At 40.4% G+C, this 121,141-nt stretch overlaps 6 protein-coding genes across 8 annotated transcripts; 4 read left to right on the forward strand and 2 right to left on the reverse strand.

The window, feature by feature from the left end:
* Window positions 1-9,165: 9,165 nt before the first annotated feature.
* fam20cb (FAM20C golgi associated secretory pathway kinase b) lies at window positions 9,166-60,809 on the forward strand. Its single transcript, XM_044178757.1, has 11 exons — window positions 9,166-10,591; window positions 10,837-11,012; window positions 15,084-15,162; window positions 50,036-50,128; window positions 53,952-54,067; window positions 54,797-54,977; window positions 55,420-55,529; window positions 55,822-55,903; window positions 56,595-56,654; window positions 56,847-56,997; window positions 57,651-60,809. The coding sequence occupies exons 1-11, from the start codon at window positions 10,080-10,082 to the stop codon at window positions 57,765-57,767; spliced, it is 1,677 nt and encodes a 558-aa protein (XP_044034692.1). The 5' UTR covers window positions 9,166-10,079; the 3' UTR covers window positions 57,768-60,809.
* Window positions 60,810-64,146: 3,337 nt separating this feature from the next.
* foxl3 (forkhead box L3) lies at window positions 64,147-68,674 on the forward strand. Its single transcript, XM_044179578.1, has 3 exons — window positions 64,147-64,388; window positions 65,619-65,787; window positions 66,101-68,674. The coding sequence occupies exons 1-3, from the start codon at window positions 64,282-64,284 to the stop codon at window positions 66,572-66,574; spliced, it is 750 nt and encodes a 249-aa protein (XP_044035513.1). The 5' UTR covers window positions 64,147-64,281; the 3' UTR covers window positions 66,575-68,674.
* A 3,352-nt stretch (window positions 68,675-72,026) lies between these two features.
* On the reverse strand, window positions 72,027-88,455 carry tom1l2 (target of myb1 like 2 membrane trafficking protein). Of its 3 annotated transcripts, XM_044178104.1 has the most exons (16): window positions 88,307-88,455; window positions 87,782-87,866; window positions 86,929-87,007; window positions 86,033-86,182; window positions 84,750-84,884; window positions 84,463-84,615; window positions 83,633-83,749; window positions 83,337-83,470; window positions 83,118-83,169; window positions 79,926-79,934; window positions 78,927-79,104; window positions 77,706-77,832; window positions 76,928-77,003; window positions 75,926-75,985; window positions 74,972-75,008; window positions 72,027-74,851 (listed from the first exon to the last, which is right to left on the reverse strand). In XM_044178104.1, the coding sequence occupies exons 1-16, from the start codon at window positions 88,356-88,358 to the stop codon at window positions 74,703-74,705; spliced, it is 1,593 nt and encodes a 530-aa protein (XP_044034039.1). In that variant the 5' UTR covers window positions 88,359-88,455; the 3' UTR covers window positions 72,027-74,702. The 3 variants fall into 3 exon arrangements, with proteins under 3 accessions (XP_044034039.1, XP_044034041.1, XP_044034040.1); XM_044178106.1 differs by lacking the exon at window positions 75,926-75,985; XM_044178105.1 differs by lacking the exon at window positions 79,926-79,934 and having other exon boundaries at window positions 88,307-88,454.
* A 299-nt stretch (window positions 88,456-88,754) lies between these two features.
* Window positions 88,755-92,941, reverse strand: atpaf2 (ATP synthase mitochondrial F1 complex assembly factor 2). Its single transcript, XM_044178107.1, has 8 exons — window positions 92,548-92,941; window positions 92,394-92,438; window positions 92,037-92,185; window positions 91,392-91,489; window positions 91,036-91,116; window positions 90,784-90,896; window positions 90,487-90,602; window positions 88,755-89,639 (listed from the first exon to the last, which is right to left on the reverse strand). The coding sequence occupies exons 1-8, from the start codon at window positions 92,651-92,653 to the stop codon at window positions 89,502-89,504; spliced, it is 846 nt and encodes a 281-aa protein (XP_044034042.1). The 5' UTR covers window positions 92,654-92,941; the 3' UTR covers window positions 88,755-89,501.
* A 148-nt stretch (window positions 92,942-93,089) lies between these two features.
* LOC122867384 (glucose-induced degradation protein 4 homolog) lies at window positions 93,090-98,845 on the forward strand. The gene is made up of 6 exons (XM_044178108.1): window positions 93,090-93,516; window positions 93,979-94,038; window positions 94,567-94,674; window positions 94,762-94,863; window positions 94,949-95,079; window positions 97,373-98,845. The coding sequence occupies exons 1-6, from the start codon at window positions 93,325-93,327 to the stop codon at window positions 97,434-97,436; spliced, it is 657 nt and encodes a 218-aa protein (XP_044034043.1). The 5' UTR covers window positions 93,090-93,324; the 3' UTR covers window positions 97,437-98,845.
* A 9,830-nt stretch (window positions 98,846-108,675) lies between these two features.
* Window positions 108,676-112,558, forward strand: LOC122867880 (NADPH oxidase organizer 1-like). The gene is made up of 8 exons (XM_044179287.1): window positions 108,676-108,849; window positions 108,946-109,026; window positions 109,134-109,206; window positions 109,621-109,804; window positions 109,911-110,116; window positions 110,226-110,333; window positions 110,670-110,787; window positions 110,912-112,558. The coding sequence occupies exons 1-8, from the start codon at window positions 108,775-108,777 to the stop codon at window positions 111,558-111,560; spliced, it is 1,494 nt and encodes a 497-aa protein (XP_044035222.1). The 5' UTR covers window positions 108,676-108,774; the 3' UTR covers window positions 111,561-112,558.
* The last annotated feature ends 8,583 nt before the right edge of the window (window positions 112,559-121,141 follow it).

Genomic DNA, 121,141 nt, shown 5'->3' on the forward strand with positions numbered 1-121,141 from the left:
TATATTTATATAGCAACTTTCAAAAATGGGATTACAAAGTGCCTTGCAAAACAAAAGGAGCAATAGCAATATAAACGAAATGTAATTGAAACTAGGGTGCAAACATTCACCAACGCTGAAGCTTTCACCATATTACCGTCATTTAAATCATATGTTGAATGGATTTCTTGGACTTTAAAATCAAAACTTGAAAAGCGATAGTGTCATGGTCTTTGTGAATCAAAGTGTCAAATGGAATTGATCCCAGATCTGGATCAACACACCAATTGTTTCTAGAGGCTTTTAGCCATGCTTGCGGCATGGCTCTGGGCATGGCAGTGGTATTGGCTAATGACTTTGGTGATCCTCTGACTTTTCATCTAGTGCCACCGTGAGGTTGACATTTGTAGTTTTTAGTGAAATCTCTGGACAACTGTTGAATGGACTGCTATGAAATGTGTTAGAGACATTCATGTTCCCCTCAGGATAAACAGTAACCAATATTTTTCCTCTACCGCCATCATCAGGTCATTTTGTTTTTAGCTTTATTTTTTGTTTAGTGCTAATTAGCGAATTTTTGCATGCTAACACGTTGAATGATGGTTAACATGGTAATTCAGACAAACATCAGCATATTAGCATTGTCATTTTGAGCATGTTAGCATACTGATGTTAGCATGTAACTCAAAGTAGTGCTGTGCCTAAGTACAGCCTCACAGAGCCTCAAGCGTGGCTGTAGACTCTTAGTCTTAGTGACAGGCAGGTATAACCAACAGGTAAAAATAAAACCTATTTAGCCGAGATTACAGAAGAGACACCGACAACAACGACCATGTACACAAAAAACAGTGTTTACACATTTGCAAATACACATTTACACAGACATACATTACAGTTATTCACACTCAGAACCAAAGGCGTTATAAATATTTTGTACAATGTGCTGTCCGACCATGTCGGAAATCAAATGTGTTAATACCTGTTCCAAACAGCCACACTTGAAGGCGAGTTGAAAAGCTGACCATCATTGAGAGGGGGGAGACGTGATATAGTTTAAATACAAGAATAACGGTGCACATTTCCAGTCTCTCCTGGAAGACATTCATAGTGTTGCACTTGTTTGTTCACATAACGTTGGAAAGGTGCAGGGGGAGGGGGATTCCAAAGCTATTCGACCATCTGACAAGCTGTTCTGGTGCAGTATAATGGCAGCTCTACACCTGATTGTTGGACTGGGGTCAGATTTGTAGCTAAATCACTTCCCACTTACTGTACACACCACTGGTCTAGTGGCCTTGTGAATTACTGTAACAAAGAAGGTAATTCTCCCTTTACTTATATACTCGAGTTTCCTGCAACAAGGCACTCAAAGTTTATCTTGATAGAACTGGAAGCCAGTGAGTACTCAGATAAAAATGTTGGCAGTAAAACAGACCCATGAATGAATAGTGCATTGTTGATCAATTCATCATTGATCATATAGTGGGCATTTGATTGAACAGACGTATAAAACCGATCATAAAAGGGGCTACAATATAAAATTTTGTTAAGTGTTTTTGTAAGGCTTTATGACCCAGAAGCACAATAACTCGCTGAAACAATGTCCTCAAAATACACTTTATCCATCGAAATCCCTCTAACTGCAGTTTTGTGGCTTTGTGGAAGCTTTGTGGTTCCACACTGTGTGAGTCTAAAGCCAGACTTGTACCTCCAGCAGAAAAACAAAGACAAGTGCCTCTTTCACTGTGTCACCACGACTGGTTATCCTCCCACGCAGTCATACGTAAGTGAGTGCACACACACACACACAAACAACACACTGAGAAGCCAGGGCAGCGTTGCCAAGTAGAGCCCGCTACCTCTTACAAACCTCATGTTTATGCAGACAGTTTGTGTGGTTCTGGCTGACAGTGATGGGACTTTGTTGACACGCCACAGCAGCATTGAGGAGCTGAGCGAAAGGAGGAGGAAAGCAGGCATGAGATAATATGAGGAAAAAGAAGGAATAAGAACATAATGAGAGGAGAGGAGAGGAGCCCTATGACAGGTCTACAGTTGGGAGTGTTTTGAAAAGAGAAGAAGGAAAAGATGAAGCGGTGGAGACAAACTAAGAAGAGGGAGGCATGAGTTGCAAAGTCAGCAGTCAGGAGACAGGTGTGTGTGTGTGTGTGTGTGTGTGTGGGAGCTCCTAGGTGAGCTATAGAGGAATGCTGGTATAGGCAAGCTAGTTAGTGTGCGCGCACATGTGTGTGTGTGCGTGTGCATTGTCCACTATGAGTAAAGATACCGGATGGAATAGGTTCATATATCATTCTCTTAATGGCGTTGGCCCGGAGTCAGATCTTTGAGATATCTCTTTTTCTCTCTCATTATTGCTTAACGACTTCAGGATCCGTCTCCATTTAGCTCTATTTTAGCTCGGCTGTCATAACTGTTGAGATTTACTGCAGAGCGATTCCTCCACTCCCACTGCATTTAGCAACCCAAACATGTCTCTGCCGAGCAGACGGCTGGATTAATAGTGAGATTTCAGTGTTTTCAACCCATCAGGATGTTAATATCCTTTTCAGGTCCCAACATGAGGCTTTGCTCTTGCAGCACAACTTGTGAAGGCGGTCTGCACTAAACCCATAAAATGTTCTAATATAAATGTTGATTTTGTGAGATGGTATCTGCAAAAGGGGTCATGTAAAAGCATAGAGGAAGCAAAAATTTGTTTAGCAAAAGGAGCATGTCACAAGATAAGAATGTTTTTTTTTTTTTACTTAAATGGTGGTTACAGTGATTAATTCAAATATTTGCATGAAATTGAATATGTGGGCATGTGGAAAAATAACGTTGAGAATGAAAGGTACAGACATAAGAGTGAGAGTAAAGCAATTTAGCAGGGATGGGAAAAAAGTGCCATATCGTAAAACTTTAAATTGAATTTTAATAGAAGAAGTAGAATTGGTGCAAAACTCTGCTTAGGTAAAAGTAGGAAAGCCCTCATTTAAAATGTACTTATGTTAAACAATATGAGAAAAGTGTGACTCAAAGTACTGAAATTTGATGCAGAAAATACTTTTGGTTAAAGCAGTTTCAGTTAAGTTCTACTTCCTCAGTTAAGTTAATTACTGAAAGTTGGGCTGCAACTATAGACTATTTTCTCTATTTCTTCATCTATCTATGAATCTGTATTTACTTACAAAAAATTGTGAAAATTGCCCATTGCATGTGTCATGTAATGCTTGCAAGCATGAGCCATCATCAGCCTAACACTGCTATGACTGAGGAGAGGTATTCTCCCCTCAGTTCTTATAGCACTCTACAACAGACACACATTAACTATAACATACACAACAGGAAGCACATGATTTCACTCAAGTTGTTATTTGACCTATCTTTACTTGCCCATGGCATTTTCTTGTCTTAAGCCACACATCTCACACTTCCACCACATGTTCCTCTCCTTATCCTCCTTCATACATACTTGGTACTGAGGAAGGGTTTAATCCCCCATCTCAGACTAAACTCCTTTACAATGAGTTCACATATATTCAGTAACATAACTTAAACATGGTTATATCATGGTGGATACATAAGACACTTCTATTCATAAAGCATGTGAGCAATAGCAGGATAACAGAAAACAATAACAGGGTCATTATGGGAAAAACACACAGATGTCTTGGGATTTTCCCTCATACATGTTGCCAAAACTAGCAAAGCTGACATCTTCAAATTACTTGTTTTGTCCAACCAACTGTAATCCCTGAAGGCATTAAGTTTACAATGATATAAAACTGAGAAAAGCAGCAAATCCTTACATTTTACGAGCTGGAACCAGGGAATGCATGGCATTTTTGCTGAATAAACTGCATGAAAGATGAATTGTCAAAATTGTTGTTATTAAGTGGTAAGTTAAAACACTGCTAACAGTAACAATTTAGTTTCTGACACTTGTATTTTTCCAAAGTTTAAAAAAATAACTGCCCTACTAGCACCTCTAAAGCTCTGTAATTAAAACGTTATATCTTGTTTGTTAAATCTGTACAAAAAAAGTGAAAAAATTACAAGTTGTGGTTTTTCTGGAGTCTCTGCGCTCGGCCAAAAAAGAAAAAACGAGATATAACTCTTATATTAGTGAGCTTCAGAGGTGCTGGTAGGTGGATTTTGTTATCTTTGGACAGACGCGGTCTAGTCTTTATGCTAAGCCAAACTAACCAGCTGCTGGTGGTAGCATCATATCAACCATACAGACATGTGAATGGTGTCAATCTTCTCATCATTTCTCAGCAAGATAGCGAATAAGCGTATTTCCCAAAATGTTGAATTATTCCTTTAAAATGCACTGGTCTCCTCATGATGCAGCATAACTTCAAAGGTGAGCCTACAGGTCAGGGAGCACCTCAGGCAATCTGAGTAAAAGTTAACAAAAAAATTGACCACAGATGACTATTATTTGTCAGGGATCGGGGAGGGTACTGAGGGTCGCTGCTATATCTGGACCTGAGCAGCGAGCGCCATGCTAGGGAGGCCTGGCGGTCGACAGAGCCGCACTCTAAAATAAACACACGCTCATACCGAAATGATCCAAACAGAAACACTCATCCATCCAAGCCAGCCTTCATTAAAGTGGTCCGCCCAACCTCTAATTATAGGATTACAGGGCAGCCAGCAGGACAAACACAGCAAGGGCCTCTGGTTGGATGCAGCTGCCCCAAAACACACTGATCACTGTACCTAGTGACCCAGGTATCCACCCACAGGCACACACACACACACACACTCTGAAACACTCATTTACACAGTGCTCGTCTTTCTCTCCCTCTCCACAGGACGCTGTAGGCTACACACTTCTCAGAGTTTGAACTAACACACTAACACTCACAAGCCAAACAAAACATATACCTGGTTAAGTATAGTGCCTCCCAAACAGACTTAAAAATAACCCCAAGGTGGAGCAGCAAGGAGAGTCAGTCCCACAGTCTGATAGCAGAGGGAGGCAGACAGGGTCAGGAGAAGTCTTCTCAATAACATCTTATTATAGCCACAGACAGTCTGGGCTTTTAAGATGTTTTAAGAGATGACCCCGAGGAGCCTGTATCACCACTTAAGAGTCCTGATTCGAGGGGGAACAAGCATCCTTACCTTCTTTTTCTACTTTCTAGATATTTGGTATACTGCAGGCAGCTTTAGCGCATTCTTTTCGGACCTTCATTCATTCCCTCAGTAACTCAGATCAGTAACTCATTTTGCTGGTTGCTGATATGACTGAAATGAGGAAATGATTGTATCTGCCTACATCCAGGTTTGGCATGCTGCAGAACAGGAAGTCAAACCCTTAGGAACTGTTCCCTCAATTTTGATTTGCCTGGGTTTTTAGCCATGCTAGCGGCATGGCTCTAGGAATGGCAATGTTGGTTGGTCAGTCCACCACTTTCGTCCAGACCACAATATTATATGTATTATATTTGGGGGAAACACTGATTTTTAGATATTTTATTTTATTTCACTATGTCAGTTTAATTTTTACATTTCTTTATGGTACTTACTTTTTTTTTTGTGAAATTGGACATTGTGCTGGCATAAAATATGGGCTACAGGTAGCTTTAGCTGTCAACTCACTGATTGTGATTATACTAATGAGAATAAAACAGCCCACTTAAACGTACTGTTTTGTCATAATTATTCATGAGGGAATATGTTGTATATTTTGTAGATACACTGTATACTGGTGTAGAGCTACTGATCTATAAAGAGCTGCCAATATGTGTTTTTTTTAGCCCTCAGGCATCATCTTGAGGAACAATAAATTCTCTATGAATATTACATTTCTTCTAAATGAGATGCCAATTATTTTTATCAACAACTTCCATCCTTCTGTAAGTAAGAACAAAGTAATGATCACAAAGAGAACACACATCTCTCTCACACGTCCCTAATATGCAATCAAGCAGAATGTCAACCCTGCTTTGCGCTGACACCCACAAGTGATAATTGTGTAAACAAAAGGCACATCATTCATTCAAACGTTATAAGGAAATAGATGAAAAGGGATAACAAAAGAATACAAACAGTATCAAGAACAGCCATGCAGTGAAAATAAAAGAAGAGCCGCTTTGGGTGAGAGCAATTCAGAAACAAGTCTGATGATTTCATAATGTCACCATGTCTCCTGTGATTGCTATTGCGTTTACAGAAGTGATTATCATGACAGTTTAAATGTGTCTGTGTTTACACATCTGGCTTCTGAACTGAGCAACTGTAAATGGAGGTGAGGAGGGCCTTAAAGGGGAGGAGGAGGAGGACGGTTGAGGAGACAGAGGAGCAGCGAGAGCGGCGTGAGGCTTATTGGGGCCAACAGAGGGCATTGTTATCTGTAATATCCATTCAAATGTACCGTATCAGATGCAGTGAGTGCGGCGCTGCTCAGGGATGGAAATTAGTCTTGTTCCCCACTCAGCCCTGGTCACGCCAAGGGCAAATTCAGACAAATGAATTTACTCAGACAATACATATGGAATGCTGGCGATACAGAGGGGTGTATGAATGGCATAAACAGTGGAGGGATGTGAAGCAGAGAGGTCCATGCCTCAGTACGCCGCCTAACCTGCCCTCACTTTCTTTTCTTACAATAATAAACAACTGTCAGCATTTTATTTCTATGCAGCTTCAGGGTGACTTTCACATTTCATTTTAACTTAATGTACATTTCTAAAGCGTTTTACTGTACAATTTGCCCAATGCTGCCATGGTTACACTTGCAGCAAAAATCATACAATAATGTATTATTCTATTTAATTTATTCTTGAGGTGTCTTGCCCTTAATTTGATCCACTCCTGCTTGAAACAGGACGTTAAAGTGGGACATAAAAAAGTGAGAATAAACGCACCCACTGCGATGCAACCAAACCTGTTTGTATTAATAATCTAGTCGGCCATGAAGTCACCACTAAATATAAAAAATTCCAGTTAAAAAAATGGAAAATATAATATTTATAAGAGAGAAGTAGTTTGTCATTCTTTTTTTCAACACTAAATAGAGCTCTTTTATGATATGGAATATCAGCTAACAAAATGAAAACGTCTTTTTTCATTTTGACTTGAATCCCCTCTTGTCTGAATCTATTTGGCAGACTTTGTACAGTGGCAAAGCTCACCCTTCAGTGCAATAGTGCAGATAGGAACATGGATAGTGCTATCTTGCTATCCTCTGTGCTATCTCACTGAGAGACACTGTGAAGTGTAGAGGACATAAATCTTGTGTATTTACGACCTGTGCTGTAGTCAGCTATCTGTTAGGATGCCCTGCCCTCTTCCTCCTCCTGATCTTGTCTGTGCAAGGTCTGGGTGCTTTTAATACTGTTGTCACATGGGATATCAGAGGATGGTGTTTCTCAATCAGCCTGTAATGTCACAGATTGTGATCAGAAGGAGCACTGTCAAAAAAAAGCTTGGTCATAGAAAATGTGAATGTCCCTTTTCAAAGGGTGAAATGTGACACTGGAAATCCCAGAATTGGATCCTTTTGTCTGTGGATTTGTTGTTTTCTTGCACCGTGCTTTGTCATGATAGCTTGTATTTCTGCCCAGTAATAGAGTGAGATGATTAATTTGGAGTTGCAAATTGTCGTCTCACAACAGTCCACTTCTATTACCAGATCTGAAGCGCTAATGTCAGTTGACGGCACATAAAATGAGAGTTAAAAAAACAACAACAAAAAAACAAAAACGTGTTGACATATCAACCCAGCAGCGAGAGACCGAGAGAATCAAGCAGTCCCGTGGATTCCTCATGAAAAGCTCAGCTACAATTGCACAAGACAGGCCTTGTGAGGAACCATTGACCCATCGACTGCTGTGATCCATGTCTGACTGACATCAATACACATTCATCTCTGCTCGTTTCACCTCAGGCTAGTAGGCCACAGGCTACAGTGGCTGGTGTGAGATTTGGACAGGCAACAAGCATCACTTTGTCTTCCACACTCGCACTATCACTGACATCAAACACCAGAGGAGGCAATCTGATGGACCTTTTGCTTTGTTGGGAATTAGTCACTGTTAAAGGGCCCCAAAATGTCAGTGGTCAGTGTATCTTATATATATACCCCCCCCCCCATTACACAGTAATTTAGGGGAACACTTCCTTCAGCAGAAATACAACAATCTTTTCTCCATGTCTAACACAACAGACAATGCAGTGGTACACCTGACCCCTGTGCACCTGATGCTTCTTTCTGGAATAAACCAATCAGCTCTCACTCACTGTGTAACCAAACACACACACACACACACACACACACACACACACACACACACACACGCACACAATTTAGAGCTTCAGATTTGCAAAGATCTCTATGCTGCTGTTTTAATTTTGCCTCTATTTCAGCTTCATTAACATTCACAACTAATGTATTGTTCCACTGGGTAAATCCCCCCACTATCTTAAGCCATCTCTCCCTTCTCTTCTCTCTTATGAATCTATTCTGTGTTAGTACAACAGCCATCGCCACCTCCCTCCCTCCCTCTCTCTCTCTGGGCTCGTTTTAATTATAAACTAATCTAGGGAGGTAATCACAGACAGCATGATCAGTTACTCATGCATATATGCCATACTATGAAATGCAAGCAGTTTATTACCCTGCCTCTTTACAGCCACTGGGAAGCATGGATGCAGCCATAATGCTGTGCCAATTAGCTGTAAATCAGAAACATTAGTGCACTGACTGGATTTGGTTTAGGCATATATGCTTCATGTGGTATATAGGTTAAAGGCGACAGCAGCAGAAAAGCGTGGAGTCCGTTTATTTCTCTACTGCATTTTTTTTCTTTTAGAAAGCGCAGCGCTGAAAGGTGCTTTGTGGTTTTCATTTCATACCGCCTTTCAACATCATTGAAGATGTGATTGCGGCTGAGTGGCAGCAGTGCAGGATGGAAGTAGATCCTCAGACTGATGAGCGGTCTAATAGGCCTGTCTAATGTATCATCGATGGATTGACTGCCGTCTCGGAGGAGACATTTCAGAGGGATTCCAGCAGATGAATTTCAGGGGGAAAAAGCTTTGCTGCTGCGGGTAAGCCCGGCTGAACATTGGCCAGTGGAAAGACGCCCTCTTCTTGCGCAGCCGGGATGTGCAGGGAGGATTTATCCCAAGTTAAATACAGACGAGCAAGTTTTATGCTTCACATGGTCTCAGTCTCTCTCTCTCTCTCTCTCTCCCCTCAGCCAATCTGCGCACAGTGACGCTGCGCAAAGGCTGGATCTAGTCTTGGCTTCATCATCATATTTAACACACCCACCCAGATTCACACATGCTACAAGAGGTGCATTCTCTTATCCCGCTGTACTCCTAGAGGTTGCGTGGCCCCTGCGGGAGGATTTCTGTCTCCTGTTACCTGTGCAATTTATTGCGTTGGCTCGCCTCGGGTGATTAGTCTGGACTCGTTGTGACAGAATTACGCACCCTGGATCGCTGAAGTGGATGAGAGCACGCACGTCGACTACTTTCCGGGGACTTTCCCTCAAAATATTTAAATGTGAAGAGCTGCACTTCTCGCATTTTTTTCCGGGCCGAAGTCCCAGCGGATCCACGGCTGCTCTTCCCCGCACAGCATCGAGGCTGGATGGTGAGACCGATGCGCGCCCTCGAACCTCTTGGACACGCACGTTTAACGGATCTTTTCCCCCGCGTGTCACAGCTGCTTTTGGATCCTACTCACTTGTCTGCTTCTCTGTATTTCCTCTGAAGTATTTGGTGGTAGACAGGAGAGGGGAGAGCGGCAGTGTGAAGAGGATGTGGCTTGCGCAAATCGACCGCTGGTGTGAACCGACTCGACCTGTTTTACCTGGACGCTTGCGGATGATTTTGCGCTTCTGAAATCTCGTCTGGACCCCCGCGCGGATAAAGCAGGACTCTGATGTTGAAAATACAAAGGCTGAACACTGAATCCTTTACTCAAGACGGCAAGTGAAGATGGGTCATACGTGTTTAATGTGTATTTCATTAGATTGGCGTCCAGTCTAATAAACATCATCAGCGATGTAGTCAGCTTGTTCATCTGCGTGCTGATCATTTGCAGTAAATACTCACATCTGCTCAAAAGGGAGACCATGAAGATGATCCTCCTGCGCAAATTCCGGTTTTTGATCCTCATGGTGTTCCTCATTGCATGCTCGATGCACATAATGATAGACTTGTTACCAAAACTGGAGAGGCACAGCAACAGCGGCTGCTCCTGCTCCCACACGCCGAGCGAGGAGCCTCAGAGCTGGGGGAAGCAGGGCTGGCCTAACAAGCACACCCTGCGGATCCTCCAGGACTTCAGCAACGAGCCCAGCTCAAATGTTTCCTCCCACTCCCTGGAAAGGATCCCGGTTACAGGCGACAAAACACAGGCTCTCAGGAGGCTTGAGTATCACGGGCAACGCGGTGAAAGGAAGAGACAGTTCATCCAAGACGCCACGGTGACCAAGAACATGCCGGTTAAGAGTTCAAGGTTGTCGGCTCTCTATGACCATCCCTTATATAAAAGATCCGTGCCGCCTCTGACAGACGAGGACACGCTGTTCAACGTCAACACGGACATCAGATTTGACCCCAAAGCAGCAGAAGATCAGGCATGGTAAAGTGTTTTGCTCATAAAGTCAGTTGTGTAGGCAAACCTGAAGCATATCACTCAACTCTAATGCATCAAAAGCTACAAATAAACATTGTTATAATTTGTATAAACATCCCATGGAAGGGCTTATAGTTTAGTGTGCAATCACATTATTGCAATTCTGCATGTGTGCTCATAGGCTGTTGCACAACACCTGTCACTCTGTGCATAGAAACCTCACAATCCTCTGTCTGCTCCCCCTCACCCAGGAATACTGAAGGCAACGTTGACGAGTTCAGCCCAACGGGGGAGCTGACGGCCGACTCCTACCCCAACTGGCTCCGCTTCCACATTGGGATTAATCGATATGAGCTGTACTCCAGACACAACCCGGTCATCGATGCTCTCCTGAAAGACCTGGTCACCCAGAGGATCACCAGCGTCGGTGAGTCATACAGAACCAGAGGGATGGCAAAAAGCAGCCAGCAGGGGGGCTTGGGTGCACAGATGGAGGGTCAAAATTACACTTTACTCTGAAGACACCATGCTGATGGTGCAGAAAACAGTTTGCACTTCTTTTAGGCTGTCGCAAGTCATCATGACATACATTTTTGGAGGTTAAACGATGATCAAATGTGTGCTGATATTGGTGCCTGCTTGCCATATGACTAGCTGGAGGTTAAATAGTTTAACCACCTTTCTAGTATCAATGCCACATCATTGCTGACCTATAACAAACAAGCTACTAGGGAGCCTTGATCAAGGACACTTTGACAGGCCACTTGTCTACCGATGGACACAGATTCTGGTTGTGCTCATGGATTAAACCTGTGCCCATTCTGGCTGTCCAATCGCTAGATGTCTCTGTGTGCCAGAGGTCAAAGTTCAGTTTAAAGCTTCTCCTATATGAGAAGCAGTGTCAGCAGTGGTGCCAAATGTTTTCATACAATTTTTTTTCATAAAATAACACACACACACACACACACACACACACACACACACACACACACACACACACAGACAGATCTTGGTCCCAAATACATGCCTTACCTGTCTTCCCCTCAGGGATCAATAAAGTATTTCTGATTCTGTTTTGTTAGTTTAATTAGGTGAACCCAACACCATGGTTACAGCAATTAAAAATCATCTCCTCCAAGTGGATAACGTTATATTAAATGTAAAAAGTCATCACTTCTATGAACAGGCATAAGCTTTAACAAGGCTTATATCACAGAGCTATTACTTTGTAACTGAATAACAATTTGAATAGGAAAAGTTTCAGCCTAGTTGTAACTGAAATGAAATTTGGTTTTGTTGGTCATTAGTTTTCAGTCACTGCGCGTTGAGCTTCTTCAACTAAGTGCCCTGTCAATCTCAGTCATAATACCTGGAGAGGAGAGGCTGCCGACTTGACTGCACCTATAAGTTTAAAAAAAGTAAAAAAAAAAAAAAAAGATCCAGTCAAATAAGAAGTAGTCAAATTGGGTGTAAAACAGCCCAATTTGGCAACACTGAGTGTCAGTCTTAACAGTAAGCCAAAGGGGAATGCGTACCTCTAATGTAACTGGGTCTGCCGGTTAAGAGTGAGAGGAAGTGCTGCTAAGCGATGGATGTGCTCCTTGCTGCCACAGGCTCTGACGACGTGAACACACACTCAAACACACACGAAAGCATGCACGGAGATGGAAGTCAGCTGCAGGCTATCGTACGACAAGCGCTGGATCTGATCAGCCTGCACACTCCTGCCTTACGAGGCTGAGGGAATAATACATCAGCACAATCTTCTCTCATGTATCCCCCACAAAGCGTCACAGTAGAATACATTAAGCCTGAGAGAACACCTGGTCTGGATGCAAATCATACAGATACACATCACAGTTTGATTCAAATCAAACGCTGTGGCTTTTTATTTGATCGACAAGTGCACTGTAAGTCTAGCTTTCTACAGAAAGCCGCAAAGCCTTCGCTGAAAGTGCAAGTAGATACCTGTCAGAGGCGATAATCCATGCTGGGGCTGTTATATGGAATCTATTTCTCCTTTTTTTTTCTTTTTGGGGGGATTGTCTTTCTTTTTGGCTCAGTCCGGCTCCCACATTCCAAGAGTGCTTGTCGACTCAAGGTCGCCCATCTTGCGCTCGCTGTAAAAAGTGATTGCAGATTTCAGGTCCATCTGCCAATGAGAAAACTGTAACTGGCCTATAGCAAAGATTAAACACTTATCTGGGAGTAGGATTAGCTTTTTATAAAACTAGCATCCCTGCCTGGCCACTAAAGGAAGAATTTCTTTCTTTCTTTTCTGTCTTTCTGTTCCAGATGTTCTCTAATTTTCTCAGATTTTCTCCCTCTTGCTTTCTGTCTCTCAGGCTGGGTGGATAGAGGAAGCAGTTCTCAGCGTCTCTAGCCAGCTAAATACATGGTGGCTCAGTAATTACAGAGCCTTAACACAGGCCTGGGGCAGAATACCAATAGAAGCCAATAGCAGCCGGTTATTATCTAAACTCAGGGATAGGAGTGCTTGCATGTATTATACACTAACCTCTTTTTAGCAGCGTTCATCAATGAAGACATAATGTGCAAAAGCTATGATATGATAAATGTTATTACAGATGATAGTGAAAGCCTGAAACTTTGACTCTGCAGTGCACAGCCCCAAAAGAGACAGAGGTAAACATTTTGCAGCAGCAGGAGGTCTTGACCTCCTGTGGGATCTCAGTGGAGGTTGAAATTATTATATTTATGGTCCCTGTATACAGTTGCTCTACATGCACAGTTCCTAGTAATTACAGTAAGATTTGCCATTTTTTAAAATGACTTCAGCAGGTGAAGTCACGCTGACATTGATCTTTTTTTTGATCATTTTGCTTGTCCTCATGATTCCCATATGTAAAAATAAATGAGAGCATTGATTGAGAAGGTTGTTCTTTTGCAAAAGGCCACCAAAACACCATTTTCAATTGATCAGTTGAAGAAAGAACAGGAACAGTGGCTGCTCTCCTTCTTTTTTTTATATTTTCATTGTATTTTAGCCCTGTATAGTCCTCGCCCCAGTACTGAGCCCAGTCCCACGAGTGCCTTTAGACTGCATTATCATTTACAAAAAGGGAGAAAACATGAAGGATAGAAGGATGAATAGAAACACAAAGAGAGAGAGAGAGAGAGATGGACCCTCCAGAGAATACACAGAGAGAGTAAACAGCAGAGGAACAGAGAGCGTCGGGCGAGCACTGGCTGTCCTTCACCCCCTCACTCTCCCTTCCCATCAAACAAACACTGTGACATCAGCACTTAAAGCGCAGGCACACACACACACACGCACACAAAGACTCACAAACACGCATCTACGCACATATGCAAGCTTACATACACAACAGTGCACTTCAACAGCATGGCAGAGGAAATAATTGATGTTTCAGGCTTCAGGTGTACAATTACATTCTAAAATGTAAAATCAAATCAGTGTTAGTCAGTATTACATTACAGTTCATGTAAACACAATATAGTCCCATTTTATCATGTGTATATGGACTTATGGTTGGTCTCTTATCCCTGATACTGAACAATCGATAACTAATGTGTTTGTGTGAGTGAAATGATCAGCCGTTTAATTAATTAGTTGATCAACAGAAAAGTAATTGACAACAATTTTGATTATTGATTCATTTTTGAGTCTTTAATGCAATAGAGAAATATTTGTAATTAACTGATATTTGAAGAACATGGATTAGAGTTTTATTGAAGCATCCATCAACTGCTTGGACTCTATAGCGTAAGAGGGCAACAGAGCCACACTAACAATTAATCATTAAATTTAAGTAAATTATTAGGCGGAATCGTCAAACATTTACTTGTTTTAACTTGTCAAATGTAAGGATTTGCAGGTTTTCTCTGTTTTATATTGTAAATTTAAAATGTTAGGTTTTGGACTGCTGGTTGGACAAAACAAACAATTTTTAAAAATCACATTGGGCGTTGGGAATTTGTGTTGTCACTTTTCACAATTTTCTGATATGTTATAATCATTAGTTGCTGCCTAATGGCTGTATCATCTTGTTAATTTATTGCAGACCTTAATTTAGTCAGATTTTTTTCTCAGAGCAGAGCTGCTCTGTAGGTGAAAAAAAAGCTAAGAGCTACAGTACAGTCAAATGCTAACTGGCTAAGTTGCAAACCTGAATGGGCAAAAGTTGAACACTAGTAAAAAATGAAGGCAGTTATTTTATTCACTAATTCATTATGATGTTGGACAGTTAGCAGCCTACTCAATTAGCTTACCTAAAAGCTATTGTTTGGCTAGTTTGAAGGTCAGCTAGGCTAACTAGCTAACACCACTAGCTAATATCTAGCTTGGCCAATTTGTTGAGTAACTAAAACTAAACTCTGGTGGGTAAAGTTGTGTCAAAGCACAAAAGACTGTAAGCCCATTACTACATCTCATTTCTTTGGTGTAACAGTAAAATATGCATAGGTGCCTTCAGTTAAAAAATTGTGTTAATGGCAGTCTGTTTTGCTTCAACAGCAATGAAGTCTGGAGGCACTCAGCTCAAGCTCATCATGACCTTCCAGAACTACGGCCAGGCTCTCTTTAAACCCATGAAGTAAGTTATTTTGCTTTTCAGTAAAAATGCATTTTATGTGTTTAAAAAATTGTTCCAGCTAGCCCTATTGTGCCTCTGGTCAAACTGCCCTCTCTTTGAGATAAAGCATTCTCTTTCGTATCGTGTTAAAGCTTGATTGCCACCTCCACTAAATTCCTTTTCGCATCCCACCACCTACTCATTCTCCTCACAACATCAATCTCATTTCCTTATTCTCCTCTCTGGCTATATCAAATTGCTTTCATTTCAGCACAACCTTGATATTCGACTGAAGGCCGACATCATTCTGCTGTGTCAGAGCCAAATGTTGAGTAGGCATTTCACCTCATAGTGCTGTCAGGTGACACGACACATCCTTTAGTGGCCATGTTGGAGGTCCTCAGCCCTCAGGCAACTCTGGCTGTTTCATTTTATGACTGATTGATCTGATAAAATTTCTGCGGTTTGATAATGTCAATCCATCTAGTCTGCTAAATGTTACTGTCTTGTCGTCAGCACATGATTTGGGTACAATTTCAATTTTTTCAACTTTTTAGCCATATGCTGAAGATGTGGCTCTATATGGCCATGTTGGTCTTTCGGGTCGGTCGGTCAGTTCACCACTTCAGTCCAGACTGAAATATCTCCACAAATATTAGATGGATTGCCATGAAATTTGGTACATATATCTATGGTGCCCAGGTAGGTCTGAAGTTTGCTTTTAAAAGATGACACAGTTGTGGTACATCTTATGTCATCAGGCAGTTTGTTCCAGAGAGTGGGGCCACAATGCACCTTCACCAGATTTGCTACTGATCATGGGTACAGTTAGGAGACTAGTGTCTGATGATCTGAGGGTTCTGGAGGGTCGTCTTGTTAAATTTGTCACAAGTGTTGTGGCCTGAAACAGCAGCATTATAGAGTTGAATTTCTCACATGTTTGTTCTTGAAATAGTTGAAAATGCAGCTATAAAATATCAAATGCACCAGTTTGTGTTATCATGCTGTCCAATGTGATGGACAATTTAACAGCTGAAGGTATAATTTAAGGTGTGTATTTTTGCTAGTGCCCAGCCGTGGCTAAAGGCAGCAGCCACTCAGTTATCACTCTTGCTAAGCCGGGGGCTACATGTCATTATTTTTCCTTAGCTGGTTCTCTGTAATGGTGCCAGACATAATTGCTGGGAGCTTTGTGATCCAACCGCAAAGCCTCTGTTCCTTGCCTCATCTCCTTCTGAATCCTATTCCAGTTGTGATATGATCCAACCAGTGAACTACAGCATATCATTAATGTCTCACATAAAAAGGTTAAGAGGAGCGAAAGCAACACTTTACTTTTGAACCTCCGCTTACCTCTGCACACCCTGTAATACACCTTGGCTTAACTTTTAGATGAGATAAATCCACCCAAAACTGCCCCACTGGTAGATACTGTGTAATATTTGATTAATTCACATTTCCTTTATCCACACTGTCATATTTAGACGATAACGCATCCCAAGAGAAGTGCTCTTTGCTCCTAATCCCTCCTCGATTGGTGGATTTAAATGTCACCCCTCCTTTGTTATGGTGATTGTAATTTAATTGTGGGTTAATGGTTTTCTACACAGGCTGTTGTCTGGCCCTTGCATGTCAGTATGGAGAGCGGGGTTAAGCCTGCGGATGATAGGTAGCGAGGTTTTCCGTGGGAGGAAAAGCTATTCAGAGACTGTTGTAATTACTCCTTCAATCGTACCACACTAAGTCAGGCCAGACGCAACAAGCCTGAAATCATCCTGACAGGCCGGGAAGAGGAGAGATGAGAACAAGGTGAGAGGAGGGAAGGGATGGGAGAGGAGAGGGTGGTAAGGAAGAGAGACATATGAGGAGACGTGGGCAAAGAGTGTTGTCAATACACGCACAGAGTCAAAATCCACAGATTATCTTGGTGCGCTGCCTCGAATTTTAACCCAGACGGAAATGTGAAATGACATTTTCTGAGAAAAGCACAGGGTGATGGGGTTGGATGTAAATCTGTTGCTTGACAGTTGTGGTTGTCAGAGCCGCAGTGATGTTTGATAATCCTAAAAAATGGCAAGAGTGTGTGGGGGGGGGGCTTTTTCATTCCCTCCTGCTTGAATGCACTTGACTTGAACAAAATAGGGCAACCCATGCTGGCATGTGTGTGTGTGCTCATTTGGACTGCAATCAAGGTCTTGACAGATTTGCACAGTCATTCCTGCTACATACATCATTTCCCTCGCAGAGATCACACATGCACACTCGCCAACGTCCACAAACACACACACGCACACACACACACACACATCCACCCGCTTAACACCCAACATCATCTCCTCGTTCCCGAATCTGCTGGTGTGTTTCCACATGGTGCATCAAAGAGACAGAGGCTGAGAGATCAAAGACTTCTCCGGCTGTGCTCTTCTGCTCGGCTCCTCTCAACTCTAATGCAAATGTGTGCAGGCAATCAGGCAGCGAAGGCAAGCAGGCAGGCAGGCATGCATGCAGTGTCTGGGTAACGATCAACCCTCCAACCATCCATATCCGTGGAAACCTGCACTCTCGCTGCTCTCTCTGTTTATCGGCCCCTCTGTCTCTTTCTCAGTCTTAGTATTCTCCGTCATTCTGCAACTCTGTCTGCTGTTTGTTTTTCTCTCTCGCACGTTCTTTAACGAACAGCACAGATGAAGAAATCCATTAACAGGCTTGCCGTATCGATCCTTTAGCTATTCTCTCTTCTTATTTTACTTTTTCCTCAGAGAGAGAGAGAGAGAGAGAGAGAGAGAGAGAGAGAATGATCAGATACTATGGTCAGTGCCTCTATTTTGTGGTGGCAGGGTTCCTCTTTATGTGTCGGTCAAGTAAAACACACCTTAGCATGAGTCCACATCTTATGTGATAGAAAACACCACAAAATGGCCTACAGTACCTGTCCACTATGATGTAATATAGATGAATCAGCCCTTTGAACTGCTGTCTGTGGTCCAGTTTTCCAGACATGGAATAAACCTACTCTTAACTAGTCTAATCTAACTCAAGACTTGTTTTGCAACATTTGTCAAGACTACAGGTCTTGTGAAATCAGAGAGGCTTTATGGGTTGGGGCTAAAACTCCCAGCTAATGCCCAGCCCTGTGTTGCTTAAGTGGACAGATGAAAACTTCATAGTTGTACTCTCTGTCACAACAACTGCACTGTGACCTGAATAAAGATGACTAAGCTCAATTATCATCTCCGTCATCCTCTGCATGACTCTGGCCAGGACTGAAATAACGCTGTATTTCCATGATTTCTGTTTTTGTTCACGTAAACAAACACTTTATGCTGTCAAGTTGGGAGCATCTACTAAACACATGTGGGTAAAAGCATGTAGATTTTTCACACAGCCCTCAAAATATGCAGTATATAGGTCTTTAGAAGACAAGGTACAGGGACTTTACCGGAAATTTCGACCTCAAATGGTAGAACAAGAACAAAACAGTCCCAGTTGTCCTAATAGTTTAGTTTTATAGTGCAGCTAAGCTGTACCTTATAGGCTCAGCTCAGTGTTAACAACAACAAAAACAAATTGAAATGTGGCCCTAATTTCTGTATTATTAACACCAAAAATTCTGATAGAGAACTGGGAATCACACCTTTTATTTAACCTGTTGAGTGTCCTGCACTACTGTAATATCAGCAGGAGGGGTATCACTTTTGGATAAATTCAAGCATGAGTAAGTCAACCAATCTGCTATTTTCTTTTTCTTTTGTAATGTACTTTTTGAAAAGTCTCTTTGGGAGGACTGCTCCAGCAACAAAACATTTTGTACCTTCAAAAGCTTACCTTCAAGTTCAAATAATACTAATGTGCCTTTTGCTGTCAGAAATGTCCATGTACCTTTTAGTGCAATAAAAAGGTATGCACGTAATACCTTAAAGACCACCAGGGACCTTTGTTATAAGTACATCTGTGACCTGAAATAGACATGTGCCATACAGTGTGTTTGAGTCCCAGCTGTAGCATCGTGCTTTACAGTACTTTGAACCTGAGCGTCTGGGAGGAGAACACTGACAGTGAAAACAAAAACAGTCTCTTATTTTTTTGATTTTCTTTTTCCGTCTTTACCTCGTTCTTTTACGTCTTTCTGTCATCATGACTTTGTGCTGGTGTGAACCAGGGACACATGATTGTAATATTTACAGTGAAATTAGTCTCAGAGCGCACAAAGCCCATTAGATGATGAGTGCAGATGATCAACGAAGGAAGGCGGGGGAAGGACTGATGATTGATATAATGATGGTCTTCCGTTCCTTCTCGCTTCCCCTTAATTGTATCGCTTGTCAATCAGCCTGACTGTTGCCTCAGTCACACGCAAATCAATCTGTGTATTCCTAGAAGAGATATCTGCTCTTTCCGCTGCTCCTCCCCACTGAGCGATCTATATCTGTGCTGATTCGAGGCCATGAATAATTTTTGATTGACACGTTGGGGAGACAAGAGACGGGAGCCTCATAATGTCACCTCGTTTGTGTCAATAACATATTGACAGCAGCACAAATAACAGCCTGGAGGAAATGTCTGTGTTTAATGTGAAATATTAGTGGGAAATTGGCTGCGTATAAGAGTTGATGTTGTCAACTCATCAAGCTGCATCAGCCGTGGGAGGTGAAAGACTAAGATTGAGGGAGCTTTGTCTGAAGATGGGGAGGGCATGTCTCAACAAAAACCTTATTATCCTTGCTTAAAGCTGCCCAGATTTGTCCTCGAACAAGGCAAAGACTGAACACTGAGAGACTGATAAAAGACAGGACAATTCAGCGATTGTTCCTGTATGTCGCCCAACAAAAGAATGTCTCAACAAACTGACTCCTCTGTGGACAAACCTCCGTTTCTGCCCCTCATTTTTTATATATATTTTGTTGGTTTGGTTGTTTGTTTGTCAGCGTTTGTGCATGCGCGCTTGTTTACTGTGTGCTGTTGTATTCACAAGGTCTTCTGTGCCTGTGCTCTGACTTTGAGTCAGGAAATAAAGGGATGAACCGCCTCAGGACAAGTCATTCAGAACACAGATGATGAGTGCAGCTCTGTTTGGAAATAGAGAAAATTCACAGCAGCACAGTGGCAACGCTAGAGCTGGGGGGCAGAAAGTACCATGTTAACCCTCAAATTGCTGGCCCACATATCTGGAAATGGTGCAACACACACTTCGGCAGCTGCATTGAATCATGACGTAAAGCATTTAAACACTATGATTAATTGGATATATCCATTGCATATAGTTATTAAACCCTATACTGTAGAAGCTTGTGGCATACAATAGGTAGCACATAAATAAAATCCACTGTGAATGTATTAGCATGCATTACATGCTTTTAATTCAAGTAAAGGTTATGTCTGATATATGCAGTTTTTATACACACTCAAATTACAATCACAATTCCCTGTATCTTTGTATCTCTGCGATCATAGACATCTCCCAGCTCATCACATTCAAGTTTCTCATAATCAGAATATGAGTCTACCTGGACTGTGAATACAATTTGGTGTGCACATGCCCCACATCTTAAACGGAGCACTCGGGGATCATGAACAATAGTGCAATGTTATAATCACTTGTAAACGCACTGGCTGACCTCAGGAAACATCTCCGTTCTATTCATTTCTGCTGTACCATCGGTTCTGTTGGTAGAGAAAACAGTTAAATAATTAATCTAAAAATTACAGCCACTGTGAGATGTGTGATTTAGCAGCACTTAAGGCTCTGCTCTGCTCTCTGCTTAATGTTTTGACTGTTACCCCTATGTTATAATTGTTTCACCGGGGTATTATTGTGTGCTATGCAGTTTGTGCTGAGGCAGAAATGTAAGCGTTTATGGCAAAATTGTTGGAGGAACAGAAAAAAATGTGTGTTCAAGTGCTCAGTTTAAAAGAAATACTCACACACAAGCACATGAAGTACAGCACACACACACACACACACACACACACACACACACACCAGTCATCACATGTACTGTAGATGAAATTTGCAGTAGCTGAACATATTTTTGAGTGCAGTCGAGTGATACCAACAATCAAATGGAGCCCTCAGGCTTAGCAATCTGACCCCCTTACCATGTTCCCTGCAGAGACAGTGACACACTGCAGGCCATTGGTGCACCAGGATCGTGTAGAGCACAGCCGCACAGTGTTTTCCCCTAGATGTGTTAGCCTGTCTGTTCTTAGCACATGTAGGATGGAGGAAAACTGATGAAACAAAAATGATAAGAATCCACCCTGATGCTGCAGAGCCTTGGAAATATAATACTAATTTGTTTTACTGACAGTGGATACCAGGCTAATACAGAACGGGTGCACTAGCAGAGCATTGTTGCTAGAGAATGCTAAAATGACTTCCATGTCAGAAAAATGTTAGAAAAATAGATGTCATTTGTGAGACAAGGTAGAGTTAGACAAAGCTGCCATTTTGCCAGAATCACATTGTTTGAAATGTGCTGAAAAACCTGCTCATTTTTATTCTCTTCAAATTTGGCATAACAAAGCACAACTGAAATATTGGACATGGTAGTGCCAGAGGGCATTGATGCAAACTATGTTATTCGGTGGCCTGGTTCAAATCATTGCTTTTTATTCAACCAGATGATGAAGGCCCAAAACAGGGTAGTGCACATTTTCTATAAAAATCGAGAGGTGTTTCATGTATAAATTGTATGTGTTCCAGTGCACATTGGTCAAAGAATGGCCGACGTGGCTTTTTAGCCCATGTCACTGGCTTGTAAATACTACAAAATGAACCACTTTTTCTGTACATGGGTAACTTATTTTTGACAGGACATAAATAACTCCATCTAGCTTGCTGTGTTAAGTGAATTTTATGTTGTGGTGTAAAAGTGGTTGAGGACTGGGGTAACCCGGTAGCTCTCCTGGTAGCGCGCATACAATGTATCAAGGCTAAGTCCTTACCGCAGTGGCCCGGGCTGGATTCGAACCCGGGCCCTTTGCTGCATATCCTCCCCTGTCCCCTCTCTCTTTACTATCTCTGTCAAATAAAAAGCGGAAAATGCCCCATAAAATAATAAGAATTTTAAAAAAGTGGCTGAGGACTTATTTACCAAGCAGATGCAGCTGTGAAATACCCTGTAATTAACAATAAAGCTTAAAATGGCCCACTCTTAATATGGGGCTGAATTTGTCATGGTGATGGACAATAAGGAGTGCAGACCTATAGCCCACCGTACTGTAGAAAAACATGAAGCTTATGCAACAAATCTATGGCCTAGTGGGGATGTGGAAAAAAGCTGCACATGAGCAAGTATCCCACTGTAATAATCTGTTAATGTACTGTTGGCGTTTTGCCATCTACAGTAATCAGCCATCGTGATTTATGTAGAATGTAGATATTATTAAGCCAGTGGTGTTTTCCCCGGTAATGTATTCTAACACGCAGTGCCAGTTTTAATCAGTGTGGTTGATTAGCATAATCGTTAAGTTTGACATGTCTGGTAGATGCTAACATCCACTCCCTGTCTTCTATTTTACACTTTTTTTCTGCACTTTCTAAAAACTCAACATCAGCATCCAGTCTTCACGACTTCCTCACTCTGCACCGCTGTCACTGCAATTGAGATCTTTGTGTGTGTGTGTGTGTGTGTGTGTGTCACAGTCTTATTGCCACCTCTGACGACTTTGGACATACAGCGTTCCAAACTGTCACTGTAGTTGCCTAGGAGACAGAAAGTGGTCGTATTTCTTTGTCTTTGTGTGCTGATCTGTGTGTACGTGTGTGTGTGTGCTTATCCTCGCTCTGCAGTGATACTGTTATGGCAAATTCCATGCAGCCCTCACTCAGGCCTTCCAGGAGCAGAAATGTCTTGACGATATTATCAGTCAACTGCCCCCTTCAGGTAAATGTTATCAGCTCTAATGTTGTGCTGAAGGAACCATAATACAGTGTTGCAGCCAGCAGAAATGACAAGCCAGCATCCAATCTGCATATCAAAGCCTCGGCTAAATTCCTCTGCCATCTGTGTGTGCACGCGCGTGTGTGCACATTTGTGCCTGAGCAACTGCCAGAGCTGCACACACACACGCATTTTAAATGCGTGCTGTGCTGCCATTTCTCTGCAATCTCAGAGGCAAGTTGTTCCTGGCCCGTCACAATCGCAGTTCATCCCTGATAAACTCATTCATTGTTTCTTAGAAATAATAAAAAGAAGCTTAATTACTTGTGCATAAAACCTGATCCAGCTCTGTGTTTCTTTGGGAATGCAGGCTTTGATACCATCTGTCATCTTGTCTCTTTGCGTTGAAGGAGCTGTCACTCAAAGGCAGGTTTTACTCTCTGTCTGGACGCAGTACACCTCAACAGCTGATGTGACAATCGCAGCAGACATTGATTTATCTGGCCTGGGCTCGGCCCTCCGCGCTCCCATTCTTATTGAGGAGCAGATGCTGAAAGCAGAGGCGCCGAGGGTGTTCCGTGACTGGAAATGAGCCTTTTATGTCTTCTCAGAGTCAATGAACAAAGACAGAGAAAAGGACAGAGTCATCTGTCCTGTATTTGGTATCGCATACTTGAGTTATGTGGATACTCAGATTACAAACTGAATACTCATGAGGCTAAAAAATGAACTTCATAAAAAAAATAGGTAAAGCTTAGATTGTTGTTTTTGACACCTTTAATGGTGTGATTACACCATAAGGTGCTTTTTGAGGGGCCAATCCGTGTTAACTTTATTACATTTTTGTGTTTGGTTTATTTAGTCTCAGGCTGCATGATTGCACGCAAACCAGGCCTCGTCACACTGACTCACAACTCGCTCGTTTACTGGACAGAGTTTTGGAAACCTGTCATCTTAAGAGGTTAGAGATTTTGGCAGCGGGGTGAATCTAAATAAATCTAACTTGAGTCCCTTTAACTTTAGCCAAGAATCATGGACTCATTTACTTTCTGTGCTGTTTATACCACTTAAGAGCATGTGAAGAAATAACTGAGCGTAAGCATCAGTCCTGACTGTAGTTTGTTTTGCTCGGCTGCCGGCTATCAAATGTCAACATCCGTCTTCGTGTAGCATTCAACCTTTTACGTTTTTGGGTTGTTTCCTGCAGTTGGCCTAGATACATTTTCACTTCTAAGAAACAGCACCGCGCTTCTCTTGGAAGAAGCATTTACACCTGTCTTGGTTCGGTTATTTGAGCCTGAATGTTCTGGCCACATAAACTTGTAAACACTCCCAGAGTTTGATGAAACTGCTCCAAATGTGTTTTGGGTGAAAGTGCCGTTAAGTCTCATTAATTATAGAGGGAGAATGTGCTTTGATTTAGCAGTTAAAGAGAGATGTTCTGAATGGGGCAAAGATACCTTTAAAAAAGTGAACCAAACGCTCTGTACTTTAATTTCTTTTGTATCTGAGAGCTACGATGGCCCGAAGAAACAGCCGTGCTCTGTGGTTCATATAAATCACACAGGATCTGTTATCCTGCCACGGGGTGAGCCAGCTCTAGTTTTACAGAAGTATCCAGCGTTTTATAGAGTGGTGGATCTTCAGTCTGGTCTGCAGAGCTCAAGGTTTCTCCTGTGATCTTCCTCCTTGCTTTCTGTCTTCACTGTCACTGGCCATTAAAGCTTCCCCACACTGTCCCGGTGGCAGAAACCTATCCTTTTTATAAGCTGTAGTTAGTGTCAGGGAAAACACCTTAGGGGGATCATTAGACTGTAATGAAGCAGGAGGTAAAATACCATGTTCACCCGTCGCTCTCCAACATTCCTGATTGTCAGGTTTAATTATAGCACCGCAAGGTCTTTGGGCGTCACCTTTTTTTTTTACCTTTTTTTTACCACCTTTACTGCATTTATCTAATTTCTTCAACTCACCCTCTATCTCTCCCTTTCAGCAGATTGGACTTGGTCTAATTAGGCTTTCTCTTCCTCCTGAAGAATGGCCCTCTGAGGGAGGCGTTCAGGAGCGTGGCATTATGAGGGCATGTTGTGATACGTAATTAGCAAACAGCAGAGCGGCGACTTAAGTTATGGTGGGAAAGAGGTTGTGTGAACCACAGCTGTCAGCGCTCTGGCTATGGTATAGATGCGGATTAAACAACATCTGTTCCACATTGCTGCATACTGCATGAGCTTGATTAAAGTAGTTTGCACTTACAATTCAATATCTGCATATCCCCCCCAAGCTTCACCACGGACGTCCTCTTCTGAGGAAAAGAAGGAAGTTGGATAGTCAAAACAAGTGATGCAACCAACCTCAGATGGGAAGATTAAAAAGCCATCCATTACGCCCAAGTCTCAACATGAGTTGCTGCCTCACATGAAACAGCATGGAAAAGGTCTCATGTACTGTACTGTACCAGTCGGTCTCTCAACTCAAACAACTCTGGTTGTCTTAGAAAGGAGCATAATGTAAATGTGATGACAGCATGGTATTTGTTTCACATGGGATGTGCTGCTTTAGTGGCACAATAATATACTCAGTTGCCTATTTTTTATTGGCACATTTTAATTTTAACTGTGATTCAGTTTCATCAGAGTTTATAGGTGTTTTATTGGCACAAAATGCAAATGTACTCATTGCGGAAACAAAAAAAATAGAATAACAGATTATACATTGACTCAAAGAGCAGGTTGGAGGGGTAAGATGCGCCTTTTCCCTTTGTTCACTGGCCTTGCGTAACAGAAGAACTGACTCATGGTGTTAGTGGTGAGATCTGATAAAGTTTGTTACTTGTATGTTTTGTAGTTCAATCTCCTGGATACCTTCCTCATTCCATCTGATTTGTATTCTTAGTGTTTTTGTTTCTCCATTCAGTATTTCCTTCTCTCTCTTATAGTTTATTTCTACCTCTATCCATCACTCTCCCATCTCCATCTCTCTCTGTATTTTCCTTAATATTTTTGCAATATTTTTCCATTACGTAATGTGACAGAAATTACAAAAATGCAGTAATATGGAATTATCTTCTCATCAATTACAAAATATGCATCTTTTTTCATTATGAATGTCTGTCTGAAGTTGTAACAGGTTCAAAGAAAGATTATTGTTAAGATACTTTTTGTGTGTAAACTGTTATTAAAGCAATTTTAATTGATTTTTTTAGCCATTGGGGGGCATACACAACATTGACATATTATCACCTTATACAGCAGATAGGGCTAACATGTTTGCAAGCAGTAGCTTATTTACACAACCAGCAGACAAGGAGCAACATTAGTATTCATTTTGAGTTTTGTTTCTGGCCACACAACAAACAATCTGTAAACACAATGCATGTTATCATCTTTTTAAGTTAATATAGCAAACGTGTTAGCAAACACTTGCTTATTTACACATCCAGCAGATACGGAGCAAAGTTAGCATTCATTTGGAGTCGTGTTTCTGGCTACCTGATCAATTTAAGTCCAACATTCACACTCCGTTTAGCTCTGTTTTGGTCTCCACCAACTCCTGAAGGAAATATCTAGGTCTTTAGGTGCTGAATGCTTCACTGTGTTCACTAGCTAGATGTCTGCCGCTTGGTGCTTTGCAGATAGCGTACAGTGGGTTTTTCAGAGATTTTTATAAACAAAAAATAAAACTGACCATTGTAGCTTTAAATGTCACTCAGTGAATAATGTAGAATCCTAGAGTATAATAATTTCCTCATCACTTACACTAAAATATTGGCATATCAATGATTTTTAAAACATTTTAGCTAAAAGAAGTACAAAAGTGACAGTAGGATTATTCGAATGTTGGGAGCGTTATGGCCCTATACCATCTCCCCAGTCCTACAGATTATTAATGTCAGTGGGGTGTGGATAAAGAAAGGATAAAGAAAAGACCATATGGTCGGGCTCACCAAAGGATTATGATTTGTTGTTGTTTGCAAAAAAAGAGAGAGAGGGAGGAAAAGTGACTTCAGCATTGTTAGGCCCCGCGATGAGAAAGCAGCTTGGCAAAATGGCACGGATTAGTGTGCTGCGAGAGAGCGCTTTTCCTACCAACTGTAATGCTGTGCTGTGTGTTCAGTTAACTCAGTGCAGCGTTGGGGTGGGGGTGGGGTGTGTGTGTGTGTGTGTGTGTGTGTGGGGGTATTTATGGTGTTTGTCCAGCGCTTATTCAAATATGAGCTTTGGAGTCTCAGTTCTTGTCCAAGCACGAGCTAACTTCAGAGGGGGCGTGGCTGTCTCATCATTCAAAGTAATGATCCAGTAAAATCAAAGCCCAGCGTCTGGAACAGTGCAGGGCTTTCACCTTTAATTCCACATGTCTTCCCCTAATTCACTGTACATGAACAACTCAAGCAGGCAGACCACTTAAACATGCAGCCTGCACTATCCAAAATGCTTCCTCTCCTAAATATAAGAGTACAACTCATAATTTATTAGTCAGTCTGAAGAGGGGCTTTCACATCTGTCATACTGTGTAAGGAAACATTAAAAGCAGTTTGTTTGAGCTCTCAGGCAATATTCACTCCTTTATTCTGCATAATGGAAGAGCTGCAGTTAAGTGCAAGAGATTTAAGAAAAGACTGTATATTAAATAAGAAAATTTACAGATCTTTTTTTACCATGTTTTTTTAATTTCCTAAATTAAATGTACATGCATCTGTCATGGTGTGTACATCATTAGTAACTGTTGCTAGCTGCATTTCAGGCCAGTTTTTCTTAAGAAAGAAGAGAAACTGGCATGTTATGTGAGGATTTTACTGCTTGGTTCTCTTGTTGGAAAATGCGTGACAGCACTCAAGGAACTAAACAGCAGTTTGTTTCTTGATGGCCAGCTGGCTGCTACATTTTTTTTCTTTACTTGCACAGTGTCTTTGCTAATGTAGGAGATACGTGAATCTCCATGCCACTGATCTGTTTCTCTGAACTCCCTGTTCCATAGACGTGAATTTTAGAATTTGTGTTTTTCAAACATACCCCTGCATCTTGTTTAAAGGATAGGTTCACAATTTTTCAGTTCAATTTTGTCTAACTCAGACTGCTGAAGCATCATATTAGCTACAGTTGAACTGAATTATTATACACAAAATGAGGATTATGGATTTCGTCCTCCATCTCTTACATTGGAATTGTGTTAGTAAGGGATCTCTTCGTGGACAGGATGAACGTTTACAGCAACCAAAAACGATTCACACTTTGAAAAAAGTGTGAACCTATCTTTTAATATTTTTGGTATGGTAGGATCTTGTTTCTCCCACAGTCACAATCTGCTCATGTAATCAGCACCTTTTATCTTCCTATGCTGCTCATCCTCATTCTTTGTCTTGCTTTTTCCTCATTCACCTCTCTGCTTCTTTTGTAACCCTCCTTAGGCCATTTCCTGTTTTTCTCACCATCACTTCTTTTTCCTCCGGCCACACCTCTCACTCTCTGGTCTCGGGAGAATAAAAAGCGAGAGGAGAGTACTGCTCCAGCTCTCTCCAACAACACCTTTGTCCTCTCATTTTCTCCTGATATGATATGAGTGATTCAGCTGGGAGAAACAAGCTCACTTTGCGCTGTCCCTTTCCTCCTCTCCTGTGAGTTACTTTCTTCCACTCACTCTCGCAGCCCTCACATCCCTGGAAAATCTGAATCTGGCGTTTATTGCTCCTCCTCTTGCAAAACTTGTTTTTCCCTGCTCATAAAGCCTCCCAGACAGTCCTTATAAATGCTTAACAAGGTCAGTTTTGGATTGTACTTTCCAGTAATGTCCATCCGTTCGGCTTCCTCGATTCGGTTATAATGGTGGTGAAATAAAAAAAGAGGTTGGTTCCTCTGAGGTTGGAGGGGTAAGATGCGCCTTTTCCCTTTGTTCACTGGCCTTGCGTAACAGAAGAACTGACTCATGGTGTTAGTGGTGAGATCTGATAAAGTTTGTTACTTGTATGTTTTGTAGTTCAATCTCCTGGATACCTTCCTCATTCCATCTGATTTGTATTCTTAGTGTTTTTGTTTCTCCATTCAGTATTTCCTTCTCTCTCTTATAGTTTATTTCTACCTCTATCCATCACTCTCCCATCTCCATCTCTCTCTGTATTTCCCTTAATATTTTTGCAGTATACCACTCCCTCCCCTCCCCTCCCTCCCTCTGTGCCGTCACCATGCTAGTCCCATGGCTCCAGGGTTTCCCTATGTGTATTTATAGTATATTTATAGGCGCTGAGCCCTGTTTTCTATCTGCTTATCAACAGCCACCGCATACCCCACCCACCAATTTACCAGACACAGCCCTGGGATTTCAGAACACCACAGGCCCTGGCTACAGTCACTCACAGCTCACCAGACCTTGATGACTGTCCTCCCCCTCTCTCATTCGCTGCTTTTTACTAAAGTGTTCCCAAATCCCTTGATTTGTGTCCTGCTGATTCATGTTTTTTTCACCACCCAGCTTTTATTATTTCTTTCTCCTACCATCTCTCTGCTAACCCACTTTTTGGGGTTTCTCTCTCGTCAGTCAGCGCTCTCTCTCAAAACGTTCGAAGCTCTGAGACTCTGAGTCCCTCGCTGCCCCTCAGTGGTTCTCTCCAGAAACAACAGAAGAATACCAGCTTAAACACTCCTCTCCTCTGTTCTTGTCATGTGTGTATTACCTTAGCTATGAGGTGTGAACTGTGATCCGTAGAGATTTCTGTGTCATAAATCAGACATGTTAGTTGTCTACCGGAGCATGTTGCCAAAACACATCAATGCACATTTTTATACAATCTCTGTGTTTCTGATTTTGCAATAACATGTGAGTCAAAAGTGGAGACACAGAGAAGCACACAAGTTGGATCCTGTTTCAGTGGCATGCCACCACCTTCTTATCCAAGAAGGCATAAAGTATAATTAGACTAATTGTCTCAGCAATAAATTTCAATCCAGACATGAAAAAATTTGGGGGGGGTTTACATTACTAATTACTCACATAGTTTGCAGCCCATGTTCAGAGCACCGTGACAAGACATAGGTTTCATGCCAGAGATGGATGATGGGTAATTTTAAGCCAGGGTTGATTAAAGTAAAACTCACAAGTTGAAGCACCTTGCTAGTATAACTCAGATATATATATAGAGAGAGAGCAAGAGAGAGAGAGGGTGAGAGAGAGAGAGAGAGAGAGAGAGAGAGACAACGTGGGAGGCAGGCAGAACGAAGTGCTGCCTGGCAGAATGGGCCACTTCAACTGGATTTAATGGGACGTTGCTAACGGATGTATGAATGGTTTATCTTCTCATGTCTAATTCAGCTCCACTCTGTCCTCATTGTCAGCCATTCTGAATGAGGCGAGGCACTACAGGTGAATACGGGGGGGGGGGGGGGATCCTTTCATCCCAATCCTAATGACATCACGTACATATTATACTTCCCATAATCAGGTTAGTGAATTTTTCATTAAAAACTCCTGAATTAATTATTATTATTATTAATTACATTTTAAGAACACTTTATGGATGTATTTTCCTGCTTCATTTTGATAACAAAACAAGAATTTCACAATAAAAAGAATATTTGTAATAAAAAAATCAATAATATCTATAATGATGCAGCTGGTATTAAACCAAACATTTTAAAGGAATAGTTAAACATTTTGGGAAATCCGATTAATCGCTTCGTTGCTGAGAGTTAGAATAAGAAGATCGATACCACTCTTATATCTCTATGCTGAATATGAAGCAAGAGCCAAGAGGGCGATTAACTTAGCTTAGCTTAAAGAATGGAAACAGCTAGCCTGGCTCTGTCCGAAGGTAAAAACAATCTGCAACTCTAAAGCTCACTAATTAGCAAACAAAAATGTAAATGGTTTTACGGGGAGTTGCGTGGTGTAACTGTCGATTAGGGAGCATTAGAGGTGTTTTTTACCTTTGGACAGAGCCAGGCTAGCTGATTCCTCGTTTCCATTATTTATGCTAAGCTAACCATCTCCTGGCTGTATCTTCATAGTTAGCACAGAGACATGAGAGTGGTATCGATTTTCTCGTCTAACTCTCAGAACGGAAATAATTAAGATAAACTATGTTTTGTTTTTCTTAATAATAATAATAAGAACAGAAAAAGACGAATTCCCCAGAAAAGTTCAATTCAATCCAGGCAAATTAAAATGTTTTACATACGTTACCTTATATTTATCATCCTTTGATGATATAAACCTGTCAAAAGAAGGTTTAATTATGCTGCAGCCTTACATCATAGAGCTTCTGTATCTGAATTTGGGCTCCCACATTAAAAACATTCTGGCTGCTGCATTAACATTTCTGACTTGAGTTTATGGTGATTCAAAGATAGCCCCCTTTGTGTCTACATTAGCACTCTTAACAAATCACTACTCTTACCATCACCAACATCTTTGCATTGTTTTTCTTTCTTTCAAGTCCAAAGCCACAAGAAATTAGGAAAATCCATTAGCTGGGTGGGTTTAGACCCCCCCCCCTTACACACACACTGTACTTCAGTCCAGTGGAAGCGTAGTCCTGCCCTAAGAGGAAATGGCCAGCCATTAATGGCAGCTTTGATTACTCTTCTGTCACTAATGTAGCCATCATGAAAGACAAGAAGAGGAGAGAGATGACATCAGCCCCAATCAGAAGCAATCTGATGGCATCTACATGTTTGCCAGGCCATTTGAAGCACACCGAAAAGCTCTGGGGGGCACACGTACATTATTCAATCACCACATACCTCCATGTGCACACCTCTCATCTGTATATCTGGATAATGATTAGTTACTAGGAAGGTCACAGGATCTTCGCTGTCATCTCTGTCCTTCCTTCCGCCCTCTAAAGTCAGAAGGGTGGCTGTGCTGTTGTTTGCTTTAGGTAGTTAGTGTTGTCTGCTGTTGGTATTAGCTATGTGAGCAGCAGAGATGCATGGCATGAAGCTGCACATGGTTGTGGACACACTGGGTGTGGCAGCTAGTGATACAACCTGCTCTGATGTGGTGTAATCTTATGCAGCTGGAGAAAGTAGAGGTGGAGTAACATGCATTTGTGTGCACCTGTGTTTATATGCATAATGTAGAGAAGACAAGACACATGGTACAGGAAGTGAAAGAATCCATGAGGCCATAATTCCTTGTGGAAATACATTAGATTCTATTTTAGGAGAGAAGTTGTTACTTTTAGATCAGATCTGTATCAAATATGAGCTTTTTTTCAACAGAGCATGTAGTGGCCATAGTTCACAAAATCTTCTGCTTTAGGCTGGGCTAGTGTCAGCTTGGCTGATATGAACCATTAATGCAGTTTACTGAACTGGTTCTCCAAGGCTAGCTAATTAGCCCAGGTGAACCAAACTAGTAAACACTAGCCTATAGCTCAACTTATCCCGTGTAAGCCTATCAGTTGACAACCCAAATTCGCTGCACAATTAGTCAATGAATCAATCAAAATTAATCTGAAACCATTTCAATAATCAGTTAATAATTTAAGTAATTTTTCAAGCAAAAAAGCCAAATATTTGATGGTCCCAGGTTCTCAGATGTGAGAATATATTGCTTGTCCTTGTCTTACATTGTAGTAAATGTTTTCTGATGTTTTATAGACCAAAATAAAAGAAAATAATCATTAGCTGCAGCCCTACACAAATACCATGTCATGTCAGTGAATGAAAAGAAAAAGTCATTACCACTTACATTTTTTTTTCTTTTTTTGATTAGAGTTCTTTCTTTGCTGCAATTTGCATGTCATTTATCAACTCAACAACTGTGGTATTTTGGCTCTGCCCACCGAGGTTAATCTCAGCCAATGCGATTAGCTTTGCCTCCAGAGAGAAGGTCTGGCTCCTTTAAATGTTTGGATAACTACATTTCCAATTTGCCATATACATAGCCCCAAGGGCATTGGTGTGTCTTATAAAACCTGATCATGTGCTCAAAATGCAGACATGTTGTTATCCATCCAGTTCACAATGGGAGTCTGTGCCCAGTGGAGCCATTTGTGTGTCAACCTGAGTAATATAAGCGCAGCATGGCAGCCTGTACTGTCCCTGCATGCACATAAAAACATAGAGGTGCACATAAACTACAGAGGTGCTTTTTTTTTTTTACAATAGAAAGACTGTAGTGTTATAGGATTCAAATTTTAGGAAATGACTACATTTAAATTCAAATGGTTTCATTCAATCCATTTTTGGGAAAATATGTAATAGCATATTTTGAAATTGCATTAGACTTAATTTTTGTGTGAAAATACTCCCATCTTATCAGTCACAAATTATGGAGAAGAACTCCCTGTCCCCTCTAATTGAGATGCTGTAATTTGTCTTATTTGCCCAAGTTATTGATGCTGGGCCTTGTGCGCTGAGAAGCAAGGGCAAAATACAAAGCTGTCTTCTAAATAGCAGCAAGCCAGCACTTTGTAGAAAGGAAGCTGGACTCAGCAAAGATGTCCGAACCTGCTTTGAGGAGAATTTTTCCTTTTAAGTTTGAGTCAAATTTTCACGCCAGCAGTGTTTGTGAATTCTCATTTTATACCAAAACTCGGACGATAATAACACATAAGTGATTTTTTTGCACCGATAACCCACTCTTAATTTTCTTTATCAATGTTTTTAATCAAAACCCATTAAAGAAACTGATATTTTTAAGCCATATACGCTGTGTAAATGCATTTTAAATGACTTTAAGCACTTTACGACAAAATTAATATGTGAGACAGGACCCTAGGGCATTATAAACTATTAAACCCCATTGTGTCACGCTGCTGAGCTGATTGACCCCAGTGTGAGGTTCTGTGCTGTGTACCAGTGTTGATCGGCCATGTCAAGCTGTTTCCAGTCTGCTGCTTTGGCCTCAGCCTCTCTCCTGGGGAAACACACACATGCACACACACACACTTCACAAGCATCACTGTACACTCTACAGAATACAGATGCGTGTGTGTGGAAGACAGCTGGTAGCCTGTGTCTGTGTACAATTTGAAATTTTACTTTTCCACCTGCTCACTCAGCATCAAACCTCACTGGAAATAGCATTGCCTGCAGTTCACATCTCTCCCTCTCCTTCTCTCTTGCCTGCTCCCCTGTCACAGATGTGGCTGTGACTCCCCCGGGTGCTCTTACTCTGTGGCTGGGAGTTCATTTAGTGTCAGCTACGGCCTTATTGACTGGAGCCTGCACAATGGCTACAACATATGTCCACGAGACCGTCGCCTCCTCTGGAAATGAATCCGCTCTCAACAGAAACATTGCTGCCATTCTCTCCGCCTTTCATTCCCTCCTCATAATTCTATTAGCGCGTCCTATTCAGGAATGGCCTGATAAGTCGGCGGCACAATGAGCGGCGAGATGGAGGTTCTTCTGGGGTTTGGATGGCGCTGGCCCGTGTGATGTTTCAGAGAGCTGTGGCTTTGTTCTCAGCAGTGTAGCCTCTAGCAGCTACTGCTGCTGGTACAGTAAACTGCAGTCTGTCAGCTCTAAGATGTGCTTGATGAGCTTAGGAAAGGCCTGTGTCTTTGCCGGGGCTTTCATGCTCTGTTTCTGATGTCACAAGTGGTACGATATAGTATCTCAAGTGTGTGTGAAAGTGCGAAAAAGCACTTGCATACACATAAATGAGCAAACCTAGAGACATACTGTATATGCAAATGCACTAGCACGTCCATGTCTCTGCTGTCTCTGGGAACATGTGCTTGTGCATGTGTGTGTGACTGGGTCACTCTCTCACAGGAAGATTAATATTGCCCCGTGCCCATCTGCAGTGTGTGTTTGTGCCATTAAGCTGTGTCAAACAGAGAGCCATAATCTGGAATGAACAGTCTCTGGCATGGAGATAGTCTGACTTGGTCATCATTAATGTTCTGCCTAGATTTAAAAAAAGTCAGCTCACCAACATGTGTGTATCATGAAAGTGTGTTAATATGTGTACAGTCAGGGGCTCTAACCTTAACTCCTATGATGCAATGTGATGATGAACGCAGCCCATTAAGGGACTGCTCCCACGAGGCTTCAGTGGTTGTTACAAGGCAGGCTTGTTCACTTCATATTTAACAGGAAGAGACAGTAACAAAGAGAGACACATGTATTGAAGGTTTGATGGAAAGATGGATTGAATGTCAGAAGGGAAAAGAGAAGGCAGAACAGGTTCAGTGCAAAGAGAAAAGCCACGAGAACATGTTACTACAAAACACAGTTTCAGTGACGGCACACAGCATCATTAAAACATAATTTTGTCTTGTTGCAAGCACAGATTATGAAAAATTTATTTTAAAGAACTCGTCTCCTCTCATGAGTTTTGCTGTTGTGTTACCTCTTACGCTTCTTCTCATCATTTTGGATCCACCTCCTCTCCAAGTATTCATCTCCTCACCCCTCCTCTCCTCTCCTTCCTGCATTGTGTCCATCAGGATGTAAGCACGGTAACACAGAGCCTTCTTGGTAATACCTTCTAATAAATCCATTGCACGCTGCGAGAGCAAAAGGGCGGATGAGGGGATTGAGGGAAGGAAGAAGAGAAAGTGCGATGGGGGAGGAGGGCGGGCATGAATAATGAAAAGCGCCAGAACTCACGCTGTCCCATCAGGCCCAGCGACACCCCAGCATCCTCCTGTGCTGTTTTGGTTACAGGCAGATGAAGGCTGCATGTGCAGAGGGAGAGGGAGATAGAACCGGAGAAGAATGGCCTGAGAAGTGAGCGGATGGATGCGTGCTACGTGCTTTGAGTTCTAAGGGGGAGGCAGAGCAGCTGATAATTAGCAGTAAATGTTGTTCAGGGAGGAGGAAAAAAAAGGCAATTGGTTTGGGTTTCATCTCAGGCGCTTCTCTGTTTATGTTGGAGAGTTTTTCCTGTTCTCTACTGTGTTTGTTTAAACGATATTATATTACATTTCATGTGATCCCAGCACCATAGAGAAAGTCTGTGAAATGTTTTTATTTCATTAGGACTGCAACTAACGCTTTAAAAATGTCTGTCACAAGTTCCTAGAATCTAAGGTGACATCTTGTTTTGTCTGAACAATACCCAAAGACATTCAGTTTACTATAATATAAGATAAACAAATGCAACAAATTCTCACAAGAAGCTGGAACTACCAAATGTCTGATGTATTTCCTTGAAAAATGACTCATTTGCTGATTATTTTTCTGTCAATTGACTGACTAATTGATTAATTGATTCGTTGTTTCACCTCTATATTTAATTATCTGTGATATAGATTAAAAAAACTTGTCTATCTCTCATATTTTCTAAATGTAGCACTTGAAGCAGTTCAGCATATTTGATGAAGTTGATGTGCTAGCATGATTCTTGCAATTTTTGGGTTGTATCCACACGGTTGAATGCAATTATTGTAAGCTAAATAAATGTAATGTATTGTAATATAGCTTTTCATTCATGATGTGCTAACCAAAGTAGCTCCTCAGGTACAGTAGAAAGGGCAGTGTGAGTGGTTGTTGGTACACCCAATATGAAAGATGTGAAAATGAAACATGTAGACTCCCCACAAATGTTATTTATGTGTTATCTATCAAATTTTCAGCCAAATTTCACCCATGCTGTGGCAGCTGGCTTGAAAAAATGACTTCTAAAATCATAAGCCAGTGTTCTCATCAGGCCAATCAGCGTAAAATGAAAAATTCTGCAATGCAGCCCCACAATGTCAAGTCTGTTTTAACCACCATCACCTAGATGTGTCACCCTCCAGGTTTTGTCACAAAATGGAATATATGGACAGAGTATAATTATGAGAAGGATTTAAATAGCATCCCTATTTTTATTGGATTGCTCAAAAGTGGGCGTGACTTAGCGAATACGGCGCTATGCAGAGCTGTAGTGAGATACGGGGCTGTGAAAGACTGTTGGCCTCCTCCCATACCTTCCTCCCTTGCGTCATTAGATCAGGAGGAGGGCGAAGCAGAAATAAATAAATTCGACCTCAACCACATTCACTGTTAATAAAAAATGCTTCAAAATGTTTTGTTTTGGTTTTTTTTCTAAACACACTCATCCTGCAATGATATTGCTCTGCTAGCGGCTACAACCCACAAGCTAACAGTCAAGTGTGGTCTTAATATGATTGCCACAGTTAGCTAGTCAAAATCACATTTGATTGGCTAAAGTTATGTATACTCCCCCAAGTTCAAGATGAGTCATCAAAAATATTTTAATGTTTTACTCTCTTTTTACAAGAAACCAGAGGGATTTTGATATATATATAGATTGCATATAACAAGGGATTACTCAACAATTAACAGAAGGACACAGGGTTAAAACTTGAAAGTGTAATATTTATTTCACTTTGTCTTGCCGTAAAAGGCAAAAATCAGCTATGTCTTAGACATCTCCTAAGATATTACATTTTACACACAGTTGGAGGCAGCTAGATTGTCTGTTGTGCAAAGTACAACCTGATAGCCAAACTGCCTGCAATGAGCTTTGACATTTTTGCACAATAACCAGCTAACTAAGGATCATGATCTTGTGAAGATTTGAATGTTCATTTGCATGTTCGTAGCAGGTAAGATGGACATAATCAAATCAAGCATTAGAAAAAACACAGCACACATCTGACTAAAAGAAAAAAAAGACCACATCATGTCACATGAGGAAATAAACAAAGTGTACAATGAAGATCTGTGGTCCTGACATGTGTGCACTGTAAATACAGAGCTGTAAAAGCAGACTTTCCTTCTGCACACTTGACTGCTCTGAGGGGTCGGGGGGAGAGAAAAAGAGAAGGTGAAATTTAGACATAAAGCAGGAGAAAGAACGGCCATGACAGAGCTGTAAAGGAGCAGCCTTGTATGTAGTTACATAGAGGCCACGGCCATAAGCTTTTGTCGCTGCACACTGGAGAGGAAAGCTCAGTGTAGGTAACACAAAGTAAGGAAAGCTTTGAGTAAGGCTTGAAACTAAAGAGACTGATTCCTCTCTTTTTAGGCTTACGCTTCTTAATGAGAATCCCTCTTCAGTTATTCATCTTAAAATGTCATCATAAATGTATTTAAAAAGGTTAGTTATTTAGAAATACATTTTGATGGAATATACCAAGCATCAAATAGCATAAGCATCTTGTGTTGAATCACCTTTTTGCTTTAAATATATTAAGACAGAAAATGTTTTTTTTTTGTCTGTTCTTACAAGATGAGGGACAGATTAGAAAGCAGCGATGCGTTCTGGTCATCCTGACACTGGCTTGCAGTTATTTTTTTCCATGAATATGGTGATGTCTTCTATAACTAACCTTTGACCCGGAGGCATCAACCTGCATCTCATTATAGCAGACAATGGCAATCGTTTTCCTGATCCTACCTACTGAGCCGCACAGTCACATGGATGAGCTGCTCAGTTCCAATTACACTGCGGTGATTGCAACACTGTCACAAAGCCAACGAAGGCTGCTCAATGGCGCACGACCACACACACACACACACACACACACACACAAAAAAAAATCACGCACACTGGAGAGCAAGAGTGGCTGGCTATTGTTGACGCAAGGGGAATTCAGAGAGGCTACATCAATCTTGTCATCAAAGATCAACATGCTTTTTAGTCTATGTCTGTGTGTTTGTGTGTGTATGCATGGGCTTGGCTGTGCCTGTGTGTGTGTGTGTGTTTAGAAATGAGATTCACCTTTTGGTCTGAGCGAGGTTTTACTGGACTGTGGGTCGATAGATCAATTTTGAGTGGAAGGCACACACTCAGCAGAGCCAGAATAGCTGTGGAAAGGCCACAGCAATCAGTCTTAGCCGAGCCTGTCCCCTAATCATCCAATGGAGATTCTCATTCTGAATGGAGGATATTTTTACAAACTGGCTCTTGACTTCCAATGAAGTCAAATATGCAGCAATTACAGATATGGATAATTGTGTGTGCGGACGCATTCACTGTCTGTCTTAAACCATGATTGTTTATTGTGTATTGGTGCTGTTTGAAACTCTTTTGCTGTTTACCACTAAAAAGTATGACATGTTTAAATATTATAGCAGCAGTTCAGACTTTAAGTGAATCTAGCCATACTCAGAGGCACAGGGCAGCAGATATAATCTCAGTGCTTGAGTTAAACCTAAATGGGCAGAGCCAAAACCACAGATTGCTAGCTGGCCAGCTTGAATGGTAAATAAATAACCCTGATCAAAAATGGCTAGCATTCATCAAGAGAGCGGGAGCTTTGTAATAATACTGTAGCTGCTTTCTCTCCACCATTGAGGTTGAACTCAACTAATCAAATTGTTTCTGCCTAAGAGAAAAGCTTGTTGAACAAAAGGTCTGCATTATAGGAAAGTCTTACTTACTGTACTTCCTTTTCAACTGCAATAAAAATCAGTCATCTGTTATTATTGCAACTGTAACAAAAAGCAATGAATCACATTAACTTCACTTTGTTTCATTTCAGTTTGATTAAAGTTTCATCTGCTAGGATTTTAGCCATGCAGCGGCATGGCTCGGTGAATGGCGGTCGGTTGGTCCAGCACTTTGTTCCAGACTGAAATAAATATCGCTAATTCATGCTAATTAGCAAAAATGTTAGCATGCGAACACGCTAAACTAATACAGTGAACACATTAAACATTATACCTCCTTATCATCAGCATGTTAGCATTATCATTCTGAACATGTTAGCATGTCGATGTTAGCATCTAGTTCAAAGCAGCACTGTGCCTAAGTACAGCCTCACAGAGCTGCTAGCATGGCTGTATACTCTTAGGCTTGTTCAAATCTACTTTAGATAGATGCTAGGGCTAACACCACCTTATTTCAATCATTCAGAATACTGAAATTGCATTTCTTTATTTCTCTAAATTCAAAATCAAAAGAAGTATAGTATATAGTATAGTAACTGTTTCCTTAAAAGGAACTGCACTGTAGAACTCTTGACCTACAAAATCAAATCACAGTAAAAATAAGAATAGATTTATAAGAGAAGATTTATTCCAGTCATAAGTACTGTATTCTCTCATTTTCTCCCCTTGACACTATTTTAGTCCTGAAAGTTAAACACATGTATCACAAAACATATTTCAAAGGCACAATTCAACTCGCTATACGTTCATAGTCCATATAACAGTGTAGCATAATGTGATTATTTGGTCAATAAGCAGCCCCGTGTGCTACACTCCTGAGCAGCTCTGCACGAGCTGACTGATGGTGGCACCGCTTCATTGATGTCATTTGTTTGAAAACTGAATGAATGGTGCAGATTAAGGATCATCTTTTATGCCATACGGGAAAATTCATCATCTCCCCTTCCCACTCACAGGGACACATGCGTGTGTAATCCACCTCTGCTTTAGAAATGGAGATTAGAAAACAGTTGTCCTCTTATATGGCTTATATGGGAATTCAATGATGCATGTTTACATTTCTGTTAAGAGATTCGGTTTAAATCTTCAGCACGTTTTTATCTTGCCTTCATGTTTCACTTCTTGGTTTTGGTGCATGGAAAATGGGATTTCTTCTCCTTGTGGGAAACTCAGAAATATTTGAATTGCTATGCAGAGAATTTTTCTTGCCTCTATCTATCTATCTATCTATCTATCTATCTATCTATCTATCTATCTATCTATCTATCTATCTATCTATCTATCTATCTATCTATCTATCTATCTATCTATCTATCTATCTATCTATCTATCTATCTATCTATCTATCTATCTATCTATCTGTCTGTCTGTCTGTCTGTCTGTCTGTCTGTCTGTCTGTCTGTCTGTCCGTCCATCCATCCCTGTCTCATTCTGTCCAACCCTCTCCCCACTCCACCTTTGAAGGTAGAAGGAATGGCATTATGCGTTTTGCAAAGCTTAATTGCGTTCCCAAGCTCAATTTTTAATCCAAGGCAATTTAATTAACTTGGAGCCCTTCCTGATTTCCTGCTGGCTTCGATGCATTTAAAACTAAATAAAAAGTGATTGGATATTTCCTAGGAATATTCCAGCACTGGAAGGACAACTCCTGGAAGTGTCTTCTCTCATGCAGAGGAGCTGGTGTGCTCGCCCAGTCCCACCACGAAAAACATATTCCAAAAAAACAAAGTAAAAGCATCAGGCCTGGGATGATTCTATTTTCTTCGGATCCAGATGGAGAGAGAAGCTAACAGTCAGAGGTAGTAGGGTTGATGGGGGTTTTTTTTCTTATAAAGAAAGACTTACAGAGACAGTAAGGAAGATAGAGGTGCAGAGATGAGAGGTGGGGCTGTATTAGGACATGTACTGTTGGGAGGAGGCATCCTGCTGTCAGAGGCAACGGTATATCTGTCTCAGATTATGTTGAGATGATGGCTTCATCTTTACGGCCTGTTTATCTGCCCAGGATATTTACAGGATGACATGACAACAGCTCAGACAGCAGGAGAGGAACAGGAGGCCGGGTGCAGCATTGTAGCTCCTGGGGTATTACTGTGTACTCTACGTCTGTGTTTACGTATTTGTATGTATGCGTGCCTCTCCATGAAGGATTAATGCAAAGAGAATGACAAACGCAAATCCTTGCAGACCTAAACTAATGGCACACACATTTCACCTTTCTGTCCCTTGTCTCTTGCCGTCAACTAAAAAGCCTCTTGATAACAATCTAGTTGAATATCCTTCTTCCAGCGTCTCCCTCCTCCTCCTCCTCACAGCTAACACTCTTCATGGTGTCTTGCCACGCGCTAAACCTCTAATAGCTGTGTTTTGCTCAGTGATTTTCATTTAGGACTATTCTTTGCTAAAGCACAGGCCTCTTTGAAGTGGCACCAGATTGAAAAAAAAACAGTCTGTTGTGTTGTGAAGACGTTGGCTATTTATTCAGGATGGCTTCATTTACATGGTGCTGGCCCCAAGGACTCAGAGGCTGAACTTGAAACAGGATGCAATTTCTTTTAAAACCATCTCTATTGCATAATTCATTATATTGACATTATCTTTATTCATATGCATTGTGATGTATGTGAATCATGGCTATGTCTATGAATTGGTCTCAGAAGGAGGGTGCATTTAAAATGAATACATAGCTGTTTTCCATGGAGACTAGCTAATTTATAGATAGGAGGCAGGCTGTTACAGTGTTTTTTTGCAATGAGTGTGTGTGTGTGTGTGTGTGTGTGTGTGTGTGTGTGTGTGTGTGTGTTTGTGTGTCAGTACGCTCACTCTCTATACTTTCATCACTTGCCAGTTTGTGTGTGTCTCTTTTTCTGTGTAGCATATATATTTGTGGCTCTCTCCTGTTCCTTTTGTGTCTATCCTAATCTGCCTCTCCTAACACACACACATTTGGGAGAGGCAGATTGAGAGAGAGAGAGAGAGAGAGAGAGAGAGAGAGAGAGAGAAAGAGCTGGAAGGAAACAGCTGTCTCTCTGTATGTCAGGCCTGGGATCTGAAGGGGTAAGGGAGTAAAGGAGGAGGAGGTGGAGGAGGAGGAGGATGAAGAGCACTGCAGTGCCTGGGGAGCTATGACAGCCATCACACTTAGAAACGGCGACACACATAACCCAAACTGCACGCAAAGACATGACACACACACATGCGCACACACCTGGATCACGGTGTGAAGGTTGAGAGCCCTTGGGGTGTTTGTGGTGTGCTATAGTTAAAAATCCTTGAGTGAAATTTTTTACTACCCGACTCATTATGGCTGTACACACTACGGTTTGACTTTGTGGGGTTTTGAAGGCCGATGCTGATATTCTATTCAGGGTTTTCTTTCAAATTTTGTAATTGTCAGGGTGGAAAAGCCTTTGAAACAACATTCAGCCATCATGGGTCACTTAAACTCTACTGTGTTCAGTGGTGGAGAATATATTACTGTAATTACTTTGCAATAATCAATTACAATGAGTAAATAAAACAGTTAAATTATATAACAGCAGATAACATGGCAGATATCCAACTTTAAAGAAAAAACTTGTTGATTTGGGCTACTATACCTTTCTTTATTTCTTTTTCTTTTCTTCCTTCTTTTCTTCCGTCTGCCCTTCCTTCTTTCATCTTTCTTTCTTTCCTTCATTTAGTCTCTTTCTTTGTCTTTCCTTCCTTCTTTTCCTCTTTCTGTCTCACCTTCTTTCCTTCCTTCCTTGCTTCTTTCCATCTTTCTTTCTTTCCTGCCTTTCTTCTTTCATTTGTCCTTTTCTTTTTTCTTTCCTTCCTTCCTTCTTTCCTTCCTTCATTCTTTCTTCTCATCTTTCCTTCTTTCTTTCGTCTTTCTTTCTTTCTTTCCTTCATTTAGCCTCTTTGTTTTCCTTCCTTCCTTCTTTTCCTCTTTCTATCTCACCTTATTTCCTTCCTTCCTTGCTTCTTTCCCTCTTTCTTTCTTTCTTTCTTTCTTTCTTTCTTTCTTTCTTTCTTTCTTTCTTTCTTTCTTTCTGTCTTTCTTTCTGTCTTACTGTCTATCTCTGTATGTCTTTTCACTGTCAAACACAAAATGTCATCTCTGTGTCCCACCTACAGAGCACTTATTCATATAAAATAACCTGCCACAGCTTCCCATTTGTGCGCCAAATCCTTTTTGCAGACATAAGATTACAGCGGAGGGTTATAGCAGCAACACCAGTAAACAGTATCGTCAGATGCAAACGCACAGGAACGCCTGTCTCATTTGCTGGTGAAAGGCTTTTTTCTCAATTTATCAACATTGCTCAAAAGGTCAGCCTTCACACGCGTTATGCTTGAGATAAAACAATGTACCGCCTCCTCTCATCTCCAGTCTCCCTGTGGTGGTGATGGAGGGTTTTTTTTTTGTTGACCCTTAGATGGGATTCGCTATCTTACCCGCTCATGCATTTTAAGCTTACCTGGCTCCTCGCAGCTCAACACCCCCCTCTTGAGGTTTAAAAAAAATCTTTCAAGCTGTTACCTCTTCGCTCTGTGTGTGTGTGTATGTGTGCATGTACATTACAGTATGATGCTATGCTTGTGTATGGGTGTATAGAAGTGTATGTACAAGTGTGTAAGTTTTGTGTGTGTGTGTCTGCCGAGGGTGCACTCGCTTTGCCGTGTCCGTGGGTTTGACGGATGATGTGTGACAAGTGTGTGGAGTCAGCCCTTTGGTGGGAACCCGCTGGGGCTGGAAGATGTCCTTGTCCTTTTATATTTTACAGCATATCTTTTTACTCCTCTGCTCTGCTTCCCCTCTATGCGGTGGCCAACGACCATCGCTATAGGCTTATGGTGATCGATTGGCAGTTTGACTTTGAAACAAAATAAAACATCCTCTCCGTGCTACGCCCAAATGCACTGTGACACGCTGCTACTTTGGGTCTTATACTTATTATTATAAAGTCAAAGGAAACAACATTTAGATGATGTTTTGTTTCAAGAATTGAGCCAATACCAGTTTCAGATAAAACAGAATACTCAAAAGTGAGCAGGTTGGACCATGAAAAACATAAAAAGAGAAAGAAAATAAAGCCCACTGTGCATTCAGTTGTGTGGAAGGAATTCACAGTGAAATGCTTCATGCATAATGCTGAGCTGTCACAACTTTTGGATTCATCATAAATAACATGTAGCCACTGGGATACAATGTTGATGTCTTAAAAAAAAAGAGGGAAACATGGATTTGGGGTTAGAGCAGCCAGAAGTGCCCAACTAAAGGAACATGTTGTACATATTTAGAATTTTGTTAAATATGTGTAATATGACATGGAACAGCTAGCAAGGTGAACAAGTCGCTGCGCTATATAACGTCACATGTTGGTGACTGCAATTACTGCAACACTCCACTCCAGAAAGCCTGTGTAAACAAATAGGGACATGGAGTTTGAAAGACGTGGGTATTTACTAGGCAGGGGAGGTCTAATAAAAGATGCTATTACGTTGTATTATGGGAAATCTAGGACCTGACCTAAACAAGGGAATAACAGTCGGGATATTTCTTCCTCTACTGCTTCAATTTTGACCATTCTTTGTTTAATCTGTCTCTTGCAAGCCTTCCAGCTCGGTGAAAAAGCAATACTAAATTGCAGGAGTAACTGAACTCAGTGAACTGCACAAAGCAGACTCATGCTACAGGTCTACCATCCGGGTCGGCCTGTGGGGGTTTTATACCAAAGAGACAAGACAGCCAGTGTTCAGCTTTGCTGTGTAGGAGCATGCCTTTCACTTTCAACTGATTGAACTGAAGTCAGGAAAGTGACCAACACCATAATTTTATTTGGACAGAGTGAATATGATGAGTGTGTTTTGATTTGCAGCTTGAGGTAAAATGCCTTTTTCTGACTTGATGTCAATAACAGGGCAAAAGGAAATGCCTCTTTATTTTCCCTCCTTCCTCTCTGCAGGTATCTCTCCTGCTGGCGTTGCAGAGGTCAGCTATGTCCTGTATGCACAGGTAGATTTTCCAGATGCAGCGCTCTCGTTCACCTTTATATTCTCACACTGCTGTGTGTTTGCTGCTAGACCTCCGCTGCCCCACTGGCTGCCGGGGCCCCTCGGAGCAGGGAGCAGGAAGCGGAGCCAAGAAACTGTCTGGCCACCCAGTGTAAACTATGTGTTTACAGCAAGCCCAGGGTCACACTGAGCATGCTCTGCTCAGTACGTCTCACCTGCCGCCGATGATATAGGATCTGATGTCAGTGTAGACAGGCGGCTGTAGTGGTGCCACCAAATCCTACTTAAGAAATACACTGTTTCTGCTGTCCTTACACAGCAGCATTTGGCAGCACTACTATGCCTTGCTGAGGAGGAAAAGAAATGTATGCTTCTTCTGGCAGCTTGGTGCAAGATATCTACTTATCATTCAGCATAAATCCGATGTGGATTTGTAAATATTTTAAAGGTTAAGCTCAACCAGGCAGTCCAAAGTGAAAGGGACGAGTAGCTCTTGAGCAACCAACATCTCTGTCCTCCTCTCTGTTTTCTCTGAGCTCAGTGCATACTGTGTGCTCAAACATTTATAGACTTTATTATGTGGTCATGCATTTATGTATGTTTCTTCTGCAGCTTGATCAGAACACGCTCAGATTTGCCTGAACGCAGGTGCTGCTGTGGAGGAATCAAACATGATGTTACATACTGTGTAACAGCTGCATATTTGTTAGTTCAAAGAACACTAAGAGACATCTACTGTAGTTTGTTCTCTACACTGTCCCTAGTTATTCTCCCCATTTAACTCCACTGCCTTTGTCACCGTTTATCTCTTCTCCTTTCTTTACTTCTTCATCTCTCTTCACTTGTCCTCTCTCCCGGTCAGTGGGGTGTATCATGCCATGCTCTAAATAACTTTATTGACATTTGAATTGGACGTGGATCACAGTAATTATCCAGCCTTCCTGCTTCCTGGCTGGCATTTGGTGAGTGGAGAGCATCAGTGCAGCCACATCTCAAGCCGGGCCACAGGCATAGAAATTTATCTCAAATGCTTGTATTCACATGGTGTTTACTCATATTAGCATTTACTTACAAAGCAAAAGCAGTGACATGAAACATGTACTCCCTTTGAGTTGTGTTTCAGGGCACATAGGAGTTTAAGAATAAAAGCATGAATAAAGCAGCTTATTGTAGTATCTTCCCCTATAGAGACAGCAATGTAGTAGGACTGTGTGAAGTATGCTTGTGGATTACTTTAAGGCTGAATGGCCATGAATCATTGCACTAGAATGTTTGCTCATACTTCCAACCTACCTCCAAGAAATCTCCATGACTCCTGTACAGTCAACATGGTCATAAAATACTGGCAATTTAGAACTCCACTATCAGACGTTTTGTCTGTGGTACTTAAATGCAACTGCAAGTTTTTGTCTTGTGAATGTGAATAGAATTTTCTTTATTGCACAATACATGATCATGTCAGGCAGTGCTGGAAATTAACCAAGGCATAGTTTAGTTTGACATTTCCAGACACATCTATTCACTTTCTTGCCAAGAGTTAGATGAGAAGATTGATAGCACTCATATTTATGTTCGTCAAAAACGAAGCTGCAGCACTTAGCTTAGCATAAAGAGTGGAAACAATAGGGAAACAGGTAGCCTGCCTCTGCCGGAAGGTAACAAAATCTGTCTACCTAAATCTCCCCACTTAACATGACTTCCTGGAGTCTCCACTGGTTGCCTGGCAACGTCAAGGTGACAATAAGACTCAAGGAAGTCCCTGTGCTTGACTAAGAAAAAGTCTGACACATAATCCCCCACCAGTTTTCTGTTTTTTATAATTTACTGATTTTGTTGGGTCGCATATTAGTTTTATCATGAATTTCCCAGGATCTATTCCTCTCAGTGCTTACTGGAAAATTAGATATAAAAGACCGTGGATAAAAAAAAAGACAAAATATTATTTGTGGCTGTACTTATGCTAACATGTTCGCTGGAAAAAAATGTTGTTATGCTTTTTAGGGTATTCTAGTAAATCTAGTGTGTCACTAAAGGCATGTTGAGTAAGTGCTTTAGTCACCAGTTTGACTGACTAAATTACCACTGCATCAGTGTTGCCATTTTTCTGCAGTAAATGAAAGATCTTGGACAAAAAGACACTGTAAATTAAAAACCCCACAAGTTGTTATTTTTACACTTATAGTTTTTCTATGGATTAAACAAAAAAGATATAACATGTTAATTAGTGAGTTTCAGGGGTGTTAGTAGGCGGATTTGTTACCTTTGGAAAGAACCAGGTAAGATGTTTCCCCCTGTTTCCAGTCTTTATGCTAAGCTAAGCTAACCGGCTGCTGGCAGCTGCTTCATATTTAGCGTACAGACACGAGTGGTATCAATCTTCTCCTCTCGGTCTTGGCAAGAAAGCGACTAAATGTATTTCCAAAATTGTCAACCAGTTCCTTTTAAGTTGCCATCGACCAGCCATTGTCAACCGGACAAAAAAAGAACAGATCAACATTTCACAATGGAGAGATGGAGAGTGGAGAGCTTCTTAAACATGTTGTTTTTAGCCTTTCATGCCGTTCCACCAAACGATCAGTTTTAAGCCTTCAACTACTCAAACTCACTTTGCTTCCACAACAACAAATAGATAAACAAAGTTTATCCCAAACTTCATATATTATAGTCTCCAAAAAACACCACTAATTTATTCATCCAAGACAAATTTTCCTGACATATAAAGCATGACCTGACTTAGCACAACTGTCCCCATCAATAAAACAGTTGTAGTCACCTCATATGCTGGACTGAATCATATTGTCCTGTTGCAGGGGCTGAGCAGCACTGGTGTAAATGGACACTACTCTCTGCTTTCAAAGTCAGTATCATTTTTCCTTGATGTAGAGCGAGAGCTGTGTCCCTGAAGCAAGGCTATCCAGAAGAAGAGAGCGATACAATCAACAGCGCTCGGCCTTTACTGGCAGAGCTTTAACGGCCCCGCGGAAGTGAGGGATGAGCCGGAAAGAGGAGAAGCGAGGGAGGAAACTGAGATTGAGAAATGTAAAAAGAAGGAACCATGACATACTGCATATGTTAAACCGCGACACTGATCATAGCAGCCTACTGTGAAAATAGGAGCTAAAACACAAAATATAGCACATTATGATTTTCTTGGCCACTCATCTGGTGGCTGTCTGGCAAATGCTTGCAAGGACAGAGAGGATGGAGAAAGACAGAATGAGAGCGATAAAGAGAGGAGGAAATTGAGGAATTTTTAGTGGATGAGTATGTTTCTGGGCTCCATGTTGGGTTAGTTAATGACTGGTGCATATGTCAGCCACGCAGCTGTGGAGTTACAATCAGCCAGCCAGCTGAGGAAGGGAGCGACGGGTGGAACGGAGAGAGAGAGAGAGGCAGACAGATATAAAGTATTAAGCTGTGGACGCACAGAGAAAGGCAGAGAAAACAGTTCTGCGTGAGGGAGAGTGGAGAAGCAGAGGAGGTGAGATAGAGGATTTTGAGCGAAATAAACACAGAAAGGCATCCGGAGGGAATAGAGAGAGAAGGAGAGAAAGAGAAGCTGCCAAGATAGTTTCCATTCTTCTCATCCTCCCTCAACGAGCTGAAGCAGAAATGGCAGAGGCGGCAGTCCAAATCATTACACTCAGCTGCCTTCCTGGAAAGTATTTACTGTTGTCAATAAAAAGCAAAGAGAAGGCAGCGTGTATAAAAGGAAAAATAACTAAAAAATCCAGCTCCTCTGTGGAAGGATTGCAATTTGATGATGAACCGCACTGCTGTCCTTGTTTTTTTATACATTAACATATTTTCTGTACCAGCACCTTCTCCAGGAGTCTTTTCACTTCCACTTCCTTTGACTTCACCTTTTTACACCGGCCGTCCTGCCTGTCCTGCCCCATCCTGGCCCATGTTCCATCAGCTCTGGGATTTAAGCCTTTAAGAGCCTCTTTTCCCTCCAGTAAGAGCTTTAAGGCAGAATGTGTGTGGAAAGCAGTTTTTTGGGGAGGGATCAGAGCCGGACAGAAATAGGTACAGATCGAGAACAGGAGTGGATGCTTCAGGAGGAAGTCTCTGACCTTCAGTTGTCCCTGCTTCTTGTTGCCCCACAAAACACCCACAGTAACTCTGGCGAGGGGCTTTTTGTGAGGCAAGGACACTAGTTTATTGTGCTTTGGTTATTGCTCACAAATGCTGTTCGCAGTATTAGGTACACGGGTGTAAAGCTGAAGTGTTTTATCACTGACTGGTCTCCTCTGGAATGAGACATCTTTGGAAATGTGAAGTTGTGTTGAAGACGTCTAAATAACACAAACTGATTTGAATCCAATGCACCAATATCAATGCATTGTTTTGTAAAATCCAGACTCAAAAATATTATGTTAGATCAGTTTACGGTGAAACAATTTAACAATTAATCATTTAAGTAACTTGTCAAGTAAAAATAGCAAAAATTCACTCATTCAAGCTTCTCAAATGTGAGCATTTTCTGTTTTTTTAGTCTTTTATGAAAGTAAATAGACTATCTTTGGCTTTTGGACTGTTGGCAAAGCATAGCAAATCATTTCAATGCGTAATTTTGGGACCTCTGGGACCTGGTAGGCATTTTTGCCCCTGACATTCTATAGAGCAAACCATTAATTGAGAAAATAATTGTTAAAGATGCAGCTCTAGTTTTAATATGTTGCATATATCTATGCCTTTTTCCTTGTGCCTCTGCAGGCAGACCCGGGAGCAGGAGACCCCACCAGACTTCTTCTATTTTTCTGACTTTGAAAGACATAACGCTGAGATCGCTGCCTTTCATCTGGACAGGTGAGTCAACATAAGCCAGTCTCAAGGGGTTTGTGGTTGTGTTATTTAGGACATCACCTTGTCACATCATCTGTCTGTCTTTTGTGCCATATGAAAACACACATTCCCCCTGTAAAGCAGACGTTTTTCAGCAATGTATGCCAGGCTACTTTGGGTTTAAAAAATGGTTGTTTTGCATCTATTTCAGCGACATTTTGCAGGTGAAACACACCTCTACAGTGCTGCTGTTGGTTAAAACTTCAGTATTTTAGTACTTCACTGATTTAGCATTGCACTCATAATAACACTGTTGGACTTACGATGGACAGTTTTTAAAAATAAATATTCAAAATTGATGCAGTAGTGGGGCAGCAGTGGATGTCTGGTTCAGAAACGACCCTGATGCTATGAACATTTTCACCTAAAAGAAGGAAAAAAGCTGATGTTGAACCTGCTCTAACTCCTTCAAGCCCAACTACTTCTTTCCAACCTTGAGGGCCGGCGTCCTGCAGGTTTTGTTCCTCAATGATTGCTAATTTGCCTCTCCTCGCATCAGCTCATTAACCACCCGGGGCTGGGAGGGAAAAAAAACCTGCAGACAACTGGGTACCTCTGTTTTAGAGTAAAGCTTTAAGATAGGAGTTCATAAGCCCCCCCCCCCCCAATTATAGCAATGTGTGTATGCAGGCATGACTGCAGGCATACCCATTTCTCTTCTGTGCATGAACGCCCTCTATGTACTCCAGATTTATTTCTTTGTGCTTATTTGTACATTTGCTTCTCCTTTTCACCATTTCATTCCCTCAGAAACTCATCTTTTTTTTCAAACACAGCGAGCGGTGTGAGCCGGGCCTGTACAGTAGAGGCTGTAAACTCCGAGAAGCCATGAGTCATAGAGAATGAATGCCGCCCTCCCGCAGCTACCATCTGACTGAACAATGACTGCAGCTTCCTTGCTTAGCTAACCACCACGCTCTCTGACTTCACTGCCTTTACAAGGTTAACACTTTATGGCCGGCCTGCCCGGTCTGCCTGCTGGAGAGACTTTAATGAAAAGAGAAAACCTCATGAGGCTCTCTGATGGACGAGAGAAAGCGATGAGTTTCAGCAGCGGCGTTGCTATTAAGGTCCAGCTGACGTCACTGTGGCGATATGTTATTATGAGCAGAGGGATTGTGTTGTAGTGTGAATGCTGGTGATACAAGATGAAACCGAGGTCACACACACACACACACACACACACACACACAAGTCCATTCGCACACAATGGGGCCACAGAGGGTAGTGATGTTGAATCTGCTTTTCCTTCAGGCACAATGACACAGTTCAGCAGCAATTGCATTAGCAGCAGCTTTCTTCACCAGTCTGCTACACATCTGGTCCTCTCTACACACGCACACACACACTCCCGGCATATGTGTGGGTTAAGGGGAAGAGGAGGAAACCAAAGGCATGAAAGGCCCTGTGCCCATTCTAAATATAAGCCAGGCAGGGTTTGCCAAAAGCAGCGCTTTATTTTTTTTCCTTATTTTGTCTGTTCTAAATTAGAGCCTGGCTACAGAACTGCTGCTGCTGCTGCTGCTGCCGGTGCAGAGGCTTAGGCTACACTGCCTCCCAGGGGGCCCACAGACACACACAGGCTCTTTTAAAAGCAGCATTCACATTGGCGTGTGCACTCACACACACACACACAGAGCCACTTGTCTTTTCTAATATAGGCTACACTGCTATATGCATCATTAATTATGTGATTGGATTTAAATGGGAAGTGCACTTGGTATTGCTGCATTAGGCTGGAAAACAGTCAACAGATATAAAGCCATACAAGGACCAATGTGACCATAAGATATTAAACCTTATAGTTCCAAATTTATGAGACCCACTGGCGTCTTATACATTTTTCAGCTGGGAATATGTGAAATGATGATTCCCACTGTTCATGCACAGCTCTTAGCGGGCCTGTCAATCAAACCCTGAATATAACACAAGTTTAGAATGGCCACCGTGGGAATAAGGTTTATCAAAGGGACAAAGACGGAAGAAAAAGTGCGAGTGATGAACGGAACTGAAAACGGCCCTAGCTGTTCCCTTTAACATGGCAGCAGGCCCGGGCACAGCAAGCCAGACAGTGCTGTGCGGTGCTTCATCCTGTGACAGAGGAAAGAGACATGACTGTATACGTCTGTCTCACTTCACCCACCACCGTGGTACTTGATGGCATCATTTGTACGACGAGCTCTCTTTTTTTCTTTTTCTCCACCAGGTTCTTCCGTGCCTCTCTCTCTCTCTCCTCTCTCTCTCTCTTCCAGTGTCTTGGCCTTGGTCATTAGGTGTTGTCAGGGGTATCAGTTTTTAAAGAGCCCGTGCTGATGTTGTAGCCGGGTGGTATTGACGACAGGAGCTACACATGCATAAAACAGGCATGTGGCACGCACACAGGAAGACAGCCACGGCATCTCTCACTAAAAGACAGTTTTATTAAACCTTTCTCTCTCCATCTAACATACATACACATAGACACTAATGCTAGTTTCCTGTCAAATGATGCAACGACACAGTATCACAATGGCCAAGAGAGATATAGGTTCCCAGAATGTACTGGAAATATCTCGAAATATATTACATGAGAAAGCTGTGTGGAAGTTAAAAATGTGTTTGATGTAGAATGATAGCCACATAAAAACCGCAGGGAGGTTTACCACCATGTGGTGTAACTGTCAGGTCATTACTTATGCCACAGTGCCCCCTGTTGGCAGTGACATTAAATTACAGTAGAGTTGCATCTCTGCCCCAGTGGCTTAATGGATAAGGCGCTGGCCTTCTAAGCCAGGGACTGTGGGTTCATCTCCCATCTGGGCTGTGCTCTCTCTCTTCTACCTAAAATATGAACAGCTCATCCTTGTTGCTGCTCTCTGCAGACTGTTCTTCAGTACATATGTAGCTCTTTAGGTGGAAATGTAAAACTCTCCAACATCTAAAACAAAGCAAGATTTTCAGAGTTACTGTCAGCCGGTAATTAAAACAACAGAACACTCTATTGCACTCTGTTTTTATGTCTCCTGTAATTCAGTTTTATACCTACCATGATTTTTTCACAAATTGGTACAAACAGTTTGTCTCATTTTGAAACAAACAAATGTATTCATGACTTTGTTGTCAGTGATGCACGTTCTATATCCACATTCATCGCTATATTCCAGGGGCTTTCAAAGTCTGACACTTGAGCCCAGTTTTTTTAGCCTACATTTGTTTACATTTTGGCAAATTGGCACCATTAAAAGTATGCCAAATTAGCTATTAGCTGTTCCTGTTTACAGTGTACCCATGGATATACAGACAACTAACAGCAAATTACTTTGATACTGAAGAAAACTTAAAAACGTCATGATTCTCAGGAAAGTTCTGAAGTTATAAGGAGGATATTCTTTTTGTCTAAGATTTCTAAGTGGATTTATGGACATATATTTGTGATGGACATTGGTAATAGTGGTTTCAGATGTTCAGATTTGACTGAATTACGACTGTGAGAAGGAGTGCGATTTTTGACGCAAATTGCGGCAATTGAGTGAAAGTATGTCAATTGCCTCCATGAGCTGTGTGTCACAGCCAGTCCTGCAACTGCTGGCCGTGTTGGTGAGTGGCCCAAATCAGCAGGCCAAACTACAATAACTATATATATGTTTTAAGAACACATCCAGCTATCCCTCTCACAATATCTGTGCAGTATCTTTGCCTCAGGTCTCTCCCTCTGCACCCCCCTGGGGAGGCTGGCCTCACAGATTGAAAGGTCTGCTGTATTCTGAAGGCAGAATGTAACCCCTCAGTATGTGTCTCTGTCCTGTAGGATCCTGGACTTTCGTCGTGTCCCTCCTGTGGCCGGCAGGCTTGTCAACATGACAAAGGAGATCCGAGATGTCACACGAGACAAAAAGCTCTGGAGGACCTTCTTCATTTCACCAGGTACACACTGTAAAAGGGCAGAGGTATTGGTTTTCAGAGACACATCTAGAAGGAAAAAGCTTACTCACCAAGATACCGTGAGATTGATTTTGTTACATCCACAGAATTAATAAAAATGCTGCACAAATTTCAGTGCTACTCTTTTTAGTTCCTGTTATGTGTACCCCAAAACTGTAGGACGCTGCTTTACAACCATCAGTCGAGTTCATGTTGTGATCTCAGAAGTAAAAAAATTATTAAATGCCCTCAGTGCAGCTTTCAACATTTTTTTCATCATTCAAAAGTTAAAGCCAAGCAAAAATGAACAGTTTCCTTCTTCGTAATGTAGAGCAAAGCTAGTTCTGTGCCCTGAATTACTGGGATATTCATTTGCATGGGATTAGTATTGTCAGGGGACTTTAGCTTGTGCCAAAGTATGACAGTTAATTAGCAATGCAACCTTTACTTTACATATTATACACATGGAATATTTTTACAGGATTAAAATTACTGACAGTCTAAGCAATTAATACAAGTCCCTGAATGTCCTCAGGTCATTTTAATCTTGTAAAAAATTGGGCTGTAAATATATGTGGTGTGCATTTCAAAAGGGCAGAAAGAAGGTGTAGTCACGTTTAAAGTATTTAACACTGAGTAGTATAATAGAATATACTCCTATATAATAACTTTTTCGCTGTTATAAACGATGATATAACAAACAACAATGTGTGTTCTGTTTCCAATTCTTAGCCAACAACGTGTGTTTCTACGGAGAGTGTTCGTACTACTGCTCCACTGAGCATGCTCTGTGCGGGAAACCGGACCAGATAGAAGGATCCTTGGCTGCCTTCCTCCCAGACCTGGCCCTCGCCAAACGCAAGACCTGGAGGAACCCGTGGAGACGCTCCTACCACAAACGCAAGAAGGCAGAGTAAGTGATCAATCCTGAACTCAGACAGCGCTGCAGTCACTGAATGAAGCAGACACTGAGGGATTCACTGTCCTGTAGGTCCGGCTGTCAGAGAATATTTATTACACTCCCTGTCAGTTACACGGGCAATATCATGTTAACCAAGTGTCAAAGCTGACTGACATCCAAATAGAATAAAACAAACTTTAGATATAGATATATATAGAGAGAGATAGATAGATCATGCCATGGAAGAAAACACTTATTGCAATCTTGTTATTATAAAAAAAAACACATCCACATCTTAGTTTCCCAAAATCACCTCAAGAATAAATTAGAAAAAACATGTTAAAAGGGGAAACTAATTGGATTTTGGTGATGTTTTTGCAAAGGAGATGCATACATTTGCATAAATTAGAAATGTAAACAAGATGTTGTTTGTGTGTTATTTTAAACTCTTCAGATGGGAGGTGGACCCGGACTACTGCGAGGAAGTCAAACAGACTTCACCTTACGACAGTGGGACACGACTGCTAGATATCATGGACATGACCATCTTTGACTTCCTCATGGGTGAGTTGACATGTCTGACACAACACAAACAACACGTTTTCTTCCCACACTGAATGGGTGGATTATTTAATGTGTCCTAAAGTAATGCCAATTCACCCAAACAAATCTCATCACCTAGGATTTGACTGTCCTATGGTGGTCTAAGCACTGGTTCAGAGGTCAATAATGGGCAAAACATTGTTGTATGTCAACACACGTAGTGTAAACAGTATACCATATATGTCGGTGTACTACACACACTCTCTTTTTTTTATTTTATCACCTTTTCACTCTGAGTTGTATTCCAACACAGGAAACATGGATCGCCACCATTATGAGACATTCGAAAAGTTTGGAAATGAGACCTTTATCATCCATCTGGACAATGGCAGAGGGTAAGCCACTGCAAATAGTCTTACCACATAAGAATAAAACTTTAAAGCACGCTCAAATTGAGTGATAAAGACATACTAAAACTAAAGAAACATTTCCTGAAGAAAATTATGGTTATTGGCATACTTTTTGGATGATTTCTAATCATATGAAGTCATTAACCTTAATGTATTGGCTAAGTTATAGATGCAATGGGAGTGAATGGAGGCTTTAAAAACGTATTCATTAGAGTTTGATGCACTACAGTATATAATTCGTAAACTGAATATGTCATTATAATGCACTCATGTAAAGTTAAACAGTGTGTAATACTGAGCATTTTGAAAATTGAAATGGAGTTTGTACTATACAGTGGCTATATAGATATACAGTATACAGTGGATGTCTATGGGGTTTCCCTTTAAATAATACAAATTCATTAAGTATAACAGTTTTAAAAAATCATGTTTTTCAAGAATAGCTCATTAAATTCACAAATGTATGCAACTTTTTATGAAAACGAAGGTAAGTGCATAAAATTACATAGAAGAAGAAGTATGCAAGACAACAGAAGTGTATAAGCTGCTGCCCAGCTATCATACTAATCAAAAACTTGAAAATGAAAGTTGCAGACAAACAGCAAATTGCACAACCGCATAGGAAAAAAAGATAAATCACCTTTAAAACCATCCATGCTTCTATCTTTCACTCTAGCTTTGGAAAGCACTCCCATGACGAGGTGTCCATTCTGGTGCCATTGACCCAGTGCTGCAGGTAAGACTTCTTTGCTGGTGAATTTACGTAGCGTGATAAGAAGGGTGTGATGGCTTTATTGATCCCAGTGCAAAATGTAAGCAGGATTTCCACATGTGATCAGTTGGCTATTGATTGAGCATATGGGTATGTAGGTATAACTGTGCACAAAGCCACACTGACTCTTTTCCCCCGGCTGCTCTTTTTCTGCAGGGTAAGGAAGTCGACCCACTTGCGTCTGCAGCTGCTGGCTAAGGAAGAATACAAGCTGTCCGTGCTCGTGGCAGAATCCCTGGTGAGGGACCGCCTCAGTCCCATCCTCATCCAGCCACACCTGGATGCCATGGACCGACGACTACGCCAGGTCAGTGCTACACACTCATTTTGTACAGAGTCTTTTAGTTGAATCTTTAAAGGAACAGTTCAACGGTTTTGGGATTATGTGCATTCACTTTCTTGCCGAGAGTTATGTGAGAAGATTAGTTATAGCCAGGAGATGGTTAGCTTAGCTTAGCATAAAGACTGGAAACAGGGGGAAACAGCTAGCCTAGCTCTGTCCAAAAGTAACAACATCAGTATACCGGCACCTCTAAAACCCACAAATTGACGTTTTTCCACTTCTGTTTTTGTCTGGATTAAACAAACAAGCTATAACATAAGCTTTAGAGGGGCTGATAGGCAGATTTTTGTTACCTCTGGACAGAGCCAAGCTAGCTGTTTCCAGCTAAGCTAAGCGGCTGCTGGCTGTACCTTCATATTTAGCCGATAAACATGAGAGTGGTATCGATCTTCTCATGCAACTCTCGGCAAGAAAGTGAATTAGCGTATCACCCAGAATGTTGAACTACTCCTTGAAAACTCCAGAGAAAACTGTCATTCTGTGTATCTTTTTAAAAAGCCATTAAATTCTTTGACCTTATTTGACCTCTAATAGTGACTACAAAGAATAACAACAGCGTTCTCCTTCATTCAACAACTAAACCTTTTTTCTCGTCTTGTGGTATTTCATGTCACTAGGTGCTGAATGTGCTGTCAGAATGCATTGAAAAGGAGGGCTACAGTTACGTTGTAGAGGACGACCTCCAGGGGCACCAAGGAAGAGATCACGCCCACACCGGCCCACGACGGAGGTAGCTGTCTTTGGGCGCTGGCAGCTGGATAGGACTGAATCCCTGGAGATAGAAGACTGGACTGAGCAGATCTCTTAAAACTGAACTGCCATCCTGTTACACAGATGAGCTCCATCTGTACTGAATTTCTCAGAGGGCTTGATTGTTTTGCTTAACTTACAGGGAAGCCCACCTGCCTGAGGTTAATATAAGCTGTGTGGAAGTGGAGGCCTGCTGGATGGGACTGGACAAACAGTGCAATGACTTGACTTGAGACGCAGGTGATGTCGAAGACTTCTGGATGGATCTGGGGCCGGGTCACAAACGAAACTGAACCCCCCGCCCCTACATCACCCAGACTCCTTAAAATATCCAACCCTGACTCTAGTGTAGGATAGTGTCACCGCAGCTGACCCAAACACCCAACGACCCACCGCAGCACTACCAAACCATGAAAGTCTTGCAAGAGACGCCTTCTCTCTGTCTTGTTCAGGACCCTTTTTTTGAATTCAGTGAATTCTGAGGGACTTGTAAAGAATATCCCTCCCCCCCTCCCCTCCCCTCCCCCCTATCTCTTCACAAGCTGAGTTATGTGTTTATACATATTGTTGGTATCGCAAGTGGCAATCGGTTGAACATTCATAGTGGAAGAAGAGCTGGAGGTTGAATTCCTGTTGTCTTAATTATAAAAATGATGTTTTATTGATTTGCTGAAAAAATGTTTTATTGCATAGTGTCTTTTTTATTGAGTTTTTGCTGAGCTTCAGCTTCTATCATTGGTATTCAAGATGGAGATATTTGATTGGAGTGCAGGTTTACTCCTGGATTAATTTTGCCCATAAATGTTACTTGTACTTGAGAGAGTATTTATTAAAATTCATATTTATTGTTTGAAATGAATACTAATCAGTAACAGAACGTCATCAGTTTTCTGTTAAAATGAACTATTGAATTTATATCACAGTGGTGTACTTCCTCATTTGTCCAAAAGAGGGCAAACTGAGCATGTGCAAAAGTGGCTGCAGGTCCTTGCCTCTCAGTAAAGTTAACCCTCTCCATATTTCACCCCATTCCAAGCATCAAGCTCGCTTTAAAATTGGTTTATAGCAACCACAAGTATTGGTTCGATTTGAATGAGCAAGTCTCTGCCTGTATTTGCAACATTTATTCCAGCTACTGTTTCTGTTTTTATTTCTTTCAGTACAGCAGATATGAGGTTAGATTTATGGTACCAAAAGCCAAATGTGACACCAATAGTTTTATATTATTGTTTCTTTGTAATATATTTGATGTCCAGATGTTGCTGTTGTGGAGAGATTATTTTTCAGGATGTATATTTCATTCATAACCAACAGCTGATAGCTTAACTGTTGGTTTCAACGATTCAGTCACTGGCTGAAAGTTAATATATACATTAGGATAATCTAGTGCCTGTGCAATGATAGAAATACTTGAATGTCTGGTTTCATAGCAGAAAAAGGTTTGAACTCCTCCCGGGTATGAGCTATAGATAAGATACAGAGGTCTACATATATGTGTTTGCTGACTCCATCTGTTCCATAGGGGTTTTATTATATGTCATGTCAGTACAGTGTGTATGGAGGTATGGGTGGATCCATGGAGAACCTTTAGATGATGTGTTCTTAAAAGTGAAAATGCTTCTTTTTTTATTCAACTCATTGTTTCTGTGGATTTATTTTTTTCATTTCTTTGCATCATGGTAAAAGTGCAATAAAACAAAATAAGCAGAATATTATAGTAATACTATGTTTTCCTCAGAAGTAACAGCTTGTTAGTGTGTATGTGTTTTTGAAGAGATGATTCATATTTAATCATCATGGAAGATAACAAACGTAATATAGTTTATAGTATTATATTATTATATATAGTAAAGTCTGGGTGATCGTTCTTGATTATAAAACATGAATCACCTTTTCATGAAAGTGAAAACACAGGAAGAATCCAGCCAGCTGAAGCGAGTGGATGCAGTTTAAGGTGGAACCTGCACAAATGACACATACACACACACACACACACACACACACACAAAGAAAATTTCTTTCCAGAAAAATTAGTGGCTTTAAAGTTTGTGGCTGTGTAGCACTAAAACCTAAATAGGTTTCCACCAAGTTTACAAGACTTGAAAAAGTTCCCTTCACTGTTTTCACAGGCTGAGTACTTATTCCCGTACCTGGTAAATCGACTTCAACATGTAAAGTCAGTGGAGTACCCCTTTAAAGGACCACTACAGTAAGTACTTTGACCTTATTTGACCTAAACTTGTGACCAGAAATAATTACAACAGCTTCTTCCCCCATTCAACAGTTCATTCAGCAATTAAACCTCTACTCCTTAGTGCTATTTCAAGCTTCAAATAATCACAGATGGTCCTTTGATGCAGTAAACACTATCAGGACGAAAGCAACATAGAAAATGATGCTATAATAATAATGATAATAATGATAAGAAAATAAAATACAATTATAAACAAGCTAGATAAATAACTTTATATATCTATACAAAAACTGGTCACACGGACAGTGATTAACTAAAGAGTCGTACAAGTCACAGCAGACAACATATGAAAGCCATACTGCTACAACAACAGCAGTAACACTAACACACAGACTAAAACATATCCCAAGAGGGCATTAGCGTTGCTAGGACCAAACAACTAGCCTGGCTCTGTGTGCCTACCATCATCTTTAAAGCTCACTAATACTCTTGGAAAGAAAGCGAATAAGGGTGTTTCCCAACTATTCCTTTAGTAATCTTTTTAAAGTCATAGCTTGCCAAAGAAAAAATTATGAAATTGAGATCATTAACTGTATCATGTCCACAAAGGTTGGAATTAACAGACTTGTAGCTCATAAAAACCTGAGTTAATGTCATCCTGCAATGATGGGAGATCAGGCTTTGGAGTTGTATTGAGGGTGTTGTTTTTTTTAGTTTTTGTAAAACTTGATTCCTTACGAGTTAATTATTTATTTTTTATAAATAAGTTCCTCTGTTGTGAAAAATGTTCCACAACTACAGCTATTAGCTCCAATAAAGATAAACACAATGAGTCAGAATTGTTGGTGTTGGTACAAAATGCCCAGGTGAACACCGGCCTGTTCTGGAGGTCTTATCTGTAGCACTCTGTAACCCAGCGTAATCTGACAGTGAATGGTGGCAGTGAGGATGGCTACACAGTACAGTGCAAAAGAAAATGGCCCTCAGCCCCAGCTCTGTGCATAAGCATGTTTACAGTTCCCAGTGCACTGTTGTGTTTTGATAACCTTTCCTCACAGAACAGCCCCCGGAAAAGCTACTTGGTGGTTTACATAAATGCATGTATACACACACACACACACACACACACACACACACACACACACACACACACACACACAGGCAGACGGAGCTATGAATGGAGGAAGCGGAGTCTGAGACAACCATCAGGGGGACAGAGAGTGACCAGAGGAGAACCAAGGGCTGTAATCGCTGCGGCCGGCCGCAGACAGGACGCCAGAGGAAGCCTCGTCATGGGAGTGAACCATGAGGTGCTTATCTGATCTCAGTTCAAACCAACCTGATACGGTGACCTCCTCTTCTCCTCTACACTGCTTCTCTCTGTTGGTCCTATTTACAGCTTTGTATGAATCAATCTGTTTTTCTTGTCTGGAGTGAACAAACAACTCCTGACATTGGAATGAGCTCACTTTGGTAGCTACTTGTTTAATGAAGTCACTTAACTTGCTTTGTGGTTAAGTGTATAAAGCAAAAAATGGAATAGTTTAATCCAGCAATGTAGTACTCAGTGGTGGTGCAAGTATTCAGATCCTTTAACTTAACTAAAAGTAGGAATTGTGCAAAAACTCCATCATAAGTAAAAGTCTACATTGAAAATGTTACTTAAGTAAAAGTGCTTAAGTATTATTAGCAAAATGTACTTAAAGTATCAAACGTAAGACGGTGTAGTCCGTCATTCGTCCAGGAATGTTCCATCGTAGAAAAGGTTTCAGTCGTAGTCATCTGGCCACTGTTTTCAGAATCAAGACGTTTTGGCTCCCATCCGGAAGTCATTCTCAATTGATGAATGATGTTCTATAACGTTGACATGTTGCGAACGCTTCGGTTGTACAGTGCATTATACAGCTGTTTTCACATGCTGAGTAGTTTCTTCTCAAGACTGACCTTGATGTGTGTACCAGTGGAATGCTCCTTTAACTGTTATTATTATTATTATATTTCCTGTAAAGTTTATGTCCCACATTTAGACATATTTATTCATAGGCTTAAAAGTAATAGAATTTATAGAGCGAGACAAAAAAATATATACTGGAATCAGCCAATAACATATTGTTAATTGTAGAATGTTAACTCCCCCTCAGGTTCTTAAAACCCCTAAAGTAAAAAAAAAATACAGAGCACACGACCTCAGTGTCCTCACTGGTAGCTATGGCCCTGCATGGTTACACCCACCCTCATGGGATTTAGATTACCTGTACGTCAAAACCACGTTTGTGCGTAAAGAGAAGAAGAAGAAATTATGTGGACAGATACAAGAAAGACACAGAGACCAGCGCTATCAATCCAGATTCCTTTTCATGCTTTTTATGACGCCACTTAAAAAATCTGGGCTTGCACCTAAAATTGAGAACAGCACTGACCTTTTAGCTGCTTCATTAGCCTATCAGAAATACAGAGAGAATTGTTTTAATGTCTCTGGGTCGACCATTGTAGCGCCTATAGGCCTCTCCTGCACCAGTGGGGCCACACACAGAGGCCTGGCAGACCTCAGGCTGTTTTCCCGGCTTCTGTCGCCTCACGGGAGACCTCCGATTGCCCCGTTAAGAGCCCTTCAAAATACACAGCCCCCTGTTTTATAGACACGGAAACAATTTATGGCCATTATAGAGCATTATAGATAGCATCTAAAAAACTTCCCGTTGTTGACTAAACGTCTGCCAAAGTGGACACACACACACACACACACACCCCAAAGAGTTAACGGAGAGAAAAAGAAAACAAAGATGCAAAGGATCTTGTTTGTTGGTTTGGGGTTGGGTGTTTTAAGTACAGTTAGAGAGATTACGCTATAAAAAAGAAGCAAAATAAAACATGAAGACGGCCTACGAGTTTAGCGGACCACCCAGAATCCTGCTTGAGGTGGGGGAGAGGAGCCATTTGTCCAGGACACTCGCTCCAGGTTCAGACGACCAGGCTGCTACTGTGAGACAGCCTGGACTGGACCAGCTTAGTCGAGTCCAAGTTAAAGGGAACTCCACTGATTTTACACATCAAAGTCTGTTTACAGGCGCTGGGGAGTACTGCATACAGTATGCGAAGAAAGGTGTATAAAACCTTTTGTGGCTGCAGAGGGAGCTGCGGGAAGTCTGATAAATTGCCTGCTGCTCATCTCTGCTTGAGGCTACATTAGCAGCTACCAGCATAACACACCCCAGTCTCAGACCGAAGTGTCAGTGGTCAAGTTGCATTGTGGGTAAAGTAGGTGCCTGGTTTTGATATGGAATAAGAATGCATGGAATAAAAAAGACAATATCTCTGCTTCTGCTGCATCGATTTTGACTGTCCGTCGTGAGTGCGACAGCGTTATAGAAGTGTAATGTGGAGTACTTTTAAAGAGGTTGTCTGATCAGCCTGATCAGAGAACTGACCAAAGATAGCCTCCATTCACTGCTCAACAAAGGCCAACAGACCCCACAGCCCAGGGTTGTTATTTGCTTTTGAAAATACAAATATAAAAAGGAACAAAGTATCCTGCTGAGCCCAGCAGCCATAGTACATGGCCGAGAGCAATTTTTAGGAACTGAAGCCCACGGGCGCTGCACTTAAGCATTTCCTGTTTGCTAGACTTTACTTTTTTACTCCATACTTCAAAGGGAAAACATCCTTTTACTCTACCAAATGTATCTAACAGCTGTAGGCATGGTTGTAACTTTACAGAATTAAGTTTTAATTGCAAAAACATAGCCTATTACGATAAAAAAAAGAAGCATTGCCAGAAGCTACACAGCTAGAGCATCTGCAATGCTAAATTAATATCCTAGGCAATAAATTAACACTAAGACTTTTTTTTTGAATGATTACCTACTTTTTGTAGGCTATATTTTACTTATTTATTTATTTATTAAAACTGTAAGTGCAGGAGTCCTTAATGTTTAACCTAAAAAGTGTGCAGTGCTGGAGACAAAGGGAATTATGAAATCTAGATCTGTGAATCTGAAATTCATGAGATAAACACTTCAGCACTGCACAAGACCAGAACAGAAGAGTTCAAAGTGCTCAGAGAGGTAGTCCTGAGTCTTGAGACCTGCAGCCGTTCCTGGAGAGCAGCCGTGAGGAGGAGGAGGAGGAGGAGGATGGAGGGGGGGGGTCGTCGTCAGCAGAGCTCAGAGTGAGTGTCAGCTGGCTGAGCAGAGCATGGTGGCAGAGCAGAGCAGCAGGACAGGGTGTTGCTGCTGGACTTTGGCCAGGAGAGTCAGAGGAGCCAAACACTTCGGACCACACGTCCGACTCTTCAAGGTGTAGATATGTTTGATAACTCTCACTACCCCTTCAACTGTTTTAACTACGATGGAGACGGATACCCTTCCTCTAGCACAGATGAAGAGAAGAAAATGTGTAGACCCGCATACAGGTATTTTCAATTCATCTTTTTTTATGTAACTTTGACAAAGCTAAAATTTGATACAAAGAAATTAAAAAGAAATTTTACCTGACTAATATTTGGCCTTTGATGTCTATTATTTCCTCATTTCTATTTTTCCTTTCAAAAGTGTAAAATTAACTTTGTTTTCCATTTGATTTGAGCAGGTTTTTTTCATCAAGTTTGGGCAAAACAAAACAAATAGATTTTTTTACTGCAACCTAGTTCAGTTTTAGACAAAACGTACATTCAGTATGATAGCTTTTAAAACATTTATCTAATCAAAAATAACCTTGCTTTAGGAGGCATAGTTAGATACACAGTACAGTTGACTCTTAAATTTAGATAGTTGCATCATTTCTCTTCAGTGGTGTGCTGTAGATAATTTTCTGTAAATATCCAAAAATTAGTTTTCATTTAAAAAAAAACAATTTTGTGATTATTTTATAGACCTTTGTCACAGTTATAGAATGATATAACATGTAAAGATGATTTTTATACAGCAGCCTAGTTTCTTGTGACTGCAAGCATCTGTTTAAAGTGAAATCAAAAATAATATTGAAAACCTTCCTCACTAAGTTAACCATAGTGTTCAGTTTGGTCCTCGTTAACAGCTCAGAAAACATACCTAACATTGTTAAATCAGCTTGATACTTGGTAACGTTTCCTAATTTTATGAGAATTGCTCATAAACATAATGTTGAACTGATGACTTGTTTTAAAGGTCAACTACAACAAATGACTACAACCCAGACCCCAGCTGTAAAACGTTAAATACATTGGATTTTCATATGTTCTACATCTGTGATACTGTCTGCTGACAGTACTTTTTGCGCAGCACTACCCCTCCCAAAACCCAAATAAGTCCATTTAGATTTCTGTAATTGGAGTCTTAGAACAGTCCATTTTTTGGCAAACCTAAGGAATATATATTTATTCATGCACAGCCCATACAATATATTAAAAATAAAAGGGCTTACCATCTCATTTACTTTTATGTATATTGGGTTTTAATAAGGTCAGAAGAAAAGAAAAAATATTCAAAGAAAAGAATTGGTTGATTTTGCAATCATTACTGCTTTACACACACAGCAGTGTAGTCTGTGGGTACACTAAAGAGAATGTCAGCAAAACACCAGGCTTAAGAGCCTTTATCATGTGAGGTCTTTTTTCAATTTGTCACATTGTGTTACGTGATGAAAGTGTGTGTCTGTGTGTCAGCTACATAGCTCTGATAGCCATGGCCATCCAGCAGAGCCCCGAGCAGCGGGTCACTCTGTCGGGCATCTACGAGTTCATCATGAAGAGATTTCCTTACTACCGCTCCAACCAGAGAGCCTGGCAGAACTCCATCAGACACAACCTGTCTCTCAACAGCTGCTTCATCAAGGTAAAACACACTGCACTGTGCGCAGGGGAAACTGGGGAATTATGTCTAGTTAGTTAGTTTAACAAGATATTACAGCGTTTTTGTGCCTGTTAAAGGGGATTTGACTTGAAGAATTTTCAATTTATCACAATTTTAGTCTTTTTATTATTGTTTTATACATTTGGTTTCTTTTTTATTATGTCCCTTTTTATCTTCTTAGTATTAGAGAAGGAAAAATAGAAGTAGTTTAGTGTTGTTTTTCCTTTCCCCCGTAGAAATTGTGTATTTCTTCCTCTTATTATTATTGGTCAAGTATTTTTCATATTTCCCACAGGTTCCTCGGACAGAGGGCAATGAGAAGGGAAAGGGAAACTACTGGACCTTTGCCACCGGCTGTGAATCTATGCTCGACCTGTTTGAAAACGGCAACTTCAGGCGTCGCAGACGCAGGAGGAACATGAAAATTGGCTTCCGTGATTCAGGAGAAACCCCTTTCCACCCTTTGGAGAGTCACAGCAATCAACACATACCAGCAGCTCTGCGCCCTGAACCCGACTCCACCCTCTGCCCTTTGAACCCTGAGAGGCCGAGGCCGGGCACCCAGCAAAACCACCTCATCCCAAACCCCACCCAGCAGGGGAAACCAGAGTCCGAGATCAAGTTTAGCATTGACTACATCCTATCCACTCCGGATCCGCCCCTGCCTGGGTTCAGATCCTCCCATGGCCCCGTTCACATAGGGCCCACGGGGCCGCCCATACATGTTCTGGAGCCCCAACATCTGAACCTGCACTTCTGGACTCTGTAAGAGGAGAGGAAAGCAGAGACTGAACTTATTCCTTCATTATTGTCTGTCTCCAAAACTGGGAAATACTGTAAGGACATCCAAAGACAGAAGAGAAAGTCCACAAGAGGAATTTTACTGACTTGAACAAAGTAAAGAGGTACAGTATTGTGTGATGGATTCTAGATGGAAAACTTAGAGAGAGCATTGTGTCTAAGAATTCATTCAAAAGATAAAATGTGAACAATACAGAACAATACAGTAAAGCATTCATATTGTCAGTATACCGTATGTGCAGTGTCCAGTGCTGACATAGACTAGGTTTACAGTATTCTCTACATGTATATACGCAGGAGCTGTGAGCTCAAGTATGATGTGTTTAAAAATACTTTAAAATGTGATTGGGTAAAACAAACTAGATTTCTTGGATTTATTGGATTATCTTGACATCACCAGTTGAGATGGTTTTCTTCATAAAAGAAGAATTTATTTAGAATCTTACGGTTTTCCCTTGTCGCCTGAGTTTCTTGCAGCCTGTTAAACCTAAATATGATTTATGTCATTTCTCAGGATTTATTTCTGATTAATGGCAGATTTGGTCATATTATTTCTCCTACCATATTTTAATGTCATAGTGGATGTCAGGACAAACATCACGGTTCAGCGCTACAGGCGTTCCTCCTCCAGCAGATGAATACAATTGCTAAAGACAACTTTGTAGTGTAGCTCAAACATCCAAGTAAAAGTAACAAGAAGGAAAACACATCTCTGAGTGGAGGGGGACTTTAAAATTTTACATTTTCTGAAAATTGGAAACAATATCAACAGGAAAAAAAGTTAAATATCTGCCTTGTTTTAGCTTGACCTCCTGTTTGTCAGTTGAAAAGTTTTCAAAATGCTAATTGTAAGAGAATTTTCTCAAACCACACACAGTAGGAGCATGCAACAATCATCAAAATGTGTTTTCACGTGACGCCTGCTTGCCTCCACTCCTTTCTTTTTCTGCAGCAATGTCTAAAATATTTGGCAACAGGCCTTTTCCTTTGTGCATTGCATTGTGGGAGAACAGTGTCCATCAACAGCATAAACAAAAATCAACGGTATTTAGGCTAGTATGCATACTGAGTATATTTCATTCGGCCACGCTTCCACTGTGGACACATTAAATTCAAAAACTGCTTGGAATTATTATGTAGTGTGGATTTGGGACCAGCTGACACTGTCAAGACTTTCTGGGACACTTGAACACAACAGTAACACCTGTGCTTTTATTACTATGACAAGTCTGCTGTAAAAAAACAAAACAAAAAAGGCCTATTCTGACTGAGCTCAGTTGTTTCAGACCCACATTCTGCTAATTTTTTCATTGACCTTTTGAAATGCTGATTGACTGACACTTAAATTCTAATCCAGCCACTCCTTATTATAATAAATCGTATTCACACACTTAAAAGAGGCCTAAAGAAACAGAGGTCTGGCTAACATTTCTTGCCTGTACAAGGGAGATCAATCATGGCGTGTTCCTCTACCGTTGAAGGGACATTTTTCAATTTAACCTTTATATTATGTCTTGACTACATCAGAGGAGGTTTCAACACACTTAACATGAGTGGCATTTAATATAGCATAACACTTGCAAGGTGAGGCCGAGATGTGACCCTATTTAAATATAAAGGCCCCTGCCTAAGCCTTAACAGCAACACCTCCCCCATCACACACACACACACACCATGACGTAAATTATAATTAAACACACCTTATGCCTCCTTTGCAAATGCCCCTCATCGATCTGTGGGTTCTTAACGTTCATATGTGAATTGCCCCCCAGCAAATGTCTGCGGCGGCACAAACGTTTATGGATCAGCAAGTTTCCATTAACAAAGTTGTTGATGTTGAATAGCGGGCCTGCTGCTGCTGTGATGCCGCAGATATATTTGGGTAAATTAACTTAGCATAAAGTGTTTCGAGGCTATGGGGGTCTTCTGAGGCAGCTAAAGAGAAAGCAAGGCACCAGTCAGGCCCGAAAAGTCAATGCACATATTATGTTGTCAGTGAATGTATCAAACTGTAGCTACTGGCGCAGTGTCCCACTGAACGGCCTCTATTAAATAACTACTAAATTCATCCCTTTTGTTTCATTCCTAGTTAATCCTTCTAACATCTCGAGCCAGTTGTTTATAATTACACAATAATATTTCTCATTTATAGGAGCGTGGAAATGTATTTTGTTTGAGACTTCATTATGTGTATGCTGCCAGGTAAAATGAGCAGCTCAGGGGCAAGAAACAGCAGAATTGCAGGTAGTAGAAATTGGGAAACCATTGATCTGCAACGTTAATATAAAGTAAATCATAAACACAAATAGGTCATTTAATCTTGAGTCCTTGTTTAGCGACTGGATTTCACTGAGGCTGTGGTGAAGATTATGGGGATGAAGATAAATATGAGTGTCTTGTTTTCTTCTCATGAGAGCATTTCTCTTTAGTGTACGAGTGTAATTTCTCTGTGCTTGACTGTTTCCTTGAACTGTGATTGGAGGAGTATAAATGATCGACACTGGAAAGACATTGATAACAGTATGAGCTACCAGCTAATGAAGAGCAGTGAAATAGCCAGAGGACTTTGACATACACACATCTCTGCCCTTTGACATTTTATGGTATGTGCAGAGGCTGGAATATGCTATTATTTTTAAATGGCTTCAAGTGTGTGTGTGTGCATGTCAGTAATGAGAAAATCAACACAGCATGTCAATCAATGGCAGTTGGGATACATGTTTACATTTGGACTGTTAGAAGGATGTCCCTGCTAGGAATACAATAGAAGTGGTTGACTGGAGGTGACCAGAAGGGTTTTTCCAGAAAGAAAATGGAAAATAGGCAATTTAATAAAGGAAAGGGCTTGACATTCAAATGAAAATATAACTTAGAAATCTGCCAGATGTCTGTTTAAATTTGTCAGTTCTCATTTGATAAACACTTCACCTGTGGTAAAGTTTCAGGAAAGGTGTTCAGTTACCATAGGGGGGCCCGATTTGACCCTTTGACCCACTAGTTTGACATCAGCTGCAGCAGAAACCCACTAAGAACTCTTAAGACATAAACTCGTCATTTAACAGTAATGCCTTACAATATGTATAATGTTATCTGATTCAACAGGCTCAAGTATTGCCATATTAAATTAACTATCCTCTGACAAACTCCCAGTAAAAGGTCTTTTACTTCAGTAAAATCAGCAATACCACAGTGTAGAAATAACGGACTCTGTTACAAGTGAAAGTCATGCATTCAAAATTTTACTTAAGTAAAGGTACAAACGTATTAGCATCAAAATATAACTTAAAGTACCAAAAGTAAAAAGTAGTACTCATTTTGCAGAATGGTCCATTTCAAAATAATATGTATTGTATTATTGGGTTATAATAATTGATGCACTAATGTGTAAGCATCTCTTTAATGTTACAGATGGTAAAAATGGGCTTTTAAATACTTTATATACTGCTGGGTAGGTGGTGAATTTACCCCCAGAAATGACTAAATAATAATTATAACAATATATCATAATTACATTTTGTATTATTAATCTGAGTCTGCAAAGTAACTAGCAACTAAAGTTATCAAATAAATGTAGTGGAATAAAAAATACAATATTTCCATCTGAATTATAGTGGAGTAGAAGTATTAAGTAGCAGAAAACATAAATACTCAAGTACCTTAAAACTGTACTTAGGTAAATGTACTTAGTTACTTTCCTCCACTGAAAAATGGTACCTGACATACAGTAGACAGGGCTAGGAAATAACAGAATATAACAGTGTCAAATACAGAAAACATGCCACTGAATTCCCTTACAGTAGATAAAACATAATGTATTCTGTTAATAATGTATCTCCTCTTGACATGTCTGAAAAATCTTAATCAAAGGGAGACGTTCCGGGGGCAGTGTCAGATATCGCTATAAAATATAAAAATGATAGGTGTACCCTGGTGGCCTAAGGGTTAAGTCACCAACAGAAATGCAACATCCGCCAGGCCGAGGACCTTTGTTGGTTGTCATTCCCCATCTCTCTTTCCTCTCATTTCCTATCATATCTCCACATTCAACTATCGAATAAAAGAAATATGTTTTATACCTACACTCTGTATGGTAAATGAAGAAATAAATGTAGTAATCTAAAAGTAGTAAGAATACATGGGTAAGTTTGTGTATTCCTTGAAAATTACAACAGTAATTACAATTTTGATGCAAGTGAGTTACTGTATGAGAACTAATTTGTTGAAGAAGTGAGTTGTTATATGACCAAGTTCTGTGTTGCAAAGCAGATCCATTGCACTGTGTGAGCAAAACATGCAATGCAACTACAATGCACCACAGCTCTGGCCGGCATCTCCACTCTCATTTGGTACATTTGGTACATGGTTGATCCAGAGGTTGTTGTGGAGATTCTTTTTTTGACAGTACTTTGACGCTGCTTTATGGGGAATACAATTGTCAGTTCAGTTTTATGGATGGTTCAAGTTGTTGGATGATGGTTTTCTTATCACCCAGATCCTTTTCCACTCAATTTGACCTCTGACACGTGTGCCATCAGGCTCCGTAGTCCAACCACCAGGGCGTGCTAACTAACTGCTTGTGGAGAGGGGAATCACAAAAGAAAAAGTGGATCCTCTGTATTTCCACTCTTCAGTGAACCAATTTTCGAGTCCGCTCAGGCCTCTGCAACAGGTGTTAGGGTTAATGTGATGCTTGCCAAAATATGATCAATGTGCCTAATTCTTATTTGAAGGGGAGAACACGCACACATCACTGTTTCACTATCAACACATACCGTACAGCAGTAGTTGTGGTAATTACACAATCTTACACCAATAAGCAGCACATGGTACCTCAGCTACGAGTAAAACATGATTTGTTTTCTGAATTATCACCAGATCTATATAATAATATATTTTTTCCTTTAGCAATGTAAAATACATCCTGAAGAAATGCAACACAATTATGAAAAGCCACAACTTCTGTTTGAATCAAATGTTCCTTTAATTTGAAAACATAAAAGCATCCATTTACCTCATAAAGAGAAATCCACCAGCTCTTTTGTGCAGTATGAGATTATGCGGTAGTTACTCATTTAAAAACAGCACATGTTGAGTCAGACAGGGATCCTGTGTACTGGTGTGTTCCAGTCTACTGTCTGACAGACACACCCCTCTTTCTTTTTGACCGGGAAAAACGCTCCAGTGACTGAGGCAGAATGTGACGGACCATGTTGTGGGATGAGGCGATTCCAGACGACCAATGGGGAAGCTCCTGGTGTGGGGCCCAAGGGCCTCCAGAGAGGGGGGGGAGGTTGGGGCAAGGTAAATGGAAAGGGTTTACTACAGGTCAGCTTCAGCTATTACCATCTGAAGAGGGATCCTAGTGAAGGACGATAATGCAATCAATATAAGACAACAAAATAAAGACAAAAAAACAAGGATGCGGACACACTGCTAATGTTTTATTAGAGTTCATGCATAAGTCAAACAACACAAAGAGAAATGAGAGAGGAGGCAACTCAGGAAAGTAGCAGTCACACAGCACAGCCTCCCTTATCAGCATCTCTTCTCATATCATCCAGAGACGCACAAAGAAACGTATTGTTCCTCTGCAAAACAGGTCTGAGATGACTGACAAAGTTTTGGGCATTCAGTTACACTGGCGGAGCTCACACTGATATAAACCAGGTCGGTCCTGGGCGGTATCAAACAGGATAGTAACAACATGTATTCTTTAAACACACATTTGGATGCCCCCCCGTAATCAACTGAGATAAAACGTTTCTGCGTTACAGAACAGCTGACTGAGACACACACACACACACACACACACACACACACACACACACACACACACACACACACACACACACACACACACACACACACACACACACACACACACACACACACACACACCTAAAACAAGGAAACAGGAGAAAGGGAGGTTTCCCTTTCAAAATGTGCAATGTTGATGCTTTGTCGAAAGTGTCCAAAGTAAGTTAATTATGTCAGTTTTGTCATGTGCTAGTCAGTCCATAAAATTATGAGTGAGTGAACCTATTAAAAAAATATGTATCCTTCATGAGATAAATGGGAGACCAATGTGATTCTCTTAACAGCTATGAATCAGTGATGGGCTGCCCTTATAAACTATGTCCATATTTTTACTGTATGGACACATAACAAACAAGATAGGTTAGCCAGCAGCAATGTATAAAAAGGAAAATCGGAACTCAAACAAAAACCAGACACACACACACACACCATTATGACAATTTCTCATTTTGTCCCTAAACATAGTTAATTTCCCAATTTTCCTTTCGTACAGTAAAATGATTTAAAATACAAAACAAATAGTGCTGAATAAATTATTTCTACACCTCTGCGCAAACATTTTCCAAACAGATTAATTACATCTGGTTAAGTGTTAAGTGATTTACAGTATAGGTTGAAAGGTAACGCGACTGTCAAAAGAGCGCGCTTGTTTAAGCTTGTTGTGATTGTGTAACATGTTGCATTTATTATTGTCGAAAAGAGTAAAATGTCTCATTTGTAGCACTATGTCTGCAGCCAGCTCGTTTCTGAAAACAAATGTCATGTTGAAAGGTCAGGCCTTTTAAGATGTCAGCATCAAGAAATAAAGGAGAAATGCACAACGATAATGTGCAAACAGCTTCTGTAGTGTGATATTGAATTTTCATTACATCCCTGGATATTAAGCTGCAGATTCTGAGTCAAAGAAAGGGCCTATGGGACTATGCATGTAACAATCCAGTTTTCCCGAATTTTCCTTCCACATCCGGAAGAAAGCACAAATTTGGTCCTCTGCACCTAACTCAATTTCAGAACAGAAATCATACAGCACATTCTACTCAAAAAGTTCAAACCTACAGTCAAAGAGTAAAAACTCACCAACGACAGCATATGTCTCTTCAGCTAGCAGTACAACCAACTCTGACTGGGATTCTGTTCAAAATAACGTGGACTTAACCCATGGAAGTTCATGACACAAAGTATCTGTGTTCAGTATAAAGATGATTACATAAATGAGAATAATTAGTCAGTACTTTTCAGCAGGTGGAATTAAGACCAACTACCATTCAGACAGCAGCTTTAGGCTAATACAATCTCAGCAAAATAATCTCTTGTGACCAACATATCATCAATAAACTGCGGTTAAGTTTTGTCAAAGACAAATCTACAATATGTGATTTAGAGAAGGGTAAAAGAACACAACTAAATTCCCTTCTTCTTCTTCTTCTTCTTCATCTCTTTTTAGAAAGTATCAGATGTATAATATTCCCTTTTCGAGTGAAAAAGCTGACCCCAGTGAGGTACATCCCTATCGTCAGAGCAGCTAGAAGATAAACCCTTTTCAAAAATCTACATTAAATCAACATCTTTCATACATATGTAGCTCAAATATACACACGACTAATAAACTTGACATTTGTCATTTACAGATTTACAATTCAACTCAGACTGACTTGCAAAAGGACTGATGAAAACACCAAAACAATATCCTCATAGGTACGCTCAGTGCTTATACTGTAATGGGCATTTCCGCATTAACAACCATAATGTTTCTGTTGGGGTTTCTTTAATTGTAACAACTTAAATGATCCAAGTTTGGTGGTGTTAATGCATGGTTTGAGGGCTTGGGTAAGAAATTGATTTCCTTCTAATGACAAGGACAGCAGGACACCCATATTACAAAACTCTACATGGTATTTTTAGGATTAGCTGCAACATGAAGCTCTGCAGTCCACAACAGGCGGAGGGAGATTCTTCACACATAAAGAAGTAGGAAAAAGCAGGCTGCCATACAGTCTCTGACACTGGTCATCATGTGGGTGAGATCCATCATCTGGTGGCACATCAAAATAGGCCATTTGGTTAATTTTCCTTTTCTTGTGAGAAATTAACGGATAACATGAAAAATTCCCTTTTTATAAAGGAGAGCATGTACAAATCTCTGTAGTGTAACTGAATAGTGTTGCGATGAATCAGAGCGGAGGTGGATGTGTTTTAGTGTCAGGTCAGTCCGTCCTCGGGTGATGCTGCTCAGCTGGTCGGGTCTTAGGCTGGGGATCAGAGATCAAAAGGTGGAAGGTCTACATGGCGAGCAAAGTGTCCTCCGGCCTTTCTGGCTTCTTGCGGCTGGGGGTTCCCTGCACTGCACCCGGGTCGCCACTGGGGGGTGACGGTAGGCTGGGGACCATCTCTGCAGCTTTGGCTCGCTCCTCGAGGAACTTGTCGAACTCTGGAAGCATTATATCAAAAGGAGGGGAACAAAAAAGGAGAAAGAGAATGTGAATTTGAGAGGAAATGTGGTGAAAATGTAGCTGGAAAATTAGAGAAAAGCAGAATTACATTGTCCTACCTTCACTTGTCACGCCTTCCTCACCTTCATCTCCTTTCTGTCGAAACACAAACACAACAATGCCACACCTGGGAGTTGACTGTGCAAAACCACTGCAAACCACCGCAAACCAAGTACAATTCTAATCCTGTGCATGTGCCCAAAACCACCCACAACACCAAGTATATTTTTCACAGACTCACTCACCAGTTGGGTTTTATTATACAACAAAGAGCCACTTACCCGTCATTACCACTCACCCAAAACTGTGCAAATAATTTTGGAAATCATCATACATTTTCTATTGAGGAGGGAATGCTATGAATACCGAAACAAATCCACCAGTTGTTTCCCAACCAAAACAGCTGGACATTACGACTCAATAATGCAACACTGTCTCATAAATTTGTGTAAAATGAGCATGAACTCTTGTAATGCTTTATCACTCATTCTGGACACAAACACAACAAACTGAGTCATATGTTTTGGTTAAGGTGAGGCAATGAAAACAATGTGACCAAAGTTAGGACACTTTAGTTAAATGTATAGCTAAATCTAAAAATTTGATGTAGTAGAAGAAACTTTACCCTTGGTTGTCAAAGCTGAGGGCAGGCAGATTATTATTATTATTATTATTATTATTATTATTCTTCACAGCCCATAATGTGTGTCCACTGGTGGAAAAGCATCATCTCACACTGTGTGCAGCAACACATATCTGCATTCAAAACCTCATGCTCATTTCACAAAATGTTGTCATAATGTCAGTTTGTCCCCACAACACACAGTTAGTAACTTAAAGTGAACTAGGATATTAATGCAATTGATCAAAAAGTGAGGAAATGTGACAGAAATGTGTTACTTTCTTGCTTTAAAAATGCTTAAAAATTGCCTTCAGGGGATAAAACAGAGTGAACAAGAAAAGACAAAGGGAGAGAGAACTGCAGGCAGAAATAAAAATCATGATGGGCTCACCACATCAGTACACAGCCACTCCTCTATGTCATCCATGACAGAGGACTGGCTTCCGACACCCTACGGGGCAGCATCAAGACCGCCACAGGTGGCCGGGGGGAAGCAATGCCACAACAGAAAAAAAAATCCCATCCCAAACACAACAAAAAATATGACTTAAATGAACTTCAGTGTTAACTCAAATGCAACTTAAGAAAGTATTCTGTGAGGAAAAAATAAGGAAATGTAATGGAGAACAATGTTTGTGGATGGTGTCGCACATCACAAACACTGATGACAATGACAAGGAGTCACGTCAATATGCAGGAGAATCCACTTTTACAAAAAAAATAAATTCACTGAGCACGTCACACAAGCCGATTAAGCTGGGAATGCAGTGTAAAGCTGGTGAAGATGAATATAGCAAGAAATGCCATATCTGACAACACAGCGGGTCACTTCATCCATTAAAAACATGCAGAACTCAAAGCTTATCAATTAACTTGACCATTTTACACAGTCAACAAACCCACAGAGCGCATTCACGCCTGCATGTTAGGGGTGGAGTAGCAGTACTGTCAAGTGCACACACTACAATGCACAAGACAAAGTCTATGTCAGTTTTGTTAGTAATGCATGAAAAACAACAGCACTTAAGATGCTTAAGAAATTAAATGTGATGGAAACTTACAGCCACACTGAGCAACAACAAAACTGCTGGAAATGTAGCCCCAATATTTAAGATATTGCTGTTAAAACTGCAGGCTCAGTTAGAAACACAAAAAAAACTAAAACTAAATCTTCAAGACAAGTTTAAACTTGTTTTCTCAATTTGTTAACTAATTGAGCGATTACTGATTAGTAGCATCCAGCAGCACAAGTTAATGCATGTTAATTCATGGTACAAGCTCACTGCATGGCGCACATACAAACACACACTCCAAATGTTCTTTGAGTGGTTATGAAAACACTGACTGCAAATTGTCCAGATTGGACATAAAAGCCTGTGTCACTGAGACTCACCGCTCCTGCCGTTGGCTGCTGAACATCCAGAGTGGGAGGAGGGCCGCCAGTAGCATTGCTATCTTCTGCTGTAGAGCTGAGACAAGATTCAGAAATTGTTTGTGTTGAGATTTTTATAATACTGTTGGGAACTTGTTTTGCCTATGTTTTCTTAATGGAAAATATGCCTTAGAGCTGAAACTGAAAAATGTATCTGCAACAATTTTGATAATCAATTCATCGTCATTTTAAGTTTTTTTGGGAGGGCTTTTTGCCTTTATTTGATAGGAACAGCTGAAGAGAGACAGGAAATGTGGGGGAGAGAGAGAGAGGGGGGATGATATGTAGCAAAGGGCCACAGGTGGGATTCAAACCCGGGCCGCTGTGGTAAGGACTCAGCCTTTACATGGGGTGTGCGATCTACCAGGGTGCGCCCCGACTGTAACTTTTTTAAGCAATAATGCCACAAATCTTTTGGTTCCAGCGTCTCCAATGTGAGGATGTGCTGCTTTTCTCTATGAATGTAAACATTATATCTTTGTATTTTGGACTGTTAGTCAAACAAAACATTTGAAGACGTCACAATGGACTCTGAGGAACTGTGATGGACATTTTTCTTTATATACTAACATATTACAGACAAAATTATTAATATAGAGCCCTCAAAATGACTGTGGGATCTGAAAAACCAAACTTAATTTACACTCTGCACCTAAAAAACAGCACAAACTTAAATTTTTGATGTCTAAAAAATGAATGTAGAGTAGAATCAACAATACATTTCTAAATTCTTCCATACCTCTTGCATGGCTCAGACAGAGCTCCAGTCCTGGTTTGAGCAAACACATCAAAGTCATCCTGGGAAGGAAGAGGCTTACAGCTAGACAGAGAGCTCAGGGTACTGCTCACACTGTCTGCACCCATGTCTGGAGGGAACAAATGCGCTTGATTGTCTATTACATAAAACAAAATTCCACTGCATAAACTACAAAGATACTGGTATAGTGTCTATTTTTCACTTAATTTATACAGACGCTTTGCAATTATGTCAAAAATCCTCTAGCAACCATTGCTGGTATTGCAACCACTACTACAATCTGTAGTTTTGCAGGTGCAGTTGTTAAAGGAATAGTTCATATTTTTGGGACTCACTTATTTGCTTTCCTGCCGAGAGTTAGATGAGAAGATCAATACATCTCTGTTATCTGTGCAGTAACTATGGCGCTAGAGCTGGGAGTTTATTAGCTTAGCATAAAGACTGGAAGCAGGGGGAAACAGCTAGCCTGGCTCTGTCCAAAGTTCAAAAGTACGCCTACCAACCCCTCTAAAGCTTAGTAATTACCAGGTTGTATATCTGGAATAATTACTTGGCGACCAGCAGCCAGGTGCAGTGGCTTCCTGAAATCTCTGTCGGTTGCCTAGCAACCTCACAGTGACAACAGGGCTAGGCGCAGTTTTGAATTTTGGACAGCCCCAGGCTAGCTCCTTCCCCCTATTTCCAGTCTTTATGCTAAGCTAAGCTAATTGACACCCAACTCTAGCTCTATAGTTAACACACAGACATGAGAGTGTAATTGATCTCCTCATCTAACTTTCAACAACAAAGTGAAATAGGTGTATTTTCCAAAATGCTGAACTGCTCCTTTAAACCAGTAACGTAGGTGAATGTCTGTGACATAAATTAGGCAACAAACCTACCATCTAAACAGTCTCGACTTTAACTGTAGTCTCTAGTCCCAAACACTTTCAGCATGAGAAGACTAGGTTTGGCTTCATTAATACATAGCTAACAAGCCAGCAGGCTAATTTAGCAAAGCCACTCAAGTTGTTGTGATTCAGTGAAGTCTTACATATGTTCAGAAATACAACTAGCTCTTAACAGCTATTGTTAATAAAACACACAATTTGTATTTTAAGAACAATTTTAGAGAATTGTAACTGTAGAAACTTGCAATATGTGTGTAACATAATTTTTGTTATCTCAGAGTGAGCACTAATATCTGAGGTAGGGCGTGCGTACCAAGACCAGCAAGGCGGGAGGCCAAGGTGGCCGGGGAGGAGGGCCTTCCTGCGGGGGCAGGCCGGGCTGTGATGGTGGCGGGCAAGCAGGTTGGGGCTGCGTTCGTCATGTTGCTGACCACCGCTGGGGAGCCTGGGCCGAGGTCTATGAGGTTGTCCTCTGTAGCCTCACTCAGCACCTGGTGAAAAAGAATTGATAAGACACACTGTAGCTCTTGTTACATGTAGAATCTGAGAGAATGATTTAGGGTTTCTGGCTCATGAGCAGCAAAACAAATCCTTTTGTGGGAGGCTAAGAAAAGGCAGGGTTATACAGATGATAGTGCCTTGACTGTGTCTGAAAAATAATGAAACAAAAAAATAAGACAAAAACAAAATGAGTAGTCTAAATCAAAAATGAAGGCATGGTGCATAATGAGAAGAAGTACAATCTTGGAAAACGTGTTGGTTAGCTTCAGGAGAGCATGAAAATGTCTGTAACTGAAAAAATGTTTCTTAAGGGGGTCCAAAGAATATTGCTCCATATTAGAGGCATATTTAGGTTTTAAAAGTGTTTGACTAGAGGAAATGGACAAATCACCATCACTTTTTGATAGTGTTGTCATTAACTATAAAAGTGCTGGTTATCCATAAAGACAAAACAATCCCCTTAAGAAGGTAGAAATGCAGCAGGGAAGGAGGAGGGAAAATTGAATCTTTGGGCTCTGGAGGAGTTAATATATCAAGACCAGTTTGCAAATCCCAAAACCCGACTGTTTGAGATAATGCAAACACAACATGACAGTGATTCTAGGGACAAATTTATATTAGTGCCATCCTAAGTCAGTCTACCTCTAGGTTCATTTTATCATTGGCTGTTGGGGGGCTGCATAGTCAAAACATGCCATATGGGGTCACACATACTGATGGAGGAAGGGCCCATATTATTTAATCATGTTTCAACAGTCACGGTGGGGTGACACTGGTCATTTAGGGAGGTTGACAATATTTTCATACTTGCCTGTCTCAGCTAGCCACAGAAAAAGAAGAACAAAAAAGAACAGAAAGGAAGAGACAGTGAATACTATTAACATGCCTGTGCAGGGACACGATGTAATGGCATGATAACTATGGAAGATACACCATGCCTAAATAAAACCCCAATGAAGAGGCAAGTATGTGCAGAGAGTATCCTTGCCTCACGTTTTTCATCAGATTCCTGGCAATGTTTTTGGTCTATTTAGATTTTGGTGTATAACTAAAAAAATCTTGGTCGCACTTTATTTTACGGTACACAAATAAAATGTAATAAGCTGTACTTTGTATCAAATTAGAGCGAAACTAGAAATAATATGTTCTTTATTAAACAGTAAACAAACACAGCTATACACTACTTAGACACCATACACCTAAATTATGCTGTAATTAGAAACTGCATATAATGCCTTTTTAGACCCAAAATATACTATATATTTAGACACTATTATACCAAATTATACCCTAATTAGAAGCTCCTAATACACAATTAGACACTATTTTACAAGATCATAGTCTAATTAAGTCAAATACAATACCATATCAGATCCAAAATATGCTACAGTTAGATGCTGTTCTACCCTTACTGCCAAATTATGCTATATTAGACACCACATTTAATATTGCCAACATGGGCCTATGATAGCTTAATTAGACAACACAGGCTGTAATTAGACTAATTTAATGCCATATTATATCGGACATAGCCTTTATAATAGTTGCACACCTATTAATAGCTCCGGGAGGGTAACAACAAGCGGGAAGTGGGTAGAGGGGAGTTCAGATGTATTGCATGTATGAATGTATTTATTAATTATATATATGATATTTATTGGTATTTATTAGGCTTATATATGGGTGTGTAAACTCCCCTCTACCCACTTCCCGCTTGTTGTTACCCTCCTGGAACTCATAGTTATCATAATTAATTTTCTTTTGCCCCAACACCCTGGGAGAAGGAGAACAGGTAGAGGTAAGTTTGTGCATGACTCAGACAGATTCCAATTTTCTATTACAATTAGCTTAGCATGAGTCTTACATTATACTCCTCAATTAACAAATATTTTGATAGAGTCATAAATCGATGCACATTATTTGCTCGTTCACAGCCACGCGACAAGGTGGAACAGCCCAGCGTCCCCGTGGAGCACCAGACTCAAGTGAACTGCAATACACAAACAATCAATCAATAAGTAAATTTGTTAAAATACCACGTGTGTTTATTTAACCAAAGTGTACTAATATGCAAATCTGTGCATAAATTATCCATGTTCGTCTAGGAATACTATTTAGGCTACTATTAACTATAATATGATTTCACTTTAGTTTATGGTACAGTTCTGTTGTAATGTGTCGCATATTAGCCTCTAAGAAAGTCTCATAAGGATCTAACAGTGGGAGATAGATGCAATGTCCTGGCAGCTTTCATATTGTTACTGGGGTTAGATAGTGACATGGCATTAAATGGTCCGATGTCTTAACTGGTATGGGAGTAAGCATGTATTACTATATATTACTACCTACAACTCCACGGGACTCCGGAGAACATCCAGGCTACGAGGGACTTGTGAAGTAGTGACCAGATGTGACCCAATGCAGTTTGACTTTAGTTTACTGTACAGTTTTCTTTTAATGAGCAACAAATGACCCTGTAATAAAGTGAAACTGTGTTAAATAAAGGCCAAATAAATGTCTTGTCCTCTGAGCTCTCTGTATTTTGTCTGACCATTATAAAGGCTAAGTCCGATATAATATGGCATTAAATTTGTCAAATTACAGCCTGTCTAATTAAGCTATCATAGGCCTATGTTGGCAATATTAAATGTGGTGTCTAATATAGCATAATTTGGCAGTAAGGGTAGAACAGCATCTAACTGGAGCATATTTTGGATCTGATATGGTATTGTATTTGATGATGATCTTGTAAAATTGTGTCTAATTGTGTATTAGGAGCTTCTATTTGGTTTCTAATTAGAGTATAATTTGGTATAATAGTGTTTAAGTATAGTATATTTTGGGTCTAACACCGCATTATATGCAGTTTCTAATTACAGCATAATTTAGGTGTACGTGTATAATTACGGTATAACTGTTATAGTAGATATATTTACTGTCTAACAAATAAATAAACATATTATTTCTGGTTTCGATCTAATTTGATACAAAGTACAGCTTATTACGTTTTATTAGTGTACCGTAAAATAAAGTGCGACCAAAATATCAATCAGTTAATACAAAGATGAGGTGCAGACAACAGGAAACTGACAAAAGGCACGAAGCAAGAAAGGCCTCTACTGTAAGCAGCTGCAGGCATGCGATGTACAGTACATTAGTAAACTAATGTGTTGCTTGATATAATTTGCTCTCAATCTAGATTTGGACATTTTTAGCAGTTTTTTTAGGCAGGTAGGTTTGAAACCTTGCAAGGCAGGAATGTATTTCAGTACAGCTTTGACAGAGCACGACAAGTGAAAGCTGATCAGAAAACAGTGAGGCTCCAATATGTTAGATAAAAGTAAAAACTGGTATATAGAAGTAAAATAAAAACCCTGACAATAACTTCTACATGATGCTGAAACTAGGCTTTCAACAATGCTGTCAGATCTTTTGGCTGATGAATCCCAAAACACCCTTATAGAGCTCACCACTAGGATCGCTCCAAAGCTCTGACTGGACTGTTGATTGTATTTCATTCTGGCATGGACAACACAAGAGCATCTCTAAATACAATCGGCTCAATTCCAGTACTTCCCAAAATGCAATGACTTTGCTTTGCATCGACTACTGTATTGTCACAGTCAATGCTTCCCCCTACTGGATAGGACTTAAATGCAACAAGCCGGCTCTGACTGTATTGTAGAAAGACAGTGGACAACAGAATATTCAAAATGATTAACAAAAATGTAAATAAATGGTATGTGCTTTGCATTTTATAAAGTAAATGCATTTATGTCTTTGTTTGGTTTCCATTTAATTAGGCATGTGGTAAATCACTGATAGGAAATTGACAGATAAGAGCACTTGAAAGACATTTTAAAGCTTGACTGGAAATGTAACATGCAAGTCCACAGTACTGACACTGAAAGGTGCCGATATCAGAGAATGATAAAACATGAGCACACGAGCAGTGATGCAAACATTGGGCGTTCACCACCTGAGTTACTAACTGCTGACTCACCCCATTGTTGACACTCTGAGCTGAGGACCTCCCAGACCTGAACCTCTCATACCTGAGGCAAAGAAAGAAATGAAAAAGGACTCTTACGTTTGCCAAACCATATATGTGCAAACATACAGTGATGTCAGAGTAAAGATAAATTTGGACGTGCATACTTTCTTCCTCCAAAAGAGGAGTTTGCACCTGCATTTGTATTTGTGTTTGTGAGAGTGTCCTAACCTTTCGTAGCGTAGGAAAATGTTATTGAGGTCATCGTTGACATGCAGCAACTCCTCAGTCACCGCCTCATTGGAAACACAGGAGATGAGCTCCACTATCCTCTGCTGCATGGCTCTACAAGTCCTGTTTAGCTCCTAAACACACACATGCACACAGTACATAAACATTCAGATACATGTATGCATAGTGGTCTCAGGTTACTGTTTTCCTAATGCTTTGTACCTTTATATTTGTTCATTCTCACACACACTTCAGAAAGTACACAAAGGCAGACAGACACATAAGTAGTTCCTTGCCTGTAGTAACTCATAGTCCGAAGCATCCTCCTGTCCCGGGACCATTTCAGTTAACATCTCTGACATCACCTTAGTGTTTCCACGAACAATATCCAACTCGCTGCGCAGCCGGCAAATCTGGATGTCACAGAATTACATTTATCTACAGTTAGTCTATAATTAGGCAAACTGATGTTTTTTTAAATGATCAAATTTGCAGCCAACAGTATTGCTTACGGTAGGACAGTGATTCCCAACCCAAGGGAGTAAATGGAAAGTTTAACTAATAATTCAACTTAGCTAACTCAACTAGAAAATAAAAATTGTGATTTGATTAAAAAGATATCTACATTTTTTGTGTGTTAAGGAGGAAAATAATCAGCCAAACAGGATTACAAATTGTATGATGCTGACCTTCAGTAAATCTACAATAACGCGTGCGCTGCCCATCCACCTGAATCAGTTATAACAAAATACATACACATAACACCATGTTTTGCAATTGAGAGTGCATGAAAAAAAGTTGACCAGAAAGGTTGAAATAGTTAGCTAAAAGTAATGAATAAACAGTTTAACCGAAGCAACCTTGACACTGACAATTCAATTGTATGAAAAAAAATATTGCAACAATATCAACTTCTACATAATGAATAGTGTTAAATAACATCTAGTTTATAATCAATTCATGGAAACATATTTGGAACATGACAGGTGGTGTCGAAGGCACCAAAGAAGAAACCTGTACATGTAGGAGTCTGTCCTCTTGTAAGGGAACTGCAGGTTGCAACAGGCTGAGTACGTATCTGAACCAACTGTTCAGTTTCAGTGTGTTTATGGGAGTAGCATTTTACCTGTTCAGGTGTGGGATTGATGGATCCAGAGGCAAGAATGTTGGGGACCTGAGGGGTGGTGTAAGCTGGTGCGACAGCTTGTGGTGTTGGTTGAGTAGTAGTGGTAGTGCTGTACTTAAGTAGGGTGGAGTCGCCCTCTGGAGCAGATGCCACCTAGAAGCAACAGAGAAAGAGATAATATACATAACAGAATGTGACAAATTACCTGGGAAGATAATCACACTATGCTTGGTCTTTGCACAGAAACGTCTGTACACATTTAAGCTGCTTAGTATGATGCCTCCTACCCGCTGAGGTGTGTGTATAGGGGACAGGGTCTCCAGTTCTGACATGGGGAACTCAATGCCTTTCCTCTTTAGCTCCTCGTAGATTTGGACCACGCCTGTAAGGTCTGGACTGCTCCTGAATGCATCAGCCCATGCCTGGAGAAGGCAGAGGAAGAAAAGAGTTAAAAGAAAAGAGGGAGAGACTGAAAAAAAAAAACACTGGGTAAAGGGAGGGCTGACACAGCAAACAAAGCAAGGGATGTCAGAATAGTAAAAGAGGCCGGTTCTGTGATCACTTCTCTTTGTCTGCCTTGAAAACACTCAGTTGGCAAACCACAAAGCTCTTGGCTTCTCTCTCTCAGCAGTGGGCAGGATAAAGCTAAACTGGGCCATTACAAAAGCTCAAACACATGACACACCTTATAAAAAACAAGTGAACAAGGACTTCTTATTCTTTATGCAAAAGTGTTCTACTCAGTCACTTCAAACTGCAAGCAAGTTTGATTGAAAATTTAAATTTCCACAATGGTTCCCTTATTTTGGTTGCAGTGTGTCTGAAAACAACATAAGGCCGATTAGGCGAGTTTGGCAAGAATATATCACCTCCGAATGACTTTAAACTTAAATGTTGGTACACACACACCTGAGAGCTGAGTCAGGTGGTTAGGGATCTGTCCAACACAACCGCAGTCTGTTGCCCGACTGGTTATTACGCATCTTTCTAAAAGAAATGCCAACAATACTCTTGCTGTTGTGTAAAGGGAGTGCTGATCAACATATGTTCCCACAGTTTTCCCAGCTAACCCTCCTCTCACAAATTTGTGTGTCTAATAACTAGACAAACAAGAAACATTTAGATTCTCCCCTCTCCTTCACAGCTACTGTATGCCCTGCTCCTGGATCCATGCTGTCATATGGTTTCCCTGGTGGAAATAAGAGCAGCCCACAGCAGGGTTACCCGAGCTGTGACAGGTAACTAGAGCTGCTCCCGGCTGAAGCCCTGGAGCCACTGTACTTTACCTGAGGCTCTGCCTGGGGATGACAGGACACCTTCTGGACTGCTGCACAGCCACACATACTTTGATAAACACCTAGGCTGTAAACTTCTCACTAACTGACTCAATCAAAAACACCAGTTTTCTCTCAGATTGCTGCACAGCATTAGAAAAGAAAATGTAGAGACTCAACACCTGTCATGGGAATAACTTATTAAGCTTTATGACATGCACTGACTATGCTAGCATGATACACAACACAAGGCAATAAACCTACACTAGGTGCAAGCAATTTTACTGTTATCTTACCTGAATCAGGGCAAGTACTTTATCTTGAACAATTGTAGGCGGGTTGTTTTTAGGGGAGATGATTTTAACAAGCACACCATCAACAAAGTCCCTGCTAGTAACCAAAGCATGAAAACGATGGCCGCAGTTCTTCACACACGTCTCCAGGACCTGATGGACGCAGAGAAGAAATTCCCGTCAGAATACGCTAATGTCTGGCAAACTGTGAATCAAATCATCTTACAGGCATGTTAAGAGCATGGTTCCCACATCTTCTTAAACATCCAATTCAAGGACTTTTCCAGGACTTTCCAGGCCCAATTCCCTCAAATTCAAGGACCCAACATGGCATAGTTTGAGACACGGATCAAGGTTAATTACTGTCACAAACTGAGAATGACAGCTAGCAGGCTTTACAGAAGCTCACAGACAAGAATTAAAAAGAGAGAGGGGCTTGAATGTGTTAGTGATGTTACTTTAAGTAAAAATAAATATCAAAAGAACTTAAATTTCTATTCTTTCACAAATAGATAAATTCAAGCACTTTCCACATCCTATTTATTATTATTATTTATTATTTATTACTATTTATGTTTATTTTCAAAAACTTTCAAGGCCTTGATTTTCCCCCTCAAATTTTCAAGGATTTCAAGGATCTGTGGGAACCCTGTAAGAGTTTTGCAACCCAGACATAGAATGGACATAATATTTTGGATTGCTAATTATCTGTGAATGCAAATGATGTGATATAATCAAGTGAGTCACTCTACATAATACTACATTATGTGAGAGCAAATAGCCAGTGACATTTTATTTCACCTCTGACTGACATTAGGAGAACTAGACTGCATGAATAACATTTCTAATTTTGCAGCATGTAAATACAGCCGCCCTTTCCTTGCCCACTTTTAACTCACCGTTAAAGCCAACATCACTTCCCTATAGTTCCTGTTGCCATTCAGTCTCTTCTTCACTGCTCTAATGGCATCCTTTGGCCTGCACACACACATAAACACACAAGTAAAAGCACACATAAAAACACACAAGGATAGCATAGTATTGTGCGCCCACAGCTTTCCAAGTCATTCCAAGCAGAACAAACACAATTACCAAGAAATTAATGGCCGAGGGCTTTAAAGGGGCATGGTGAATGCCACTGACAGGATGATGGACACAACTGCAAAAATTGGGACGCTGAATGCCAAGTGCAGGCACATGTCAATGATTCTTTAACTTTTCATAATCTCTGCATGGGCAACGTGACTGTTTTACTCTGAGGTAGAAATAATTACCTTTGGAATTCTTTGACCACTACAAACAGATCAAATCAGCCTCACAGCAGTGGGCGTTTGACACACCTTGCATTCCCCCCCAGACAGAAGAAAAAAGTAGAGTCAGACCTCTTTTTATAGACTGCTGATATACAGTCCACTGCACTAGGCTAGGCCCACCTAAGCCAGTTTACAACCCAGTAATCAAACAAGACCTGGACGTCACACACCAGCTTAAACATACAGTACAAGGTTAATGGAGGAATGAGATAAGCAATGAGGCCTTGCATAAATCCACCTTACACAGCCAGAGCTAGGCTTCTCCTCTTAGTATGAGACATGAAGAAAACAGGGAAAGGACTGACTCTGATTGTGTATCTTGCTGTAGCAATGCATTATGTAAACAGCACAGGAACAAGGGAGACAGGATTAAACTAGTGCATATAAGAGTTAATCAATAACAGATAGCGATATTGATTGATTTTCCTTGGGTACTCACCCATCCTCTGTTTCATTAATGATGTCACATATCTCCATGTTGAGGGCCCAGTCTTCACTTTGCAGAGAGCCATCAGTGGCTCTCTCTGGAAGACACAAGTAGTTAGTTAAGAAAATAATAAGAATACAAAAGACGTCTCAGTAAAACACAGCAGACCAATTATATGACGATGGCTGGTAGCTAGCTAACTGTTAGCTAACTTAGCGATTAGTCATCTGTTAAGGTATAAGTAATTGTATTCGTTAATGTTTCTAGCACTGACCTAAGAATTGACAATGACAGAAAACAGACATTTAGTTTGTTAAGGGTATTGCTAGCACAATGACAGAAGATGTTGCCGTTACTCCTAGTTAGCTAGGCGGCTAACGGTGGCTTTTCAGCTGTACAGAACTCATTCAGGGACGTTAGCATGCTAAAGGCAACAAGCCCGTAAATGACTATCGCACAAAATCGATACATTTCCAGGACATATACATCTAAATTTATCTTCACGCGGTGTAGTTTCCTAAACATCTGGTTACATACCAATGCAATGCCCCACTGGGGTACTGTAAGGATTTCCCAAAAGGAACTCCATCTTGCTCGACAACAAACAAGTCAGTCCATGGGATGATGATGATGATGATTATACATGCGGAAACGTCCATTAAGTGCCGCCCACAGAGCAACGTAATTGGCCAAGAAATCCTTGCCTTTCGCGTGATTGGACAGCTAGAACACCCATCATGAGCGCTGGGCGATGGTAAATAAAAGGCACCAAAGCTTGCGTCAATAAAACTCAAATGGCTATTTTATGACTGTAACACTCATTCTGATATGATATGATGCAGACAGATGACGATGCATATTTTTTGGGATTATTATATGGTAATTATTCATGACAGACACCTGTAAAAATGTTTTGCCTTGTTTGGGTTTTAAGTCACAATAAACTTTGCTTACAATAGTTGGAAAGGGCACAAACAAACATGAGTGAGATAATGCCATTCTTTTAATTACTTCATTTCAACTGTAAAAGCAACAAAACCTTCAGCTTTGTACATAAAATTTCTACTGGATAAGGATGCAGTCCATGCACTTCTCCACTAAAATACAACTTTTTGTAGAAGCAGAACTGTGCAGTGGAGATGATACTAACAAATAGACTTTCTATGTACACCATTCAATCTTGCACCTCATTACCACAATGAAAATGCCAAAACACATACAACATGAATGATGACATTCTTAATTACAGATTTGAATGCAGTATGTTTCACCAATTGCAAGGGAATATTTTTATATGCAGTGTACTTTTACCAAACACAGCGCAGTGTAGTGTGCTGTTAGGATAGCATATGTGCTTTGCAGTATTCAAATGCAGCACCCAGAGAAAGCAGGCATGGAATTCACATTCCACCACCAAACAGACAACAACATTAGTCACCATTCTCTTGAAACGTGCACAGTGTTCAATATGTCACGGATGACTGAGAACCGACTGGAAACTGGGTGAAGGGTGTCACACTTGGCAGCTACTACATATAAACAATACAAAAACACAGCCAATGTTTTACTGGATTGAGATGACTCTATAACAAATCACAGACTGAGCAGTTGTCACTGCTAAATAGAACAAATAGGATGTGTTGTGTTTGTCTGCATGGATGTAGAAGCATGGATAGCCTGAGGTGCTTGGGTTGTGTGCTCACTGAGAGTTTTATCTTTGAGCTTATCCTTCTCAGTCCTGCATAAGTTTGCGTTTGACAGTTGAACTCTCGGATGAAAAATGAACAAAAAGAGCTCCAGCGGCAGTTCGTGCCCTCAGCTCATACATGTCGTAGTCGTGGGCCCACTCCACGTTTCCCCAGCTCCGAATCTGTGCACGAGAAAAAGCATGTTAGAGGAATCAATAGAGAACAATAAGATTATCTGCAGGAAGAGCAGCAGGTCAACCTTTGTGTTTCTAAATTGTTACACTGAAGGCACTACATGCAGCAGTGCAAGATCAAAAAATCATTACTATTAGCAAAGACATGTTGTAGAAGCTCTGTAAACAAGTAAAACCTGGACTCAGAAGAGCAAAGTCAGCCTTTACACTGCACTGTACATTGTGTGCAGGTTAGCTTTCATGAGAAATAGGATTAAAACAGAAGAGGGCGCTGTTCTTCCAGAGTAAATGAAGGAAACCTTTTGAGTTTCTGGAAATTACAGATGGGGAGGCAGTGACAGCAAAAACAAAAAACACTTCCTTTTTTCTGCTCTTCAACAAAGCCAATGAAAACCTTGACTGAAGAAGCAAAGATTCCCTTTGCAAGATGCTGGGATTTCTGGGAAATGCACTCATGAGAAACAATAACACCAACAATAACAGTGTCATAACATAGGCTTTGATGCTTTTGAAATCCGATTTGAGCGGCCAGAGCATCCGTAGACGCATCTGTAGAAATCCGATTGGAATCGCATTTCAAACCACCACCATATGTGGCTTGGATCCGATTTACAAAAATCACATTTCATGTGGCTTTTTGCTGTCCAGGCTTTCTAAAATCAATCTGGATACAATCTGGACATTCCAAAAAACAGATTTGGGCTCCCACTCTGAACGAGGCCACCAAGCATCTTGACCAAGGTGTCATTTGCTTTTGGTTATTATAGGAAACAAATGTGCTAAACGATGCTAACTAAAAAAAGTTGATGGAAAAACCATTCTGCTACTCTCCTACCTGGTATTCCTCCTCCAGTCTGGAGAGCAGCACAGCCTGTTCCACACTCAGATGTCTGTCAATCATCCCCAGCGAGAGCACAACAGACTTCAGCTGGGTGATCACATACTCAAGCCCTGCACAGGAGAAACCACATCACTGTATAGCTCTGCGCTACAACTATTACAGCTTATTACACTTACCACTCACCTGTATGTCAACAGGTACATGTATACCATATCTACTGTAAAGGCCTGTTTCAAAAAAGCACATAATTGTTAAAAGGGCTTATCTTGGATCAGTTTGGAGATGTTTTACCTGTCAGGGACCAGAAGTTGTAAGAATTCAGGTGTTGCCGGAATGTGTCTTTGGTTGCCTTCGGGATCTCAGGACCCAAAATACTGGACGAGGAGCCAATAGTGACATTATATCTGCAATTGAGTTGTGGGAGATAAAGACAATTAATTAGGAAAGAGCTTAATACAGTCGCTTAGTTCACAAGGGCTGTATCGTCATTTGGGGGGCTTTAAATTTCAGCCAATGTGCCTTGACTATGACAAAAGCTATTACCTGTTTTCAATCCAGTGCAGCACCGGGTCCCACTCATTCTTTTGTAGCTCAACCAAATCATGGGGCTCATCTACTCTGTAACTACACAAAACAACATAACACATTTAAAAAGGCACAGCTGCACCTGTGTTGATCTCTGTGTTTTGCTGTCATTAAATGCATTGATGTGTAAACAGTGGTTATATTGACCTTTGATCCCTATTAAGGGAGTATTGTTAGGAATTAGCTCAGGCTAATACATGGATGTAAAGAACACTAAATAAGTTACTGTTGTTATTCATAACAACAATAAAACCCTGTTTTAAAAAGGATTAATTTAATAAAAGGTTAAAGTCAATAAGTCAATAGTATTATACCAGACAGTATCAGTCTCCAGGAACTTCAGGGCAGCATTGATCATTTGGTCCTTGTTACGTTGGGTGGGATTGTCCAGAGCTGTGTTGCACAGTGTAGTCTGCAGGAAGAATGCACCAACATTACTCTTTAAGTCCGTACATTTTTCAATTAAATATCCTTTACTAGTGGCATGAAAAAAAACTTAAAAACATGACAAGAGCTTCATGGTAAAAATGAGTGCCATCACCTTTTTTCTGAGAATCAGTTCACAGTTAGTTCTGAAGTAACCCCCCCACCCGTGTCAATGAAGGATCTGGGTTGCAGCTGCTCATAGCTTAACCTATATTTCTTTCTGTCTCACACACATACAATAAATCAGGGATTCTCATAGTTTTGGGAAACCATGACCTAGTTGTACCGTCCCAAATTCTCACCACCTTCCCACAAGAAGTTGTCATGTCAATTAGCATACTAAAATGTTAATGTATTTTCAATAGCATCGAGGGAGCTCCAAATGTATTGTGTATGCAATTGAAAACACATAAAAACATATCAATATAGCTGTTTTCTCTCATCTACATATTAAGCAACCCTGAATTAGGTCTGACCCCACAGATAAGAATCTCTGCTTTAAATCCCCTCCAATTCCCGGTCAAAGGCCGTACCAGGTGCATCGTGTAGAACTTGAGTGTGTCCCTTTGAGCATCCCACTCGGTTGCTACAGCTATGGCCAGGGCTTCATTTGGCACTGTGAACAGCTTCCCTCCAGGAGTTTTCAGTTTCTTTCTGTCTAGGTTTATCTCATATAAACCACCTACATGAAAATTTAGAAATCAGAAATATTACAGAGGAAAACAATTCGTTTTCTCTATATCAAAAACATTAAATGTGTACTTATTACCAACAAAGAAAGCAAGGAGACACTTCCACAGTGGGGAGCACTGTTTGCCCCTTCTAAATTAACTGAGTATCCTCAATCACAGAACTGCTATAGTCGACCTATAGCGACATTCGACACTTACCTTCACCTTGGGATATACTGACATCTTGATAAAATCGTTTTCTTTCTGGAAACAGCAGAAAACATCACATCAGTCCACACTCGCACAACAAGGTTAAGTTAGACAAATGTATTGCTGCAGCAGAGTTTCTATCCACATTGATTATTTATCTTACCTACTAGGGCTGAAGCAAACCGAAAAGGCTGACTTCTTGGCCACACTTTACCGAGTAAAAGAGTATTTCCAAACTGACTCTGAAATCTAACAAGGCTCCTAAACATAGTGGCAGTTATGTGAAGATGTAATGTTTTTAAGAAAAGCTAGCTGAAAAGCTAGCTATTTGTTTCTGCTAGGCTTCCTGTTTCTGACCGCAGTTCTTTAGTTAGTTAGTTAGATGTAACATTTTATACGATGGGTTTTTTCGTATTAGCATCAATTATCGTTTATACTGTACTGGATAACTGTATAAAGTCGCTATGTCTGTATTTACTGCCGCACATTTCTTCCTCAGCTTTCACATAGCAGATCCTGCGTTTAAAAGCACGCGTGTGACCTTCTGTGCTTGACAGATGGCGTCGCAAGTACTTTTAATCGTTGGGAAATGTAGTTTATAAGTTGCTTCTACCCAACGTTACACAACAGGAACAAACTACACCCAAATATTCCCATAAAGCCTTCCGCAATTCGAACCAATGAGCGTTGAAGATCTTAGCCAGGTGAACTCAGTTGGCCAATGAGAAGGGCAGATTCTGCTGCCTACGGCGCCGCGTCGAAGTCCACTTACTTTTCTGGCAGCTTGGTGCCCGATAAACTCAACTGTGGAGGTACGGGGGGGGGGTTGAATGTTGGTGGACCTCTTCAGTACTCCTCCACCTCTTCGTAGACGCCGACAGAGTCCATCGCCCAGACGGCAGTTGCCCGCGGTCGGTGCCCAGCCAGCGAAGCGGGAGCCATGCCTGTCCCCGCTGGATACCTCAGCGACTCTCCTGCCGCGGCCTTCATATCCTCGGCCTCGCTTATCCCGCCGCCACCGATAAACACCCAGCAGCCCGGTGTTGTCACCTCGCTGCTGTACAGCGGCTCCAAGTTCAGGGGCCACCAAAAGAGCAAAGGGAACTCTTACGACGTGGAAGTTGTTTTGCAGGTGGGGCTGTGAAGCGGATATTTTACTTTTCAGGCGAGCTGTCAGGGGAATTTGGTGAACTGTCAAACGGGCGGCGTGATGATTGACAGCTGGAAAATCAATGAGCCCTGGCCTGTCGCTGGATAACTCGCCTAACTAGCTGTGGATGTAGCAGTGCCTGCGACTGTTTACTAGCAACCCTATTCAATTAAAGAGACATTTTATTTAATGTTATTATCAAAAATACTACTTTATAGAGGTTTAATAATTTTTGGCTTCTGCATTTGTAGGAAGACCCATACAAACCTGCACGTTTATGGCTATTTTGTGAGAGAGGATATTAACGTTAGATATCATTCATTCTGTTCATAAAATCATATCACAACATTCCCACTTAATGTCATTTGAATGTAGAATAAACCAAGTAATACATATTTGAAGTAAATGTCAACGTTCTCTGTTGTTTATTGTTTTCTTTATAAGCATGTCACCATGGAGGATTCCTACTTGTGTGGCTACCTGAAGATAAAAGGACTGACTGAGGTGAGAGAAGTAATTCTGTTCATAAGCAACAAATATAATTTAAGCTGGGTCTGGCCACTGCTCATTGTGTTTGATTTAAGATAGGTCTGGCCACTGCTGTGTGTGTGTGTGTGTGTCTTTTTTAAGAAACTGGTACAGTCCAGGTGCAGTAAAGCTACCTCGCAAACTACACAAACTAAATACACAACACACAGAACGTGACCGAAAACCTTTTCTGAATCAAAGGCGTGTAGTGGTAAATTAAGCACGCATTTGACCTATTGACTTTGTTGTTTATGTAAAAAACATACAATATGACTACAGTGATTGAAAATAAACAGTGAATATCACTATATGTACTTCAGAAGTCACTTTCTACCCTGTAATTTGTTTTGGACTGAAAACATTGAACTGACAGACTTATCATCAGCATTGGGTGTGATGCTCTTTCACTTACAAAGAGAAGAAAAGACAAAGCAGCATGTATCAGGTTGGCTGCACCAGAGCAAACAAAACATCACGGTTTCTGTGTTTCGTTCACCCTCGCAGGAATACCCAACTCTGACCACGTTCTTCGCTGGAGAGATCATCAGCAGGAAGCGGCCTTTTCTCACTCGGAAATGGGATGCAGATGAGGATGTGGATCGTAAGCACTGGGTAAGCGTGTTCATTCATAATCTACACAAGTGCTCTACGGCAGGCTGGTTTACCGAGACATAATCCTGTTTTACTTTTTGTGTCAAGGGCAAGTTTCAGGCCTTCTACCAGTATGCAAAGACATTCAACTCAGATGATTTTGACTATGAGGATCTGAAGAACTCTGACTATATTTTCATGAGGTGGAAGGTAAGGTACAGCCTAAATTGAGTCTGAGCATATGTCGTAGTAAGTCACCTCTGAACTGCTGCTGCTGCTATTTCTGTCCCCTCAGGAGCAGTTTCTGGTCCCTGACCACACAATCAAAGACATCAGCGGAGCTTCCTTTGCTGGATTCTACTATATCTGCTTCCAAAAATCCACAGCAACAATCGAGGGCTATTACTACCACAGGAGCTCTGAATGGTAATGCAGCACAACACTAGTTACTGTGACGTGAAGTTGAGTCATTTTACGAATCAGCAGACTTGTGACTGAAAGGGTGCTGGATTATATCCCAGACCAGCTGGAACATTTGGGTGGGGATAGTCATTATCAGACAACATTTCCAGCTTTCTGCAGCTTCTGTCAAGGTGCCCTTAATTCTTAATTTCTCCATGAGAGCTGCACAGATGATTAGTAGATGAATGCGGCAGCTCCAGGTTAGACTGTGTGTAACCTTATATGGATGAAGTAGAGCAATCAACCCACAGTTTGTTGCATTTGATTTATGTGGTCATACTGCCTGGTTATAGAAAAGTTGAGGCCTGCTTGTACTCCATCTTTTTTCATTTTGTGTTTTCATTTTTATTTGACATTCTTTGGCAATTTCTTTCAGTTCCCTCTGCACATAATGGTTTAGCTGTTGTTACAAATGCCCTCTGATTTCATTCCATTCAGTTTTTTTATTCCCTTCTCTGACCAAATACTTGGAAGCAGTTTTGTTTCCCTCTCCAATCGCGGAATACCTCTGCTTTATGCCATTTTTCAAAAGTGGAAAATGATCAAACTGCGTTTATGTCATACTCACTATGACACTATGACTGCAATACGAATGTTGTTATGGACTTATAAGTAGCTTGTTTATAGGATCAACTCTGTGCTCTTTGCTGCCTTTTACCACCCTGGTGTGAAGCCTGCAAACCAACCATCGAAGAAAAAGCTAAATATGAGCATCAGCCCAGACTGTGGTTTGCCCTCAATTCATTTTGTTCCTCAAGTATAATTAACTATTGGCTTTCAGATGTCAACATCCATCTTTTTATTCAAGTAAACCCTTTCATTTTGGGGTTGTTTTGGCGAACTGGACTGCCGTTGTGTCGGATGAATCAAGTGAAGTCAATTTCTTCAGGCACATTTTAAAACAACAAATGAGTTCTCACCTGGACTAATGAACCAACTTGAAAGAGTAAATGTGTCAGACTTTAATAGACAGTAATATACTCCAAACATGATTAACGTGAACATGGCCAAATTTAGTTTCCCCTGGTAAAATAAAAAGGGAATGGTCTTCCTGAGCAGTGTGTTGCAGTGGTGACAGTGCTTATCCTTACTATTCAGTTAAAACCATGTATCTTCTTTTTTGGTGGTGTAGATTTTTTCAGAGAAACTGTTGGCTAAAGTATTCCTTTACTGGTTGAAAAAATTCTACTTCTTTAAGTTGTAATCTTTAAAATTTCAGTCCTGGTTGATTTGGTGACACCAATGGTTAGCGTTCTAACAAGTGCGGTTTAATACTACAGCAAACTCCTCCAGCTACAGAAATACAACAGAAGAGCAACTGGTTTATCAGTTTACTGTGCAGCCAAACAAACTCACATAGTTTTAATAAATACGTCAGTCATTAGTCTGTTGGCTGCCCCTTCTTGTTCTCTTCGTGCTACTCTCTGTAAAAAGTTAAACTGATCCGCTGTAAAAAACAAAATAAAACAAAAAAAAAGCTAAAATTGACTGTTTTTGTAGATGCTTATTGATAAACAACTGCGGTTAGCACTAACCTCGGTGACAAATACATTATGTTCTTCTTCACTATAAAAGCCACCCCACGTTTCACCAGTTGAATGCTTTTAATGTGAAGCAGTCGCAGTAGGATGTTTGCATGTTTGCATCAGCAGTAACTTAATTGAGCTCTAATGTGGTGTAAAGAGAGCTCACAGTAAACAGTGAGGCTGATATCAATGAGATAAAATTCTGCTGGTGGATTACATGCATGTGTCATGCGTGTGAAGGCAGTTTGAATCCAGTGTGGGAATGGCGGACTCCGCCACTAACAATGAAAGCTAATATATAAGGAGCTAATTGCTGAATTTAAATACATTGAACGGCTATTGCAGAAAAAAATGCAGACAATAAATTGCTATCAAGAAGGGGTTTGATTTAATTAAAAATCTGTCTTTAAATAAACTTCAAAAACCTTTGGAATATCTCAAAATGCATTCTCACAAAGCTGAAAACAGGCTTATTTTAGTTCATGAAAATGTGGAGATGCATGGTTTTCACAGGACAGTGGTGTCATGCAGCCTAAAAGCCTCGATGATTAAGCAAACATGCCTATATATCATGTACATGCTTTTTCAAATTAATATTTCATAAGATAAGGAGCTTGTGATTGATGAGTTTATTACAAGGTTACCCTGTACACCCTTATTTTTTCTAACATATGCAATGTACTTCTAACACATATACATATTCTCATACATACTGTGTTGTTACACTGCAGGTACCAGTCTCTAAACCTCACCCATGTTCCTGAGCACAGTGCAGCGATCTATGAGTTCCGGTGACATCGACCGGCATCGTGGATCTTTTTTTATGATGGACAGAGATTTCAGGCAAAGCAGAGGTCTGCGGATGCTACTGAGGAGAAAAAGGAGAATGACTGGGGATGAGAATTTGGGCTTTGGAGAAGTGCAAACTCTCACATGCTCCCAATAAGTGGATGGACAGCTGATGGACCAGTGGACGGGATATTGGATAAATGAATGGATGAGAAGAAAGAAAAGAATAAAGTGTAGCTCTGCTTCTGGGCTGGAACTTTTAAAGTTAGAACCAGCAGCAGAGACTGGGTGTGTGGCTCATATAGTGTACCCCTTTCTTCATTTGTTTTAATGTCTGGTTTTAAAAACGCTTGCCACAGTATTTCGAGACACTTTATAAGCTGAGTTGGGAATTCCCCTTGTTCTGCGACTAGAAACGTTTCCAGCTTTCATCCAGCCGATGTGGAGTTTGCAACATAAACGCATTTGACTGCCATTGGACAAGGATTCCTCTTTAGGAGTCTGCTCTTATAAACACAATCTCTAAAGAAGTGAATCACCAAGTCTGTTTGGAAGAAAATCAAGAGAGAAGTTTCGGTTCGTGATAGATTGGAGCTTTAATCAGCTCATAAGCTAGAATGACAGTATTTTTTTTAAAGCTAAGCCGGTTCTTTGTAAGATATTTTGTTATTTTACTCTAAATGATGGACGCAGGATGGCACTTTTAAAGGCTGCAATGTGAGCGAAACACAAACCGAGCTTTTCCCCTGTGTTCATACAACTGCGTGGGACATTATTATGTGATTGCTGTGGATCTTGTTCTATTGAATTACATTTGCACAAAGATGGACTATATGTTACTAATGCTTGCAGTCAGGATTTTACACTCACGTGCCCTACTACACAAGCATCAAGGTGGCAGGTCAAACTTTTTGACTGGTTTTTAAGAGTCTGACTGTGTGTGTGTGGGGGGGGGGTTTAGAGCCAAAACAATCACATGAAAGAATTCAAAAAGAGAGAGTATTTTTTTCCCCTGCACTCTGCATTAAACAAAGAGCTTTTTACTCCCTCATGCATCATTTTAAATTAAGATCCCCACTACCCCTACATTTATGTCTCCTCGACTATGCAACACTTTCAACATACCATTCTCCGAATATAAAACTTTCAGTTTTCAGAGACAAAATTTTATTCTATCCTTATAGTATATGAAAAAAAGAGTCTATCTTCATTAAAGGAAATATTTTTGTTAAATTGCCTGTGAAAACACTCCCTAATCATGTTCCCTTTCCATGTGATGGTGCCATCTTTCTAAAGCTTATCAGAGTTGTATTATAACAGATCAGAAGTGTGTTTATTTGAGAAAAAGCCTGGATTTGATTGGTGGTGTGACTGTAAAGAATGGATTATGGATTTTAAAAAATCATATCAAAACACCCTTCACTGTGTCTTGCTTGTTTGACCAATATACCACATTATGTTTTTAATATTTTCACACCTCACATTAATTATCAAGTTATTTACTTGTTTTAAAGACTAAATCAAACTGAATTGTATACATTTAAATCTAATTTTAAAGTATTTGTCAACATTGATAAAAAAAAATTATTTCCTCAAACAATAAACTTAATAGTGTGCTTGCATGCCTGTGTTCACCATTTTAGTTTAGCGTGCTATCATATGCTGATCAGCACTGAACACGAAGTACAGCTGAGGCTGATGGGAATACCATTGATTGTGCTCGATTAAAAGTCAGGGTATTAGTTATTACAATTCATCCTGAATGTGTCTAGCAGATTATCATAGTAATCCATGCAATAGTTGTCGAGACATTTCACTCAAAACCACAAATGTCAACCTCATGGTGGCACTAGAGGAAAAGCCAGAGGATCATCAAAGTCATTTTGTGTCAATCCATCTAGTAGGTGTTGAGGTATTTAACTGAAAAAGTGAAAACTTTGACCTGTTGGTGGTGCTAGAGGAAAAGTCAGGGCATCACCAAAGTTAGGATTCATCCTCTGGGCACTATGGATATCTGAACTAAATATAATGGCAATCCATATAACAGTTGTAGAGATATTTCAGTTTGTAACTATCTTTGCTCTTGTGCCTACATTTTAGTGGAAACTGCACAGGTAAAACACATACAGTTTACATTTTTTAAAGAATAAAAGAGCTAATTGTCTTAAGGCACTGCATCCCATGTGTATAAACCAGTCACAATCAGTCACACATATGGTTTGCTAACATTTTAAAAGTACACATAATATGTATGTGTGTACTTTGTGTGAACAACATGAGTGTGTGAGTGTGCATGCACGTTACCTTCTTTTAGAAAATCTATGGTGTTACCTTCAAGCCTTATATGTTCCAGCATAAATCAGACTACAATGTGGGTCAGTTATTGTTATGTCACTATAATAACTACAGTTGTCTACACAGGAATGATGAGTTTCCAATGGGGAAAGTGAAACAAACCTTTAAATAAGCAAGACAAAAGTTTTGTATGGGTGAGACATAAAGAAACTAGTTTGCTATTCTCACTCCCTTACCACTAGTGGGGCAGCAATGCAGTCTGGCCTGAGGGTGGCAGCAGAGGAAGGCCATGTTGTTACCTTTATGAAAAGGGGTTATACTTTGTACTGTACAGGGGCCAGCGACTCTCAGACCAAACCTGTCAACTTTTCAAGGCTCGGCCAGAATGTGGTCAAAAGCAGGTGCACCTGGGAATAATTTAGACGGTTGCAGATATAAGTTGTTAAAGCTGACTTGGCGGCAGCTTAACAATACAAAACAAACATTTTGGTACAGTATCAGTGTCAGCAGCCAATATTAATACACAAAACAAAAGATGTGGCTTTGTGCCATGCTCTCTTTACTTTCCTTTCTCAAAATAACCTCAGGAGCTTATTTTAAGTCACTCAAGATAAGTGTGTCAGCTAAAAGCTTAACAAGGTCAAATCATCTGTGATGAAACAGCAGGTGCATTTGCCAAAACCTGTATTACATAAAACTACGTTATGTAAAAAGGAATGGTATGACACCATATTCCAGTTCCCGTACATTGACAACTGATAATTAGTTTAACATTCTTTTTACATAACTACAACTCACACCATCTGCTTTTGTGCATGTGCCTTTGTGTGTGTGTGTGTGTGTGTGTGTGTGTGTGGTTACAGTTCAGTGGACGATCCTGTTTCCTCTGACAAAGGCATGAAATATGTCTCTGTATTTCGCACAACCACTCGCAAACAATCACATACAGTATATCAATATTTTCTTGGAAAAGCCCCCAAATGAAGATATCATATAGATATAACTCTGTCTTTTTTCACTGAACATAAGCCCATCACTTAGCCTAAAATGTGGCCAGAACAGATCATTAAATTATATGCATTAATTTATGTTTTTAATGTGTTATGTTTAAAATGAATGATCTAAATTAATGTGTTAAGTTTAACAGCCCAATTATATATACAGTATATATAATTACAATATAAAGTTTCAACCTCCTGCATGCCTCTCAATGTTTCCCAACAGATTTCTGAAATAAGATTCAAAGTGATCAGCAACTATGTCAATGCAAGCTTTCTTTAAGGGTTTAAATTGGCTCCTAGGTAGAGACCTAAATCGCAGGTATATCTGCAGGCACCGCGGATCGGGCGGGCCGGGTCATAATAATGAACATTCTCATTTATAGCGGGTGGGTGAAACAGGGTGAGGTCAGGGTCTCCTCATTAAGAGAGACGCTGTGCACATTTACACACGAGGCACAACAGCATAACTTCAATGATTATTTAAATCTCCCGACGCACTGATATTAATTCATGTTCTGTGTTCTTCTACACATCCAAAAGGTCACAAACACAGTCCAGGTTCACAGTGAGATTGTTTGGAGTAAGGCAGCTGTAAATCCTGAGCTCCATCACCGCTGTCTAAATAAAATGTATTTCAGAAGCACAATAAAGAAATCACAGTGCTCAACATAATGTAAAAGGCAACGTAGCCTACAGGGACCGGTAGAGGTGCAGTGAATTGTGGTTGTGGATGTCTAAATAATTCCTCATACAGAGAAAATAATTTGCTCTAGTGGGTGGTGGATGGATGATTTATGCATACATGCAGATTCGTATTAAGTCAGAGCCGATCCGCACATCACTACACCACACTGTGGCAAGGCTGTGTGTTTGTTTCTTATTTTATGGGATAAAATCTGTTTTTGACCTTCTATCCTATATCTGCCTCCCTGCATGCACGCAAAGTTGCTAACAGCTCCTGTTGTGTGTTTAGGGGAGGGGTAGAACCAGTATCGCTCCACAACTTTTCATATATGAATATATTTTTGAATTAGATTGTCCAAAACTGGGGTGGCAGCAGGGGTGGCAAGTAGCTCCGCCCCTGCTGCCAGTTGATGCACCAGCTTTATTTCCTAGTGTTACTTTTAGCACAGACACTGCTGCTTCCTTGCCAGAAAAGAGACAAGGCGTGTCTTTGGAAAATACTTCAGAAATGCCATGGCATGGTTACCTGATTAATAGCAACCACATTGTCAGTTGAATGCTGTCATTGTCTACTGTCTGTAATCAATTCTAAAACTCCCATAGCCACTGACAACTATTGGGAAAGTACTGTTAGTTGGGTTTTGCAGGTCACAATTCAAAAAATTGATTTCAAACAAACATATTTGCCACATTTATCAATATATTGACCCCTTCACACTCCTGAAAGTGTCTTATGTAATTTTAGCCATGCTGGTCATGGCACTGTGGCATTGTCGGTCATCCACCACTTCCAAACTGAAATATCTCAACAATTATTAGATGTATTGCTAATTTTGAACAGACATTCATGGTTCCCAGATGATGAATCCTAAAGACTTTGGTGATCCCCTGACTTTTGCTCTATCAACACCACAAGGTTGATATTCTGAGTTCTGAGTGAAATGTTTCCACAACTATCGAATGGATTGCCATGACTGCGATTGTGGTACCGACATTCATGTTGCCCTCAGGATTAATGAAATTTGTAATCCCTCAACTTTTTCTCTAGTGCCGTCATCTAGTCAAACTTTCAATTTGCCCAGTACTTTGGTTTATGACCAAATACCTGCACAAGTAATGACATTCCCATTAGCCTCAGCAGTGTTAGCTAGCATGCTAACATGCTAAACGAAGATGGTGAACATCATGTCCACAAAAAAGTAAATGAATTCCCAAAAAAGGTCGAGGCACAAAACATATACCTGCTTAACATCAGCATGTTAGCATTGTCATTGTGAGAATGTCGCCATGCTAACGTTAGCATTTAGCTCAAAGTGCTGCTGTGCCTAAGCAGTCTCACAGACTCGCATGGCTGTAAACTCTTAGTCTTGTTAGGTTTTACTAGTTTTCCCAGAAGGACTTCACAACTTCATCATGTAACTTCTAACATCAGAATATGTGCAGTAGGCCTATATTTAGATAAAAAATATACTTTAATTTTTTGTATTTCCAACATGTTGCATCATTTTGAGTTACTCTGACTCAATTCAATCAATGAAATCAAGTAGTCTCCACAAGAACAGGTAAATCCCCAGGAAGTAAGTAAAGTACATGTATTGCATGTAAGGAAGTATTGCAAAGTAGCCTACATGTGTGTCACTTGTACAAAAATAAGATTTGTACAACATCTATGTCTTCTTTCTGACATCATGGATTTGTGTTACTCTTCAGCACAACATGTTATTAAAACATTTTATACATTTAATTATAAAAATTTTATATAAGGGCAAAATAACACCTGCAGAAATAAGACGTTTATCAGAACAAACAGGTTCGAGCTACTTCTGGTTGGCTTTAGTCAGTGGATTGCCAAACCAAATTAGGGAGTAGTCAGTGATAAATTATAAATATAGTCATTACAGAGGAGTTCATAATTTAAAGGGTTTGCAGTGTCACACACAAAAGAAAGAACATGAGTGAGAGGCATGATTGAGAATTGCAAGACTCTAATACCAGGGAATAGAAATGTGCCAAAAATAAAACAAAAAATTAATAAGATACAAAAACATAGTCAAAATATTGATAAATCATATACAGGAACTGTGAATCACATGAGTAATTCCAGCATTGCCTATTATATTTTGGGTGACTAATATTCCTCAAAGGTGTGTATAATTTCACCTTGGGTGTTGTTGTGCACATGCATTAGTAAGATTTCCTGGCCTTGACTATAAAATAACAGTCTCTGGTTTGTTTAAACTTCTGCACAGCTTCCTTCTTGTGATAACTATTTAGAAACTTCTCAGAAGCTGCACACCCTTATCCCTGACTCCACCTTATTCTGTGCACCACTGGACAACCTTCAGCCACGTCTCACTGTTAGAAAATGTATATTGACCAAATATGTTTCCTGTAAAGGCATCAATTAATAGCTTTCCCGCAAAATTGCGAGGTCTTATCTGCAGCTTCCTTGTGGTAGAGTTTATAAATCATGGGTGTTTATTGCTATCTTTTATGGCTCAATAACATTGTCATAATGGCAGAAATCCCAGATCTGGCACACACATCTATACTAATTAGTTTTTTTTTTGGCTAGAGGCCAATCTGTGCAACAAACTGATTCTGTTTTGGTACTTAGAGATATATCTGTTTATTTAATCACAGATTGACTTATGATATCTTATGAATCTTGTTTTTTTTAACCATTCTACCACTGAAGAATCTGTCTCAAGTATGTGTAAGACCATCACTGTCTTCAGAATCAGAATCAGAAATACTTTATTGATCCCCAAGGGGAAACTCTTTTGTTACAGCAGCTCACCTTTATGTCAGTGCACACAGGAATAGAAGTACTAAGCAAAAAATATAATACACTATAATACAGGTCAGAAAATAAATTAAGTACCAAGTGGGTAAAGTATAAAATAAAATAAGTGTAAAATAAAATAAAATAAGTGTGAGGTACCAAGTGGGTTTATCGGTTGATGATAATAGTATAGTAATAGTATAGTAGTCAAGTTAAGTGTAGCTTATTAACTTCCTATAGTTCTCCCAAAATGTACCACTAAAAGCAGACCAAATGGTTCAGTGCTTAAAGTCTTTGTAATTAAATGCAAATATGAAGTTTATGTCTTATCCATTAAACTCGTAAAAACCTTCTCATGAAGTGGTTTAACACCCTGAAGTATTTGGCAATGTTTGTTTTAAGTGCTGTGCTGACAGCCATAAAATGTGCTTCAAGTCACGTACTCACCTGTGTGGTTTGTGGTTAGCTGAGTTTTTTTCCCCCTTCTATCTTTTCTTAATTTGATACAGTAAAACAGATACATGTATTTCTTGTCTAAACACACAACATAAATGACTTCCACATTATATAAAAATATAACATGAAAAACATTTTTTCTGCTTTCTACTTGCTTGTAATTAGTCACTTTTAAGGTTACGCCACATAAAGGAAAATGAAAGCTACAGCATGAGCCATGCACCTGGACAATTTCTCTGACATTTCCACTGACAACCCAAACAAAGAAGTGATTGTGAAGCTAGTCCAAATCATACAAAATGATGCTGTGTGGTGCAATGTGGAAAGTCCTGGCGAAAAAATGTTTCAGTTTTGTTTTGTTTTTTTAAGACAGGAAAGAAGGTCTTTTTGACAGAAGGAGCTATTAATCCCAGCTATAAATTATTGGCACACAGAGATCCACTGCATAGCTAAACTCTGAACTGATCCTCATAAAGACTCACACAAATCTTATTATCTATGAGCCTACAAATGATCTTCATGAGGCTGCTGTGTTGATGCCGTGAGGAATGCGCACGTACAAATAACAGAGGAAAAGTTATTACAGGAGACAGAGGACATCTGTCATCGTTTACAGAAGGATAAATGTTCTTGTATCTTTTGTAAACTGAATTTTCCCAGCTATCGTGGCTTTTTAAAGAGCTCGATCAATTAGATGTTTTAGATCAATAGCAAGTGATGCAACAAGCACAAGTACCATGGATGCATTGTTTCCTGTGACTCCACAAGGGAAATAACGTTTGTTTCAACATCAACTAACCAACTATGGTTCATTATTCTGAGGAAACATCGCTGTTATGACATTGTGACGTAAAAATATTTGATCCAAATGAGAAAAACAGGACAGGTGAAATGATTTTAAGTGAGAAAATGTTCTGTTGATATCTCCTTTAGTTCTTTCTTCAGAATGAATTACATTATACACGTGACAAAATACTTAAGTATTTTCCTTATTCCCAAAACTAGAACTACACATTTTAAAAAGGGTGATAAAATACCTTGTGATGTTAATAAAATTAGATTATTACTTAAAATCTGAAGATATTTCAGGTTTTAAATGTTTAAATGATGTTCACATTAACTAATATATAAAATGATTAGTTTTTTTGCCACTTATTATTGTTCTTGATTGAAGTTCATCACGAATGATTTGCACATTGATGCACATTTACAAATATCTAGGAGCTAGACTTTAGATGCTAAAATGCTATTTACACAATATCTGGTAGTCTATTCTCACATAATTTTACATTATATAGTCTAATTAAGATTTAATTTATTCATATTGCATGTTTATATGGAAACACTGGAAAAAATTGAGAAGTGGGCAGTGTTTCAGAGGTTTGAAACCAGACCTCAAATATGTCTTGAGTAACCACTTCTGATCATATTTATTTGCATTTTATTTTGTGGGAAAACTGTGATAAGATTAAAAAATGCACTTTTGTGAGTGGGCACACAGCTATTGGGGTGGCTGTTTGGTACCTCACCTTGTGTATGGAATTGATTGGAACTGCCAAATCATTTTCTGTATGTCCAGCTGTGTTTTAGAGGTTTGCTGTGCTACTGCTGGTTTGAAACAACAGACACCCTGACACCATCTAGCAATCCTGTACAGCAGTTAATTCACAAAATGCACCCTTTTACAGCCACATTCTGAGACCGAATTGCCTGCTGTCATCCATCCCAGCACCAGCTGGTTCACAGTGAAGTTGATATTGGAGCATAGATAAAGACAGAAGTTAATGTGTTAAACATTGCAATCCTCAATTTTCAAGTGTTGATGTGGATGGGACTGACATCGTTGCACTAGTGTAACCCTATGTCCTGAGACACCAGGACCTAACCCTCAGGCTTAATAACATATCTAAGATTATTCTTATGCCATGAATGCATGCAGCTCATGCCATAGAGCCCAAACATTTCCACCTACATTTTATTTACATCTTGTACTCCTTTTTAAATGTGCTATCGCAATATGCTTTGTGAGAGGGTACTGTATGTGTGAGGTAGTAATTGTGTGATTGTGTCCATAGACGTCTGTTTCGTCACTGAATGACTCCATGTGTTTTTGTGTGTTTTGTGCCAACATACAGTACACATTATGTATTGCTCTCTTTGCCTTTGCTCGCTCTTGTGTCATCAACATTTCCCCCAAAAATTCATGGAGTCATGGTTCTCTTCAGCTGTTCATTGTGGGAAACCTCATGTGGCTTTACACCCAGGTGTTGACATCTTCTCAGGTCATAGCCAAAGCTGGGCAGTCCCGACCTTTTACACCATAACACTGTGTTTGTTTGTATCTGTGTGTGTGTGTGTGTGTGTGTGTGTGTGTGTGTGTGTGTGTGTGTGCACAATAAAATCCTGGCATCACTTCAGACAAGGACTCCACACCCACGTCCATCTGATGAGTGGTTGAGATAACGCCCTCTGACTCTGGCCCCCTCATGCAATCCTCACTTTGAAGAAACACCTGCTCCCCCCCACCGCACACATGCACCGCACACACACACATGCACACACTTACCTGTTTAGCCAGCAGACACACACACACACACACATACACTGCTCTCCACACTGGTTCCTGATAAGGGATATTGCTGCCAGATGACAAGTGTGAAGTGATTGCACGTGCAGAAAAGTTTTAATTATAGGAGGATGCAGGAGATGCCAGGAAGCGATTGAGGAAGACAAGAGTGAAGCAGCTGATACTGTAATAAATTCTTGAGAAAACAATAACATGTTTGCGTGCTTCAAAGAAATAGCTTTTTTCAGCGGGTGCCAAGTTGAAAAATGTACCAGTATTATGAGAAACCATACCATACCATAGATCAGCTCATATTAAAGGAATTGTCAATATTTTGGGAAGTATGCTTACTTGCTGTTTTGGCAAGAGTTACATGAGAAGGTTAATACCATTCTCGTGTGTGCCCAGAGGCCATTAGCTTAGCTAAGCATAAAGACTGGAAACTGGGGGAAACAGCTAGCCTGGCTCTGTCCATAGGTAACAACATCCATCTACAGGCAACTGTAAAGCTCGTTACACGTTATATCTCATTTAATAATTCATGCAAAAACTGAAGTGTAAAAATGGAGGGATTATGTGCTGAACTTCTTCTTGGCCAGGAGCAGTAACTTCCTGGAGTCTTGTTGTCACCGTGTGGTTGTCAGTAGAATTAATGAGCTTTGCCATGTGCTCAAACACAAAGCAAGAGAGGCGGTGCGACTGCATACAAGTCAATGAAAAGACGGCCGTGAATTTGTCCTGTGTGGCACAAACTGAGGTGAAGACCACAGACTATTTAAAACAGGTGTAGACGCAACTGCACGGGTTAGACATGTTTCAATATCGAGCAAAAAGTGTGCGCATATCCCAGGGCTTTAAAAAGGAGACGGACTGGAGGGAAATTGCAGACAGAAGTGAAGTTTCTGGAGAGTTCTAGTGAGCCAACGTCAGTACAGAGGCTGTTTGGGGCTGCGGTCAAATTTGCATGAATGACGCAAAGCAAAAATGTTGCTTCTGTCTGACCACACCATAGGCAGATTGTGTGGCCTTTGGACAGAGTCAGACTAACTGTTTCCCCGTTTCTGATGTTGTAATAAAATTATTTGCAAATTCTTACTTATGTCTAGGCTACATTATCAGTCATTAATTGTTATTAGAGGATGAAAAGTGAATCCTTAACGAAAACTGAATCCAGCAATGACATCAGCAGACTTTTTATTTTTTATTTTACAGTTTAGCGTGTAGGCAGGCTAATCCTTTCATGACGGATAACTTTTTCCAGCTCTACTTCATTCTCCAACACATGATCTCTGTTATGCTCATCTGAGTGACAGAAGATCCAGCCCCACATGACTAAGCGCTGCTGCTGCTGCTGCTGCTGATGCTCCACGCCTTTGGATGTTGCCATGTTTCCACAGACCTCTCCGGGTGTTCACTCGAGACCACGCCCCCTCCCCGAAAAGTATATGTACCGCAGCCGACAGGCAGAGTGCGGCAGAGCTGAGGCAGGTCAGCCGGAGACTGAAGGTCAGGAAAGCAGCTATTCATCCTACGAGCAGAGTCACAAAGAAGCACACGATGGCCGGTGAACAGCGTTTTGTGATCAGTGCCCGCATTATTGGAGCCGTCCTCAGGGACACACCAAAACTCAAGGTGAGTTAAGACCTCAGACATTATTTATTTGAATTGTTAAGTATCTTTGCTGTGTTTGAGAATGTTCCTGATCCTTTATTTTTTCTCTGTCCACAGATGTTTATGATATCTGTGTTATGGTCTGACGAGACTGAAGTGATTATTTACAGGTCCTTCCAGGATTTCAGAAAATTTCATGTAAGTCCCCCCAAAAAGCACTTAGTGTAGTCAGTGTGCTGTTTACATTGAAAAACACCTAATAGTTAATAAAAATGTATTAATTTTTATTTTTATTTTTCAAACAGAGGCACCTGAAAAAGAGGTTCCCTCATATGAACCCATTCCGGAGAAACGACAGAGTGATCCCCAAATTTAGAGGTAAGATTGTTTCAACTATGTGTTCATCTGACTGATTGCAAAGTCTATTTACATGGTCTCCTATAAGCAGCTGTGAAACCCTGTTGTATAGGCAGCTAGTAATTAGAGGAATAGCAAGCCAGCAAACTAAAACAGTTTAAAATCTCTATAAACACGGTTTATTTAGCTTGCTTATCCTCTGAGGTAAAATCATTCCACCTTATATCTAAAAGTGGAATGAGTTGTTTTATCCTTCAGGCGTCCTTTCACTCTGCATTAGTGTTTCTTTGTTGAAAAAATGGAAAGCATGTGAGCATTTAGAAAAGGCCATGGAAATGACATTTAGCCATTTATAAGACAAATGCGTTCTTTTGCTCGTCGTCTTCTCAGCAAACATAATACTAACCTTGAAGCCATTTCCTCTCCTGTTTCCAGGGAAGGCCAGGAGGAGCAGCCTCCAGCAGAAAGGATCCAAGCGATCTGTCCAACGCATGAAGTTCCTGGAGAGCTACTGCGACAAGCTGTTAAAGTGCGACCAAACTGTGACTCAGAGCTTGGAGGTTGCACAGTTCTTCATGCCCAAAGACCAGGACCTGCAGCCAGACTTCACCAAGAACAGGTAGGTTTGTCATGTCAGTATGTAGTTCAAGTCATGTGAGAGCTTGATAGAAGTTCTTGATTATTAGATTACTTTTATTTTTTAACATTACTTCTCTCTCACGCAGCATCATGATCCTGCTGTCTGATGATCTGCCCGATGGCTCAGGTGGGGGAGGTGATGCGACTCGTCAGCATGCAGGCAGCGTCACTCACCCGTTTGTCACCCAGACTTACTGCTGCGTGGCTGCTTATGAGACGAAGGATACCAAGAATCGTCCGTTTAAGGTTGCTGTGGATGAGAAGCTGGATGTCCTGATCAAAGACCCTGCAGGTCAGTGCTTTAGCTTTCATGCCGTATTTGATCTAAACATTTACAAACCTTCTTCTCTGAACTTTAGCTTCCTTCACGCTCATTTCAAAGTGTTTTATTTGCTCTGCAGGTTGGTGGCTGGTGGAGAACGAGGATAAGCGTTTGGCTTGGTTTCCTGCTCCCTACCTGGAGTTATGGGAAGGAGAGGAAGATGATGACGCTGGATTCCAGCTAGGAGGTGCGATATTTACTTGTAGTCGCATTTGAATTTGATCGTGCACATAGAGAACACACTGGTTTAATTTAACAAGCTTGATTACATTACTTTACTTATTAATATTAGTATTAATTTTGGTATTAATTATGCCCCTCAGTGCAGGCCAGATGCACATTCTCAACACATTACTGTGAAGACTTGTAATTACAAACAACCAACACTGTGGGGTGCTCTTTGACCATTTTTGTAAAGACAACCTGTGTATTTGTCCTTATTTAACCACAATGAGATTTTAGCTGTACCTAAAAAAGCGGTGCCTGCTTTGTTGTTTAGATCTTGTTTTCTTATCACCTTTAGGTGCCCTGTACTGTGCTGTGAGGAGTTACTCGACTAAGAAGGATGACGAGGTGTCTGTGCCCATTGGCTCTGTGGTTGAGGTGCTACGGAAGTCTGACAACGGCTGGTGGCTCATCAGGTATCCCAATCTTATCTGTCTGCGCTGCAAACAATACCATACCGTGTCACCACAGTTTGCACGCTGTTGAATTATGATTTACAGGTTGAAATTAATTTCCTTTTCCTTGTAATCTTCTCTTCAGATTCAATGGCAAGGTGGGTTACATCCCCTCCATGTACCTGCAACCATACAACAACCCACGGGCAGGCCTTTACAGCCTCCAGAGAAAGCTGCATAGCTCCACTCTGAACCTGGCAACCAGCAGGGAAGCTCAGGCTTCTTGTCCACCCAGAATCAGCGAAGAGAACAGCCCACAGCTGGATCCTGCAGGTCAGTCCAGAAGAGAGTCCAGTGTGCCGGGGCGTCTCCACAAGGCCCAGTCCCTGGATGTTCTCTCTGAGACCTGGTCGCAAGCGCAGACAGAGAGGGACATCTCAACCTCAGACGGCCGCATACGCAGCATGAGCAACACAAGCACCGAGCTCAGCTTCTCCAGCATCTCCTCAAGCAGCGAATCGTCCTCAAGTTTGAAAGAGGAAGCACAGCATCATCGTCACCAGCCTGATGAGCGCAGCAGCCTCTCCGACCGCCGCGGCTCCAACACTAGCTCCGAGAGCTCTGCATCTGTCACGTCCAAAGGCAGTGAGACGGCCTCAGTGGCTCCCAGGGTACCACCCAGACCCAAAACCGAGGAGATCCTGACCCGCTGCACCACCATGACCCGCAAGGCAGCCCTGGCCACCAAGACCCGGCTTCAGATTCAGAGTCCATCCACAGCTACTAGGGAATGACACTGTGGCACTTTACACTACAAATCCTGGACTGAGTTATATTCTTAATCATACTCTCTTGTTTATTGAAATCTTTTTGATTTATCATGTAAACATGTAAAATATTTAACCTCTTCAACCCCGCAGACCTTTCCACGGGTCTGTCAGTCAAATGTGCAGCATTGTTCATATCTCTCCTAATTCTTGTAATAGCAATGATTGAAGAGATAGCAGCAGTGGCAAGATAAATGTATGCTGAATTCCATAAGATAATGTCTAGGAATTTTCCATTTGATCAAATGGAGCAAGGCATCTTAGGTTTGAATATTTCACTCAGTATAAGAATAATGTAGCTTCAGTGAAGCGTTAGAAGGAGCAGGTACAAGTAAATTTATGTGACATTTTCATACAGTAGTAAAGCTAATATTTTGTTCCACTTAAGGGGAAATGTAAGTGGATTGTTGAAGTTGAAGAGGTTAAATATTTACACTGAACTGTATTTTATGTATCCCTCGTTCCTCACACAGTTTGTACCACGGAAATTAGTGCGGAACAGTTTGATGACAGATAAAAAAGATTATATATCACTAAATTATTAAGTGCCTTTATTTGCTGTATCATTCACAGCAGTACTTTTTACTATGTTAGGCCTATATTTTACCAGCTATTTACTATATGTAAATAGTTTCTCCTAATGGAAATGAACTTATGGCTTCCAGCACGTGAGCCTGTAGTAAACAGACTCACACCAGTGAATAGACTGAAAGCCTTTTGATCAACTGCCAAATCAGAGCATTACAATCTGAGGTGTGGTAAAGAAGCTGTCAGCAGACAGAGAGGGATGACTTATGAGCATCCTGCCACAGCATTGTTGATTACCTTCTATTTCTGTTTTGTTGCTTATTGTATGAATATGTTGTTGTCTTTTTATGTACTGCATTATCACCTTTAAGAGTTCATGTGTACAAGTTCATATTTTACATAAACAGGTTAATAAAATCCAATTTTCACTAAAGTAACAAGATGTCTCGCATTCATGACTGTTTAATGAATACAGAAGAGTGTTTGAGTTTTCAGGTATTTCTACATAAAATATGGGGCCAGACAGAGAGACAGAAGCACCGTCATGTTTTTGCAAATGTCTGGAGTTTAAAAATACAATTCTGAGCATGTAAGGGATTCGTTTGGTAACAGGAAAATGCACCCTAAGCTACAGGGGATGTTTTCTACACTTCTGGCCACATTTAGCTTTTTGGTGATGATTTTGTTTCATATTCATGGGGATAACTGGTCAAAATTAGTAATAACAATAATCATTATTTATATAGTGTCTCTCTTAACAAGGTTACAAGGTTCTGCACAAATGAAAGTGACAAACCTTAAAAACAACAGTCAAGTAATAGCACAAGTATGTATGAGGGAAAGGTCAGATAACGTCACATAACAATTGTATCATAAGAAGACATAAAGTGACCTAATAAAAGCTTTATTTAAAAAAAAAGTAGTTTTTCAAAAGAGATTTAAAAGCAGATACAGTGCTGGCTGAGCTGAGATCTTCTGGCAAGCTCTTCCAAGGCCTTGGGGCCCTGACTGCAAAGGTGCAGTCGCCCTTGGTCACCAGTGTCAATGAATGTAGCCTAGGGGTCAAGAGGTCACTAATGCAAAACGGAGCAAGGCCTTGAATGGGTTTCTAATTTAAGAATAAAAATTTGGAATCAGTTCAAAGTAACTGGGAGCTGATGGAGGCCAGCTACAATAGGGCTAATATGTCTATATCTATCTACATATATATTTACCGGATCCGGTTAAAAGCTGTGCAGATGCATTTTGTACGAGTTGTTAATGGTTTGTGCTATTATGGCTGAGACATGAGTATGCGTTGCAATACTGCAGATGAGACAAAACTGGATAATTTACTACAGTCAAGGCAACCTTTAGGAAGGAGTTATCTTATTTTTGAAATATTCCTTAGCTGAAGAAAGATGGATTTTACAATCCCTTTGTCTGAGTAACAGTTTTTCTTTGGGAGGACCAAATAAAAGAATCTCCACCTCGTCCTGAATATTTTGAGAAGAATGAGACATCCAGGAGTCAATGTCAGATAAGCAAGTCAGGAGGGGAACTGAGCAGGTAGCAGGTGTTTCCTGAGAAGCCACAATAGAGTTTGATGACAAAACATTTAGTAAAAAGAGCCTCAACATTAAATTAGGAAAATGAAGTAACATTTTCTACCATCGATAACAATGAAGTCTTGGATTTCTGTCCTCTGGTATAGGTGTTTCTACATTATCTACTTTATGTGATAGTGTGACAACATAAACACATTTTTTGAGATAAAACTGCAAATTCAAACACTGAATTTAGAAACTTCTACTTCAACTTTCTTTCGTATACATAATGTTCAAAAATCTGTCAAAAAGGAGGCTGACGCACAAATTCTAATTCTGGGAAATGGAGGAAATCACATGCATGGGCACACATGTCACTTTTCACATGTCATACACACACAATGAGATAATATTGCACACAAATGAAGCATGCAATCAAGCATCTCCAACAATGTAATGCAGTAACACAAAGGAGACCAAACGAAACCACAAACATGAGTTACTGCTGTTATAACCCCTCCCTTTCTGCCTGCTCTGGACTAACTTGTCTTCTCCTTCACAAGTCTGCAGTCACAGAGGGTTGTTACCCTCATTTGGCAGCGCCTGTTTCGGCCTCCACCAAAGCTATTAAGTCCAGGCCCTTCTCATTGTCTCTGTCTCTCCTAGGCTCCACACGTCCAGGTTTGACATTTTGCTGCCTTCAACACTCATCCAAACTTTCCACCCACTATTGGTACAATTACGCTTCACACCTATATTCATCTTTTGTAACTAGTTAAGCTTGTTTATTTCTAATCACACACTCAATTGGCACTTTTAACTTGGCTTGTCTCCCCTCCTTATCACATGCATTGAGATGGTGATGCAGGGAGTTCATTATTTAAACACAGGAAACAGCTGTTTGTATTCATTTCCAGCCAATGGTCAACATTGTTTCTTTTTAAGCATGGACACAATTGTCCCCTAACCTTAACCATGCATGTATTATTGTAACAACGAAGGTCCGTTGTTGTGGTTACAATAATACATGCCTTAGTGAAGCAGTCTTTTGAACAACAATGTTTGCTAACCTTAACTAAGTACTTATTTAATGTTAACCTAACCAAAGCTTATCCAGAGCATTGCCACGTCATTACATTTTTCAACAGTAATTTGTAATGGTTTTGGAAGGCACTGACAAATGATGTTGTCCCCCTCCCCACCCTAATAATTTTTCCTACAGTCCCTAAATAACCCATTTGTAGGATTTAATCAATATTTGATAGTGAAGTCAACATACAATAGTGGCTGAGACCAAGACATTTCCAAGCTGTCACAGAAATATTCTCCAGATTGGACATACATACTTGATGCTTCACTGAACTAGGGAAATTCCTTCAGAGAGGTCACTAGTCTGCCCATTCACTTCACCGCTCTGCTGCCCCAGCCTTATTGCTGACTCTCTCTTCCAACCCTTAAAAACTTAGTGAACTTAAAAGAACCCTGCATTCTCTGCTCACAGTGTAATCAGTGTAATCGTTACTTGCACTCAGTAGGGAGGCTGTGGTTTTATGCTGGACCCTATGCTCTGCTTTCACAAAACATTCACACCAATCAGTGCTGATGGGCGAGTATAGGGGTTTTTCGTGCATTCATAATGTTGTTGCATCATTGTGAATTACCATCAAAAGCATTTTGGAAGGTTTTGGGCAGCATATCCTAGTGGCAAATGACAGCACCAAAAAAAATCTCTATTTTTAGCCATGATAAAGAGGCAGCAAGCGAGACTTGGTGTAACAGATGATAATGCAGTATATCTGCAGGGGTTGACTGTGTTACTTATCAAAACCAGTCAGTGTATTTCCATCAAAATGCTGCACAAAGCAAATTTGAAAGTCAACAAAAAATAAATGAATATATGAATCAGTGTGTTTTCATGAGCTCAGCAACATAAAGCAGATAATTGTTTTAATTTCTGCTTCCAACCAAATATTTAGCTTTCATGTTTCGTGATTGGAGTGTTGCCCTTCGTCGCCTTTTGTTCTGATTTTTTTGCCACGCACGCAGTGTTCCTCTTTGCAGAGACATTCATGGTTCTGTGATGATGAATCCTACTGACTTTGGTAACTCCCTGACTTTTCATCTAGTGCCACCAACAGGTCAAAACTTTAATTCATTCAGTGCCATATCTTGATATATGCAAGATGAACTGGCACAAAATGTTCATGGTTCATGACCGTTCATGGTTCCCAGAGGATATATCCGAATAACTTTGATCTCCTGACTTTTCGTCTCACACCACCATGAGGCTGACATTTGTGGTTTTGAGTGAAATATTTTGACAACCATTAGATGGATTGCCTGAAATTTGCTACACATATTCATGTACCCCACAGGATGAATTGTGATTTTTTTGTGATCCCTTAACTTTTCATATAGCGCTATCATCAGGTCAAAATATTAATTTGTCCAAACCTTTGTTTTGTGACCAAATATCTGCAAAACTAAAACCATTCCCTCCTCCTCTGAGCTTTGTGTTTAGTGTTAATTAGAAAATGTTAGCATTTTAGGTGCTGAATTAAGAACACAGGAACACAGAGCAGCGGTGGCTTAGTGGTAGAGCGGGTCGTCCACCCACTCTAGCCGGAAGGTCGGCGGTTTGATCCTGGCATCCCCTTGGGCAAGACACTGAACCCCGTGTTTTTGGTGTGTGAGTGATTAGTTACTTTGGACTGATGAGCAGTTAGCATACCATCAGTGTGTGAATGTGATATGTAGTCTGTGAAGCGCTTTGAGTGGTCAGAAGACTAGAAAGGCGCTACACAAGTACAGTCCATCTAACATATTATAGCATTGTCATTGTGAGCATGTTAGCATGATGACGTTAGCATTGCTCAAAACATTGCTGAGCTGAAGTACAACCTCACAGAGCTGCGTGGCTGTTATCAGTTCAAGTGGAATCAGAATATGCAACGTCATCATGTATTAATAAATCTTAGTCTTTTTGAGTAAGTGGAAGCCAATAATTTAATATTTTTTCAGCTGATGTGAGCTAAGAGACAGTGAAACAATTAATGTGGATTTATTTTCTCCTCATTTAAAGGTGGGGTATGTGATTCTAGAGAAATCCAATACTGTGACAAATACCATGGTATGGAACGAACAACAACACAGCAAGTAATGTAAGTAACGTTAGCTAGGTTTTGGGTTAGCTTAGCTAGCTTGTGGGTTAGCAAACTGTCCCTACAGTTGCTGCTGCGAAGCTAACAGCCAGAGAGGACGAGACGGTTTCCCAGAGCCAGCACAGCAGCTCCAGACAGCGATACTCACAACTCCCCTGCTACTATAGCTAACATCACAACAACAGCATATCTTGGCAAACTAGAAAGTAAGCTGAATGTCCGTGGGCAAGTCATTTAACGTTACCTGACACAAATCATGGCTGGTATGGCTGGAATAGTGTTGTGTGGCTCGGTCCGAGCCACTTTGTTTATTTCCCGTTCACAGAGCCAGGGCTGTGTACAAACACCAGCCAGCGGACCGTGAGGACATATTCGCTGAATTTGACAATAAGATGTGTATTGGATTAGAATCGCACACCCCACCTTCAAATATGAACACTGCACGTTTTGTTTTTGTTTTTTTGTTTGTTTGTTTCCTCTGGGTTCATGGATTAAAGTCATTACGCATTCCTGTTCATGGGAACTATATGGACATTGAGAGGATGCCGAAACTCACAGACTGCCCCCTTAAGACATTTATGCCTGTGTTGTGTCTCTGAACATGTGACTGTACTGTACGATTGCACTTGTTAAAAGGAAATATAAAGAGGTTCTACATAAAAATGTATTTCCATCATCCTTTTGATGTCTTCTCTTTGTTGATATTCACACTTGTCCAACTTTGTAAAGCATAAAAATCCTTTTTGCAATATTTAAGAGTTAATTCAACCTTTAAGCATTTCAGGATTTAGTCATTTAGATACAATTTTGCAAACACATTCCTCAAATACAGAATTCACAAAAATAGTTGGATGGAAACGCAGTGACATTTTAGAGATTTTTGAAATTTCAAAAGTCAAACAAAACCTCTCAGCTGAAAGGTGAGCTGTATTTTTTTAAACTTGTGCAATGATGGAAGATTGAGCCACAATAGAGCTATTAAAGCACATACAGTACGCAATTACCTAATGTCCCATGAAACCTGGGCCATGATTAATCATTAAATACAATGCATACAGACAACGTCATTACATTACATTTGACAAAGAGAAAATATTGTCATTCATCTTCAAGTCAGCCACGTTGTTTTGGGCGTTCCCTGCTTTCATCAGGAATATATGTATATTGCCTTTTGTTCCAAACTGTCACATACTCAGTGACCTGAAAATGAATTATGCAACATGTCACCATTACATCAGTTTTACATTTTTACATAAGTGAAGATTTAGTCAGACGAACTTATGAGCCTATCAGTATATTATCTTCTGTTTGCTCAGTAAATGTGGCAAGTAGACATTTCATATGACAAAAGTAACCATATCTTCATTAATTTACCAAGCAGTAAAATGAGATAGGTCTGGGGGTTTTCCTTAACAAGTATCTCCTACAGCAGGAACAGTTACAAAGAAAGGATGTATTGTGTTTACAGACAAAGACAAGGAAACGTGAGGTGAATAATCAGTTAGATTCATGCTGCTGACTGGAAAAGATGCCCGCTGGTTAGAGTGTTAGACTGCTGGCACACATTGTATAATCACCAGATCAGTTTTACAGATAAAATGACAAGGTGTGTGTGTGTGTGTGTGTGTGTGTGTGTGTGTGTGTGTTTCATGTTCTCATATCCCGGTGGTTTATTAACCTGAATGCATGTATACCCATGGGAATTTGAGGTCCCCACGGGTAGAGCTTTTTGAGGGTTATGACACTCTATTACACGGTACACTGCCAGCACTATTATACATAATTTCCTTTAATGCCATTGAACAGAAACATTCCTGCTATTTATATTTGGTGCAAAGCTGATATTTCTTTTTTTGTGTAAAACAATATCTGAGGGGAAGAGAAGCAGATGATGTCCATAGGAACAGGAAAGGAAAATATTTCTAAATGTTTGATTGGACACAATGTATGCAATTCATTCATTATGTAAAGAATTAGTTTTAAACGAGTTGATAACCTGTAAGTGCTCTGCAACACATGCAGTAAACCAGTTATTTGCTGATGACCTGAAAAAGAGATATTTACTTGGAACGTGTTAGGTATATAGGTAGGTAGCTCTTTATTTAAATTTCAGTATCACAACAGCAGAGATATGTAGGGAGTAGAAAATGAATAATAAATAATGAATAGATAAGGAATACAGTAAAAAAGAATAAAACTACTAAGAATACTAATAAAAATATGTAAGATCTATGTGCAATGGTATGCATCTATATATTATAAAATGTATAAAAACAAGTGCAAATAGTGTTCATGTATATGGTGGATATGGTAGTATAGTCCTGAGGGGTGACCATCCTGCTGTGGCCTCAGAAACCACTGAGTTGATTCAGAGTCATTAGAAATGCTTCCTTAAAGGAAGCAGGCTTTTCTTGGTACCTAACAATAGCAAGTCTAATAATAGCTGTAAAATGAATACCGCGACCAGGCAGCAGTCTGGGAATTATGATGGGAAAAGGCGATTTAAAAGTTAGAGCTTCAGGATTCAGCTTTCAGAGTTCACTTTGAAATAATGCATTCTCACATGAAGGGACTTTTAAAATCCAAATGACAGAATTAACAAAATATATATATTTTAAAAACTATGCATAAATAAAAGCAAATAAGTCAAAGTCAAAAGCCTTTAGGGTCAAATCAGACTTGTGTCTGCAGTCTACAGTTTGGTTACATTTTTACAGTCTAAGCAGGAAGGTAAAGCTAATTTTTATTTGTCTTAAAAGTTCTAAACTGTGGATAGTTGCTGTAGCACCACAATCAGGAGCATGGTTTTAGTTTAGTACCAGAGACTGCCATGCAAAGGTAGTTTCAGGAAGAAGATAGGAGGAAGAAAGGGTGTTTTAACTTCCAAGAAGTGAACAGCATGCATAACAAATTCAATTGGAGCTGTTTTTTCTGTTTCCGGGAATGCATGATTTATGTAATGCACCACCCACAGCATATCACCCACAGCAAACAGTTACCTGTTTGCTGTGGGTGATATGCAACAAGTATACAGACCTTCTAGTGATAGAATGTATCAAATATGATAAATGAAATATGTGGAGGCATATAGTTAGGTTGAACTAAATGGTTCATGCTTAACACTGACCTGAAATTTTGTTAATAGCAGGCTCTGGCTTTCCTGTATAATTACATACATGTACATATCACATTCATAATGTACATGCATGCATTCTGCACATACAGTACATTGTCAGAAACTGTCATAAAGCCCCAGCTCCAGCAATAAGCATTTATATGATAAAAAAAAATTAAACAAAATTTAAGTGCTATAAATATAGTATGTATGATGATACTGTAGGTGATTTCAAGGATAGGTTCACATTTTTTTCAAGTCTATCTTAAAACAACACTGACTGAATGTAGAGTGATATAGTGATGTAGAGGGACAGTAAATTTGGAAGACATCCACTTGATTTGTCGAACTTAGACTGCTGAAGCTTCATATTAGCTTTAATTGACCTTTAGAATGCATTTTTCCATGAAAAAAAAACACTTTTGTGCCCTGTCACTTTTCTTTGCGGCCAATATAGACACGAGGAACAATTACAGTGACCAATAATGCTTTTAAAGTACATATAGGCTTGTGAGTGCTGGATTAAGATAAAGACATGAACATATCCTTTAAGGATGAGTGAGGTGGTAAGAAAGCCATGCTGTTGGCAGGTGGAAGGATTGTTGTAGTAGTCCCTGCTAAATGATGAACAGCTGCTGCCCTCTATTGCTTGCCTGTAGACGCTACATGGTGTATGATCAGCGCACATTTTCAACAGTTTTATGTTATGTGAACGTTTATGTTAAACAGTTTTCTGAATGTACCTGAACCCATCAATGAATCACTTTTTAGGAACAGTGGTTGTGCCTGCAAGTCTCACCAGGGTTCATCAAGTTAAACATTAGTTGTATTCAGACATAATAATTCATAATAATTTGGTTATAGTGTAGCTTTATTTTCAGCAGTCGAAGGACCATCCATGTTCTGAAACTTGTAAACATGGTCAGTAAGTTGTTCATATTTACTATAAATGGCTTCGTAATCTAGATTATTTCTACTGTGGAATAATTACATTCACTGCAGCGATGAATTTGCATTTCATAACCGGTTTCAAACAAAGGCAGAGGGCCTGCCTAATTAACCACACTGCAAATAAGTGCACACACACTCACACACACGCACCCTCAACACATTATCACACTCACACTTCTTTCCCATGGGATTTTATTTTATGCATCAGGGCTTTTTCCCTGGTTTTGCATTAGGTACAGGCTGTTTTGTAAATCCTGAGGTTAATGA

The sequence above is a fragment of the Siniperca chuatsi genome, linkage group LG20, assembly GCF_020085105.1.
Source record: "Siniperca chuatsi isolate FFG_IHB_CAS linkage group LG20, ASM2008510v1, whole genome shotgun sequence".
NCBI classification, from domain to species: domain Eukaryota; kingdom Metazoa; phylum Chordata; class Actinopteri; order Centrarchiformes; family Sinipercidae; genus Siniperca; species Siniperca chuatsi.

Excerpts from the sequence above, each read along its gene's own strand:
- fam20cb (XM_044178757.1), top strand. The coding sequence starts at position 10,080 with ATGAAGATGATCCTCCTGCGCAAATTCCGGTTTTTGATCCTCATGGTG. Across the intron at positions 50,129-53,951 it reads GCTGCCTTTCATCTGGACAG|GATCCTGGACTTTCGTCGTG; the intron begins GTGAGTCAACAT and ends TCTGTCCTGTAG. Across the intron at positions 55,904-56,594 it reads CATCTGGACAATGGCAGAGG|CTTTGGAAAGCACTCCCATG; the intron begins GTAAGCCACTGC and ends CTTTCACTCTAG.
- foxl3 (XM_044179578.1), top strand. The coding sequence starts at position 64,282 with ATGTTTGATAACTCTCACTACCCCTTCAACTGTTTTAACTACGATGGA. Across the intron at positions 64,389-65,618 it reads ATGTGTAGACCCGCATACAG|CTACATAGCTCTGATAGCCA; the intron begins GTATTTTCAATT and ends TCTGTGTGTCAG. Across the intron at positions 65,788-66,100 it reads TCAACAGCTGCTTCATCAAG|GTTCCTCGGACAGAGGGCAA; the intron begins GTAAAACACACT and ends TATTTCCCACAG.
- tom1l2 (XM_044178104.1), bottom strand. The coding sequence starts at position 88,358 with ATGGAGTTCCTTTTGGGAAATCCTTACAGTACCCCAGTGGGGCATTGC. Across the intron at positions 83,750-84,462 it reads TCAATCCCACACCTGAACAG|ATTTGCCGGCTGCGCAGCGA; the intron begins GTAAAATGCTAC and ends TGTGACATCCAG. Across the intron at positions 83,170-83,336 it reads ATTTTCCTACGCTACGAAAG|GTATGAGAGGTTCAGGTCTG; the intron begins GTTAGGACACTC and ends TCTTTGCCTCAG.
- atpaf2 (XM_044178107.1), bottom strand. The coding sequence starts at position 92,653 with ATGTTTAGGAGCCTTGTTAGATTTCAGAGTCAGTTTGGAAATACTCTT. Across the intron at positions 92,186-92,393 it reads CAGTATATCCCAAGGTGAAG|GTGGTTTATATGAGATAAAC; the intron begins GTAAGTGTCGAA and ends ATTTTCATGTAG. Across the intron at positions 90,897-91,035 it reads CTGCACTGGATTGAAAACAG|ATATAATGTCACTATTGGCT; the intron begins GTAATAGCTTTT and ends ACTCAATTGCAG.
- LOC122867384 (XM_044178108.1), top strand. The coding sequence starts at position 93,325 with ATGCCTGTCCCCGCTGGATACCTCAGCGACTCTCCTGCCGCGGCCTTC. Across the intron at positions 93,517-93,978 it reads ACGTGGAAGTTGTTTTGCAG|CATGTCACCATGGAGGATTC; the intron begins GTGGGGCTGTGA and ends TTTCTTTATAAG. Across the intron at positions 94,864-94,948 it reads ATATTTTCATGAGGTGGAAG|GAGCAGTTTCTGGTCCCTGA; the intron begins GTAAGGTACAGC and ends CTGTCCCCTCAG.
- LOC122867880 (XM_044179287.1), top strand. The coding sequence starts at position 108,775 with ATGGCCGGTGAACAGCGTTTTGTGATCAGTGCCCGCATTATTGGAGCC. Across the intron at positions 108,850-108,945 it reads GGGACACACCAAAACTCAAG|ATGTTTATGATATCTGTGTT; the intron begins GTGAGTTAAGAC and ends CTCTGTCCACAG. Across the intron at positions 110,117-110,225 it reads CCTGATCAAAGACCCTGCAG|GTTGGTGGCTGGTGGAGAAC; the intron begins GTCAGTGCTTTA and ends TTTGCTCTGCAG.